At 42.2% G+C, this 109,509-nt stretch overlaps 4 protein-coding genes and 1 long non-coding RNA gene across 16 annotated transcripts; 3 read left to right on the top strand and 2 right to left on the bottom strand.

Annotated features, from left to right (window-relative positions):
* Positions 1–2,241: 2,241 nt before the first annotated feature.
* Positions 2,242–30,300, bottom strand: noc2l (NOC2-like nucleolar associated transcriptional repressor). Of its 3 annotated transcripts, none has more exons than XM_061801598.1 (18): positions 30,167–30,300; positions 29,034–29,162; positions 28,772–28,955; positions 28,462–28,690; positions 27,302–27,392; positions 27,120–27,198; positions 26,871–26,981; positions 26,607–26,720; positions 26,340–26,528; positions 25,257–25,396; positions 25,050–25,161; positions 19,850–19,963; positions 16,572–16,673; positions 14,744–14,887; positions 5,707–5,820; positions 5,414–5,549; positions 2,939–3,022; positions 2,242–2,486 (listed from the first exon to the last, which is right to left on the bottom strand). In XM_061801598.1, the coding sequence occupies exons 1-18, from the start codon at positions 30,298–30,300 to the stop codon at positions 2,353–2,355; spliced, it is 2,340 nt and encodes a 779-aa protein (XP_061657582.1). In that variant the 3' UTR covers positions 2,242–2,352. The 3 variants fall into 3 exon arrangements, with proteins under 3 accessions (XP_061657582.1, XP_061657598.1, XP_061657589.1); XM_061801614.1 differs by lacking the exon at positions 30,167–30,300 and adding an exon at positions 30,021–30,153; XM_061801605.1 differs by lacking the exon at positions 30,167–30,300 and adding an exon at positions 29,485–29,624.
* Positions 29,533–56,244, top strand: klhl17 (kelch-like family member 17). Of its 7 annotated transcripts, none has more exons than XR_009792315.1 (13): positions 29,775–29,888; positions 30,629–30,777; positions 32,124–32,388; positions 33,202–33,323; positions 33,397–33,618; positions 36,887–37,295; positions 37,402–37,546; positions 38,647–38,814; positions 38,914–39,002; positions 39,088–39,161; positions 39,254–39,435; positions 41,946–42,298; positions 55,880–56,244. XR_009792315.1 is itself a non-coding variant. In XM_061801673.1 (13 exons), exons 1-13 carry the CDS (start codon positions 29,858–29,860, stop codon positions 42,172–42,174), a joined length of 2,007 nt encoding a protein of 668 aa, XP_061657657.1. In that variant the 5' UTR covers positions 29,775–29,857; the 3' UTR covers positions 42,175–44,267. The 7 variants fall into 7 exon arrangements, 5 of the variants coding, with proteins under 5 accessions (XP_061657675.1, XP_061657657.1, XP_061657642.1 ...); XR_009792316.1 differs by lacking the exon at positions 55,880–56,244 and adding an exon at positions 44,034–44,267; XM_061801673.1 differs by lacking the exon at positions 55,880–56,244 and having other exon boundaries at positions 36,887–37,003; positions 37,082–37,295; positions 41,946–44,267.
* A 918-nt stretch (positions 56,245–57,162) lies between these two features.
* On the top strand, positions 57,163–75,531 carry plekhn1 (pleckstrin homology domain containing, family N member 1). Of its 3 annotated transcripts, none has more exons than XM_061801637.1 (16): positions 57,163–57,339; positions 59,608–59,698; positions 59,783–59,944; positions 60,868–60,948; positions 61,500–61,590; positions 63,422–63,555; positions 64,248–64,397; positions 68,292–68,372; positions 68,469–68,544; positions 68,867–69,012; positions 70,052–70,198; positions 70,860–71,084; positions 72,413–72,568; positions 73,033–73,275; positions 73,482–73,539; positions 74,860–75,531. In XM_061801637.1, the coding sequence occupies exons 1-16, from the start codon at positions 57,266–57,268 to the stop codon at positions 75,042–75,044; spliced, it is 2,100 nt and encodes a 699-aa protein (XP_061657621.1). In that variant the 5' UTR covers positions 57,163–57,265; the 3' UTR covers positions 75,045–75,531. The 3 variants fall into 3 exon arrangements, with proteins under 3 accessions (XP_061657621.1, XP_061657612.1, XP_061657631.1); XM_061801628.1 differs by having other exon boundaries at positions 73,030–73,275; XM_061801647.1 differs by lacking the exon at positions 57,163–57,339 and adding an exon at positions 59,139–59,295 and having other exon boundaries at positions 73,030–73,275.
* A 4,064-nt stretch (positions 75,532–79,595) lies between these two features.
* Positions 79,596–82,183, bottom strand: perm1 (PPARGC1 and ESRR induced regulator, muscle 1). The gene is made up of 4 exons (XM_061810887.1): positions 82,087–82,183; positions 80,381–80,854; positions 79,974–80,090; positions 79,596–79,711 (listed from the first exon to the last, which is right to left on the bottom strand). Exons 1-4 carry the CDS (start codon positions 82,181–82,183, stop codon positions 79,596–79,598), a joined length of 804 nt encoding a protein of 267 aa, XP_061666871.1.
* Positions 82,184–99,959: 17,776 nt separating this feature from the next.
* LOC133495593 (uncharacterized) lies at positions 99,960–106,090 on the top strand. 2 transcript variants are annotated; one of them, XR_009793612.1, is made up of 4 exons: positions 99,960–103,820; positions 103,917–104,048; positions 104,311–104,529; positions 105,944–106,090. It is a non-coding gene; the product is annotated as an uncharacterized LOC133495593 (long non-coding RNA). The 2 variants fall into 2 exon arrangements; XR_009793611.1 differs by lacking the exon at positions 105,944–106,090 and adding an exon at positions 105,263–105,370.
* The last annotated feature ends 3,419 nt before the right edge of the window (positions 106,091–109,509 follow it).

The raw sequence follows: 109,509 nt of genomic DNA, 5'->3' as shown, positions 1-109,509 counted from the left end.
TCACAATGGAAAATCATTTGGGTTAACATTCCCTCGTGGAGGTTTAAAAGTGGCTGCAAGTGAAGATGACCTTTTGGTGGTGTTGCTCCTTTGGTGGTATAAATGCACGTTAAACATGAACATTTGTCGTATACGTGCAGCACGAAGACAAACGTCTCTCTCCTCCCCCAACGTAGACGAGACGAGGAAAGCTGTGTGGCTAGCACGCAGCCAGGAAGGCAGGAATGACGGCGGTCCGAGCGAGAACTTGGCAGGGAAACACAGCAGGCTGTGTTGCCGCTCTACCACCTGGGCCCAGCTTCTTGGCACGGCATCAGACGCCACCCCCCCAGGCTGGCGCGCCTCTGCTGCCTCGGGCCTCCTTCGCCGCCTCCTGTCCAACCTGAACACCCCCACACCCCCTGCATGCTGGCCTGAGGGAGCGTGCACATGCAAGCGCACACAACCGCGATAGATTTGCACATTTTGGAGAGAAAAAAAAGTCAACCGGACAAACAAAGGTTAGGCCGGGGTACAAGACAGAGGTCGGCTACTCAATTCAAGCTTCTTCTCATGCAGCTTTCGAGCCAGGGGTGTCGCTTCAAAGTAGAGTCCCAACTCCCCCCCCCCTCTTCCTCCAAGCGCCACATCCAGAAAAATCCAAGGATGCATGGGTGGGAGCAGCCATTGAATGCTAAGTTCCACCGTTCTCAGTACTCATGGACCCAGGTTGTCTACTCACCCCCCATATAAATATACAAACCAACAAATAAATCAATAAGAATAGAAACTACGACTTAAGGAAGTCGGGTTTTTACGGTAGCGTATTGCTGCCGCTTCCGTAGGTTTCAGATAGTTGTGTCAAAACATTTTTCGGTCTTATCTTACAGTGTTGCAAGAAGTAGGTATACACAGACACACACACAGAGCGAGATAGAGCAAGACCAATGAAAATTTTAATTTCACCCAAAAAGTAAAATTATCTCTTCATGAATCAGGATATCAAAACCTTTTGCTCCAAGAAGGAAACAAAAAAGATTCACTGGTCAATTTGGAATGGTTTACCTTTATTAAACTTCGGGAAAAAAATCCAATCAATCAGGTAAATATATATATAGTATTATTAGGTCATAAAATAAATCCATCCATTTTCTTCAGCTTATCCTCACAAGGGTTGTGGGATTGCTGGAGCCTATCCCAGCTGTCAAGGGGCAGGAGGCGGGGTACACCCTGAACTGGTTGCCAGCCAATCGCAAGGCACACAAAGACAAACAGCTCCACTCAAAATCACACCTAGGGACAATTTAGAGTGCCCAATTAATGATAAAAGAAATCCATCCATCCATTTTCTTCACCGCTTATCCTCACAAGGGTCGCGGGGAGTGCTGTAGCCTATCCCAGCTGTCAACAGGCAAGAGGCGGGTTACACCCTGAACTGGTTGCCAGCCAATCGTAGGGCACACATAGACAAATAGCCAGACTCCAAATCAGACCTCAGGGCAATTTAGAGTGTCCAATTAATGATAAAAGAAATTGTTCTGGATTTTTTTTTTTTTTAAAGTTATCTCCTACTTGAAAAGATCCAACCCTGAACTGAAGAGCAGATAAATGGCATTTTCACCTTCAGAGCCAAAACATTCAGCAATCTATTGGAAGGTGACCAGCATCGTTTTGAGGACGATTGTTGTGATGTGTTGGCAAACTAGACCTTGAAATAGAGCAGCAAGTTTAAGAAACCACTTTGCTTTGAAAATGGAAATATCTTAATTGATTACTTTTGAAGAGAAATGCTACAATTTCATCTATAAATGGATTGTTTCCATCTTTGTGTATCCAGAAAAGCCCTAAAGTAAATAAAACCAATTTTGATTTTGGAAGTCCCCATCAACCACACGAGTGGGGAAGACCCACCCCCGTCATCCAATTTTTTCGACACCCACACTTTTCACATTGCCTAGGTCCACTTTTTCTTTTTTTCCCCTATTCATCATGAACTGGGCCAAAAGTCATTTTTAGTATGTGCCTCAGTTGAAAATTGGGCGGCAGGCCACAAATAGCCCCAGGCCGTAGTTTGTACACCTCTGGTTTAGCGTTTCAAAGTAGGTTGAAAAAAAAAAAAAAAAGTTAAGGTTACATGCCAGTGTTTAAAGCAAAGGTCTGGGTGAGGAAATCTTTCAGATCTGGAAAATCGTTTCAAAAGCTTGTTACACTACCAACGTGTTTGGAGCATATTTAAAAAAGGCAAAACTGGACACGCAAGAGGGCTCTGCAAGTTTATACTTTATAAAAAGACATCCGAAGGCGTTTGGACTGTACAGATGGAAAAGACCTTCTATTGCATGTTAAATGTTGTAACGTTTTTCCCAGCAAGACTCAGTCGTCGTCAGACAGCTCCAAGTCCTCCACCACATCCTCGTCTCCTTCGGCCAGCTCGATGAGAGCAGACGACGACAGGGGTTGAGGGGTCTTTGACGCCTTCGCGTCTCCTTTGTCCTCCTCTTCCTCATCTAGAACGCACACAAAGATTGAAAATGAAAGTGCAAAAATACCTAATACCTGGAAGGTGACTGACGGGGGGGAAAAAAAACAAAAACAAAACTTTCTACATCGCAATTGAAATGATCAACTATCCACATTCCAACAAAATGCCGAATTATTAAAACAAAAGTTTTTTTAATGTGACATTCCATGGAGGACTTGAAAAAAAAAAAGCTATAATAATGCAACAATAGGGCAAAATCATAGAAAAATAAAGCATTTAGAGTTAAAGAATATGAAATGCAGTGTAGGCATCAAGTAAAAATATTTCTCCCTGAGAAATGAGACAAAATTACAAAACAAAGTGATATTAGAATAAAGGAAAACATATTTCATAAATGAGGTCAAAATTAGTATTTTTTTCTCTTCTTTCTTACAAGACTAAGATGTGATAAAGTTGTGTTCATCGTTATACACTCACCTGAATCTCCATCGCTCATGTCAGAACCCTCTTCAAGAACTTCATCATCAGCATCATCAAGTGACCCCTGGCTGCCCTTTTTATCTAGACAAACAGGGAGAGGGGGAGGGCGAGTGAGGGGAGAGAGACACAGCGAGAAAGAGGGAGAGAGACAGTGAGAGAGAGCATTACAAGCAGATAAAAACATTTTTTCCCCTCCTCTGTTGACTTTCCCCAAGTTCACGTCGCTACACGGCTGACGTGCTTTGAGACACCTCGATGTGGGCCAACTATCAGAGGCAGCTGCAAAGAGCGCGCCGTGCCTTTCCCCCTCCTCCTGGAGACGGAACCCAAAGTCGATTACAGCCGCCGCCCGCGCCGCACAAACACCCGTGACAGTTTACTACTGGCAATTTCAGGCGTCTTGGGCTCACAGCCTAAATATAGCAAATGGAGATTGCAGGCAGGTTTCATAGGGACACTTGTGATGGAAGTTCGCTGCATGCTCGTGCGTGGAATAGCCAAAGGGACGACTGGGGTTCACATGCTTTGAAGTCGCGCGCGCGCACACACGCACAGGCAATCGCGCGCGCGCGCACACACACACACACACACACCACACACACACACACACACACACACACACAGGTGGGCGCACCTTAAATTGAGATGCATCATACATGGATAAAATTACAGTCAATTCCAACTCAATCTGACCATTAAAGGGACTTCCTCTAAGGTTGCCCCAAAATGACCTGGAGGACTTCTAAACCTCCGCCCCAACTCTATCCCACCACACACACAAACACAACATCATTAGCCGTTCCTGCATGTTCCAGGGCTGTCGCGTCAACAAAGACGCTTCTGAAAACTTGAGACTGGACAACGGGGTTTGTATTTGTGTGGCGTCATCTGTGTGTGCGTGCGAGCGCCAATGAAAGCAAGAGAGGAAGCCGCCACCTCTGGCTGTTCCAGTGGTCTGGTTTGAATTAGGAACTCCCGCAGGCAGCCGAGCCCGTACTTCCTGTCGACGGAGGTCAGTTTGTGTTTGTACTGGGCAGAGGGAAAGAGCAACCGAAAGGAGGGAAAGAGGGAGGAGGGTGGGTGGCTGCACGTGTGTTTGCGGAACTCTCCCGACAATGAAGTCCAGATGCATTAAAGGGGGAAGGGAGGGGTTGTTGGTTGTGAGGGTAGAAAAATCCCACTGCCGACTCCGTGACCTCGTAGAGAGGGCTCCCCCAGACTTTCTTGTAAATGTCCCAATGGTAAAACTGAAAAAGCTAGACATGACCAGTAGACGCCTGCTCCAAAAGGACAAGGCACAAAACAGCTAATGGGGGAAATAACACGAAAACATTTTTTGGCCACTCTTAAGTTGAGTTTTTACAGGCTGATTTACTTCAAATAACACTAAAATTAAATCAAACAAATGTAAAAATCAAATCAAATAAAAAATAGACTCTAGGACCAAAACCAGACTTGAGCTGAGATCACCTCTTGAAACTTCTTGCTTCCTGTGTATGACGTAGCAAAACACCGCCTCCCAGAGGCCAAAATGGGTAACATACAAGAGGACTTCAAAGGTTGAATAGAATCTGTTCTTGAATATTGCCTAACAAATCCATTTTCTCATTTATCACCAACAAAACATTTAATCACCATACTTTCATTTGCAAAATATTTGGAAGTGCTACTTATGATGTACACAAACATACACTTGACTAAATTACAGTTCATTGTCCCTTGTTTCTTCAATTTCTTGTTCATGTGTAATGCCAGGTGCATTGACAGTAACATTAAAACGAAAAAGAAAAATAGTGTTAAATTCAAAACACAATCCAGCATTGTCCATGGTTTTCTTGATAAAATCCAAACGCATGTCAAATAGGACAGAATTATGGAAGAATCTGCATTTGTGTCATCTTCACTTATTGAAATGAACACGAAATTGAAAAAACAAGGGTGGTCTGTTTTTTTCATGATTCAATGTTAAATAAATCTCCATTAAATACTTTACAGTAATATTTATTGTGTGGGAAGGTGGAACATGTTGGTGGAAAGGTCAAAAAGAGCCCAGTTCAAATTTCAGCTCATGACAAGTGCTCTGTGACTGACTAAATGAAAGACCCCCCGGTCCAAGAGGTCTAGTACCCTGTAAACCTCACAGATCATATATATTTTTTTAAATATTAACACTAATTGTAGGAAATGCACTGCTATAATAACGTGCAATTTTAAAATCAATCAATTTTTTTCTTCTAATTTTGTCAGTGAGAATGCATGTGGCAGCTATATGACTTACTTTGGTACAAATATAGCAAAAACAGGCCCCCCCCCCCAAAAAAAAGAAAAAAAACCCAACATCTTACAGTATAACGGATGCAATGTCAGTTTTTTTTTCCCGTGACTTTTGAGGCTTTTTTTTAAAACCCGGATTCAGCGCAGCTTCTGAACTGTCAGACTGTTTTTGCGTTTCTAAACGATCCACATCCTTACCTTTGATTTTGAGTCCGGTGTCGTCGTCATCATTGTCAGAGTCACTTTCAAACAAACCCTTAAACTCCTTCTTGTCCTCTGCTTTCTTCTCATGGATCTTCTTTCGCTTAATTTCTGGAAAGTTCAGGTCCTCCATCTTTACAAAAGAGAAAACAGTGTTGGTGGTCTTTACATTTCTGTCCTGAATAGAATGAGTGTTTCCTGCGTGATGTGATAACACTGGGCAGTGCTGTCACTCATAAAGTCAAATCCTTAATTGATGAGTGAGATGTTGTCTTTGGTTGAAGATTTACCCTTTCTTTGCCAGAAATCTCCAACTGAATCTCCTTCTCTCTCAACTTCTTCCAGTGGCTGTAGTATTTGCTAAGAGGCGGGCCCTCCTTTTCAATCGCCTTCTCCCACTCCACCTGAGGAGGATGCAGGGATTAAAAAAAAAATAATAAAAATAACGGAAGTTTACGTCAGTGTTTCTTATAAGAATAATCTACAAAGAGGATACTGGGACTTAAAGACATAGAAGAACCTCAAAGTTCAGCCACAATCAGTGCTGTGATGTTGGTCAAACTTGGAAACAAAATTTCTCATTGAAATAATTTTTATTCGGAATATTTGTTTCTGTATGTACCTGTTAAAAAGGAGAGAAATTCCCTTAATTTCAAACTCACTAGTGGTGCAAGGGATCATCTTTGATCCGTGATCCATATGGATGATTCTTCGTCGTCTGGGACACACACGGTCCGCAGAGTGGTTAGCAGTCATGGCTAGTGTACTATATAGCTTTGCACCGCTTGATGCGGGCCTGCCAAAAACAAGCTTGAGTGGCTTTCTCATGTGCAGAGCTGTGCAGCCATGACTCCCGAGCCCTTGCAAGCGATGTCTAAAGAGAAGGAAGGGTGTAGCCTGGGTGAGCCCCGTCTATGTACAACCCACGGTGCCCAGGTCTGTGTCAAAATTAAGCGTATGACCGGGAAGTATGTTTGAAGTGCCAATAATCATCCCGCAGCTAGTTCGTTAGTTCGCTGGCATCTTAATCGAAGGACGAGCAGAGTGATCCACCGTTACAATTTAGCTATGTGGGCTGGCCGTTGCTGGGTAAGCACGGTGAGGCAAACTCAGTGGTGGTGTTTCGTCCACAAACTTGTCGTGCAATAGGGAAAATCCTCTCTTTTTTTTTTTGAAAGTTTCTGAACGAATTAGTTAATGAAATGATTCATTTTTTGAGGGGTTATTTGAAAAGTAAAAATAAGAAATGTAAAATAAAATTTTACATACTACTTCATCTACAACAATTGGTATTGTCTAGTATTATTACTGCATTACTGATTTGCAATTCAATTTCATATGAAAACTTGAGTGTTTTCTTGTTTGAACTTCAGTGCAATAAATCTCATTAACCAACCCGACATTTACACATAGATTTGAGTTGTTCATTTGACATACATGCATCTTTGAGGCCGATAAGGCTTATAAGGGAGCACATCACATTCATTTATATTCATTGTACAGTGCTACCTCTACTTATAAACATCTTTAGTAACAAAAAATTCAGGTTACAAAACACCTCCTCGTGAAAACATTATCTCTCATCCCGAAGGAAAATTCAGGATACCAAATGCAAAAATAAGCTCTGCTATTTGCAGCTCCCAAATCCCGCTTGGAATTGATTACATGTTTTTACATGTAAAAAGCATTCCTATTTACAAAACATTCACATTACGAAACAAGTTCTGTAACAAATTATTGTCATAAGTAAAGGTACCACAGTATATATATTTATATAAATACTATACATAAGCAGGGAAGTGATTCACAACTGTGGGAATTTACTTTATTTTTTTTCAGTTGAGGTCAGCTGTGCCAAAAGAGAACTGCAGCGTAATGTCAGTCATTCTGAATTGAGGGCAAATAACCAATGAGCTGCGCTGCACAAGTGGGGGAGGGACTGGAGTGAACAATGTAGTGATGAAGTGAACAAGAACTGAATGTACTCTCAGCCACGTGTGATTTGTTTGTTGAACTTTGTAATTTGCCAAGGGCATACTAGTAGGTATGCAGTGAACTGTTCTGCCATGATTGATTCATGCAGACGTTAACTGTGAGCAAGTACGATGAAAGATTTGTTTGTGCAAGGAACAATATTATGTAGTGAATGTACTCATGAGTACATGAGCGTTTATCAAACGAATTCCATAACTGATACTGTAGGTCGTGGCCCGGGCTAACTACGCCCGTCCCCGGCACTGTTAATATGCAAGGCGTAGGTAGAAATTCAGATAATGTAGGTCCAAGACAAAAAAAAAGGAGGAAAGGGGCTTAGTTGGCAGAAGAAGAAGAGGCGTGCATAGACCCTACGACTGTGTGTAGGAACTTTGAATTTTGGGACTATGACAGGAAAAGCTCAGGAGTTAGTTGACATGATGATGAGGAGAAAGGTTGATGTATTGTGCATCCAACAGAGCAAGTGGAAAGGGAGTAAGGCTGGAAGCTGAGGAGCAGGGTTTGAATTATTTTATCATGAAGTAGATGGGAAGAGAAATGGAGTAGGTTCATTTTAAAGGAAGAGCTGGCTAAGAATGTCTTGGAGGTCAAAAGAGTATCAGATCGAGTGACGACGCTGAATTTTGAAATTGAGGGTATTGTGTATAAAGTGATTAGCGGCTAAGCCCCACAGGTAGGATGTGACCTCGACTTGAAAGAGAAATTCTGGAATGAACTCGACGAAGTAGTCCTGTGCAACCCAGAGAGAGTTGTGATTGGTGCAGATTTCAATGGACATGTTGGCGAAGGAAAGAGGGGTGATGAAGAAGTGATGGGTAAGTACGGCATCCAGGAAAGGAACTTTCAGGGACAGATGGTGGTGGACTTTGCAAAAACGATGGAGATGGCTGCAGTGAACACTTATTTCCAGAAGAGGGAGGAACATATACTGACCTACAAGAGCGGAGGTAGAAGCACGCAGGTGGATTATATTTTGTGCAGACAATGTAATCTTAAGGAGGTTACTGATTGTAATGTAGTGGTAGGGGAGAGTGTAGCTCGACAACATAGGATGGTAGTGTGTAGGATGACTCTGGTCGCGGGTCGTAAGATTATGAAGACAAAGGTAGAGCAGAGAATCAGGTGGTGGAAGTTGAGAAAGAAAGAATGTTGTATGGTCTTTCGGAAAGAGGTGAGACAAGCTGTAGATGGACAGGAAACGCTCCTGGAAGACTGGAATACTACTGCCAAGGTACTCTGAGAGGCAGTCACGAGAGTACTTGGGGTGCCTTCTGGTAGGAAAGGGGAGATGGAGACTTGGTGGTGGAACCCCAAAATACAGCAATTCATCCAAGGAAAGAGATTAGCGAAGAAGAAGTGGGACACTGAGAAGACTGAGGAGAGGCAAAGGGAATACATTGAGATGCGACATAGGGCAAAGGTAGAGGTGGTGAAAGCTAAACAAGAGGCGTATGACGACACGTACACAAGGTTGGATACGGAAGAAGGAGAAAAGGATCTCTCCAGGTTGGCCAGACAGAGGGATAGCGACAGGAAGGATGTGCAGCAAAAAAAGGTGATTAAGTATAGCGATGGAAATATGTTGACTGGTGCCAGTAGTGTGCTAAGTCGACTGAAATAGTATTTTGAGAAGTTGATGAATGAAGAAAATGGGAGAGAAGGTAGAGTAGAAGAGGCAAGCGTGAATGACCAGGATTTGGCAATGATTAATAAGGGGGAAGTAATAAAGACACTGAACAGAATGAAAAATGGAAAGGCAGTTGGTCCTGATGACATACCATTGGAGGTATGGAAGCAATTTGGAGAGGTGGCTGTGGAGTTTTAGTCAATAGAATACTAGCGGGAGAGAAGATGCCAGAAGAATGGAGGAAGTGTGCTAGTCCCCATTTTTTAAGAACAAAGGTGATGTTCTGAGCTGTGGAAACTTTAGAGGAATAAAGATGATGAGCCACACAATAAAGTTATTGGAAAGCGTAGTGGAGGCTCGACTCAAGACAGAAGTATCTGTGAGCAACAGTATGGTTTCATGCCTAGAAAGTACCACAGATGCACTATTTACCTTGAGGATGCAAGTGGAAACGTACAGAGAAGGTCAGAAGGAGCTACACTGTGTCTTTGTGGATCTAGAGAAAGCCTATGACAGAGTACCAAGAGAGGAACTGTGGTACTGCACGCGTGGGTCTGGTGTGGCGGGGAAATATGTTAGAATAGCACATGACATGTATGAGGGCGGCAGAACAGCGGTGAGATGTGCCGTAGGTGTGACAGAAGACTTTAAGGTGGAGGTAGGACTGCATCAGGGATCCGCGCTGAGTCCCTTCCTGTTTGTGGTAGTAATGGATAGGCTGACAGATGAGGTTAGACTAGAATCGCCTTGGACTATGATGTCCGCAGATGATATTGTGATGTGCAGAGAAAGCAGGGAGCAGGCAGAGGAACAATTAGAAAGATGGAGGCACGCACTGGAAAGGAGAGGAATGAAGATTAGCTTAAGTAAAACAGAATATGTGCGCAAGAATGTGACGGGCAGAGCAGGAGGAGTGAAGTTCCTGGGAGAAGAGATAGCAAGGGTGGACGACTTCAAATACTTGGGGTCAACAATACAGAGCAATGGAGAGTGTGGTCAGGAAGTGAAGAAACGGGTTCAAGCGGCGTGGAACAGTTGGTGGAAAGTGTCTGGTGTTCTATGCGAGAAAAGAGTCTCCGCTAGGATGAAGGGCAAAGTTTATAAAACAGTGGTGAGGCCGGACTAGACTGTGGCACTGAAGAAACAACAAGAAGCAGAACTGGAGGTAGCAGAAATGAAGATGCTGAGGTTCTTGCTTGGAGTGAACAGGTTGGATAGGATTAGAAATGAGCTCATTAGAGGGACAGCCAAAGTTGGATGTTTTGGAGAAAAGGTTAGAGAGAGCAGACTTAGATGGTTTGGACATGTTCAGAGGCGAGAGAGTGAGTATATTGGTAGAAGGGTGATGAGGATGGAGCTGCCAGGCAAAAGAGTGTGAGGAAGACCAAAGAAAATATTGATGGATGTTGTGAGGGAGGACATGAGGAAAATGGGGGTTAGAGAGGAAGATGCACGAGATGAGCTTAGATGGAAAAAGATGACACACTGTGGCGACCCTTAATGGGACAAGCCGAAAGGAAAAGAAGTACTACTCATGAGTGACTTTAACCGTTCGTCCTCACGGGGACTGTTTAGGAATAATAATGGCAAGGTGAGCAACTGGTTAGCACATCTGCCTCACACTTCTGGGGATCTGGGTTGAAATCCGACCCCGCCTATAGGAGTTTGCATGTTCTCCTCGTGCCTGTGGGAGTTTTCCGGAGGGACTCCGGTTTCCTCCCACATCCCAAAAACATGTGCAGTGGGTTGATTAAAGATGCTAAATTCCCCATAGGTGTGAATGTAATATAAGATATGAATCATAGCAGTTCTCAAGACACAAAGTGACGCTTTACACTAATCAGATGCCAGAAAGGTGGGTGATGCCAAATGGCAGTGTCTAAGATGCTGTCCACCCTGTTGAAATGTAGACAAGCAAGACTGTTCGCAGCCTGTGTGGATGTAAAAGGTACAGAGAAGAATATGCGCAGTAGCACCTATTTTCACAAGTCACCACCGAAGCTGGGTGTTCGAAAGCTTGCTGAGGGAGGGACACAAAGGTGACAACTTGGCTTCAGGTTTTTTTGCGGGGTGGAGGGGAAGGGGGGAATGTTCTTCCCTAGTTCAGAATACATAACTACACCTAGTTCTTCGGTGAATGTGTTGAGTGAATCTGAACGTCAGGCTGGAATCATGAACTGAATGGTGAAGCATTCGAACAATGATGAGGGAAAAAAAAGTGAACTGAACAATTGGGTGAATAAATCCTTTTAAGTGATTCTATTGATTCAGTATAATTTTTTCCCCATCAGCTGGTTAACTGCTAACAAATGTATTATCATATAAATAGCTACATTTTGCTATTTATGTAATACATTGGTTACCCATTCATAAACCGATTCCACTGTGCGGGTTACATTCCAGTCCAATCCCGCAATATGGTGAAATCCGTGATCTAGAAATACCCTATTTACATACACAATAGCACGTTTTGTTCGCAATTAAGAAATGCTTTTTGAAAAGTGTATAAACTTACATAAAATAATACAAATAATATCTTGAAAGAGAGCAACAGTAATTGATAATCCAAAAATATTGTACATTGTAAAAAAATGTATACTAAAAAATGGCATATAATGTGAGCACAAAAAACTTTTGTAATGATGGGGTGTTTAAGTCACTATCCATATTCCTATAATTGCATTTTAGGATGTTTTTCACTCACGGTGTGTGTATAACGGGAGAGGGTTTTAGGTCTTTTATTAAACTTTGAGTTGGTGTTTTCTTATTTAAATAGCCATATCTGACATTTTGAGGTTAGGTTGTTGAGTTTGATTTAAAGAGAAAAAGTGTTTTACATAATAAATTGTAGGAGAAAGTTCTGTTTGTTGTTTCTTTTTATTCTGATTTGAAAAATTATCAGAACCATGACTCAAATCCTTCATACAATCCGTACTGTGGGATTGTTGATCGGATGCACCCCTAACAATAACAACTATAATGTAGAAAAACAAACACCAATTTAATGTAATGTAAAATGTGAAAAAGAAAAACATACAATGTTCAATGTTAATGTTACGAAACTTTGTAACTCAACATAAAAGAAGTGTGTGTGGGAATTTTCACAAAAATGTAAAGGCCTGAGTACCCTAACAATGCAAGGGGAGGGGGGGAGGGAAGCAAAAGTAGAAAGCTATCACACCCTGCTGCAAAAAAAACAAACAAAAAAACAATTCAAAACAGAATCAATGTCCGACAATCTGTAAGATCCGACAAAAGTACTCTGAGACTACTCGAGTCGATTCTGCTAAAAAGGTGAGTGTCTTCACTTGAACTTTTGGCGGACATTTTTTGTTATTCACATACTCATCTTGTGTGAGCTCTCCTTTGACAAAAAGTGAAGCAAAAAGCCACAAAAGGAAAGAAGGTTTGGTTCTGGTTGAAGAGATCTAGTGAGGTGCAAATGCAGAATTAGTTTCAGAATTTTAAACACTAGGACTAACATTTAGGGTGTCCACAAAACGTCAACTTCTGAATTTACCCTTGTATGCAAACAAACAAAACAGACACCAGCTTTGAATCATTAATTATGTTGGCTCTCAGCCCAGGTGGGGTGACACAGCAGCAGAGGGTACATGGGGGGCAGGAGGGGGCCGTGGCCTTTTGCACAGCAGCAGCAGGGTGACATCCCCTTTCCTGTGCCTGCAGGGACATCTTCACTCCTGCTCTGTTGCCAGGAAGTAGACACCACGGTGACAAAATCCAATCAGACAGCAGCGGCGGCGCCGATACCGCTGCAGGAGCCAAACTGTCCGTTCGTTTAGCACAGTGATGCGTTTGCATATCTTTTTTGCCCGTCTCCTTATAAACACCAAGACTATTTATTTTCAGAACTACCTTGACCCGGCTGATTACTGCTGACATTCAAAAATAATGTAATGGTGGAATATGAGTTATCATAAATCTGGCACTATGCTCCCTGATTAACTAGGCTGCCATGATATATATACCATATCGTGTATTAGATATCTAAAAATAATAGTCTGATTATTCTGATATAGATGCGCCTTATAAGTTTGGTGAATGCATAAAAAGGTGCACCTCGCAGAGAACTGAGGTGAAACATCTGCACACGGAGGTCAAATTGCTAATGAGTGACTTTTTTGCTGCATGTACTGTGAGCTGTCTGCAAGCTCATAGTGACCTTTATGTCTCAACATATACAGTAAGTCCCTTGAAAACGAAATCCTATTTGGAGCAAACTGGAGACTTTCCTGACCTCACAGTGGGGAAAAGACAAGAAATCTGTCTCAATGGTCAAAGTGTTTAGAATTTGTAGTTCAACCAAACTTTTTGGGTGACAAATTTGCTCCAGTTGTAACGACAGTATTTTTGGACTTTGGACCTTCATGTGTGGCATCAGCATGTCACACTGAGTGCCTCAAGAGGCTTAATTTCAGCCAGAAGTAAAAGATAAAAGGCAACTTGTGTCTCCATGTCACAACAGTCTGATGATCCACCATATGACAGAAATTATGCTTCCGTTTAACTTTTTTTTAAGTTGGTTTCTCATTTGGTTTTTTTTCCCCACTTGAATGGACTCAGCGTTTGTGAACAAAGGACTCATTTACGATTTTCTGAAACTGATGTCAAGCACTACATTTGTGACGTTTGACGAGCTTCTTGCGCTAGCTGCCATATACTTCACTTTGTCATCAAAAGGTAAAGCGTTGTTGTCTCTGTATGTAAATTTCTCATATTACACTACATTAAAGGTTGATTTCATAAATGAAAAAAATAGATGGGTTACTCATTCGATTAGTAATGCCTGGCTACTCTTAATTAATGTTAGAATGTGACTAAATTCTTTGGCTGTATATTCAATAAAGGTTTTATGATGGCAAAGTTTTGGACTCAGAAACAAACTCCCAAAAATACTGATCTAATTTTGATATTGTGTTTGGAAAGTTGATCAAATTGTAGTCACAATAGATTCTGGTCAAACAGAGGTACCACTGCACTTTGAATGATTTTGAGCAGATAAAGCAACTAATCATTCTTGTAAAAAAAAAATTCTGTTGGTTGATATTCACCTGTGCAAATTCATATGGAGAGAGTTGTCTTAAAATTATTAGGTAGGTCCGTAGATTATTGGATTATTGGATTCCCATAAAAAAATGTTAATGTTAATGTGTGTGTGAATATCTTGAATCCTACATTTGATTTGGCTCTAAAAAAATAAATGCACGTAGCTGCTGATTCGAAAATGCACCTTTAACCAAACATAAGCAGAATGGAGTACTTACAAATGATAAATCATGATAAATGTACACAAAATTAAAACACGTAAATCGCAGACACATTTGTGGATCTGTAAAACGTGTAAGTCGCTGATATATTTGTAGATTTAAAAAAATGGGTGAATCACATGAATCAATGTGTGTAAATTGGAGATATAATTTTTGACATGAAAAACGCATGTCCAGTGCAAAAATATTTGTGAATTTTAAAAAACACATGGAAAGCGTGGGTATATTTGTGGATCCGAAAAACGGGCAAATCGGGGATATATACGTAAATAATTTTGACAATGCTCTTGCCATACATTTAACATTTTAAAAATGTCAATATTTAAAAGCTGCACTGATATAGGTTTATCAGAAAAAATAACAATGACAACACCAATAATATTAAGATATTTTTCGCTCCCTATGGTCTGCACTTACCACAGCGCTGGCATCAGCCACTCCGAAGGGTGCATTTTGTCGCCTTGCTGTGATGTGGTTGCTGTTCTCCTGCACCTTCTCAAGCAGCTGGCGCACCGCCTTGCAGTAATTGGCCACTTTGCATTCTTTCAGGAACGCTTTCAGCTGGAGATGGACGAGGGTTGAGGGAGAAAGCACTTGAACACAGTTGGTAGGGACAGTTTTAAATGAAATGTAGCTCCAGAGTACCAGCATATTTATTAGTTTACATTATTTCAAATAAAATGAATGCATCTCCTACTAATAAAAAAATAGTACAAAATTGTCAGACTATTATCACAGTGTATTCCAATGGACATCTTGGACATTTTCATATTTCCCTAATGGCCCCATCACACCATGACGTTCTGGCCAGCGTCCTATAGCGTTTGAGGAAACGTTGGTAGTCGCCCATGGTCACCGGGATAGCCCCAGAGTAGCGTTGTTTCCACGCCAGTGAACGTCAATGGTCGCTGGGAATCGGCGGAGAACGCCGGTCCGGAAAAAAAAGCTTTGAACATGCACAAAAGTTCTCACAGAGACCAGCGTTCATCAACGTTTAATTTTAAACGCTGCAGAACGTTCAAGAACATCCGTGGAACGTTTTACTAAGGTCGCCGAGCGTTGCACGCGTTTGCCTATCGTTAGTCAGTCGTAACCCTAGCTTTACTTGGTTGTTACTTAATCGTTTGTTTTGCAGTGAACGACTCACAGGCAACCTGTCAACGCCCACTGAACCCCTAACACATGCAGAGTGTAACCAAAGTGAAACAAACGTCGTTTGGTGTCCATTGAGCGTCATTCGAGCGTTTCCCGCACTTCCATGCATATGGGTATATAAACCGATGCTTGGTAAAAGCAAGGTCCATTTAATATTAAGCTATAGTAGAGAGCACCTACAATGGAAGATCCAGAAAGCAGCAGTTTGTTTTCGGAGAAAAACTCCACCAGACTATCCTCAACAGCCCGGTCCAGGATCCTCCAATCCTTTCTCTGCTTCTTTTGTCTCTTTGTCGGACCGTCCTCACTGGGGTTTGCAAGGCGTTTAGGGTCCCCAGGGGGTGTCGCATGGTGCGTGACTTCGCGGACGTGCTCTTCCTCCTGCTGTTGTTTTTCCTCCAAACACATTGCTCGTGATGAAAGAGGCTTAGCTTTCTTACTAGCAGCGCTAGTTGCTGAAGTCCGCGCCCTAACTTTTTTTCTTCTCGCCGGCACGATGCTCACTGTTCTAACTCACAACAACAGCTGAAGTAACTGTGAACTTTCCAATGTTTTAGTGCCGGTTCCACTGTAAATATTCCACGCTAGCAAAATGCTTTTCTGTTGTTATTCACCCATTGGTCACACGCTCAACACACTCGTCTTACATTGACAAATCGCTCGTTGCGCCCCAATGACGCGTTTGCACACGCTAACGGAATTTTAGGGGTATCTTATTTGGTCGCTGTTACACGCTTTTCGTGTGTTAGACACGCTTTACGTGCGTTAGACACACTTTAAGTCATGCGTTAGAGGCACGTTAATCACACGCCACATGTGTGATCCGCGTTTGAGAACGCTGAAAAATAGAACGATTGATATGTTCAGAGGACGTTGACCAGAACATCATGGTGTGACGGAGCCTAAATACATCAAAGCATAATAACATTGTCATTCCGCTAAATAGAATACAGCTGCATGTCAATAAATTAGAACGTATTCGCAAACTGGAAACTGTACGTTTACTTGAAGAGAGTGCAGCACATAAGCGGAAGACACAGCGAGACTGTAACGATGACCACAACAACAACAATTACAATACGTATGTTACCTGGAGGACAGTGGGCAGGGCGAGCTCTGGGAAGCTGATGGAGCTCGCCTGTGTGTGGAAATATTCCAGCATAAGGTCATAAAGTTGGTCGATCAAACCATCCTAAAACAAAGTTGCATGCAACATTAGACATCGCTCTCTCCTGCAAGGAAATGGTGTACAAAACAAAGAGGCAAGCAAAAGCTTGAAGCTCGCCATGTCAACCAGGAAAACTGCAAATGGAAGATAGGTTTGACATTCACACACTACACCATGTGTGCATTCAGTAGAATAAAATTTTATTGGGAAAAAATATGTATTTCAACAAAAATGGAATGTACCTTTGTAAACAGTATTGTCAGGGATTATGAGTAATCAGATATGAAAACACCAAAGGCACACACACACACACACACACCACACACACACACACAACACACACACACACACAACACACACACACACACACAGACAGAGCGAGAGAGAGAGTGAGTAAAGGTGGTGGTGAAACATTTACATTGCTCAAGTACATGTTGATGTACAAATTTAAGATTCAAATTAAATTTGCCCCATTTGTTTGCTTTTACTATTTTTCCACGTGCACATGAGGCGTGCTTCAAGCTGTCCCACATGAATGGTATCCTCCTTTTTCAGGAAAATAATTGACTGAAATCATTCTGTTTCACTTAATTTTTCACCATGACCAACTTCAAATGCTAATCCCAAATGCATCCTGCAGGAAAATATTAACTATGAGACTTTATTTTTTCATTGGGCACTTCTGAATTTGAAGTTAGTTTATTCTGTGTTGTGACATGATCCCTACCATTGCTCTGCCATTTAAGACATTTAACAATAACATTGGTAAATTAGATAATTAAAAGAATTAAATTTAATTAAAAGAAGAAGAAAAATAAAAGTGACTAAAGTATCACAATGGCAAAATACAAAAGACCAGTGCAGTAAAAAAATCTTTATCTGATGAGCAAAAATGTTGCTTGAATATTCGAGTAGCAACGGATAATGTCCTCTCCAGAAGTGGGTAGAGTAGCTAAATATTAGTCTCAATTAAGAGTACTGTTACTTGTTACATAAATTGGATTGGCGCAAACAGCGGCTAATGCTGAAGTTGAAGTCATAGTATCATGCATGATATAGTTGATAAAAAAGCTAAAATTAAAGGTCAACTGACACGTAAAATATAATTTTTAGTATGTTTTTAATAAAAAAAAAGTCAGCCGGAATGGACCCATCTGTTTTTCCCCACCACACGTCAGGATGTTGTAGTATATGGATTTTTGTATCTCCCGCCATGAAAATCCTCTCGAGGCATTTGCGTTGGAGAAGAACCAGGAAGTGAAGTTTTTTGCAGTACCGGGGTTGAGTGTTTATATTGGCTCATACCTAGTGTACCGGCAAAAATTACTTGTTTTTTTTCATCGTGTTAGCCAAAATGTCAGATCGTTGTATTGCTGGATTTTGCTTGAACACTCGGGAGAATGGATCTCCACTCTTCACACTTTTCCAAAAGACCCAGTTCGTCATGAAAAATGGATTGCACAGGTGCAAAGGATGAAAGCTTCGTGGGTTCCAAATGACATGTAGCTGTGTATAGAGCTATTAAAAAAAATAATAGTTGAGGGGAACAACGACATAATCCTTCTCTCACAACGTAACAAAAGATCTGCATCATAATAACTTAATAAAGTACGTAAGTCAGGGGTGCTAAATATGTCAATGCGTGCGGGCCAGCATTGTTCATCGCCGGCCTGCCCAGCGTGTGGTCGCCGCCACTGGGACCGGCCTTAGCCACAACACGGAGGTGGATTTCGACGGGGGGGTGGTTTGGCCACGTGCGGGAGGAGAAAGGAGCCCCCCCACCACTGGACATTGGTGTCTGGGCAACCTTGAAATAGTTACTTTGCCCGGCATGGGTCCTCCTGAGTACACTTCAGACTCTCATCCATACTGTCGGGAGTCTGCTGTTTGTTAGAAGTGATCCGCATATCATCAAAATATGGCTTGAAACGATAGGGTAATATTGCCCTGGTCCATTCACTAGATTGTGAGATATTCCCTTCTTCGAAAAGAGCTTCCGTGTCAGAAGGGGTGTCGGAAAAATCCGAAAATCTCTCTTGTTCCTCTCCCATAGGAGATGCCACTACGTGCTTTCGATGGCGAATGTGCCAGTATGACATCTGCAAATGACGTTGCAGGCAATACGGCCGCCACTGGGATGTCGAGTGAGACTTCCGCAACTTTGCGTATTAATGACACGCTCTCCGCTCATTTTTTTTCTTCTAAACATTGAAGTGAATATTATATGTAGTTTTCATCAAAATATCCATTTTAAAATGTCTATATGGCTGTCAGTTGACCTTTAAGTAGAGTGTGGCATCAAGATCATTGTATCAGAGTGCTATTACTTCTTGACAGCAGAAGCATCAGGAATTGTTTTTTCTGCTCAACTCCAGTTACTTGTCCAAAGCAGGTCCCGAGTACAGAGGCTGAACATTAGGCAACAGCATTGTCGGATTAGTCCTCCACATAGTAATATTCACAATTACTGTACATCTGTGGATGGTGGGTGTGTTTAACCCCTCCCCAAGGAATAACTCATCAGATACATAAATGGCCCATTTTGAGTTCAAAATGGTGGTTTTCACCGAAAGGCAACTGATTTGGATGTATGACACATTCAGGAAGAGATGTTAGATTATCATGAGTGCGTGTCAGGTGGGAAAAATGGCCATTACAAACTGTGCATGCAATAATCCCAGAGGGCCCTTCTTTAATCCTCTTGGCTGCGGCACTGAGCATTGTGACTTAGGGGCAGTTTTAGAGGCCTCGAAGGCAGGCTTTAGAGTTCATGCTTAATCCCCTTATGCGTGCAAACGCACACTTAGCACACAGTGTCAAGTGTGTAACGTGAAAACAACATCACAAAGCAATCATTCATCAGATCAGCTGCTCTTTCTCGGTGCAATGAAAATCAGACGGACATGTCGTAACTGTGATCATCTGTGCCTTTCAATTTACACAGTCACAATCAATTTTATACTGTACAGCACACTAGTCCTTGTGAAATGATTTGAACTTGAAATATATTCTTTAAAAAGATAGTTCAGAAAATGACAAAAAAAAATCTGATAAAATTAGAACAAAGACAGCTGGGATAGGCTCCAGCAAGCCCGGGACCCTAGTGAGGATAAGCAGTACAGAAAATGGATGGACAGATGTTCGAAAAAAAGGGTGCAAAAAAAAAAAATATTGTAAAATGTGTGTATTAGTATTGATACCTTATATGCTTTCTCCATCAGGTTTATTTTGTTCAGCTTCAGGATGACTGCAAAGTTGATTGGCTTCTTACTCATTCGTCCTGGTTTTTTGTTGAAGTCCACTTGCTGGAAGATCTGTGAAGGAAATAACGAACTGTGGGTGGCAGCTTCAAAACCATTATATAAACGAAAGCCATTGTAGGCATGTTTGGATGGTTCTTAGTGTCTACCAGTATACTGAACTCGTCAAATGATGTAATAAATTACTCCAGATAGCTGTAGGGGTAGGCAGGCATTTTTTTGGGTCAATGTTTTTGCCTGTTTATGTTTCAGATTCAAGTCAGAGTCAGATAAGAAATAAATTTGATTTTAATTATTTTTCGTGAAAGAAATCAGCGGGTACAATGGACTGTTGTATTTGTTGTTTTGGGCCTTTTGTTGCCTATGTTTAGGTGTAAAACAAAATCTTTTGTCTGAACTGCAATTGTTGTGGCCTTAGTTGTTCATAGGAGTGGGGAGAGAGGCGAGCACCTTCCATGTCATGGAGCAGTTCCCCTCGTCGTGTCATAACATGTTGGAGTGTCAGTACTAAGCAGTGTTTAAAGTGCCATTTCACTTGGTGATGCTTTTAAGTCTGAGCTTTGGAGCAACAAGGGCAAATAACTTCAGCAGCATTAGCTGAAAATGAGAGTCATATCACAGGGAGGATATGGTTGTTATGTTAAGCAAGGTTGAAGGGAAATGAACGTAACCACAAACGTGTCTTGAGAGCTGGGACAACGAGTGTAGTGAATGTAGAATGTTCACCTGTAGCAAAGCACTTCAGTTTGGGTACCTGACATGCTAACCTCTTTCACAGAAAGCGATAACATTAACATGGCAAGAAGAAGTTGAGTCTTGGGTGTTAAACTTAACACCCTGATCCTGGTATGGTGAAACTCCCTAAAAGGCAAGCGTCGTCGCGGGAGGCAAAATTGCATCGTCAAAACTAAACAGTTAGGCATGCCACAGTATTAAATGCATTGCTAAAGAACAAGTATGTCTTACAATAAATAACTGATTAGAGTTGGGTAGAAAAAAAAAAGTGTGATCCTACAAACTTTAATAGCACATAAACATGAATGGCTGTAAAATCATGGGTGAGCAATGGATACGAGAAGATTTTTATTTTGGGTGTGCGCATTTTAATCGAGAGCATATTACACAAGAATTTACAGTAGTAATATGTAAGTAAACGTGTCACTAGGATTTGAATTAAAAATGCCACTGAAAATTTTACGTTTTATTTTTGTATACAGTACATATTTTGACTACATTTCAAAATTCACATTGTTATTTCAAAGTGATCACATTTTCAATAGCTGTATTTAAGTTTAACTTAACACATTTGGCATATTTAAAAAAAAACAAAAAAAAAAAAAACAAAAAAAAAAAACCCAACCTTTCAAAATCCAAACGCAAAATTTTCATCTCCTGAGATTCAACTGGCTAAAATTCGCTGCCTGAAATTCAACGTCTAAATTCAGTGTAAAACAAGCAGGGTTACTTCAGGTCACAGACATTAGCAAAGGATGTCAGAACCCAACACCCAGCCAATGCAGTTACGCTTTCTTAGTATGTGATGTCACGTGACTAACATGTCATGTGACTATTTCAGTGTATTGGTACCACAAGTTTTAAAATACTAAATACTTGTCTTAGTGAACATTCACTTTCGACAACACCAAAAATATTCAAGTACAATTGGAAAAGATAGACTTAAGCCAACTAAGTCATAATTAAGACAATGACACTTTAATACTACAAGAACAAAGTAATAAATGTACTCGATTTAAGTTGTAAAGAACAAGAAGGAAAAAAGGTCATTTCACAACACTGGTAGGGATGTGATAATTTTCGGATGAACCTGCATTAAATTCAGGATCTTGGCCCATTACACTTTACTAAGATCATAAATTTAATTTCCTCTTGAGTTATTAAAACTAGACGGCACGATGCCAAATTGGTTAGCACATCCACCTCACAGTTCTGAGGATGGGGTTCAAATCTGTGCCCCGGGCTTCCTATGTGGAGTTTGGAGGTTTCTATGGATGCTCTGGCTTCTTCCTACATTCCAAAACATCCTTTTTCGGTTAACTGATGACTTTTAATTGTCCTTACGTGTGAGTTTATATGCTATACCAACAAGATCAGAGTTTAGTTAGTCGTTCCAAAAATGAAGAGTTTGGTTCATTGTTCAAAATTCAAAAAATTTAAATAATAAACAAAAATCAACTAGTTCAAACAATATGTTGCTGATGGCCTATACCCTTTAAAACATAGGCAATTCATTTCCCCATTGTTGCTACACACTCAGTCCACCAAAGCAACTGGCTGCAACTTCCACCCGACAAACTTGTTGCAATGGGGAACCAAAACAAACCTGTTGTCCTTAAAGTGCAACCAAAAACACGCAACACAGTACGACAGAAACGACAGTGAAAGGACATTAATAACTTTGCATTCTTCACATCTCTTGGTGACCATATTAAAACAATTCATCTACTGTTACAATACTAAACAATATAAATTCCATAATATCACAGTGTGATTGCACAGTAAATTAACTTAAGCATTCTGACACAAATCATATTTTTCCTGGTAATCCATTTCTACAATTATGTACTGCATTATAAAAGAAATATTTCAGTCCCATTTTCACAGCGTCCCTGGACGTATCTCGTGTACTCACGCAGCTGCCACGTGCTTGGATAATTTCATTCTGAAGACCCAAATAGGAAACGGCACCAGACATACATTCTATTAACACGTCGAAACACGTCCCCCTGTTGGTCAATTTTAATACTACAGTTGATTAATTTTATATTCCAGAACACCAACCTCACAGCAGACCCTGTAATGTGACGATTGCGCATGCGTACATCGCTCAAACTGAATATCGTGTACCCCTACTCATGAGGCACATTCTTAGGCTAAGAGAAAACATTCCATCCAGCAAGAATATTTCATCCACATGCTATAGCTATTTTTGCTGATGGTGCACAAGTTAAAATGTGCTGTGTATGTGTTTGAAGCTATTTTGGACACCCGCTTATCATTGTGTGGTGCCGTGCGCCTGTGTGGTCGTTAATGCGCTCAGTGTGTGCAAAGCAGAGCAACGGCGCTTTGCGCTGCTGTCTCTATAAACAGAGGATGTGGTGGCGGTCTGAAGAGGGGAAATGGGGGGGAAGTGGGACAGCACGAGCCAACAACCCTGATGCATGAATGCACACTCACATAAGCGCACACACACACACTGCTGATGCTACAGCTTCAACTTATACTCCCCTGTAGAGAGGAAAGAACACACACAGACACACCGGAGGTGGGGGGCTACTGACACTGCTGCTCTAATTAAATCAGTAGCAGTGTACCTCAGATTACCTTTAACAAGAACCAAAGTAAATGAGAACAATCAGAGGAAAAAAAAGAGTGTGTCACGGTTTTTGATGTTGGGATGGTAGAGGGGGGTAAGTTAGCCAAATGGGACATAACCTACACCTGAGTGTACTGGGAACGATGGGGTAGGGAGAAGGGCACCGACAGACAAGGATGGGTTCTGCACATTGTGTTTAGACCAGAGTGTGAACCACAACCATGACTTTTTCGCTTCTGCCAAACTACCACCACACACAAATCAAAACAACTCCTGTAGGGAAGAGGTTGACATTACTAGTAACAAAACCACACTCCTCTCACAAAATGCACACGCACAACACCTAACCCTGTGAGGAAGTCAGTTAGCGATGTACCATTTGAAATACAACAAGGCTCTCGCTCTTACAAACTAATACAACACATAAAAACTCCCTTGAGAATGGAAAATACATTTACTAACAAATGGTATACTTCCACATTAAACAGGCATCATAAGACTCCGGCACATCAATCTTACCATTGTCTCTCTTCATAATAAAGACAAATTATTAAGAAGTATGTATGTGTGTGTGTTGGGGAAAACCAGTACTGTACTCGTATATTATTGCAGACCATCCATCCATTTTCTTTGCCGCTTATCCTCACCAGGGTCCCGGTGCATGCTGGAGCCTATCCCAGCTGTCAACGGCAGGAGGCAAGGTACAGCTTGAACTGGTTGCCAGCCAATCGCAGGGCACATTGGGACAAACAGCTGCACTCACAATCACACCTATGGGCAATTTAGAGTGTCCAATTAAGGTTGCATGTTTTTGGAATGCGGGAGGAAACCGGAGTGCCCAGAGGAAACCCAGGCAGGCACGGGGAGAACATGCAAACTCCACACAGGTGGGTCCGGGATAGAACCCGGAACCTCAGAACTGTGAGGCGAACGCTTTACCACCTGATCCACCATGCTGCCTATTGCAGACCATATTTGTACAAATAGAGATGAAAGTGGACTTTCGTGAAAATTCCTGAAAATACAAATGCGAGCACTAGGGGGGGTCTGTTCCATAACCCCTGGGAATTTTTTTTAAAAAATGGATAGCTGTGGTGCATTCTGGCGATATCTGTGAACAAAATTCAGACAAAAATTGAAAGTAAAATTTCTAAGTCCTGACCAAAAAAAAAAATTGGGCAGAAGCTCCCCAAGGGCCAAGCCCAGATTTTTTTTGCCCCCCATGCCCCTATCACTGGATAGCACAAAATCACATTTGTCATTAAAATATGCCACCTTATCTCAAGACAAATGAATTAAGTGAACTATTCAGTAAAAAGACATCTAAAATTTTCCTTTTCCCTACATTATGCATATTATAGTATAGATATAGAATATACAGGAAAATATATCCTACAATTTCTATACCGTACAGCAAAACATGTTAAGTTGATCTGTAGTCATTACTATTAACATTTAGGTCTCAAACTCAAACGCATATTCGGTCAATGTTGTCAACTAATAACTGGATTAATTTTAGGCAATTTTTCTCAATTTTCCAGAGCAATTTTCATGAAAATGTAAAAATCCGGAATTCCGAGAAAATCTGGAGGACTTTCATCACTGTACAAAACATCAATATTCACCTCAACAAACAGTAGTCACCCTTTTTGTATATATTAATCTTGGAAGGTCAAAAGCATGAAATACTGGTTTTAAAATAAAGAATAAATCAGGAAGACTGGAGAAAAATAAAAAAGGGGAAATTTTGATCATGTAAACTTTTGACACGAACAATTGATGCATTACACCGACATGGAGTCTTACCTCAATGAGGAAAGGGAGAACTGGAACAAATGTATTGGTACTGCTTGATAGCAGGGTGAGGGCTCTGCAACAATGCATCCTCAGAGGATAATACCTTGCTGTCGGTACCAACCTGTTGAGGGACAGAAGATCGAGATCACTGTCGCCACCTCCTGTTGGTTAAATGTAGAGCAGCAGTCTTGGACATTACTGTGATAAAGTACTTACTTGATGGTACCAGTGATGACTTGGCACAGTGGATAGATAAGAGGGTGGAGGACATCACTGGGGTGCAGAGTGCTGAGGACACGACACCACAGGTATACACAGTGGATGTACTGCCAGTTGTACACTGATTGGTATGTTTCCTAAGAGACACACGTACAAGGACAGATTCATGGTTGCAGTTACATACACGATATGCAACATGTTCATGAGTACAAAGTGTCACAAAATGGTGTCAATGTCAATAACTGTGGTAGTCTTCATCTATGTTGGATTCAAAAATATCGATATATGTAGGTATCATAATCCCAAAACCGATTAAAAATAATGACTGTACCCAGTGTAAAAAAAATTATACTTAAAAAAGAAAAAAGGGGGCTGAGGGTAAATTAAAAAAATAAATAAATAAAACAAAGACATATTTTATTCTTTGTAGAATCAAATTATATTTTCCAGGAAGGTTGTAATATGATATTCAAGTCAAAGGTAAAAAGAAAGTCAGATTTGAACAAATGAATTCTTGAAATGAAATCTTCGAGTGGTAGGCAGAGTACACTCTGAACTGGTCGCCAGCCAATGGCAGGTCACATACAGTAAACAATCATTCGTACTCACATTCACACACAAAATTTTCAGTCGCCAATAAACCTACCATGCATGTATTTGAGATGTGCAAGGAAAACCGCATTGACCGAATAAAAACCAACAGAGGCACGAGGCCAGGTTGTGATTTGAACCCCACTCTTCAGATCTGTGAGGCACCATTTTGGCTGAATTCAAATTCAGTTCTTCAAATTCAAGCATGAACTCACGATTTTTGTTTCTTCTTTCATCATGCCTTTTCTGGAATTGACTTCATTCAGGTAAACACTTTTAGGACTGTCTAATCTAGAGTGGAAAAGATTTGTTGGATTAAAAAAACTACGCTGATGGAAAATGTTTTGATGTAGCTGATGTGACTTCAGCGTGGCGCAAAAACAAAGTAAAGGTCGCTCTTAACTCCGCACCTCGTTTATTTAGTATTACATTGCAAATACTCTTTTGCTTCTCCAGTCTACCTCCATTTGTTTATGATGTGAAACAAACCTTTTTCTTCATGGTCATAGCACTCCTGAGCTGGATGGCAAGCTGTCGGATGTAGACAAAAGCATGCTGGTAAGTGGCCTGCGTGTCTATGGCGTACATTTCTGTTAACGTGCGCTGCATGAAGTTGATCATTGGCAGCACATTGGGAGACGTGAACTTGCAGTTTCGCACATAGGCAATGTACATTTGCTGGGGAGAGACAAAGTTACGTTTACTTCTTTAAGATAATCCATGATGAAGCAATGTCTTACCTTTTATGTCACTCACCTTCAGAATTGATACAAGATAAGTTTCTTGCTTGTGTCTGCAGATGTTGTTGAGTGCCAGAAATGCAAGGACCCGACCTGTCTCCTCTCCTGTGCTCCATTGCTTCAACAATTGCTGAACAGAGCAGATGTGGTGTGGGGAATACTGAATATACGACAACAACGATTGTAATTCTTGCAATGACGGTGTTGAGGGCTTTCATTTGCTTCAAGAGATTAATTATAAAGTATCTCCATCCTACATTCATCTAGCCATCAACCTTACCTTAACCAGGTGTCTGCATTGCTTGGGAAGACAAAGAAAATAAGGTACAAGCTGGTTGGCGTGTCGCAGGACAGCGCAGATGACTGTGGCCTCTGTTAAACAGGATAACAACTGTGGATAGAGAGCATCAGCAAAATATAAACACAAAAGTGTTTTAGTAAAGTGATAAAGAAAAAAAACGTATCACAGAAGAGGCAATCAACTACTCCTCTGTAAGATGCATCACGCAAATAATGGCGTTAAGTGAACCTGAATGAAACCGCTGAGATACATCTTGATGTCTATATGAGTCTTCTGCCATTTATTACTTGTGTGTGGGAGCACTAACCTAAAAAACAACAGCAACAGAGGAAAGTCATTGACTTATTTCCATTGAGAGGGAAGTAGACAGACAGTAGTAGAATTGGGCAGATATGAGACGCCCAGCCTACCGTTTCTGGTTTCTATCTGCTTTTAAATTCAGAATCCGCTGGAAGGCGCCGTAAATGTCTTGGATGCAGAATAGGACCAAGGAATTAAAGACTGCAGAAAAGAGTGAGGGAATGTGTTGGATGTTTGTGATGTCACACTGATATAAGCAAATCAGGGCCAGTTAAAGATAACACAACGGACCCCCGCATTTTTTGCCATTCATCATTAGAAAATTCACGTTCACTGCTTTTTTTTTTGGGGGGGGGGGGGGATAGCTTAGTTTTTAAACTACATATCTAGGCAAGTCCATTTTTTTAGCATTAAAGAATTACTATGGCACCATTTGGTGAAATCATGACGTTAGTGTTAGGTTTAATTTTGTTTTTAAGTGTTTTACTATGCATTTCAGAAATATATCCTGTTCTGTTGCTGGTCCTTCAGTTTACTTATGTCAACTTTTGCCCTATAAATGACCTCGCTCACTTATTCTGCTCGCCTGTTACATGGGCCTCATCCAACAAATTATTTATCCAATCACATTCTCGCTATGCCAATGCATTTAAGATACTTTCATGGTCTTGCAGACAGTACTCATAAAACTAACTTTAAATTCACATAACACAACAGTAGAGTTGCTACATGGTAGAGTACATAGGAGTATATCATTTGAAAAAGTACAGGTGGAGGGAATACTTCACACGAGTGAATTGTAGCAAATGTGAAGTTGTATTACATGCATTGTTACAAGTCTGTTTTATAAGATCCGACTGACAGTGAGACCTGGAAGGAGTCTTGAGTGTGATTTGTGATTGGATCTGTGAGTTGGGGAATGGGGTGACTGCGAAGGAGGAAGTCCTTGCGCGTCTGTGAGATGAAGGCAAGAATGAAACACTAGTCTTTGGCGATGTTCATTTAGTTTCACAATAAAAGAGGTTACTGATCAACCACTGCTCTTTTTAGTTTTGTCATCTCAGCAGAAGCTACATTGCTACAGCTACATTAATCAGTGTTACAGTAAGGCAAATGGTGAAATTGCTGACAGCTAACAGGAAGATTTAGGCTGCTCATCAGGTAGCATAAGTGAATGCCTTTTCTGATGGGTGTTCTTCATTCATTACACTTGTATTTATTATATTATATTGGATCATTATCTATTGGCAGATGAAATGAAGTGTCCTACCTGAACTGTCATCCACCTTGTATCGGCATTCGATATCTCCTTCACCCTTAGTTGTAGCAACAGCAGCCTTGAAAGCCTGGGTGATATCTCTGATGAGACGCAGAGTAGGTTCCTTTTTTAGAGACGCTCTCCAGTCTTGGATCATTTTTTCAGTGACATTGATGGCATTGTCTTTCTTTGATTTCTTAGACCCTTTTTGAGGCTGCTCTTTCTCCTCATCGCTGGCCTCCTGCACTCAAAGAATGATTTTGTTGTAGATTTGGAATAACTCAAGTATGAATCATAAACACACACACACTTTCAGTCTCACCTCCAGCATGGATGGCAGTTTGTGGTACTTTTGCTCATCCTCATCCTCAGAGCTATCAGTGTCATCAAAATTCAAGAGTTTCTGATCGTTATCCTGCAGGAACTTGTAAAACTCTGGATCTTTATTTTTCAATCTTGACAGTTGGTCCTTGTGCTGGGATGCTTTACCCTGCTTTCTTTCAACCCTAAGTAGAGAACAAATCATTGTTTCAGTTGAAAGATTCAAATGTATAAATTTAAATCCATTAGAATTATTACATTACTTATTAAGCTGTTTTGTTTTGGCCTTTTTCTTCAGTCCATTTTGCTCGGGGTTTTCGTCTGGAATCTCATCGTCATTTGAATCCCAACCTGACTGGAGGAACTCATCTAAACTGAGGTCCTCTAGTTTCCTAGAACAAACATATATTTATAAATCAACTAGGTTGACCTAGGAAGAATAGTATCAGACACCGTTTTCAAAAAATAGCAGGGTTAGCAGATTTCATATGCATGCAGGTAACAAGTCTCTGGACTGTTGTTAGCCACCGCTAACAAGGACTTCCTCAAGCTAAAAGCACATTACCCGCTTGAACACCACCATTGGGGCTATAAGATTTCACGTCAGCTGTACAACATTGCCAAACTAAAATATTGAGGGTTAAACTGGCGAAATCATTCAAGAAAACATATTTATGGCCAACTAAAAAGAATTTGTGAAAAAATAGGACGCACCTTTTCCCAGCCATGCTGTACGACACGCGTGACGCCGACACACAATTACCCACAATACCCCGGTGCTGTTGGTTGTTTGGTTTAGTGTCAACTGGTGATGCTGGCTCAATTTTGTTTATACCTTAAAAAAATGTAATTCCCTGAAAGATATGCAGTCGCTCAAAGTCCCCAGGACAATATTTATCAGGTTTGATGTTAATGTTAATGTATTGTTCCAAAGGGGGCGAAAAAAATCGTTCGGCGAATACGATAAACTAAATATTTAGAGTTGTGTCGTGACGCTACATATGGGCTTTAAGTGGAACGAGACACGCGACAAACCTTGGAACACAGCGTTGCACAATAAATATTGGCGATAACACGAGATAGAGACATGAAAGGAACGCCCGTCAAGGCGACCACAGGTACTAGCCAACGTGGCCGTCTTGCGACCATGTTGAAAGGGTCAATGTTCCCATCAAAGCAATGCATGGGCATTGAAATTAGACGTATTTTGAACTGAATTTTACGATACCTACTTTCTTCTTAACACTCACGTAGGTTCCATCAATAGAGAACATTGAAAACGACGTTTTATCTTTGAAACGTTATTCCCATTTCCGTTGTTGTGTTTTTACACAGTTGTATGAAGCACGATGTGTCGGTTTGTTTTCTTGCGCCCTTATATACATGGCATGCTCACCTTTCCCCTACTATCTTAAGCGTAGCCGAAGGCATGAAATATAAGAGGGTGTGCCTACAAATTATATCGGCGTTGAGAAAATAGGAACTGACAAAACGATGGCCACGTGTTTTGCACAAGCGCAGTGGTATCATTCAAAATCACTTCCGGACTCAGAGTCGGACGAGCGCTCACTTAAGGTCGCCTCATTTCAAATTATATAACGAGCCTCGCTAACCGAAATTTAACCCGCACTTCGATTATTCAAAGAATATTTAGTTGGAATAAATCTTACTTGTGCAATATTTAATAATTGAGAAAAAAATAATAGCTCTCCACTTTGTACCGGCTCCTCTCTTTTAAAGGGACACTCATCGTTCCACCTTAACAATTTTAGCGTCCATACATATTTTTTTGTGCATTGACGTCAATCCTATACAAGACACAAAACAGGCTTTTTCTTTAATGTGTCCTTTGCTTCAGACGAATATGGACCCTTCAGACGAATATGGACCGATAGCCCCACCGCTGTAGCCGATTTCCGAACATTCCTGACTGCAACAGCTGCAGGCTCATCTTCCATCATTTCGGGAAAGACACGAATTGCAAATATAACCGCAACAAAGCTACCGGTAATGACCAAATATTCATTTGTTATCTCTTTTTCTACTTGTGTTTTCTATGGATAGTAAGGGTCCAGGTTTCCAGAGTGATGCATTAATTTAACTATAAACGTTGTTGCACAGTGCAGTACGTACTGGATTTACGTTGCCAACACGAGGATGGATAAAAGCTTTGAGGATGCTCCTTAAGATTAGCTGGCGAGCTCCATGGGCATTTTAAATAAGATGTCCGCAGACCCTGATCAGTATGTGCGTGTGCTGCGAGCCGATGTTGCAGACATGGACATCCTAAAGCTATGATGCCCGACACCTGCGGAGTTAAACGACGTGTGTCATACTCGAGTGAAAACACAAGAAACCAAATCTACTTTAAACAAAATATGTCGTTTGCTTTTGCTTCAACTTTCAGCCTGAGCGCTCAGCTTTTAATGGACATTGGACCATTCATTGTTTTTGTTCTTATTTCTTTTCAGAAGGTCACTGGGGGTAATCTTTTCCAGTGAGTTCTCCCCTCCGCCAGCTAAAATAATAAAGCAAACACCAACTGTACACACGAAATAATGATGAGGCTAGGGCAAGCAGAGCATTGAAAAATCGTCCAGATTTGATTGACAATACCAAAGAGTTATTAAGTTTTATAATGTGCAGAAGTGTAAAAATGCACAATAACACTGACGTGTTTTTCCAGTTTTTGTATTCTTATTAAGAGACACCAGATGTGCAAAATGATAGATAAATATGCTGATCTGTTTTACAACAACCACAGTAATAATGATAATAATACAATAATACTGTAATAATGAATGTGACAGTGTCAATCAAATGTGAGCCTTAGTCACTTTTCACAAAACCTTTTCTTCAACGAGTCCTGTGGCAGAGAATTTCGGTAGGTCTCAAATGTATCTAAAAAGTGTCAGGTGAGTTTAGGTATTACAGCTGAATTTCACAAGTTTATTTGACTTCATTGTGATTAGTTTCAGGAACTTTGAGTATTCTGTTAAAGGTCATTGTCAAGTTGCATTTTTCTCTTTCCAATTATATTTCAAGTAATTATGTACATCCTGTATGCTACATTGTAGACCTAATACTTTATTTTTTTGGGCTTTAATCAGTGTTGAGACCGAGTGCCCGGACAGCCTACAGTTTGATTTGATTTTATGGAACGTTGTTGTGCTGACAGACTTCCTGTCATAGCTGTCAGCATAAGAAATACAGCAGTAACAAAAAGAGCCGTGATTGCTTTGGACAGCTGTCTTAACACCTGCTGATGAATCAAGTGCTTTCAGGTGGAAGACAGATGTCAAAGGATGTTTTATTCTGTACCTTTTTATGATTAATGACAAGCATTCTTTCAGTTTCCCAGAGTGCGGCACAGGCACGAGCCGACGGCCGCCATAGCCGGCGCCATGATGGAAGGAGGCATGCAGCTTCTGAACCGCGACGGCCACAGCATCTCGCACAACTCCAAGCGCCACTATCACGACTCCTTCGTGTCCATGAACAGGATGCGACAGCGTGGGCTGCTGTGCGATATTGTGCTCCACGTCTCCAGCAAAGAGATCAAGGCACATAAAGTGGTGCTGGCTTCCTGCAGCCCTTACTTCCACGCCATGTTTACCAGTAAGTTCAGTGCAGTCCACATTACCCCCCGAAACTACCCTGTGCCCCATTTTTCTTTGTGTTTTCAATTCTTTTTGAAGTTTAATGTCAAAGATGACAGGAGTGGAGTAAGCATTACCTTCTGGTTGTCAGCATTATTGTTTTCCAGCCTCCTTTTCTTGTCTGGGGCACAGGTGGTCTGTGGCATTATGTGTCTCACGTTTCTTCTCCCTGCTAGAAAAATGGCCTCCAGTCTTTCAGACACCAAGCTTCATGTGGTCTAACTTTGTCACTAATGAGCTCATTTTCAGTCTGTTTAACTATTCGCTTAATTAAAGCCAGTGCAGCTGTTTTTTTGAAAACTAGTGATGGGCCTTCAGTGACCTGACAGGTTTCTGCAAAAATGACATCACTGTTTTGTGCTGCACTGCTGTTCTGATATTACTCCTCTCTCTGCGGTGTCATGAATGTACAACAAAGTTATACAGCATTGATAATTATATTTTTCCATTGCGTTACAACTCCTATAATTAATATTCTAAAGACAGCAAGAATTGGGCTTGAGAACATAAACCTATGCCAGAATGAAGGATGTATCACCTTAGTTGAGTCAACTAATCAGTATAGCGCAGTAACTGTGTTGGCTCACCGGAAAAAAAAATGGTTCTGGGTGGGAATGTCAGCTTGAAGTGGCTTCCTCCAAGTTGATGTTGATTACCCTCGACCTCTTGCCATCTCGAGTCAGCTGGCTCCATCGTTGCTTTGACCTGCATAGAAAAAGTGGTACTGTAGACAGATGAATGGTAACTCCTCTCATTGTGTGCTCTCACGTAGATGAGATGTCAGAGAGTCGGCAGACCCATGTGACACTGCATGATATCGACCCCCAGGCGTTGGAACAGCTCATTCAGTTCGCCTACACAGCGGAGATTGTGGTTGGGGAGGGTAATGTTCAGGTAAACTACAGATTCAATTCTTCCCTATGCATTGAACAGACTCGGGATGATTCCGCCTACCATTCCTTCTTAGACGTTGCTTCCGGCTGCGAGCCTGCTGCAACTCAACGGGGTGCGAGACGCCTGCTGCAAGTTCCTCCTCAGCCAGCTGGACCCCTCTAACTGTCTGGGCATCCGAGGCTTCGCCGACACGCACTCCTGCAGCGATCTTCTCAAGTCGGCGCACAAGTATGTCCTGCAGCACTTTGTTGAGGTGTCCAAGACAGAGGAGTTCATGCTGCTTCCACTAAAACAGGTGAGTGTAGGTGCAGTAATGCATCCAAAGGTGCATTCTAACCTCTGTGTTTGTGGCTGCACTCTGTCAAAACTCTTGAAGGGGACAGAGAGTGTGATCATGAGCGTGACACAGTAATGTGATACTTAAGTCTTTTTTTTTTTTTTAGCAGACCTGTGCTCTTCCTCAGCTGAGTTCATGAATCGCAGTTACAATAATTTTATTCTCCCACCGAGCTGCCATTGACTTATTTCATCTCCCGCATCAAGTCAGCCAAGGCAACGCCTATTCAGCAACTGTTCACTGCAGCAAGGTTTTCATCTCTAAAAGTTCTCTTTTCCATCCAGCACTCTCTGTTTAGCCAACAGAATTTTTTATTCTCTGAGCCATCAAGAGTATTAATTTTTCACTGTGGGTGCTTTTGTGTCATCCTAATGAATTAATGTAATTTGCAATTCTATAATGCTACGTCTAAACCGACCATCGGTTATATTAACTTCAACTTACTATAAGTCAGTAGAACAATGTGTTTTCTCCCAGCCAGGAAACAAATAAAGCTATAATGCTAACAATGAAGTAAATTAGACACAAATATAACAGAAAAGCAGTATTTTATATTGGCATATAAATGGCCTGTAATGGGTTAAAGGTATTAGCATAACGGGGCATATCTCAAGTTTAAAGGGAGGTCCCACTACTAATAAAAAAAAGGGAAAAGCTGTTGTTGTGATAGTGTAGAGTGCCAAAGGATGTGTGATTTAGCATTTTATTCGACCTTCTTTCTGTGCCTTCTCTTGCATTTTATTGAAAGAGTTGACAAACAGCTTGTCTAAAGTCCACCCCCAGTGCCATTAAAAGAGATTATTGAGTGCGTAGTGAGTGCGCCACTAAAGTTAATGAAAACAATGGAGGTTATGTTGCATAACGGCAGAATAAAATTAGATATTAGTTGGTTAGTTTTTTTTAACTAGCCCATTTTGTGAGCCCGTCACAAGAGGCAACAAATGTGGATAGATATAATGTTCTCCAGTTGTCATGTTTTTATGATGAGTGGTCTAGTATAATAATTTGCCCTTTTCTTTAAAAAATAACAAATGTTGAATATTTCCTTTTTTTAATATTCAATGACATTTTTATATCACCGAAGAACAATGGAAACAATATTACCTGTCCTATAATACACGTCAGTAGCTGCCATTCATTTGAAATAGATTTAACATATTGTAGCTCTACACATGGCTAGGTTGTGTGTGCTGTGCATGTTTACAGTTTTTTTTTTCTTAAGGGTCTGTTCTGGGAGAGTGCCAGAGCCAACCCGGTCGGGATATTGAAGAGGGTGCATAGCTTTAAAAATGGGTTAGGTTGGTCTTTTTGCAGGTTGAAAAAAGCAACGTCCAAACCTGGCTAATCTAGTGGATGAGTGTATACTTGAGGGTGCTAACTGCTGCCCTCATCTAACCAGGCAGCAGCTGTCTGCTCTGGCCCAATAAACCCACCCAGCCTTGTCTTAATCTGAGAACAGTGCCAGCCGAGCACTCAAACTGCAGCAGTCTGTGTACCACGGAGACACATTATGTGTCTTTCATATAATTTAGCAAGGTTTACCAAGCCTTCAATTTACATGTCAATGATTATGTGTGAATACTCCGTATTACCTTCCAGGTGGCAGAAATGATTTTGTGGCTTTCGTGCATGCTGAGTGGTGAAAGGCATAAAATAATACAAATACTGTAAAGGAATACATATACAAAAGCTTGTGTAAGGGAAGAAAGGAAGGAAATAGTCAACAGTGAGTCATATACAGGAATACCCCTTAGAGAACGAGAGCTAAAGCCTTCACTCCTGCCAGTTGATTCCATTGCATGTAGTTGATTTGATGTATTTTTTACCCTAAATAGTTTTTAGCAGGCCATGCTTTACATTGAAGAACATAAGTATTTGAACACCCTGCTATATTGCAAGTTCTCCCACTTAGAAATCATGGAGGAGTCTGAAATTTTCATCGTAGGTGCATGTCCACTGTGAGAGAAATAATCTAAAAAGAAAAATCCAGAAATCACAATGCATGATTTTTTTCAAACGATTTGTCTGATACAGCTGCAAATAAGTATTTGAACACCTGTCTATCAGCTATAATTCTTACCCTCAAAAACCTGTTAGTCCTCCTTTAAAAGTCCACCTCCACTCCATGTATTATCCTGAATCAGATGCACCCGTGCAAGGAAAACCAAGGAGTGGCTTTGTAAGAGGCATATCAAGGTTCTGCCGTGGCCTAGTCTCCAGACCTAAACCCAATAGAAAATCTTTGGAGGGAGCTGAAACTCTTTGTTTCTTAGCGACAGCCCAGAAACCTGTGTGATCGAGACAAGATCTTCGTGGACGAGTAGCCAAAATCCCTCCTGCAGTGTGTGGAAACCTAGTGAACAACTGCAGGAAATTTTTGACCTCTGGAATTGTAAACAAATGCTGCTGTACCAATTATTAACATTGGTTTTCTCAGGTGTTCAAATACTTATTTGCAGCTGTATCACACAAATAAATTGGAAAAAATATACATTGTGATTTCAGGATTTTTCTTTTTAGATTATCCCTCTCACAGTGGAGATGCACCTACGATGAACATTTCAGACCCCTCCATGATTTCTAAGTGGTAGAACTTGCAATATAGCAGGGCGTTCAAATACTTATTTTCTTCAGTGTATATTGCCTACTTAGAAATGAGGCTTTTGATTTCTTCAGTGATCATTCATCAGCTGCAATACACAAAAAAAGTTCACACACTCATTTATTTAACATAAACCCAACTAGAACCAATTTGTAATATGGATTACAGAAACAAAAAATAACTTGGCGGAACAGTGGCGCAGCTGGAAAGCGTTGGCCTCACAGTTTGGAGGACCCGGGTTCAATCCCAGCCCTCCCTGTGTGGAGTTTGCATGTTCTCCCCGTGCCTACGTGGGTTTTCCTCCCACATCCCAAAAAACATGCAACATTGACTGCAGACTCTAAAGTGCCCCTCAGTGTGATTGTGAGTGCGACTGTTTGTTTGTTTCGATGTCCCCTGCGAGTGACTGACAACCTGTTCAGGGTCTACCCTGTCTCCTGCCCATTGACAGCTGGGATAGGCTCCAGCACTCCCGTAACCCTTATGAGGATAAGCGGCTAACAAAATGGATGGAAAACACAACTCACGATTGTTTTACTTGCGTTGGCTGAGGTGCGTTGTTAAGCTTTGTTCTTCCCATGTTTCTTTAATCATCATGTTTGTTACTTAATCCTCTCCTTGCAGGTCCTGGATCTGATTTCCAGTGACAATGTGAATGTACCATCTGAAGAGGAAGTCTACCGGGCTGTGCTGAGCTGGGTGAAACATGACATAGATGGCCGCCGGCCACATGTTCCATGGGTAGGACTCATTTCACCCGATATGGTTTCTGACTGTAATCTTACAAATCAACCTATCAAAATTCTGCGGTCCTGTCAGTTGATGAAGTGCGTGCGGCTCCCACTGCTGAGGCGAGACTTCCTGATGAGCAACGTGGACACGGAGCTGCTAGTGCGTCATCACTCCGAGTGCAAGGATCTTCTAATCGAAGCTCTCAAGTATCATCTGATGCCTGAGCAGAGAGGCGTGCTCAACAACAGCAGGACACGACCTCGCCGCTGTGAGGGCGCCAGTCCTGTGCTCTTTGCTGTTGGTCAGTGACAAAAGCTCAAGATGATCAAATCAATTTAAAATGACCCAAATAGTGTTGCTTGATCGTTGTGTGTATGTGTGGTGGGTACTTTTTTTTTTTCCTCTAGGTGGGGGAAGTCTGTTCGCCATTCACGGAGACTGCGAGGCATACGATACCAGGACAGACCGCTGGCACATGGTGGCGTCAATGTCCACTCGGCGGGCCCGGGTGGGTGTGGCAGCCATTGGAAACAGACTGTATGCTGTTGGCGGGTGTGTTCACCTTTGCTGCTCCTCCCATCTTGTCACTTTAAGGGTCTCTAATGCTGGGAACAATGCCACTTATTTAATTGTTCTGGATTTAAAAACAATGTCTGCCGAGAAAAAATATTCCCTCTAAACTATTCTCAGTAACAATTTTTTAGGCTTGTATTTTGATTGCACATTTGATTTTCAGACAGATTGATTGCATCACTCACCATAGAAAAAGAATTTCAGTAGATGACTTAACACGTGTGTTTTGTTTTTTGGGGTTTTGGGGATTTTTGGAAAGTGATCATGAAATGGTCACAATCTTTATGTAAATGATAACATTAATACAAGTCATGCACACCGTTGCTTTCTCTTTGTGTTGCATTTTGGTCATTCATGTAGCATTGTCACTCTGTAGCACAGGCAGTCTGGGCCACAGGCCATTTGGGGACAGCTGTCAATATTTTAGCAGCCCATGACATAAAATACAAACAACATTTGGAGCTGCCCACAACACTTTAACTAACTAACTAACTAACTAACTAACTAACTAACTAACTAACTAACTAACTAACTAACTAACTAACTAACTAACTAACTAACTAACTAACTAACGAAGGGGGCAGAATGGTAGTGTGAAAAATGTTGGGGTTTACAACATGCACATTCAAAACTCCTACAGTACTACTACCACTCAGAAATTGCCTTTATAGGGAAAAATGGTTTGCTACACTATATTCTCTGTGTCAATGTCGGATTTGTGAACTTATCATATTATTGATCCCCAGGTAGACAGGTTTTTGACTGGCAGTCTACTACAGATTACTTGTTTTGATTCAGTGTGTGGATCTGTGCTGGTGCTCAATTCAGGAGCAGATCTATTCTAATACTGGGAGGAACCCTATCCCAAAATTCAGGAAAATCCTTGCTAGTTTTCCTCATCACCTTTAACAGTAAGCTGTGCCATAGGAGTTTTTCAAAAAGACTAACTACAATATATTTAAAACAGTATATACTAGCTTGATGGCCCGTGCAACGTGTGTCCTTTGATTATAAAAGTTTGGTCTCCTGCTCTACAGTATAAAAAGGTACTTTCTATTCATTTGTGCACTGTGATTCAGGTATGATGGGACCTCTGACCTGGCAACGGTGGAGTCATATGACCCCATCACTAACTCCTGGCAGCCTGAAGTTTCCATGGGAACGCGACGGAGCTGTTTGGGTGTGGCTGTCCTGCATGGATTGTTGTATGCGGCTGGGGGTTACGATGGAGCTTCATGTCTTAATAGGTGACCACAAACACACACACACACTAGTATGGTTCGGTTACATTTGTTTTTAGTCGTCTTTTGTAGACGTATTAAAAAATGTCCTCCCTCTTTCTACAGTGCAGAGCGTTTTGATCCTCTGACCAGCACGTGGACTTCGATCGCTGCCATGAGCACGCGCAGGCGATACGTTCGAGTCGCAACTCTAGGTAGTTGCTTCATTGCGTAACATCAAGACGGACGGATGCTCAACTGCTTAGGTTTGAGTGTTTCTGCTGACTTTCCCCCTTCCAGATGGCATCTTGTACGCAGTTGGTGGTTATGACAGCTCCTCACATCTTGCAACAGTGGAGAAGTACGATCCGCAGGTATTTTTTGCTCCAACATGGTAAAAGCGGATGAATTTGCGGGATGAATATGAATTAATGAGCATTTCTAAACTGTTGGATCGGATGACCAGAGCAACACGTGGACACCCATTGCCAACATGCTGAGTCGACGCAGCAGTGCCGGTGTGGCGGTCCTGGACGGCATGCTGTATGTGGCAGGCGGTAATGATGGCACCAGCTGCCTCAACTCTGTGGAAAGGTTCAACTCCAAGACCAACACCTGGGAGAGCGTGTCTGCCATGAACATCCGCAGGTTAGTCTGCAATCGCAAATTAAGGTAGAACAATGTTAACGTGGCAAGGGGCATCTTGGATGAAAAGCAAACTTTACAACAAAGGACTATTGTGGCCACTATAAAAAAAAAAAACATCTTTAAAATGATGAGGTGAAAAACGTTCAATTGAGAAGAATTTGAGTGAATGTCAAAATCTTTCAAACAAATGTAAATGTAATATACCATTATTCATTGGGTACTATCATTAAATATTTGTTATAAACATTTCTGCTGGATGAGTTCACAATTCCAACAAAGGTGATTTCATTGCATGTGCGCAATCACAAACCGTTTATACTGATGCTGGTCCTGTGCAGTTGTCTGATGATAAACTACTTTGCTCTTGCAGTATGAATTCATTTTATTTTTTTCCGACTTTATTTTTGTAATATTACTACTTTAAATCATACTATGACTTTAAACCTTTAAAAATAAAAATAAAATCTTTCTCCTTAAGTTAATTAAGACTGTTCCCATGAAATTCGATAAATTCTAGAATTTGTATACAATATGGCCTTATTCTGGTAAAATTACTTTTTTGACACAAAATTATATGTTCATGTCCTATTTTATTGGTCATGAGATTACCAGTTTAGAGTTTATGAAGTATTACAAAATCACATCACATTTCCTCACAAATTAGTCGCTCAGTAGTTCAATCAAACAACTATCAAAATTAACTACAGAGTTGAAAGAGAGGATTAAATGTATAGCATGGCTGCTGAGACATAATTTATGCACATAATTGACCGAATTTACAACTTTGTTGTATTTTACCACAATAATGACAACATTTTTGCAATATTTATGTGACACAATACTATCTGTCCATCCGTCTGTCCGTTTTCTTAGCCTCCTATCCTCACAAGGGTCACGGGAGTGCTGGATCCCATACTAGCTGTCACCGGGCGAAAGGCGGGGTACACCGTGAATTGGTGGCCAGCCAAACGCTGGACACATGGAGACAGACAACAGTCGCACTCACAATCACACCGAGGGGCAATTTAGAGTGTCCAATCAATGCTGCATGTTTTTGGGATGTGGGAGAAAACCGAAGTGCCTTGAGAAAACCCACGCAGGCATGGGGAGAACATGCGAACTCCACACAGGCGGGTCTGGGTTTGAACCCAGGTCCTCAGAACTGTGAGGCCAACGTTTTCCAGCTGCTCCACCGACCCGGCACATTACTAATGAATTAAATATAGAATATGACTGCTGTACTGACTTGACATTATTGGGACATTTCATTTAGGGATGTTCTCTTAAATCCTTAAACGGGCTTATCCCTCACTTGTTTTTGTGTACGATGATTCATGCAGTTGCATGCACACATACTCGGACAAATATAGATGCAGCAGATCAGCTCGGAGCAGTGGCTTTCTGAGGTGCAGCCATCTTGGATTAGTGGATGTGTCAGCTAATTCGCTCGATCCGCTCCAAACACACTTACACACACACACACACACACACACACACACGCTCAGAGACCCGCTTGCCTTTGTGTTAGTCAGAATGTAGTAGGAGCAAGTGCAGCCCCATGAATAAACCATGGTGCGAAGCGCTTTTATTATCCAGTTGCTGGGAGGCTCAATTTACAGTTCAAGACATGTCACCCTGTGCTGATATCTAATCTGTCTCTTGACCCGAATATGTGCCAGTGTGGATTAAAAAAAAAATCAGTTTTAAAAAAATCTCGTTTTATAATTACTTATTTTTTGTGATGATTTCAGCATATTTCGATACATATTTCTAGTCATCACCAGTGAACTGGCATGTTGTTACAGTCAGGCCTTGTTGACATAAATTTGTATTTTGACATCCATTAATTTTCTTAGCTGCTTATCCTCACAAGGGTTGCAGGAGTTCTGGAGCCTATCCCAGCTGTCAACAGGTAGGAAGCAGGGTACATCCTCAACAGGTTGCCAGCCAATGGCAGGGCACATGGAGACAGGCTCCAGCACTCTCCACGACCCTTGTGAGGGTAAGCCACTAAGCAAATGGATGGATGGATGGATATTACTAATACTAATACTGATTGGACCAACAGGATGTGAGTGAGTGTCCTACCATGGCACAAGGCAGAAAAATAGTTGGTGCGCTAGTCAAGAGTTTAATGACTTAATTGCCAGAGCGGAACAAGCTTTCCCATTGGAAGGAACTGGAAGGGCTGGTGGCCAGGATGCGGATCCTGCCTGTTCTGGTCCTCGCGTGGTGGCGACAATCCGTTCAGTGGTTTTGATTGTCCGTTGCAGTCTTGAGTTTGCCTCAAACCAGACTGTGATGGAGGTACACAGTACTGATTGGATAACTGCTGGGTAGACCTATCTCACCAGCTCTTGTGACAGGCCGGACACCCTGTAGTTGACATTAAATTGGGCTCATCACGCGTATTCATGTTTCTGGGGATTATAGTTTGTGTGTTTGTATGTTAACTTTCAGCTATTATTATAGGCCGCTACTATTCGGTTGATTTTGTTTGTCCCTCGAAGGAGCACTCACGATTTGGTGGCCATGGATGGCTGGCTGTATGCTGTGGGAGGTAATGACGGCAGCTCCAGTCTCAACTCCATCGAGAAGTACAACCCGCGCAGCAACAAGTGGGTGGCGGCCTCCTGCATGTTCACGCGCCGCAGCAGCGTGGGCGTGGCTGTGCTGGAGCTGCTCAACTTCCCGCCGCCGTCCTCGCCAACTCTCTCGGTGTCCTCCACTAGCCTTTGACACGGGGTCATCGCTTGGTCGACCTCAGCCTCCAATGCTGCACCCCAGACCGGTTCTGGGAAGAGACGTAACTCCTCGGTTTGAGGAGGAGTAGGAGGAGGAAGAACACGAGGAGAGGGGACGGGTATGACTGCGGCTCTTGGCCGTTTTTATTAGCACTTTGGTACAGATTGGTTGCAAAAATATAATCAAAATATGAATTACGACAGATTTACACTGAATTCGACTGAGCTACTGCCGCCCCAAAGGTCTATTTTGTTCAATGAAATTGAACAGTTTGCCTTAGTGTCCAACTTGCCCAATTCACAACCAAGCTCCCTCCCTTCCAGAGTATAAACATATTCCAAATGAAGATTGACCAGCCTTTGATTAAATCGCACCTTATTTGCCAACACCTTAAAATGTAGCGTTTGCAGTAGCACGTTGGTTGCTTGTAACAAACTGTGCATGTTTAACGACGGCTGGCAGTGACTCCCGAAGTGGGAGGCTAAAATGAGTTAGTGCTGTTAATATCACGCTAGGGGGCACTAACATGCAATGTTAGCCCCCACCCCAATGCCCCACACTCTAAACGCACACTGTGAGACAGCATGAACAACACAACGCAGGACCAGCCGAGCCCTGGTGCCTAAATGAATTAAAAAGTTTTATGTCACAAAAAGAAACCCCCCCCCAAAAAATCTGAGGACTTTTAAAGTATTCATAAAGATGTGAAAATATTAATGTTTAACTTTAAAGATGTCCAGAGAAGAAACGAGATGAGATACTTATTTAAGAGTGCTTCATTCTATTTATGGTATATGTGATGTGGACATCATCTATGGAAATAATCAAGCATGAAAGCTTGTGTTGAGAGTGTATCCTAGATTAGTTTGGTAGAATTTCATTTCATTCCCACGAGGGATGGACATTCTGATGACTTTAATGGATGATGGGTAAAATTGGCAATAATAATGTTGTTTTATGGATATCAATGGAAAGTACGAACCTCAGTTCCAATGCAATCGGGATGAATACAATAATTTGCAAACCATTTTCAACCTTAATGCAGTTGAACACACAACTAAGACAATGCATTTGGTCAAGAAATATCTTTGTTGTGGTTAAGTTAGTTATGGTTAAAAAAAGGGTTTGCAAATCATGGTATTGTTTTCTTTATCTTTTAAACTACTTCCCAACTTAATTGGAATTGGGGTTTGCAGAATTTCCATTTTGACGCCCGTGTCATTATGAGCAGAAAAACGATGCTCGGAGGACTTGTCATTGTTCGGCTGTAGCTCAATTTGCCGTCGTTGAAGTCAAAATGTATTGAGTGCTAACTGCTTTAAAGCATGCTCAACAGTGCCTATGCTGGTTGCAGCAGAGTGGTGCACTCATGTTGGCCTCATTTGCTTCAAGAAACAATTGATACAAAATCAGTTCTACACAAGCGACAATAAACTGATATAGCTATTTTTCCACCTTTTTCCGTTTTACACTGCCACATGTATGATAATGATGTGACTTAAATACCACAAGGGCACATGGAGAACTTTGTCATAAAATGAAATGATAGCAGCATGCAAAGATGGATTGCAGGACTAAAGTTGAATGCAGCTGAGATGTATGATGATCATTCTGCCCCCCACATATTTTCTGTCTTGTATTTGACACTCTCTAGATAGAACCAATCCGACTCCTATTAATTACTGCTACAAAGTATGGATGTATATTATAACCTTAACATTTCTTTTGTGGATGTACTTTTTAATTGCCAGTATTGAACGTGCATCATCTAGATGGAACTTACGTAAATTATCAGGAGACTTTGCCCTTTGTTTGTTATGTTGAAGAACTTCTTTTTCTACCTCATTTTTCAGTTGTTGTCAGAGTGTATCCACTCAAATCAACCTGCACACGTCTAATGGAACTGCTACGGTGGGCTAAATCCCACATACGGCATGCAGATCCAAATGTAAATAGGAAGACGGTACAGTGAATCTATGTTGTTCAATGTGAATGTGATTGTAACTTTTTTTTATTTTATTTGTGCTTTGCTTGTATGTGGTGAATGTTTATTTATTTTAACTTTATTCAATTTTGCACTATTGTAAATGGAGCAATAAAAAAGTGAAATAAAGATGTTCCAAAAGTGACACAAGGTGAAGACAAGATCTAATTCCTTAAATCAGCAGATTGTAGCCACACACTTTCAAATATTGCATCTTAATGTGAAAACCACGACCTTATGTTGCTATGCTCACTTAATACAACATTACATGGTCTCCTTTTACTGTCAGCTATGCAGACAGCTGAGCACTCTCATTTGACCCTTACTAAAACCTCACTTGCCTTGCACACGTTTTTATTTAAATCAAAACAGACGTAAACAAAAATACAGGCAACCTGTCGCAACACTTTCATAATAGAATCATATCTAATGGAAGAGCTATATCTAAAATTCTATCCATCTATCTAGATATCTGTTTTATCTGTCTGTCTGTCCCATCTAATCTAATCTAATTGTACTTTATATGCAGAAAATGTGCCAACAGTTGCTCCATGACTGCAATGCTGCCAGTGTGTTTAGATTTCAAATAGTTGCTTCAAGAAAATAGATACAGAATGTTTTATGAGCCTGCAGACAAGTGGCAAACTGCAGTCTATATTTTTTTAATAATACATTTTTTAATACACGTGCGCTCATATTTGTTTGCACATATATGAATTTTAAAAGAGGTTTCCAGCCTCACAATTATTGGAAGACAAAAATGTAAATTGAAAGCTAAATTTGTTTCATCTTTTGAAATAATGCATTTAGAAATGCATGACTTTGTATAAGACCATTGCTAAAAACATTTTATTGCAGAACTATTTGGCATAAAAGCATTTATAGTCTCATATTAATTTTCATAAATATATATGTGTGTGTGTGTGTGTGTGTGTGTGTGTGTGTGTGTGTGTGTGTGTGTGACGGCTTTGTGGAGCAGCTGGAAAGTGTTGTGTGGGTTTGCATGTTCTCCCCGTGCCTGTGTGGGTTTTCTCCGGGCACTCCGGTTTCCTCCCATATCCCAAAAACATGCAACATTAATTGGACACTCTAAATTGCTCTTAGGTGTGATTGTGAGATCAACTGTTGTCTGTCTCTATGTGGCCTGCGATTGGCTGGCAACCAGTTCAGGTTGTACCCAGCCTCCTGCCCGTTGACAGCTGGGATAGGCTCTAGCACCCCCCGCGACCGTGAGGATAAGTGGCTAAGAAAATGGATGGATGGATATGTGTGTGTGTATTTCCCAAGGTTTTGTGTGTGGCAGGGGGTAATGAGGCCACCCTTTTGGAGTACATTCTTAGAGTAGACTGCCGTTTGTCATACAGCGTGCAGATTGGTGAGGAATATTTTGGGGGAAAAATGAGTAAACAGTTTTTCATGTGGCTGGTTCTTGGCTACCCCCCTAATACCTCACTCCCATAAATACTTCAAAATTCAAAAGTTCAACATGCTTATTGGACTTTTACCCCCAAATTTTTCTCGATTGCGAGAAATTATAATAAACACAATTTGAGGAATGCTTAAACTGACAGCGATTGATCTCGCCTTCAAAGTGAGGCCAGGGTCCAATTAAGATTCCTTTATGTTGGTCCCGTGTGAGAACTTTGGCACGTCGGACCCTCCGCTGGACACCTGATGTTTGGGCTCCCATACCGAGACCCCGTTTTAGTGGGCCGAGGTGCGACTTTAGCACCGTTGCTTACATCCGCTGAGTCTGGATCAGCAGCAGGGATCGACTCCTCATTTGAAGCTGCCACACATGGAGGGAGTGAGATCGGGATTTTATTGATTCAATCGGAAAATCTGAATAAAGAAAGGGGTTTGACACATAATGAAACAAACACATGCAATGTATTACTAAAGCAACTTGTTCATGTTGGGTAATATGACATAAGCATGTTCAATCTTGCCTGGTTTCGTCAATGCTCAATCCCACGGTTGGCGCAGATCCTCAGTGAAGCTTTAATAACATTAAGTTTGACTAAGAAGTTCAGCACTTTTATATTTAATATACATATATGTATCCGCATAATCACCATGAGTTTATTGAATATTAGTAATTCTGTGGTGGCACGGTGGCTCAGCTGGTAAAGCAGTGGCCTCACAGTTCTGAGTTCCCGGATTCAATCCCAGACCCGCCTGTGTGGAGTTTGCATGTTCTGTCTGTGCCTCCCTGGGTTTCCTCCCACATCCCAAAAACACAGAACATTAATTGGACACTCTAAATTGCCCCTAGGTGTGATTGTGCGTGCCGCTGGTTGTCTATGTGGCCTGCGATTGGCTGGCAACCAGTTCAGGGTGTACCCCGCCTACTGCCCATTGACAGCTGGGATAGGCTTCCGCACACCCCGTGACCCTTCTGATGATAAGCGGCAAAGAAGATGGATGGATGGATGGATTGATAGTAATTCTGTCAGTATAATATAATCAATGTCTTTTCATTAGTTCTTGATAGCAAAAATTTTTCCAGAACACCACTACCGGGACTCAGAATTCTATCATTGTTTCTATGCACTGTTATTGATTTAAAATTTTTTATTATTAAATAACTACTTCTTTCATCATTCCAACCATTACATTATGTGTAATTACACATTCTAAATCGTTCCGTTGGTGATATCCTATGGAGCCATTTGATGATTGTTATTCATTTAGACATTTGAGTGAGGTAATTGAATAGGGATAAGATCATATTATTATTACAAGGGAAGAAAAAAAAATATTTTAAAAAGACCTCATCCGCTAAAAGCATTAAGATGCTGAAAGAGCAGGTACCATTCATACACATCAAAGAGTCATTGCAAAAAAAAAAAAACCTCAAAGATTCTGGAATTAGATTATTTGGACAGATGAAAGCAAGGTCAACCTGTCAGGATGATGGGAAGAGAAATGGATGAAAGGAACAGCTTGTTATCCAAAGCATTCTACACCAAACAAGGTCGAGGTTGTCGTATGTTGTGGGCATGTACTGTAGAATGTAGCTGGGAATGACTGTTGATTTATTAGAAAATAAAATGTACTTAACAGATACTACGTTCATTATGTGGCATGGATATGACTTAGTTTTGCTGTCTTTTCCAACCCTTACTGAGTCGATGTACATATTTCACTTGAGAAAAATCTCATGGCACACAAAAATGCTAGAAAACATATATAGACTGAAATAATGACTCTCTTTCCTGAATTTATTCACAAATGTAAATTATGTGCTCTCTGTAATCTAGTGAAAGAAAGAGCCTTCATTTGTCTGTCTGTCACTGTATGTCACTGGCACAGATAGATGGCCAAAGATACATTATTTACAGTATCTGTCCATTTTTGGAGGGTGGGGTGGGCATCCAGTCCCTCTAAAATAGTGTTAAATCGCCCAAAAGTACCGTAATTTGCCATCTATAATGGGCGCCCTCAAAATTGACCTCCTAATCCTGGAAAACCCTTCAACCTATGCAGTATAAAAGTCATTTATACAATGCATAATTTTGCTTGGCGGCACGGTAGTTCGGGTGGAAAGCGTTGGCCTCACAATTCTGAGGACCCGGGTTCAATCACAGCCCTCCCTGTGTGTAGTTTGCATGTTTGCTCCGAGCGCTCTGGTTTCCTCCCACATCCCAAAAACATGCAACATCAATTGGACACTCTAAATTGACCCTCAGTGTGATTCAGAGTGCAGCTGTTTCTCTCTGTGCCCTGTGATAGGCTGGCAACCATTTCAGGGTGTACTCCGCCCCTTGCCCGTTGACAGCTGGGATAGGCTCCAGCACTCCCCGCGACCCATGTGAGGATAAGCGCCTAAGAAAACGGATTGATAATTTTGCTTCTATTCATATGATCAAAACATGAAATATCGTGTTTTTTAAAAAATAATTATTCTGAAGCTAAACTCTGGATTTAAACATGTAATACTTTTTCTTAATTTTCTTGCTCTTATTTTGAAATTCGCTGCCCTACTTTTTTTTGACAAAATGAGGAAATACACAGTTCTGCTCATCTATTTGATTGCCCAGGCATAATTCGTAAGATGGGTCCAATTCTTTAAAGAAAATATGAAGGTACAGGGAATGGAAGTCTACATCTTTTACATAACCTTTAGGTGGTGGTAGCATTTTGGAATGAAAGTACAGTTTTTTTATAACCGCTAAATGGCAGCATAATCCATTTGGCCCAATGTGTCATGCTCCTGGATTCCAGCCAGGGCTGGGCGTGGCCAGCTAATCTGAAGGTGCACACCTGCGCCTCATGACCACGGATTAGACCCAGTACATATAGGACCCGGGGGACGACAGATACTCCGCTAGATCGTTGCTCTTCATGCCTCGTTCCCGCACTCCTGCTTTCCCGACTTCTGATCTCCGTGCACCGACCCACGCCTGTCCACTGACCACCCTTGTAAACCCATTCGTACTGGTACTACGGATTGTTTGGACTGTCTACCTGATCTCAGACCTCGGACCGAATAAAGGTTTCCTCTGTACTGTCTGCTGTCTCTGGAGTCGTGCATTTGGGTCCACCCTTGAGCCCCGCATCGTGACAGAACGATTTAGCCAGAACATGGACCCAGCCGACTCTGAAGCCATTCGCCGCGCGCTGCAAGTGCAGGGCAAACGCCTGGGTGAGCAAGAAGCTGCTCTCCAGGGTATGACTCACCAGATCCAGGAGCTCTGCGCCCAGCTGGAACCGTGGCTAGCCTCCCAAGCTAGCGCGGCCGCTCCTGTGCCTCCCCGTGCCGCCATCACTCCGCTCTCTCGACCAGAGCGGTTCTCAGGCGACTCCGGTAACGTCAAGCCCTTCCTGGCGCAGTGCGATCTCCACTTTGAGCTGCAAGCGTCCGCTTTTCCCACGGACCGCTCCCGGATCGCCTTCGTCATTTCCCACATGACAGGGAGGGCGGAGGCATGGGCCACCGCCGAGTGGAGCCGTAACTCGGAGACCTGCCGCTCATGGGCGAGCTTCGTCTGCGCGCTCACCCAGGTGTTCCAGTACGCGGCTCCGGAACGCCAGGCGGCGTCCTCGCTCATGACAATTCGCCAGGGACGTCGCCGCGTGTCCGACTACGCCATTGAGTTCCGGATTCGGGCTGCCGAGAGCCGTTGGAATGAGGAAGCCCTCCATGACGCGTTTTACGAGGGACTGTCCCCACAGATCCGTGGCCACCTCGTGGCCATGGATCTTCCGCCTTCGCTTAACTCCCTCATCGCATTGGCCCTCAAGGTGGACCAGCGCCTCACCGTGCAGAGACAGATGGAGGGCCTGAGGGAGGAGGAGAGGGAGAGTCGCAGTCCGGTTGCTTCCGCTTCCCGGCCACCCGTGTTGTCGGCTTCATCGGAATCCATGCAAGTGGAGGGGCTTGGCGGCTCAGCAGAGGAGCGCTTACGTCGGCGACGAGAGGGACGCTGTTTTTACTGCGGGCGTTTGGGACACTTGATCGCTCGCTGCCCGACTCGACCAGGGCACTCTGACATCAGGATCTCTACTCCGGTGAGTGTGCGGTACACCGCGGCGGGGTCAGGGAGGTCCCTTCTTCACCTCACCTTGGGAACGGACTCCCGTTCATGCACTGTGACGGCTTTCATTGATTCTGGGTCGGTGGCAAACCTGATAAATCCCCGCGTGGTCGAAGAGCTGGGGGGAGCAACCTTCCCCACGCAACGTCTTCGTCACGCCTATGCCGCCAACGGCAAGTTCCTCTGTCGGGTTACACATCTCACTCAGACGCTACGTATGAGCTTCCCGGACGCTCACTCGGAGCGTATTAGCTTCCATGTCCTCAACGCACGTAGTAGCGACATCATCTTGGGCAGCCCGTGGCTCAAAGAACATAATCCGCACATAGATTGGACCACGGGTCAGATCAAGAATTGGGGAGAGGACTGTCTCAGTCGCTGTTTCGCTGTCCGGAAAGACAGGGGTATTCAAGTCGCGCCGGTTCAGCTAACAGAACCTAGTACCGTCCCGGACCTGACCGCGGTGCCCTCCTGCTACCATGACCTACGGGAGGTCTTCTCTGAATCTAAGGCAAAGTCTCTGCCGCCACATCGGTCATACGACTGCGCGATTGAACTCCTGCCAGGCACCTCTCCTCCCAGAGGGAAACTGTTCTCGTTAACAGGACCAGAGCATCAAGCCATGAGGGACTACATCGAGGACTCGCTGGCAGCCGGACTCATTCGCCCCTCATCCTCACCAGCCGGTGCGGGGTTTTTTTTTTGTCAAGAAGAAGGACTCCACGCTGCGACCCTGCGTCGACTACCGAGGACTGAACGACATCACAGTCAAGAACAGGTACCCTTTGCCGCTTATCTCTACAGCATTCGAACTCCTCCAGGGAGCCCGGATCTTCACCAAGCTCGACTTGCGCAGCGCTTACCATCTGGTGCGGATTCGGGAAGGGGATGAGTGGAAGACGGCGTTCAACACCCCCACAGGGCACTATGAGTATCTTGTGATGCCTTTTGGACTGACAAACGCCCCGGCCGTCTTCCAAAACTTCATTAACGACGTGCTTCGGGAGTTTCTGAATAGATCTGTCTTTGTATACCTGGATGACATTCTCATCTTTTCAGCAGACCTAACCTCTCACATTCAACAAGTCAGAGAGGTGCTCCGGCGTCTGCAGCAGCACCAATTATACGTGAATATGGATAAGTGTGAGTTCCATCGGGCATCGGTGTCCTTCCTGGGCTTTGTCCTGGCTGAGGGAGAGGTACGGATGGACCCCGGGAAGGTCGACGCGGTGCTGCGGTGGCCTACCCGCACCAACAGGAGGGACGTGCAGAGGTTTTTGGGATTTGCCAATTTCTATAGGAGATTCATAAGGAACTTCAGTTCCGTGGCCGCTCCTCTGCATTCGCTCACCTCGCCACATACCACCTTCGACTGGTCCGGGACCTGCCAGGAGGCCTTCAGCAGGCTCAAGGCAAGTTTCACTACTGCGCCCGTTCTCATTGTTCCGGACCCAGATAACCAGTTTGTGGTGGAGGTGGATGCATCGAATTCAGGAATCGGAGCAGTCTTGTCGCAGAGGAGTCCCAGGGATGGAAGGATCCACCCATGCGCGTTCCTGTCTAGGAAGTTGACCCCGGCAGAGAGGAACTACGACGTGGGAGATAGGGAACTGCTGGCGGTCAAGAGCGCGTTGGAGGAGTGGCGGCACTGGCTGGAGGGCTCGCAAGTACCGTTCGTTGTCTTCACGGACCATAAGAACCTTGAATACCTGAAGTCTGCGAAGAGGTTGAACGCCCGTCAGGCCAGGTGGGCCCTATTTTTCACCCGCTTCCACTTTAAGGTGTCTTTCCCCCCACGCTCCAAAAACGGCAAGCCGGATGCACTCTCGCGGATACACGAGGGAGCGCGCACGGATTCGGACGCCGCTACTATCCTGCCAGCGGGGTGCTTCGTGTCCGGTTTCACCTGGGCGATCGAATCGCGGGTGAAGGAGGCCCTGGGAGAGACACCGCCACCCGCGGATTGTCCGTCGGGCCGCCTTTTCGTCATCCCATCTCTGCGGGGAGACGTCATCAACTGGGCCCATACCAACAAGACGGTCTGCCACCCGCATATGGCGAAGACGCGTTCAGTGGTCGAACAAAGGTTCTGGTGGCCTAATCTCAGCAAGGACGTAAGGGAGTTCGTCAACGCCTGCCCGGTGTGTGCTGCCAATAAGACTTCCCGCCTACGGCCTGTTGGGGAGTTGCAACCCCTGTCCATCCCCTTTCGTCCGTGGTCACACATCACGCTGGACTTCGTCACCGGCCTGCCGCCTTCACAAGGGAACACAGTGGTGCTGTCCGTAGTGGACCGTTTCTCCAAGATGGTCTACTTCGTGCCGCTTCCGAAGATCCCGTCGGCCAGACAGCCCAGTTGGTATTAGACGAGGTAGTCCGTTACCACGGCCTACCTCAGGACATCGTTTCGGACAGGGGTCCGCAATTCAGCGCCCGTTTCTGGAAGGAGTTCTGCAACCTCATCGGCGCTTCAGCGAGTCGGACATCGGGTCATCACCCAGAGTCTAAAGGCCAGACTGAGAGGATTAACCAGGAATTAGAGACCGGTCTTCGATGTCTGGCATCCAGGGACCAGAGCACGTGGAGCCAGCACATCAAGTGGGTGGAGTATGCCCACAATTCTCTACCCTCCGCTTCAACAGGTATGGCTCCACTCCATGTCGTGCATGGCTACCCTCCGTCCCTGTTTCCTCCACTGGTCACAGACTCGCCAGTTCCGTCAGCCCTGGCCGTGGTGCGACGCTGCAAACGGACCTGGGAAGCAGCTCGGAGGACACTGCTGCGCATGAGCAGCGCCTACAAGGCCGCAGCAGACCGCAAGAGAAGGGCCGCACCAGAGCTCAGAGTGGGACAGCGAGTGTGGCTCTCCACCAAAGATCTCCCGCTGCGGACGGAATCCCGCAAACTTGCTCCCAGGTTCGTTGGCCCGTTCCCGGTTTCCAAGGTTATTAACCCGGTCGCCGTCTCGCTGAAACTGCCCAGGTCGATGAGGGTGCACCCTACGTTCCACGTCAGCAGACTTCGCCCGAATCGCACGTCGTCGCTGGCTCCTCCGCTCAAATCCCCCCCGCATGGTCGACGGTGGGTTGGTGTATACTGTGCGCCGGTTGCTGTCTTCCCGCCGCAGAGGAAGGGGGGTCCAGTACCTGGTGGACTGGGAGGGATATGGCCCGGAGGAGCGCTCTTGGATCCCCTCCCGCTTCGTCGTGGACCGCTCCCTCATCAGGGACTTTCACGCGGCTCACCCTAATGCTCCTGAGCCGGCCGTTGAGGGGTGGGGGGTACTGTCATGCTCCTGGATTCCAGCCAGGGCTGGGCGTGGCCAGCTAATCTGAAGGTGCACACCTGCGCCTCATGACCACGGATTAGACCCAGTACATATAGGACCCGGGGGACGACAGATACTCCGCTAGATCGTTGCTCTTCATGCCTCGTTCCCGCACTCCTGCTTTCCCGACTTCTGATCTCCGTGCACCGACCCACGCCTGTCCACTGACCACCCTTGTAAGCCCATTCGTACTGGTACTACGGATTGTTTGGACTGTCTACCTGATCTCAGACCTCGGACCGAATAAAGGTTTCCTCTGTACTGTCTGCTGTCTCTGGAGTCGTGCATTTGGGTCCACCCTTGAGCCCCGCATCGTGACACAATGCTTACATACCATACATTTCATTGACTTTTGATAATTTAAAGTGTAGAAAAAACACATTAAATCTACACAAGAAATTACAGTATGTGTTTATGGGGAGGATTAAATACCGTACTGGTGGTCCACTTTTTTTTTTCTTCCATTGGGTGGTGCAAAACCCCAATCCATAAAACCGAGTGATGCCCCTGTATTCATCCATCCATTTTCGGAACTGGTTATCCTCATGAGTCACAGAGCAAAAGGTGGGCTACACCCTGGACTGGTTGGCAATCAATGTGCAGGAAACTGGAGTGCCCAGAGGAAACCATGCTAGAATGGGGAGAAATCATGAAAGTCGTAGCCTGGGATCAAACCCACGATGACAGAGATAAATGATTTAACCTGTTGATCCCCATGCCACCTTTATATTTAGCAAGTAACATTTTTTTCAGACCAATTGAGCAAAATTTCACAATTTCTTGAAAAATATATTTGTGAAGACAAAGTGGGTGCATTGGACTTACAAATCAAATTGGACAGTAATATGTTCCAAGCATTTCACGGAGGACTGCCTTGAAAATCTGGTACAGCTTTCACTTGGCTTTGGTAGCAAATAAGTATGTATATGTTCAATTGTTGACAAGTATTTACCTATTTTTAAATTTAAGTAAAATTCTGATGCAGATATACTGTATATGTCAGCTAATATCTATATCCATGTGATCTTTAGGAGGTGATGACATTTGGACACTGTATAAAGTTATTGTACTGTTGATGCTGAGGTCTTCCTGAAATTCTACTACGGCAGTGTGTGCTCTCAAGTGTTAAGTGCATTATTTAAAATAGGGGCTAAATCTTTAAACGCAGAACAATACCGAGGGTTTAAATTTTTGTTTTATGCTTACTCAGTCCCTAGTACAACAACAACAACAACAAACGACTCACTGTTGTGTGCAAGCAGCATCAGACATTTAAACGTGTTTCAATTTGATTATTTCGTCAACAAGGTGTAGGTAGATTTCTTGAGGCACCTACCAGTCTGTGTTATGGCTGCAAAGTTCCACATCAAATTCGTTAGCACTCGCAGAATCTCGTCCTTGTGATGCATTCAATGCTCAGACCGTCACACCGGTTCGAACATATATGGTTGAATTACACCCGCATGGGATGTTTTTCGAACATGGGAAGAATAAGAAAATTCCTCCTCTTCAGTTCCTATCTCTTCCACAGAGCATTCTGTAGATTATTGGTTGTTTGTCACTATGCCGAGTTGAGGCATACACCTCTCCTAGGCGTTATGGGTTGGGCCCCTTATCTATGTTTTAGTTATATACCTGCGGCAGTCTATGTCTAACCGCTCACTCTGGAGTTCAATAAACACTCATTGCTTCGGAAACCTGTGTGATCTCTTATGCACGCACAAGAAGCCAGTAGCATTTACATATTCCATAAAAACGTCTTCATCACTGCAGTCTATCTTCTCTAGATCCCACTCGCGTGTATGATTGCCTATGTAGGAAGCCATTGTTTACTTGGGTTGCCTTGGTGTGACGTCACACGGAAGCAGCTTCAACAGAGCCTCGGTTTGAAACGGACAAGGGAGGATTTCAGATTACAAAGAAAATGTGCACTCTGGCGTTAATTTATTTCATTTCTGTTGTGTTGAGAATTTTTAAAATATTTTAAAAGAAATTTTAGGTACATTTTCATGATAGAAAAATAAAATACATTTTCTCTGGATTAGTACAATATGTGCAGATGGCTTAGTAAAAGTCTCCTTCATTGTTGCCTCTTTTTTTCCCCTGGAAGATGAAGCATACTTCAAACTTTGAATACATAACTGAGTTGACCTAATCTAGGAAACCCCTGGAATATTTTATGGAATGCTCGTGAAGTTGTGAGGAATAGTGCTGTAGATGTTTGAGTCACCGTGACGGCTGCATGTCTTACCAGGCCCACTGTCATCATTTTCCATGATGGGCCACATATTATGATGACATCTCAACACACTATCTATCTATCTATCTATCTATCTATCTATCTATCTATCTATCTATCTATCTATCTATCTATCTATCTATCTATCTATCTATCTATCTATCTATCTATCTATCTATCTATCTATCTATCTATCTATCTATCTATCTATCTATCTATCTATCTGGGGTTTCAACTGTTTTTGTTGCAATTCATGCATAATTCTGACACATAATATTTATTTTCACTGAATTCTGATGAACATTCATGAGGAAAAACAACCAAAATATAAAACATGGCCATTATTTTAAAGGCATTCTTGCATTTTTCTGGTGCTCATCTAAGTTGGTACATTGTTCATACAACTTATTTTTTTTTAATATTTCATCAAACGCACTGACATCATGCATACCAAAGCCTGTGTGCTAAACATAATGTTGAAAGATTTCCAGGTTCATTTTAATCTTATCTCACAGTTAGCCTGATGTCATATGTCATATTAGCACACAAGCAGCTGAATCAGTCGGCTCCACTGCTGATTAAATCTAATTTATTTGACCTCGTCACAGGTTGCAGAGACGAATACAGAAGATCCGGAGAACAATAAAGCTGGAGACTGCGAAATTGACTGTTGGTGCCTCAGGAGCATCCGTTTTACAACCAGTCCAACTTGTTAGCCGGCAACAAGCTGCATGTGTTTGATTTTACGACTAAAATGGCCGCAAACACCGACAAAGAAGAACATAAAAACACATAAAGAAAGCACACCTGTCCGACAACTGATAAGACATACAGTACTGATACCATTTCATCAACTCCTTCTTTGGAATGGAAAATGTATTCTTAGAGTTGTGGGTTGGAAACTCGATGTAATTTATAGCTTTATTGTGAATTTTAATTCGGAAAATTAAATGGAAGGCAACTCTTAATCTCTCCATATTAAAATGATCTCTTTCATTGTCGCTCTGTCATCATTCAGATTCTGGCCAACTGAGTTTTAAGGTTTGAAACCAGTTCATCTAATCACTATGTACTTCTACTTAGAATGAATCATTTTAGACGTAACTAGCTGTGGATGTTGTGAAATTCAACTAAAAGACTCCAAATGTACCAGTAAGCCTTAAGTGTTCCACTTCAGTAGGGAACAAACTCCTTATATGCAAACTAGTCTACTCTATGCAAGGCCCTCTTCCGTGATATGGAAATGAAAACCTTAAATACACAACAATCCTGTTTAACGATCCTCGCCTCGCATCGCACGCTGACAGACGTCTGACTGCCTCGAGGCTAGAGCACAATAGGATGCCAAATTCCCTGTTTAATAAAAAACAAGACAAAAACTGTTCGTTTCTGCAATTCATATTATGAAGTGGAATTGTGTCACAACAGAAAACACAATTTTACAAAATGACAATATTTAGTGTTCAAGGATCTGGCCCAAGAATAGCTTTCTTATAGTGGCAGGCTATATTCATGCTTGCGCATGCTCATGGATCGCCACTCCCATTTTCCCTCTATGATTGACACTTATCATGTTAGCGATGACCACTGTTTTTTTTGATGCTTTGTATTGTTTGTTTTTTTTCCTTTCCATTGGTGACCCACGATGAGCTCCATTTGGCCCTTGGAAGGTGTGAAATGGCACACTTGTCCCCCTCTCCACCACCCATGACTTGCCTTTGTATGTGCCAGGATTGATTTAACAGACGGAGGCAAGCCACAGAAGGTGTGAGCCCATCTGATTATTCACACACACATGCACACACAGTGTCAATGACACAGCCCCAAACCGCACCCCCTTTATGCAAACACGCTCACTATACAACCCTCAGCCTTCATGCCTCTCCCTCAGTCTCACTCAGTCTGCCTCACCGGACTACTTTCATCCACCAAAGAGTTGTTTTTTGATTTTTTTTGTGACTGAGGCCACAGTCACACAAACGTAGACTGTCATCATGGGGAGCGGCATTTCATGTGTGCCCCAGCACAACTTCACTTTCTCCAGCAAAAGCTTCATTCGCAGAAACAGGTACCAACTGTTGTACTGTATTATCATCCAGGTATTCCATGCTCTTCTCCATAACGTGTGTCCGCGCGACACATTCTCTTGGTTTAGTTTTAGTTTTGTTTTGTTGTTATTGTTGCCCCTGTGCTTTGATGGAAAGAATTCTTGTCATTTGTCAGGCTTTGAGAAGTAGTAGTGGGTGTTCATTTTCAGGATCACATAGTAAAATGGAATATAGTGCCAAGAGTTGTGCCTGGCTTCTACCATCCGCTTACCATTTGCTTTCTCCTCACTTCTCTGTGAACATGATCTGCCAGCTGTCAATAATTCGGATGACCCGACAACAAAATAAGGCCTTGACTGCCTTATGGTTTTGTTGACGTGCAACCAAATATACTTAAGTGAAAAAAATTTAATCCTTGTGTAGCAGAAACAGTTTGTCATGACGTCAATCCCGTAATCAATGGTCTATCTATCTGCTTGTGTTGAATCTCAATAGATTATGTCTGGACATGCTCCTAGTCATAGTGTTGGATTGTTACATCTGACTCCCATTAACACTCATTCTTCTAGCTACTGTGTGATGATTCAGGTTCTGGTTTTGACAAAACTTGCCTCGAAGCATTTAATGTGGTTCTTATTTACAATCTGACAAACGCACACACACACCCCCCCCCCCCACACACACACACGCATAGAACAGCTACACACCTTCTAAGTTAGCTCAATGGCTCAAGTATGCACACTAAATTCAGTCTTCCTGTTCGTTCGTGGTTAAATGCCAGAGCAGTGACTCGAGGATGTTACCTGTGGAAATGAACCACCTGCTCAGCATACTATCCACATTCTTCTTTTTATGGTGTGCCCACAAAGTGCAGCGGGGAGGCATGATTGTCATACTTTTCTCTTTGTTATAACACACCAAAGTGGAGCAGAAAAGCATCAGTGGTCTTAAATGATCAACGCTGGTCATGAACTTCCTGATTAGACAAAACTCCTTTCCCACCATGCGTACAAAGGCCCACTTTGTTTCTCACGCACACACAAATACGTGCAGATAAGCAGATCAATTCCAAAGTGAGACTGTAGCAGCCGTGCTCCAAGGCTTTATCAGGGGGGCGAGGAGGCTTCCTCATGAAGATGTGACACTAATAGTAACAGACGAGGGTCAACCAAAACAAAGAGGATCTTTGAATGCGGATTTTCCTGTGCATATCAGCAGGACAGGAGTCAATTGTTGTAATTAGTCAAATTTCTGGCATTGATGTAATGAAGAAAAAAGGAGGAGGTTAATTAGAGTGTATTGTCTGCAGAGGTGGCTAGAATAGCAAAAAAATGTGCTAAATTAAAAGTGTTATTACGTGTGAAAAATATGACCCAAAGTAAAAAGTAGTCCATCAAAAAATGACTTAATATTCAGTAAAAATCCCGGAGTAAATGACGATTAACCTCTGATTGACTTTAGTATATCTATTTACTTTTTTTTTTTAAATCATGGCATGAAGGTCAAACAGGAATATGTATATTCAGACATTGCTCAACATCACTTCATCTTAGATAACAATTAATTTATTAATCTTTACAAAGTAATATAAAGTAGGGAAATTCAGCTACCACAAATGGATTTTATTGTGAAGACAGAAAAACAAAAACAAGGCAGCTCAGCGAATCAAATTTCTCACAGTCTGTAGAAAAAACAATAGATTGAATGTGAGGCCAGTGATGTTCAACCTCTTCTGACTGCTAGTCGCATGCCGCTCGCTGTTGGGGCCAAACTTCAGTTTCAGTCACTTTGGAATTTTTGCCCATTTGTGTGGTCACGTGACTGCCTGGCTTTGCGTGATTGGTGAAACAGAGTCATGTGATAGGGACGGAGGTGAAGTGTCTGAGAAATCAAAACAAATCTCGTAGGAGCCATAGTAGATACAAATGAAAGTAGTGAGTGGAATGTAAAAGCCGTCTTTCTATAAATACAAACAGGTATGTTGCCTTAAAATTAGATTGACGAGTTCAAATTCATGCAAGGATTTACAAAAGTAAATGTATAATGGATTAAACTACGACGCACCTCTGATTGGCCATATGCGATTTTGAATATGAAACAATAAATAACTGCACGAATTTGATCACTATTGGTTAGAATCTCAACAGTTTCTTCTGGGGATGGAAGTTGATGATAAGGAACGCCTATAAACAGGGAATGTCCCTTGAAAGTGCACTTGGGAGGCAGATGATAAACACTGCAAAAAAAAAAAAGTGCTGACAAGTTTTGTTTTTCTCCCTTTTGAGTAGCAGTCGTCTGTTTCGCAAGAAAAACCCCCAAGAGGGCCAGGAGAAGTCCAACAGCATCATTAACATCCTCTGCACTGTCACCCCGAGGAAGGTAAAAGCTATCGTCCACGGAACAAAACAAGTGCCCCACTGGGCGTGCATGCAAAACCAGTATTCATGAAGCCTTTGGTTGCAGGAAATGTCCCCTAAGGACCTGCAGACCATCGAGAACATCAAATGGGACCCTCCATTCCCGTATGACCCAGCCAGCGGTTGGAAGAAGAGCAGCATCAATGTGAAGAATTACGGGCGGCTGATTCACAGCTCCAAAGTTCGTTTCCGCTTCCTGCACTGCCAGGTGAGCAGAATTGATTATCTCTTTTTTTTCTTTTTTTTCAAATGTTAGGAAATCATTATGGTAATAAATTAATGTTTTTAATTATGTGCGTCATCAAGAGAACGTTAATATGGCTTGCGCTCGCATGACACATCCATAACAAACCAGAAAATGTCAAAACCAACAAAAGGTGCTGGGCGGACATCAAACAAACTAAAAAAAAAAAGAAACCTGGTGATGAAACTGACATTGTGGTTAGCTGTGAATAATCTAATCACTTCTCCATCCTGTGTTTGGACATGTTATGCCGAATTGTAATTGTGAGCAAAAATCTGAGGGTAGAGAGAGCCAACAGACAACACACAAGTTGTAAAAAAGTCAAATTTGTCAGTGCTGTAACACAACAACTCTGTCCAGTGAGCATGAAAAAAACAACAACATTGGACAATGGAAAGAACATTAACTATTAAAAAAACTGCTGAGGAATGAAAACATGTTTCCCAAGTGTTGGGCAATAAGTGAAGTATTGAAAGAAAAGAGGGAAATGTCCAAGAATTTTGCTGTCATCAGATGTTGTGGAACTCAAATAATTCCCTCTTTTTCTCAGAAAGCCAAAACCTACACAAGCCGATTTTCTTGAAGCCATAAATTATTCCGCTGGCGAGGGATTTCGAAAGCAGTTGGGTTACAGTAATTTAGTACGTGACATTGGTAGATGATTCTTCAGGGAAAAACCAAAATGTCGCAAGCAAAAAGGTTTAAAGAGATTTAACACGAGTTGTATGAAAAACGATGCCTTCGCACGGATCACAATCCATCATTTTAACTGACACTTTTGAGAGAGTCATTAATTTAACAATGTATGGCATCTGTAATGGAATCAAAATCTCAGCTAGAGCAGAAAGTCCAAATTGACTGTAAGGCTTCTCTTGTCATCGCTGCAGGATATACACGACTGTTACCTGGATCTCTTCCAGACTCACCTTCACTTTGTGTCCAATAACACCCCTGGACTGACATACCAGGTGAGATTTTTTTCCCCGAAACTTCCACCTCAGGAACTCAGGTCTTTCTTCCTCCAAATCTATGCTTAAATGACTACGTCAGCATTTTTTACGAGGTTTCGTGTTCGCTGGGATCAGAGATCGGAGTGATGCCGTCATAGCTTTTGACATACGTATCCTGTCAACCGGCAGTGTGTTGGTAAACAGAGAGTGTGATTATGTTTCTTCACCTGTCTACTGGAGCATGAGCAGTCATTAATCATCAAAGCAAATCGTTTGATGAAGGCAAATACACGACAGCGTTTACAAGGCAAACTTAGGGAATCTTGATTCGGTTTGAAAAAAAAAAACAACATTTTCGTTGGAACATGGTAAAACAAAACTGCATGATCTGAGTTTAAACACCACACAAGGCAAGGTTAGCAGACTACTGTACTGTAGTATTAAATGAAGTTGTGCATCAAAGTTACTGTAGTGGTTCAAATACCTGACACAATACACTCTCCATAATCAATCTACAACAAGGCAGAAAATTGATAGAGGGATGATTTTTTTGCTTTTTTTGTATGCAGGGAACGCTCCCACTCAAAGAACTTACTATCTGCAACCTCCAACAGAACAGCAACTACACCCAACCGATGGAATATGCCTTTCAAGTTAACGGTGAGCATTGTTATTGTACTTTGTTATGTCATTGTTACAGCGCTGTTGTCGCGACGTAAGAATAGTGTTGCGATTAGGTGATGAGCAGCGCTATAGCTCATATCCAAGATTTGCTCTGGTTTCGGCTCATTCACGCTGGAATCAACTCATCAGTCAGGAACTTACTGAGTTAGATGTTGGGCTGAAAGTATTTTTAAAAAGAAGAAGAGTGGATGCAAACAAAAAAAGGCATCTGATGACAATTTAAGCAATACACTAAGCTCTGTTTTCCTGGAGGTTTAAGCTGCAGCATTTCCAATGTTTTCACATTCCAGTGATTCAAAAGCGCCGCGACCTTCATCACCTCCACCCAACCCCAAGACTAACGAGAGGTGTATCCCCTTTAACCTCAGTCGGGGGGCCAAAGCTGCCTCGGAGCCCTTTTTCCTTGTTCACCAACAGGTGCAGTTCGCAGAGGCCAGTTGTGACCCAGAAAAGCCCAGCGAACACTCTTAGGCTTAGCACTGCTGCAAAACTCGTACATATTCTGCAAACTAATGCCACCTCACTCATCCGATCCAAGGGAAAATGTTGTTTTGTTGGCAGCTGGGAAACAGCATAAAACTATTTAGTATGTAGGAGAAATTATGTATTAATTAACACCACATATACGATACAGCCTCCAGAATGTGCCACCTCACATGTTACTCAATCAATGCGTGTTTTCTCATTTCTCTATTACACAGCACATATAATGTCCAACATAAAACAATTGAATTCCAAAATGGCTGAATTAGGCAACTGTTAATCACTTGGTTCCCCTTGGATGCATTGTCTACCAATCAATAATGAACTCGCAGAAAAAAGGTCTACAACAATAACACTAATTGATTGGAAGAACAGTAATGTCAGAAAACAATGGGATTTACAACATTATGGGTATTTCGTTTGGTCATTGAAGTGAAAAACCACTATCACAATATTGACACCTTTTCATCCAAATTCACGATATACTGTATATGTATTTCCCGCTGCTTTCCGGAACAAGCTTGTTATTCTGCAGTTTAATATTTCAGTCTGTGTTCTCCCTCGCCCGGAAACTTTATTTACTTTATGTGAGGCATATCCTCCGACAAAGGCACACATGTGGAGGAAGTGTGACGAAAGTCTTGCTCAAGTGAGAGATCTGATGTAGCGATGACTGTGTGACATTTCCTTTGCCTGTGCTGGAAACACAAAACAGTATTAGCTGAAGCGTGTTAAGCGCATGACGCACCAAACAGCGCACGAGAGAAAACTTACAGGAAATGGTAAGAGTTGCCTGAAAGTTACATTACGTAATAAAAGTTCATTACCTTTAATGGGAAGAAAGAACCCCATAAAGTATTCAGATTGTTTCAAAGCCAGACCTTTCACTTTTTTGACTGAATCATGCGTCACATAATGAGCTCAAAACAAGAGCTAAATGAAGAACTGTGCTTTGACAAAGATAATCAAGCTCAGTTTTGAGATATGTATTTATTTGCAATGGCTTGCAACTCTTGGACTGGATCGCTTTCTAATGTCAGAGCACCATTCATTAAATAAAAGATCTTTGCTGTTTATCTCTGGTATGTGCGCATCGGAAAGCAGGAAAATATTTTTCATTCCTTCAGAGTTTTCGGTGAGTGGGAGGACGAGATCACTAGGATTTGAAATTCGTGTGGGGATCTTCAGGAAAACTCTGTGACGTGGTTTCCCACATATGTTAGCAGTTATTGCATTCGAGACACAACAAGGGGAGCTGAGTGAGAACTCCTTGAGCGATTGTGCAAATATTTCCGAGAAACGAACCCCCTTTTGCTCCCCGCAGGTGTCAGCCTGAACCCCATCATCGTCTATTGTGCCAACCAAGAAGAAATGGACCGATGGTTTGGACTTCTTAAAGAAAACATCGAAGCCAACGGCGGCTCCCCGATTGCACTGGAAAACTACACCAGAGTCAAAGTATGTTCTCACAAATGGCCGATCACATTTGTAGTGCGACACCGCAATAAACACTCAGTGTGCGCGAGATGGGAAGTCTATAATAATTACACATTCTGCAGGTTTTCGTGTCTAATCATGACGGTCATGACTTTTTAGAGGTGTCTGTGATGTAAGAGCCTGCAAAAATTCCACTTGGATGTTAAAAGGTGCTTAAAATGTTCCACAGAGGCTACTCTATTGTATGTTATCCCAAACCACAATTTTGGATTCTGCGATGGTGGGAAAAAGCAAAACTATCTTGTTGGAATAGTTAACCATTTGCATCGTTTAGTAACCGAACTCCAAAAAGCTTTAAAATCATCATCATCATCATCATTTAAAATCACTCAATTTTTGTGCTTGGAAGTTTTTTTTTTTTTTTTTTTAATTTGTCAGGTGGGGGAAAAAAAAATTATTCTCCATGCGTTGCAGAAACAGGATGTGTGTGAGTGTTTAGTGAGTCAAGTAGGTCACTCCTGGCGCTCCCCAGGAGTTGGATAATAGGGAGCGGCCTTGACTGCATCACAACCGTTAAACACTCACAAGTACGTCACACTTTCAGGTTCACGACTGGCTGATGAAAAACAACCACACTTTGTTTGGTGGTCGGTCGTTAGGTCCTGTTTACTCTTCTGTGTTCATGTATCCGATGCGCCGCGTGTGTTGTGTAGGTGAACCAGGAGAAGACTCCTGCAGGAAGAGAGGAGCTACGGAACTCCATCAACAAAGAGCCCATCTACGAGTGGGAGGGCTCGCAGCGGGACAGCCTGGGCCCCATCGCCTACGTCACCAAAGTGCGACTGCAGCACCTGCCCTGTCAGGTACGACCAAACCACACCGTAAATTTTTTCTACCATCTTCTGGGGACACACAAATGAGCCACAAATGCTCATGGAATTTTTGACAGGACTTGAAGAAAGTGCTAAATGAGTCACAGAGTGTTCAAATTATCTTCTTCTTCTTCTTCTTTTCCTTTCGGCTTGTCCCGTTAGGGGTCGCCACAGCGTGTCATCTTTTGCCATCTTAGCCTATCTCCTGCATCTTCCTCTCTAACCCCAACTGCCCTCATGTCTTCCCTCACCACATCCATAAACCTTCTCTTTGGTCTTCCTCTCGCTAGAGTGTTCAAATTATGGAACATATGTATTACTTCCACCGCACAATTTAAGGGGTGAGCCCAAAGAGTGGAAGTGTTATGACCTCTCCCCTACATATGTTTCTTCATTTATTCTCAACAAGTGGTCAGCAAAGTCAAATCTGGCACACGAGTGAACTACAGCATATGGTGGTGATGTAGTATTTTGCATGAGGGGAAAGTTCAGAAGAGCACCAACTGATACAGTAGAGAGAACTATGACAATAAAAAGCTCATCACTGTTTTTATTTTATAAGACTTTTATGCAGATTAGTGATTCATTTGAGACCAAATGTGCATCGTTAAGTCCATTCAAAATCATTTATAAGCACAATTAAAAAGAACACATTAAGACAAGTGCTGTGCAGACTAAATTGGCAACATGAAATATGCCAACGACTTACTGTAACTCCTGGAAGAGATTTTTTGAGATTGAAATTTTCCATTCCTGAAAAGGGGCATTTTAAACATCTGAAACGAGCCACATCACACGTATAGGGCCACATAGGGTGTAAAGCGGACCCAGTGCCCGCAGGTTCCACCGCCTCGGGCCGCTGGGAAAAAGTCTTTGACACAAAGTTTTGAGTCTGGGGACCCCTTACATGGGAGAAAATCTTGTCAGGAATCCATCAAAAACACCAAACAATCCAACATAACTACCATGTGCAATTGCTGTGTGAATTTATTTTTTGTCACTTTTCAATCAAAAATATTCATGACCGGTGTAATAGAAAGGATCATAACAAAATTCAATTAATTAAATAAAATGTTATATTTACCCAACCTCACAAGCTGATATACAGTTCTTCCGCTAACAGCTGCAAAGAGAGATGTAGTCTATAAAAACAGTCAATATTGCTCACGTATCCCGATAGAAACTATTTTTTTAAAGCATTTAGCAAGTTAAATTCCCACTGAGTGACAGACAAAAGTCATATTTCATATTCATATTTCATTTTAGCCCTGCGATTGTCTGGCAGCCAGTTCAGGGTTTACCCTGCCTCCTGCCCATTGACAGCTGGGATAGACTCCAGCACTCCCGCGATCCTTGTGAGGAAAAGCGGCTAAGAAAATGGATGGATGGATATTTCATTTTATGGTTATAGGCAGTCACAGTCAATTGCACGAATCATTACCAAAGATATGGTCCCGTGTATTGTATATTTTGCAAATTGCATTTTTGATTATGATAAATATATTGGAAATTTTGGACCTGAGTTCTGTACTTCCTCGCCCCAAACATTTTGCCAAAGTCACCTCACCTCACCTCTGCAACTCAATATTGGAAAAGAATGTGAGGCAGTTAAAAATGCTGTGTGTGCATGCAGGACAAGTGAACTTCATCAGCACGTTTAATTGGCACAAAGCTACAATGTGCTAGGGAGGAGTAACTGGTTTTGCATGTTTGTCTTATTAGCACACTGGTCTCCATTTGTAGGTATACACTTGAAAGAAGAAACAAAATGATATCCCATAAATTACTTTGCTGAAAGTCAAATTACAACTCACACGTAAATTGTAGTTTTCTTGGTGGGGCGCATAGCCACGTTTTACAGTATCAAGTAGAGGCGGAAAAAAAAGAAACGCGATCATGACACAACTTGCTGGGATCTTTGTGCTTTATTCACTGGGTGGGTGAGCGTTTGCCCCCTGAAGCGCGTGAGATATAGGCTTTGGGAAACGACTCTACTGGCATCACAGCTGGAATGCCAGCTGTCTCTGCAGAGACACCCTACCTGAAAATCAGGAAATATCAGCTAAGCTCTCCAAACCTTTAAATGACCAAAGTTTATGGCTCTGTCACACCATGACGTTCTGGTCAACGTCCTCTGAACATTTCAATCGTTCTATTTTTCAGCGTTCTCAAACGGAGATGACACATCTGGCGTGTGATTAACGTGTGTCTAACGCATGACTTAACGTGTGTCTAACGCACGAAAAGCATGTAACAGCGACCAAATAAGATACCCCTAAAAACCATTAGCGTGTGCAAACGCGTCATTGGGGTGTGACGAGCGATTTGTCAACGTAAGACGAGCGTGTTGAGCGTGTGACCAATTGGTGAATAACGACAGAAAAGCGTTTTGCTAGCGTGTAATTTTTACAGTGGAACCGGCACTAAAACGTTGGAAAGTCCATAGTAACTTCAGCTGTTGTCGTGAGTTAGAACAGTGAGCATCATGCCGCCGAGAAGAAAAAAAGTTAGGGCGCGGACTTCAGCAACTAGCGCTGCTAGTAAGAAAGCTGAGCCTCTTTCATAACGAGCAATGCGTTTGGAGGAAAAACAACAGCAGGAGAAAAAGCACGTCCGCGAAGTCACACACCATGTGACACCCCCTGGGGACCCTAAACACCCTAAACCCCAGTGAGGACGGTCCAACAAAGAGACAAAAGAAGCAGAGAAGGATTGCCGGATCCTGGACCGGGCTGTTGAGGACAGTCTGGTGGAGTTTTTCCGCAAAAACGGAACTACTCCTTTCTGGATCTTTCATAGTAGGTGCTCTCTACTGTAGTTTAATATTAAATGGACCTTGCTTACAAAGCATCGGTTTATATACCCATATGCATGGAAGTTCGGGAAACGCTTGAATGACGCTCAATGGACGCCAAACGACGTTTGTTTCACTTTAGTTACACGCTGTGTGCGCTAGGGGATTGTTCAGTGGGCGTTGACAGGTTGCCAGTGAGTCGTTCACTGCAAAGCAAACGATTAAGTAACAACCAAGCAAAGCTATAGTTACGACTGACTAACGATAGGCAAATGCGTGCAACGCTCGGCAAACCTTAGTAGAACGTTCCACGAACGTTTTGAACGTTCTGCAGCGTTTAAAATTAAACGATGAATGCTGGTCTCGGTGAGAACTTTTGTGCATGTTCAAAACTTTTTTTCCGGACCGGCGTTCTCCGCCGATTCCCAGCGATCATTGACGTTTACTAGCGTTCAAACAACGCTCTTCTGGAGCTATCCCGGCGACTATGGGTGACTACCAACGTTTCCTCAAACGCGATAGAACGCTGACCAGAACGTCATGGTGTGATGGGGCATTACCAGGAAAGCCATCGGCCCTCAGTGTCAGAGTGTTAAAGGATCCAACAGGTGTTTTTTTTTCTTAAAAGGCTTGAATCAAGTATCAAGGTGACTTTTCGTCAGTCGGTCTTATCTGTCCGCAAAATGTTATCAGGTTTTATTAGCTTTAGAGCGAAGTATTTGATGCCGTTATGCCTTCTGCAACTTCAAAGCTGCAGAAAAATAGAGCGTTGTTTACAAAGGTCAAGAACGTTCAGTCCATGGAACACGTTGACTCCGTTGCATTAAAATATTTAGTCTGGTGTGAAAAAAAAAAGAGATAAAGCGATGAGGCAAGCACAAAGCAAATTCTGCAATTGGGTAGCGTGAATGGAAATATCTGCTCACCTCAAAACTAAAAAAAAAAAAAAAAGAATAAATAACTAGCAAAAATGTGTATAATGTTTTAATTGTCTCTAATGAGGAAGGATAATAAAATAAGGAAAAATTGACCTAAATGTAAAAATTAGAGTGCACACGTCAAGTTGACAATTGCTGCTTTTGTGTTGACAGCAACAAAACGACAGACTACTGGTGATGTACACGTCAACATTGATCATCTTATCGGAAGAGGAGAACGGGCTCTTCTACAAGGTACTACTTAGATTTATATCCTGGCCAAGGACAGCGTTTCAATTCTTCATGCGTGTCTTGCTGAACAAAGTGTGCGATGGTTATGACTTTTGTCAGGGAAAGCTTCCGCTCAACATGATCACAGTGACCACACCCTGCCAAGATGTCAAGCCCAACACTTTTCTGATTGAAGGTAGATACATGCAGTTGGTATGATATAATTTTGTGTGCCATGTTGATAGTCCATGGATGAGGTCATTGGTTGCGTAACTGCACATACATAAAGGCTGTACTGCTACAATATGTTGTAATATTGATATTTTCTCCCAGCCTAGTACACAGCGTTGTGCATATTTTATACTAAGTGTACTTTACCAAGAATGCGTCAACGTCAGAAAGTGCAGCGCTGCATGAATGAATTGGTTTTATCCCCCACTGAATGGCAATCCGAGCGTGGCGCATTCCACTGAGCGACTGGAGCGAATGACGCGCTTTGTACCCCCCTCTGTTGCTAGGGAAGCTCATCAACCCCATAGTGGTGTCTTGTGTGGATAGGAGCGAGTTCTGCGACTGGATCCAGAATTTCAAAGCTGCTGACGTGCCAGTTCTCAGCCCTCCGCCCCCTGTCTATGACATCATCTACACGCCGACTCAGAGAGAGGTAAGACCTGCCCTACTTTTTTTTTTTCAACAGACTTCAAATACTCACGTTGTTCACAGCTGTTTGTAAGTGAAGTAGACTATGTTTGTTGGTATCGTTGAACTTCCTCTTTTGTGACTCCAGGTTGAGTCAATTAAAGATAGTAATTACCTGATTTGAGGATGTAAATCTTCTGTTTCACATTCTATAATTGTGTCTTCAGTGTTGATAATATAATAATCCTATTTAGGTAGGTTTGTGGGTCAAATCACACATTTTTATGGTCACTTGTTAGTCGGGAGAGATCCTACGGCTCAATTTGTAACCTTCATATTGGCAAATTTAAAAACAAACCAAGCTGATCCATCATAAGAAAAGTTAACATTTATACTGCTCTGGATCAAATAAGAAATCTATCATGGAAAGTAACAATAGACAGCTTGTTGTTCTTGTGGTTAGCACATCTGTCTCATTCTTCTGGGGTTTGGGTTTGAGTCGTAGTTCGGCCTTCCTGTGTGGACTTTGCATGTTTTCCCCATGGTTAATATGAAAATACAGATTTTTTTTTTCAATGTCAACTATCCCAATTTTCACTATTTTTGGTCTGGCTCATTCTTGTCTCCCACAAAAAGCGAGCGACGGTCCACTGTCGTTTTTTGTCTAAATGTGTCCATAGTCAGCTGGGATAGGCTCCAGCTCACCTAAGAGCCGAATGAGGACAACCATTCTAGGATGGTTGGTGATGGTTGCCATGGATAGAGGGAAATACCTGCAAGTAGCTTGTTCCTTCATCTCGTCTTGAAGAAACCGAGGCAAAGTTGAGTGCACTACTTAGCTGCAACCAGCAGAGGCGCTGTTGATGTTTTTTTTTCTTTTTAATGTTCTACTCTTCACAATATCAATATTAACCTTTAAAAATAATCATGCAAGGTTTAAATATACAGTGAAAGTTACCTGAAGGATACATTTGCAAATGAATGACATCCATGACTACAATGTCAGCAGTGCATTTATTTGCTACGCGATGACAATAATGTCTGGAATCTCGTCTGCCACGTAGGCGCCACAGTTTGACAGGTGGAGTGGAAGCGGTCAAGGCCACACCGAGCCCCTCAACTTCAGTCAGAGTGGACGCGGATCACACAGCCGTCATTTCCCCACTCACGAAGGCAACCCGCTCTCACCAGGATACTCAGAACCTCTCTGTGTAAGTTCCCATCAATATATGTGAGAACATACATTCTTAGCGATAAGGTAAATTCTTGTGTTTTAGTGGTGCACAACAGCTAACCCCCCCCCCCGCCCCACCCCCCGCAATTAAAAAGTTAATGATTCACCAAGGTCAAGAGTCATGTATCTGCCACAAAAGGCTCAGGTGATATAACTCAAGGCTGTCAAGAAAAAAACTCAACACAATTTAATTGGAATTTGTCCCTAAACAAGATCCCATTAATGCAGGAACTGATTATTCAGCAGAAGCTGAACCTTTCCTTGGCAACCTCGCACACACACACACACATACACACACACACACACACACACACACACACACACACACACACACACACACACACTCACATGCACACACGCACGCACACATGCATACTACAGAAATAAATAAGCATATCAGAACATTTAATGACACTCCTGTAAGAGAAAGGCAATGCAGGGCAAATTTCCAATTACCTTTAGTTGGAGAGGGCTCAGTGCACGCAAGACTCGATGTTTCTCAGCCTCTGACCCGCACCCATCTCATTAAAATAATGGTGATGTCTTTGCCCCCACCGGTGTCATAATGGTTGGAAATTAGGCCAGCATGATAGGGGAATGTTTACGCCGCTGACCGTTCTGCTGCCCAATGTCTACAGTACAGCCGACCCTCCTCGACCGAGACCACGTGCCAAGGAAGCAGGACCAGCAGCTTCTCTTCCCACAGCAAGGCCGAGCGTGAGCCACGACCTTTGCCGCTGCGCTACTCGTCCCCCCAGCGGAGCTCCTACCTCCAGGTCGGAGACAGCTCTGCGGGCATGCTGCAGCTGTACAGCACACCGTACTCTGGCCCGCATCGCCTCGAGAAAGGCCTGCTTGTCAAGGTAAAATGCCTGCATAAGCTGGATAAGTGCGTAAGGTATTCCCGTTGTGGCTGTCGACTTATCTTACATGTCGCTATAAATACACAGTGAGCAGGGAGAACAGCACGGTCATAATTTGTCGTCTTTGCCCTAGCAGTGACAAAGCTTAGACATGACAACAGATGAATGAGTTGAAAACATTCCATTGTGGGCAATGGGGTTAAGAACGTTAACCTGATTTTTTTTCTTTTTTTTTTTTAATCAATGAGAGAGAACTTTCTTTCCAAACTTCATTTTGTATTTAATATATAGCAAAATTCAATGTATAAACAAAGTAGTCTCGTAGATTTTACAAAGCTGTTTTTGGAGTGTGAAGTGTCTGTGTGGCTTCTTGTTCCTGGGCTTTATTGGAAAGTAAAATATTCATTGGCACACTCTATGAACTTTGTCTAGCAACAAGCGGCCATGCAAACGATCATGTTGCTCCAGATGCTGCATTGTTAATCTGTTGTAGCTGCTGTTCATTTGGATACCACAAAGTAAGCAAGAGCACTGCAGCAGTTTCAGAATTAGTTGGGGGATGTTAAATTCCCCATAACAAATAAATGGATGATAAAAACAGTTGACTGCTGAAGTACCTGATCTGTTCTACTACCCACACTCCTCCTCATGAATAATCTTCAATTTGCATGATGTAAATTGAGTTTTTAGGGTGAATGAGGATGTTTGAAATGTCAGATTAATTTTGACACATCAATTTGCAGAATTTGAATTTGCGGAATTTTGGCCCATACGATCTTATTGGTGGAAATTCGTAACTGAAACTTGTCAGCCATTCAGAGATGAAGTTCGACCAGTAGCAAGCGAAATGATATAGGTTGAAATGATATGGTGAGAAAAGTGAAATGATAGGTTTTCTATAATATATAATATTAATATAATATAAAGTATAATATATATATATAACCCTATAGTTTTACTATAATTTGATTAATTTTTAGACCAGATCCTCAAATATCGCATTAAAACATTCCCCCAACGCCCATTATTTTCCGACAAAAAAAACAAGTTTCTCCAGAACCCATCATCTGATTTTTTTTTTTATTATTATTATTTTTGGTGCATTGTACTAAGGATGAAGTGGCCATTTTTGCAACAACAGGTTATTTATGAGATAATAGACTTGTGGAAACACCAGCACTGCAGAGCATTACACGAATAGTCAAACTTGATAATTAAAGCCCAAACTCTAAAACTCAGTGAGTGTGAGTCCCAGAATACATGATAGAAAAAATAAAGCACCACAATTCCTGCGTTAAACCATCCGTGTTGTGGTCTGTTGTGATCAGTCAAACAGCTGGAACACTTCTCAGACGTCCCTCGGCTACTCCCTGAGCGCCCTGCAAGGACACTCTGACATGTGCGCTCCCCGCCAGCCCCTGTCCCCCCTCTATGATGAGCCCTGCAGCCCCGAAATCTTCACCTTGGATGAAGGCAGGCCTGTGGTAAGTGGCTCAGTGATCCTGGATACAGTGAGTTCCATATACAGCAACACAGACCAACGAACAGTCGGATTAATTATTTGTGACTAATACTTGCATTTTTTTGACAAAGTTAATTGCTGATCAGATTATAACAAACATGAGTTTGAGTTTTTCATATTAATGGACTCTACTCTTCCAGTAAACTATTAATGATAGATTATTTTTCAGTCATCCTCCTGCGAATAGTTGAAATCGGTGCAACCAGTAGTGTAAGTAAAGCTGCCCAAAAAAATCGTAATTGCCTGTAGCCTGTAGGGGCCACAAGATGATGACAAAACATCTAGACAAAGCTGCACTATGGTCAGACTAAATGAAGCTCCTCCACTCACTTTCTGTACTGTATGTCACAAGGCACCAAAGGAACATTTCTGTACTCAATTATAGAAGCATCTCAATCTCCAAACGGTCTCCCTCTCCTTCAGCAGGACAGCTGGCAGGAGCCCACTAATCTGCACCACCATGAGCAAAGCTCTCGGGTGGCATCCTCTTCCTTCAAGCTCTGCACGCCCCCAATGGGCAGACACAGCCGCAGAAGCCAGGTCCTGAACCACTCGCAGGGACACGCTCTGGATCTGGAGTTGGAGAGCCCTCAGGGTCAAGTGGAGCGGAGAGCTGAGGCCGTGTCGAGGCTCAAACTCCTGACTGCCCCCTCCAAAGGACAAGAGCAGGTGAGAAAGACAGAGCCGCTCATCTCCCAGGGCACTCTGGTTTCTGGAATGCTGTGTTACGGCATGCATGCGTGGCTTCATGTATGATAGGTGCGTGTATGGCATTTCTTCTGCAGGTGTTATATTATCAATTACTGCAGCTGAAATAGAATATTTGCTGCTGTGGACAATAGGCAATGATATGTGTTTTCACATTTTTTTGACAGACACACCTCCGGTCCAGCTATAGGATCAACTCTTCTCAGATGTTTAGTTACTCACCAGGTAAGAACTGATGGATTGCTACAATAAGCATGACGGAAATCTCTCCAAATACACCATGGACAAAAGTAATGAAATATAAATCCTATCAAGACGTGAGGATTTTTTTCTGTGCTTGTAACTTTTTGGGAACCGTTTGGCAAATTCCCTTATCTTATGGCCCCGTCACACCATCACGTTCTGGTCAGCGTTCGAGGAAACGTTGGTAGTCGCCCATGGTTGCCGGGATAGCTCCAGAAGGGTGTTGTTTGAACGCAAGTGAACATCAATGATCGCCAGGAATCGGCGGAGAATGCCGGTCCGGAAAAAAAGTTTTGAACATGCACAAAAGTTCTCACTGAGACCAGTGTTCATCAACGTTTAATTTTAAACGCTGCAGAACGTTCAAAACGTTTGTGGAACGTTCTACTAAGGTTTGCCAAGCGTTGCACGCGTTTGGCTATCGTTAGTCAGTCGTAACTATAGCTTTACTTGGTTGTTACTTAATCGTTTGCTTTGCAGTGAATGACTCAATCGAGCGTTTCCCGAACTTCCATGCATATGGGTATATACACCGATGCTTTGTAAGCAAGGTCCATTTAATATTAAGCTACAGTAGAGAGCACCTACTATGGAAGATCCAGAAAGCAGCAGTTCGTTTTCGCGGAAAAACTCCACCAGACTATCCTCAACAGCCCAGTCCAGGATCCTGCAATCCTTTCTCTGGTTCTTTTGTCTCGTTGTCGGACCGTCCTCACTGGGGTTTGCAAGGTGTTTAGGGTTTAGAATGAGTTTTGCACTGAAGAACATACAGTAAGAGCCTTGGACTTTAACCCAGTGGCATGATTTGGGCTACACAGCACTACGGGCGAACCAAAATACATTTTGTGAATCCATGAACTGCATTTTTATGTTTTTCTTCACAAAGTAGTCACTAGTGACACTAAAATGATCTAACAAGTGTAATAACCATAAATGGGAGACTGTTCCAAAAGAAAGCAAGTTCGAAATGCACTATTTATTCATGGTTTGGCTAATTACGTAATTAATGAATTTACACTGGGATTAAACAGTAGGCAGAATGCTCTTTCATATGTAATCAGACGAGAGAGGAAATTCAGTTTTATTGCTTATGTTTGGATGACATGTTGCGATGAACACATACTTCAAGCAAGTGCCTGCATGTCTCGATGACGCGGTATCTATGGGAAAAAGAAAAGAATGACGTGTAAAGTATGAAAACACTTGCCAATCACACTGCAATATAAGTGTGACTTTTGTCTCACAGGCTAATGTTTGATTTTTTTTTTTTTAAATCCCATCTAATCTCTCTCTCAATGACAGATCTTCATTCATACCTCAAACCCACAGAACCGGATGACCAGGAAATAGACTATGACAACATTTGGGATCACGATCGCCATACTGGAATGATTCAGCTAACGTCTGGAATTCCGACACACCGGACAGGATTAAACAGCGGGGCCAGAGGCCTTGGTGCCATGGCGACCGAGCAGAGATGGTCATAAAACAAAACAATTGGCCGACACTCGTCTGGGCATGTGCAAACAACGGAACTTGAGCAGAGGGATCGTAAAAGCGCAAGGTTGTGTTGTCCATTGAGCATACAGTAGAGTAAGAAGCATTAAGATCTAATGGTGGTGGGGGTCTGAAAAAAAAAAAAAGGGCAGTCTTAAAAAAGGTACGAAAGTAAAAAATAGATTTCACCTGTTTGAGAGGAATGTAGCATGATTTGACTACAGAGATGTTAATTATTTGTTTCTTTTATTGCTTGAGTGAAAAAAAAAAAACATTCCACTGGGGCTTCTTAATTAACCAACTGGATACATTTTGTATAAAGCGCATGATTTACTATGTAAATAGAAACTTCATTTAATTGTAAGAGGGTAATATCTTACTGTGTCATTCAAGTGTGGCATCTTTATTCGTATTGTATTTCTTTGATGGGCTTATTTATATTTGTGAAAAAATAAACTGGAAAAGTGAAGCAAAACATTTGCAGTATGTCTGTTATGTCTTTTAATTCCTTTATTAAACCGGCATGGACATTTGGCCTTTGAACAGTGGTGTGCAAAAGCGTCCGCTGTGCTGATGCCCCTCGAAAAACAACCGATCGAACTTTATTTACCCTAAAACCGATTGTAGACGGCTGCGGGTAGGGTTTGAATCTTATGGATGCCCACCTGAACCGACTTGGGTTAGTTAGCTCAAACCCTAAATTAACAAAGACCACTACCTTCATTCAGCTCTGCATCTACCTACCTAAACCTAATATTTACTTGGCTCATTCCTACTAATATTGCAATATTGAGAAGTCACTTATAATTAAGCATACACTCAAAATCATCCAACTGCTACCCGCAATTGTTTTTCTGCTTGTTTCGTGATCTTATGCTGCCCTCTCGTGCTTATATAGTGTATACGACTTTTTGCTGGATTTGAACAAAGGCATTTTTAGCAGGTATGTTCCCAAAAGTACTTGATTGTGGTAAATTTTGTTTGAAAATAAACAATTTATGTTAGTGAAGGACATTTTACATGTACAACCGGTGCACATGCTCGAATGAAGTAAATTGAAATTGATTATTTTCCAAGTGTATATTTCATGGTCATAAAAGATATTTCCACTCATTTGATTAGCTTCTGAATCCAGGTGCAATAAATATCATATACTTTAATACTTAAGGATAACAAACGAGAATTTTCAAAATGTATGTTCCTTAGTACTGACAAGATCCGCTCCACTCACCTCATGCTATTTGCTCAATGTACAAAATCTCTGAAAAATGTTCCAGTTAAACAAACAAAAACTTTCCCCTAAGACATAAAACAACATGAATTTAATCTTCTTTGTTCATTCTTTATTAAATCTTTGGTACATCAGTCAACAAATTAGTTATCATTTATAACTGTACAAAGTGGCATCTATTCTTCATATTATTTGACCTTTCGCTATGCCACAACCAAAATGCAGGGAGGTCAATCAAAGCACAGAACAGAATTCATCCGATGCTTTTCTGGCTTCCAGTATTTGAATTCAGTGGATCTTCAAGCAAAATGTTTCACTTTCATCTATTTATTTATTTTTTTGCATATGAATTCCCTTGAGCCAGTTTGAAAATGAGTTTGATACACACCTCTGTCTTTACCTTCTCCTTGCTTTCCCCCAAATCAGATATTTCTGCTTGGTATGTAGCTTGTGATTGAAGGTTGTGCCGTGGCAACAGCGCCTCATAAAATATTAACAAATGAAGGTGGGTCTTAATGAAACTTCAGTAGGGAAGAAAGAATTACTAGGAGTAGGCGGTGACTTATTCAGAGACATGTGGGACAGCAAGCATCGGTGGGAGGGGGCAAATGCTGGCATATTCAGATTTTTGTGCAAGTTTGCCCATTTTAGCAGACTGGTCTGTGCCAAAATGGATGTTCTAGTGTAGCAAAGGGAGTGTCCTTGGGTTTGTGCATGGAAGTCCCAATTTGGTGGCAGAAAGTTGATCCTAACTCATACCTGTCCAGCCCACATCCAAGTCCTGGTGCAAGGTAGACCACAACTGTAATTGCAATTTAAAGTGGGACTGACATCCCTATAAATATTCTAAAGTAGATATTGTAATAAAAATCAGTATTCACTTCAATGTCTATACGGAAAAAAAAGTGAGCGGAGAGCGCGTCATCCATGCACAAAGTTGCGCAATTGAGTGCCCCTCGACATCCAAGTGGTCGCCATATTAGCCATCCTCTGTCCTTGACGTCATCGTCACTTCCGCCGTTGAAAATGCGCAGTGCCTGCTACTATGAAAGCCGAACGACAGAGATATTCGCATTTTTCCGACGCCCCTTCTGACACCGAAGGTCTTTTCGAAAAGGACAACACCACACAACCGAGTGAAGTTGCCGGGGCAAGATTACACTATTGTTTGGAGCCCTCAGGGCAATATTACACTGTTGTTTCAAGCCATATTCAGATGATATCTGATCATGGCCAAAACGCATCCCGTCCAATCCACTCCCGCGGCGGAGATGAGCCATCGTGGCTCATCGCAGCCGGCCGGTGTGGCTTAAGACAGAGCCGCGCGGTGCTGCTTTAGGGGGGTGCTCGCAGTCGAGCTGGGGGGCTTTATCCGTGCGCGACTGAGTAACACATTCTCGGCTGGGTTCTTCAGAGCCGCCCCCGTTGCAAAGCCCGACGCGCAGCCTTCGCAGAAACTGTGACCACCGAACGCGGTGCCTCTGCCAGTGTGGCTGAGTTAGAAGGAGCTGGAGCGAGCTATGTTGCTTTTAGGGGTAGTCGCCGCAGTACGCGATGAACACTATCGAGACATTGTTGGCTGGGCGACGTGGACATCGACACATTTCATGCGTGGATCTTTTGCTACGTTATGAGAGAGACCTATTACGTGGTCTGCCCCAAGCTATTGTTTTTTTTTTTGAGCTGTATTCACACCTACCTGTTATTGGGAACCCACGAAGCTCTCGTCCTCTGCACTCGTGCAATCCATTTTTCACAACGAACAGGTTCTCTTTCAAACTTATGAAGGGTAATTCCATTCTCCCGAGTGTTCAAGCAATGTCCATCAATGCAATGAGCCGGCATTTTGGCTTACACGAAGGAACAACAAGCTACCTTCCCGGAGGTAAAACTAATGGAAACAAACACGTCTACGTGGGGGTGCCGCTGTCCTTTTCATCTCTTCCTGCTTCTTCTCGAAAATAAATCCCTGACAGGATTTTCATGGCGGGAGTTACAAAAAGCTGTATACGTCAAAATCATGTTTTGTGGTGAAAAAACACATGGGACCATATTTTCTGTGGATTTTTCATTAATAATATACCAAAAATCATCCGTTTGACGACACTTGACCTTTAAGTGAATCTGACTGGGCGGGACAGTGTTGGCCTCAAAGTTCTGAGGCCCATGGCCTGTGTGGAGTTTACATGTTCTCCCTGTGCCTGCGTGGGTTTTCTCTGGGCATTCCGGTTTCCTCCCACATCCCAAAAACATGCAACATTAATTGGACACTCTAGTGCAACTGTTGTCTGTCTCCATGTGCGCTGCGATTGGCTGGCATCCAGTTCAGGGTGTACCCTGCCTTGTGCCCGTTGACAGCTGGGATAGGCTCCAGCCCTTCAGCGACCCTCGTGAGGATAACCGGCTAAGAAAATTTATGTATGTATGGATCTGTGTGGGGTAAAGACACACATATATACCAAACTTGGATTTAAAAGTGCCATATTTTTGCCATTTCTACCCCCATTATGTGACTTTGTAACATGGACTTAGTATAAAAATCTTGGATTTGATTAAAAAAAAACCACCTTTGTTTTGTCATAAGAGTGTCCAGAAAAGGCCCCTGTGACAGCTGTTTCATTGTCCAGTTTTGGATCCGCTTGATCTGTACTTGGCTAAGATGGTTGTTTCCATTGTTGAACACCCATTTGTGAGAACAAGCCATTTTGTTAAGTTGACACTGCTGGCTCAGGATCAGGGAGGTAAGCGGAGATCTTCGCTAGGTTAGCTCGAGAAATTTTGAACGACCGATTTCAGGCCTCTCGGCAGAAAAACGTCTGAAAGTCAAGACTATGATTTTAATTCAAATTTAACATATGCACCATAGAGACAATACTACAAACTACACCCCAAACATTAGATTACGTTGGTCTGGTAAAATATTGGAAATTCAAGTCTCCAGCAATTATTACCAGCTCATTAATTATTAAATAGGAACACACTCACAAGACTGTTACCACATAATGGCCAGAGCATTGCCAAATGCTCCATGCACGCACATATCCTTGCAATTACGCATCGTCCTCTAACGCATAAAGAATTCTGCCATCTCTCCTTGCAAGACTATGAGTGCACCACATTTAAAGGGAATGAGAGGGGCTGCTTTGATTGGCAGTAACTGAAGTTAGTTATAAACACTCCCACAGACTGACAAGAATATCAGAATGTCAGAATACTCCACAAAATTACCAATATAGGTCTCACTGACCCCTGGCCCAGAGCCGCGCCACCCGCCGCACAGGATTTACTCTGTTCCCAAAAATAGAGCCCATCAAGTACCACTAAGATTGGTCAGATGCTCTTTCTTCTGACCATCGGGCACCTCCACCTTGACATCTTTCCGCAGGTATCGAATGGCTGACAGAGCACTTACATTGGCCAGCAGAACTGTGTGAAAGACAAACGACAAGCATGTCAGCACATAACTACAATGATCCTACCTGCACTTCAATAATAACCGAGCATGCTTTTATGAAGTAGAAATGTTTAATAAAAATGTACAGGTAATCAGGTAGTTTCTTAAAAAACGACAAGTGCTTAACTATAAACTAAATGGGCAAATCCAAACTCAGGTGGGAATTTTAAAAAAAAAAATTTTTTTAAACCGGTTGTTATGTTTGACAGTGATCACATGTGCTAAGATACATACTAGCCTTCCACATGTCTCCAACTTGGGGGTTTGCTGTCTTCAGCACCCAAGAAGCGAATGCAATACAGACCAGGCACATATCTGATTGTCTGAGAGGCAGCAGGGAAATATCTGTCCCTGTAAACAAAGTGACAACGTTTTCCACAGTGGAGGAGATGGACGGCATCATTGGCATTCGTACAGCAACAATTGAGCATAAGAGCCCGTTTATATGTTGGAAGAAAAAAGTGCGAGAATGTGCACTTCAAGACGAGTAGTTACTTTGTATTGGAAAAGAGGAAAGATCAACTCATACTGAGTTGACCAGGAACACTCACTTAAACTACCAAATAAGGTGAATGGCAAAGGGCTCATTAAAATAAAATTCCTGCTGTTATCACTAAATGCAAAGAAACGTATGAGCTTACTTGGATTTCGAACAGCTACTTGCATATCTTTATATCTTAGTTGTTCGGCCAATATCCGTCTGGCAATCCTGTTTTCCCTTTGTTCAACGAGCAGATCAGGATCAGGAGGGCCCATGTGTCCTAAGGCAGGAAAAGGACGTGCGTTTTTCACATTTTGAAACCTTGAGCTCTTGTTCCGAACTGCCCCTCTATGGAGACGAACATTCCTGAAGGAGAATGTCGCTGTCCAAAAGAAATTCTCTCGCAAGCTGCTATCACAAAAGAAATGATCATAATTGTCTCCAAAAGGTTTGGTGGCATCTGATTTTTGCTTGAGCCTGCTGACCACCCTCTTTCTACCACAACTTTCCTCCTCCCCCTCCTCCTCCTCTGCAGACTCATCAGAAGAAGAGGATGCAAAGAAGTAGTCGTAGGCTTCTGGGATGTGCAGATTTGTCTGTCCAGAATTCACTGGAAGCGACTTTGTTTGCTTCACTTTTGTGACAAAAGGGGAGAAGAAATTTTTAATGTCAAACTCTGCAAAGAAATGATCATAAGTTTCTGGGACTGAATTGCCATCTGCTTTGAAGTTGCTAATGTCATCTGTTGCTGATTGGGTTTGTTTTCCACCCAAAACATAATGAAACATATCAGAGAGAGAGAAACTGAAGCCGTATTTTGAAGCTAAACTCTGTGGGTGGCTGTCTATTTTTTTCAGTTGGAATTTCTCCAAAGTTTGTAACATTTGACCTTTCATTGCTTCACTGTTGGGTTCCAGAGAATCCAGAGCTTGCAAATTGTGCACGCTAACGTTTTTCAATATCTTTCGCAGCCTGTCTGGTGAGTTTCCATGTCTCAGAGAACTACTGAAAGATGTCACCATCTCTTCCTCAGGATACGCATCGAAAGGTCCACTCTTCCACAATGGTATTTTGAATTTTGAAGAAGTGGAATCAGGATCTGAGTGAACGTCTTCAGTTTTCAGTGGCTTGGACTCAACAGGCTGAGAGGAAAAACTGTAATGATTGTCATTATTTGTCCTCCTTAAGCCTATAATGTCATTTATTGTCAGCTTCTCCATTTCACTCCAGAAAGAGGACATAACAAATACTGGATGTGTTGAATCTGCCACCTTGTCAGGCTCACAGGATTTTGTGAGAACACCTTCATCGTCAGTCTTTAAATTGCTTCTCAATTGTCGTTTGTTATGATCTCCTTCCTCATATGTGGCCATGGTTGAACAATGTCTATTAACTGGATCTTGAGGACTGGGAGATGAACATGAACCAGTCATATTTTCCTTAGAAGGTGAAAGGACTGACCTTGTGTCTTCAAACATGGCCAACACTGGATTTGTTTCTCTCTGGTTGTTATTGGAAAAAGGACCTCCGAAACAGCTTCTCTTCTTGTCTTCATCATTCAACTTATTACGTTCCACATGATGTTCTGTTTCCTTAAGGGCTAAACTGCAAAGTCTTTCTGATAGGTGACTTTTATGAGCTGCTGAATTTATGAAATTCGAGGTTGATTGTTCACAGGTCACTTTACTTACAATTTCATCAATTGGCGAGACAGTGGTTTCACGCTTCTGGACTACAGTGTTGGGAAAGGTCGACTTCTGCGCAAGCGGTATGAGTTCATTCAATTCATAGCTATATTGGTCCAGATTGTGAGCCTGCATTGCCAGTTGTTGCTGGGACTCAGCTGATCTTTGACACGCTGTGTACTTGCCTCGGCCAGAATGTAAAGTCTGTGCAGCCAGGACGGACTTAGCAGCAGATTGAGTGTCACGTTGGCCGCCATCCACATCATCATCATCGTCATCGTCATCGTCATCATCGTCATCGTCATCATCATCATCATCATCATCATCATCATCATCATCATCATCATCATCATCATTCCAATGTGGTCTCTCAGAAGCAGCGTGGACTTCTGCTCTACTGTTTTCGATACTGAATTGGTCTTCACAACTTGGAGGATTAAAGCACTGGAGACACATTAAATCGTCATTATGTTGACTATCTTTGCTGCTGTTGTACCTGCTTTCATATGGACATGGACCTCCACCCGGGAGCAACTTAATATCATGGTAAAGTGGAGTTAGACTCTCCTCCTCATCAGGCCTTCTGTCATGTCCACTCTGGGTTGACACCATAGCGAGCCACCTCTTCTTTCTTCTCTTCCTTTTCATGGCGGTCAGTAATGAAGATGGTAGGCTTGCTGTGGCCCCATGTGACTTATAAAAGTTGAGTGAGTCATCAGGTTTATGAAGAGTTCTCTCATTTGTTCTGGTCTCAGTGCAGACTCTAATAAATGATTCACCATGCGCTGACCTGCCAGTATTGGTCTGTGAGCTGCAGTCTGACACGTCTAGAACAGCATTAGAAAAAGGCTGGGCTTGGCCTTTGGTGTTCATTTCGTCAAGGTTGTTCTCCATGGTAACTCTTGTCTCATCTCTGGCGGGTGACTTGTACCTAGCTTCAATCCCATTTCTGTACAGCCCATCCTCTTGCTTTGACTCTTTGCATTTTCCAACATTTGGCCGGTTCACCATCCCTTTAAAGAACGTGTTGACCGATTGCAGGTGACCATCTTCCTCGCTGCCTGACAAAATGCTCTCCATTCCAGCGGTGACTTGTTTGCCGAGCTGGGTCTCCACCTCCAAGGCCTTGCGGTCGGGCGTGTTGTCCAGGAAGAAGTCGGCCTCAGGGTAGCGTCCAGTTCGATGGAGATTTTCTGCAAGCATGGTGTTTGTATGATCACCATCACTCAGCCCGGAGTCATCTGCTGTGGCAAGCGACGGAGGACGTAGATCACACTCTTCACATACTTCTAAAAAGTCTTGCCAATTGCGGTTGCAGATCTCCACACTGAACTCTGAGTCTTCCATTTAAACTTAAGAGACTCGATGAGACCTGAAAAGAGACTAAAGGTGATACAAGTTAAAACCTCTATAACTAGAAATATTAATGCACACATCCGTCCATCATCCATCCATCTTCTGAGGCACTTATCCCTACGAGGGTTGTGCTGGAGCCTATCACAGGTGTCAACTGGCAGAAGGCGGGGTACACCCTGAACTGGTTGCCGGCCAATCCCACGGCACATGGAGACAGACAACAGTCGCACTCACAATCACACCTACGGGCAATTTAGGGTCTCCAATTAGTGCATGTTTTTGGGATGTGGGAGGAAACCGGAGTGCCTGGAGAAAACCCACACAGGCACAGGGAGAACATGCAGACTCCACACAGGTGGGGCTGGGATTTGAACCCCAGCCCTCAGAAATGTGCGGCCAACGCTTTATAGGTGTGCCACTGTGCTGCCTAACCAGAAACACTTAAATACATTAAATAAAATTGAATGACAGTCAGTAAAGTTGCATTTCTGCATGATTTTTAAAATTAGGCTCTTTACAGCATTTTTTAAATACAGCATCAGGTCATGTATCTTAAAGCAGAGAAAACACAACGTAGAAAGAACATCTACAGTATATTGCAATTGTAATCATGCAACAACAAGTAGATCCCATATCTTAAAGTATTGTGTCATAGCAAGCATTGCATACATGAAAATAAAGAAAACCAAGAAACTAAGTTTAAATTGTGTTGCGTTTTTACACTTCCTACCTGCACTGCTAGGATCCTCACGAGGTTCTGAAGGTCCAAAAAGGTCTGCAGTGTGGACGGCACCATGTTGCACTTCTTGAGCTGTGTTACTTTTTGCACGCGTCACAACCAGCCTCATGATTTGATAAATATAGAGCAATGCTTGTGATCACGTAATGCACGTCACGCCTGCATCTCCAACAGAGGCGTCTAAGATTTCACAACTTGAAATAGATCCCAAACTGGGGAAGCTGCTTAACTTGTTGTGCAGGATTTGTGCTATGCTGTTTGCGATGATCTCACAATCTTTATCGACTGATTATTGCACACCTCACAGGAACATTACTATCGGGCATTATGTCAAGTCAAGTCGCTCATCAGTTGAGAGCTGCGTTTCAGTCATCTGACATCTCACGGGTGTGATGTCATGCTGCGACACTGGATCATAATTCACTCGCGTGGAGTGTGTGGAGGAGGGGGAGTGGGGAAGATCAGGAGGTTGGTTTGAGCCGTGAATACCAAGGCAAAGACAAATTAAAATGTTTAGCTTAGAAATGCTACTACTATTCACACTTACTGTTTCAAGTACTATGACTTTTATGGCCAACCTCTGTATGATAAAACTAATTAGAAGACATGATTTTTCACTTTTTCTGGATTTAAATCACTTTGGTTTTTTTCTTTGATCAAATACAGAAAGGCACATTGTGTATTTTCATTTTCGTGTTTTGCGAGTGACTTCCCGTATTTCATTAAATTCAAGTAGTCTCCACGAGGGTCCACCATTTGAGTCACACTTTTGACAAAAAGAAAATGGTGACTACAGGTAATGTTTGTCTGCTTCATGACTACTTTTGAGGAGCCCTTGAGCAAGGCAAAAACCTCCACAACAGCTGAAGCGCTGAAGCTCTGTTTAGCCGGCCCTTTGCTGTGAAAAAGAAAAGAAAATAAAATCTGGGTGGTATAAATAAACGGGGCTGTCAGTTAAAATTCCAGCTATCAAACTAAAGGCAAGATTTGAGCCTTTGCTGACAGCTATCAGTGAAGACAATGTGATTGTGGGGGCCCATCGCTGCTGTCATAATGTAACTGCCACGAAAAGATACGGCGCTAACTTATCCTGCACTGATCTCATTATTAGCTGGTAAAGTTTACTTAGTTACACCTAATGGGCCTTAATTGCACCAGGATGTATTGATTCATCATAGCCAGTTCCCTTGGGTTATCCGCAATGAATCCTTTTAATTATCCACATTGGATTTGGTGAACAATTTGCAATTTTTACAATTCTATCCCAAGCATTGTCTTTAATTGTGCTTATTGGTTTTATTCAATCATGACTGGACGTAAGTTATCAAGAAAAAAGTTTAATTCATGAATAAATTCATTAATTAAGGACTCCATAACCCCACAATTGCTGTAGAAAATTCTTTTGCTCCTTTTTATGACATATATATATTTTTATTTCCATGATTCAACATCATCGTAATGATATATTTAATAAAAACTATACATCACGCATCTTGTCTGCGACTGGCCGGTGATGAGTCCAGACACCAGGGAGCCAGCTCCGGCGCACCCGTGACCTTAAGGCGGCTACGTGGGACATAAAATTGATGGCATGCACTCTTTTCATGATTATGACGCAGTTTCAACCCCCCCAACCCTCTCCCCCCACTGATCTGTTGGGAGAAATCACATGGTTCACCGACCTCATGGTAGTCCGTTCTGATCATAAATAGTTCTTTGTTCAGTAAAGACTAAAATGCAAATGATTTGCTATGTTCTTTGTGTATTTTGCATCACACTAATACTTCACACTTGTACTTGTACACACTGCAACATTTATTTGCCCAACTGTCATCATTACAGGTATTTAGGAGAAACCCGAGCTTCTCATTGGAACAATCCCCATTGGACTGTGTGCGCAAGAGAGAACGCCCGATTCACCGGTTGCTTTAAAGGGAGACAAGCAAAGGCTTGTGGGGCCGAAGCACCTGGGGCGGTTTTGACACCGGTGGGCTTCTGTTTCAATCAACAGGATTCGGCTCTTACTAGTCAGTTCTTGGATTTTGGATTGCATTCAGCTCACGCTACAGTGCCCCTAATTGAAATTTGGAGGAAATAAAACAGCACCCAGTAAAGATGTACACTCGGAACCAGTAAGCAGTGACATAGATGATGTTTGGACCACATCGTCATGCAAGCGTCCTTGCTTGGTTGCATACTGTACTTTGCTTCATTGTAGCCATCAATGGATTAACAAATGCACGCATGCTGTAATGTAATGCACAAATAGCACAACTTGATTTAGATCTTTGTGGGTGAACTTGCTGTATTCGACCATGTACTGCATACTCCCGTTTAATGTGTTTTGGTACACATATTTAAAGAAATGAATGTACAGTAAAATTACATTACCTAGTTTTGATTGACAGTGTCAGAAAAGGAAATTTTGTGCTTGCTTGTTTGTTTATTTTAAACAGAGGTGTAGCACATCGCTCCATACTGAGACGTGTTTGCAATATTTTGGTTACATTATTTACTGTAGTCGGCACGGTGCCGCAACACGTTAGCGTGTCTTTCTCAGATTTCTGAGGACCAGGGTTCAATCTCCCCCCCCCCCCCCACCCCTCCGATGTACATTTCTCATTCACTTCAATTAGTTCTTGCTCAAGGTCTAATGATAAACTGGTAAGTAAAAAATATTGGGTGCTGCAGGTGGTAGATTGCAGCATTTATTTAACGTTCATGAGAAACTAAACAATTTGTAGTAACACCTGTATCTTGATGGCGCTGTTTGGGTCATTACACTTGATAATTGGTTCCTGTTTTAACAGGCCTGCCACCAAGTGTGCCTCCAGCCCTCTCAACAATGGTGAGAGTGCATCAGGTGCACGGTAACATATGTGTGTTTGTCTACAGTTTAACAGACACTGACTACACAACCGTTGCACATTTTCGAGTTCAACTCCTCGAACAATCGCTGGGTTGCACGTGATGTCACGTTTGTCCATACGGGTACTTGACCACCATTTTTTCTGACAAGCAGTCAGCTGTCCATTTTCATCATGTCAGATTTTTGTTGTTGTGGAAATCGCGGAAACAGAGACATTGGGAATCAATTTTTGCGTGTTCCAATTATTAGATTGCATGAAGGAAGAAGATAGAATGGAGTTATTAAAAAAAATGGCAACAAAAGTGGCTTGTAAATATACGACGTGCAGATCTGAACGAAGCTCGAGTACACAAGGCAAATGGTTATTTGAAAGTCTGTTCTGATCATTTTGTGAACGGTAAGCAGTTGCATTTCTCGCGTCCGGATATTCTACTTCAGGGAAGTCTTTCAGATCCTTTGAAAGTACGTCGTTTTGGAGAGTATACGGGTAGCTATCTTCACAGAGTTTGAGCTAATGTACATATCTAGCTTTGGCGAAATCATCGAGTGAATGAAAGTAGGCAGAAAACATCCGCCACTCGCCGTTTACATATGGGTCTGTAGACGTTGCCATGGTGGTGTCGCCTGCAACGCCTGGCTTGTCTGTAGAAATGTCGGCGATTCGATTGAGGGCGCATTTTTATCACGTGATTGCAACCCAAGAATTGAGCTGCACTGCCAGACAAGGTGCAATTTTATGAACACTCCAAATACTTCGCACCAAGCGCATTGCTCACAATACTCCACTTGATGGCGCCTAACAACCTTTATTTTTCAGTGGGCCTGATGCCAAACACAAGTAGTTAGACCATCAGCCTCGCAGTCCTGCGGTTTGGGGTTTGAATCTTTGGCTTCATCCTTCTTGTGTAGAGTTTGCATTTTCTCCCCGGTTACTTTGGCTTCTTTCCACATTCTCCAAACCTGCATTTTATTGTTCCTTGAAGACTTTCAATCGTCCATAGGTGAGTGAGCATGCTTTTATTCTTCCAATATGCCTTGTGATTGGGTATGATTGGAGCCCGCTGTCAGTTGCAATAAGATATACTTCACCTATCCAAACACATTGAAAAGCGCTCCAGAAGAATTCACTCTTCACAATAGGACTATTTGGTCCAGCCTGAATCTTAGTCCTTTATTTTTCCAACACCTTTTGGACTATTCTACGCTTGTCTGTTTTAACAGTTCAAACGAGTGCAACCTCTGACTGCGCATCTTCCAATGGCCACTGTGTTTTATTCCATTCTCTAACTGGTTGAGGGATCACTCAGCCAAACCGTTTTGTCAAGCTCAAGTTTACCAAATTCAGATTTAATTGTATTCAGAAGAGGACCAGGAACTCTAAATTGTCAACAGGTACGAATGATTGTTATCAATGCGTCCCCTGTGATTGACTGCTTCAGGAAGTACCTCAATTTTTTTCCCAATGCCACTGGCATAGCTGATACCACACAGTGTGGCACCCAAAGTGAGGTTTTATATATGGATACTGGATTGTTCCCAGCGACACGGTGGTGCAGCTGTAGAGTGTTGGTCTCACAGTTCTGTTCAGTTTTCAAAAATGGAAAAAATCTGGTAGTCGTCACTGCGTGCGTTTCGGACTCTGATGATGAATTTTTAAGTTCACATATATGTGATATTTTGTTCATGTTGTGTCAAATGCCCATCCATCCACTATAGACGTATCCCAGCTGATGAATGGCCACAGGTGGTCACCAGCCAATCACAGGGCACCATTCACACTCACAACCAAGGAAAAATTTGAGCTCCCAGATAAGCAAAGAAGTATGTTTTTGGAATTTGGAATGAAGCCGGAGTACCCTGAGCAAACCTAAGCAAGTGTGGGAGAACACACAGAAATTCTATTCAATAGGGTTCATTGATTAATTCAGTCCACGCACTAAAAAAGATTTAAATTTAACCAGATACATATGACATCGACAAGTCAGTATTGCTGATTATTTTTGTTTTTAATGGAATATTAGTGTGATTCGGAACAGATTGCTTCATTGTGTAGAAGCTCGCGCAGCACGTGCTGAGGCCAGTCTTCCCGCCTCCGCTGCTTCCTTCCACGTCATCATCAGGGACACAACCGCATCGTTTCACATTAGATGCATAGTGGCAGAGTATTATTAGCCCGGCGGAGGGGGGCTTCAGATTCCTTCCGCCATCTATGGCCTTGAGGCAGCCTGACTGCTGACACGGGCAAAACAATTCAGCCCATTTTCCCCACTTCCTCCCTTGAAGTAGAACATTGGTAGCGATTGTAAGGCAGTCCAAGCGCGACTCGAAGATGTGTGACATGGTGTCACGCCTGGGCCCGAGGTGCATGTTGACCCGTGACGCGCGGCCTCTCCGTCGCAGCAGACCTAGTACCCTCAACATCTGAAACGAGAAGCTAAAACTTTTTAACGGCTAGGCTACATTAAATCATCAGTAACTGCTGGAGTGTGACAAGCACTCACTTAATTGTGATTTAAAGCCAGCCTGAGGCTTTCCACATTTAAATCGCTCAAGCCCCCAAAAGGCAGGACACTGTGCCATCTATCCATGTTCTCATTGTGGTTCCAGCTGACTTTGGGCAAGAAGGGAGGTATGCCTTGCACTGGTCGCCCGGGCAATTGCAGGAAGTAGAGGGACAAAGTACCAGTCGTGCCTAAACCTCTGGACAATTAAATGCCTTTAATTAACCTCACTTGCATGTTTGTGAATAAGCACCCAACAAAAACCCTGGAAGACCGTGGAAACTCCACACAGGAAGGCCACAACGGTGAGTCATGTAGGCTACCTTAGGTGCTTTTTGATGGGACATTGCAAAATGTAAACGCAAACAACACTCATACAGTTGTTTGCAAATATGCATATGACTCCCTTAAAGATTTTGTTATGATTTGGTTAAATTTTCTTTAGGTTTGCTGTTTCTTCCTTTAGAATGCGCACCCATTCCTCTGTGCCGACGTACTCCTGTTGACTTTGGGTTAAACATCCAGCGAGCAGTGAGACCCGTCATTCTTCTCTTAATGAACTTGACAGGTTAATAAGTTATTGCAAAACAAAGGCGCGACGATCCCTCTGCTGCAAACCCAACGACGGCTTCCTTCCTTGAGTCCGGGTCAAACAAGTTATCGAGTACATGGCGATCAGTAGGAAGTGCAATGACCAATCATGGTGTGGTGATGTCACTCATCTTTTAAATAGCAACGCACACAAACACTCTTGGACAAACAGTGCAAGGAGACTGTAATGGACAAAAAAGAAGAAAAGAATCCGCAAAGTTATTCTTATTTATAACACATTTTACGGCTCCCATTATCCCACATGGGCAAACTAACTCACCTTAACCTATTAAAAAGTAGTCGGGTTCATTTGAAGACACTTCTGGAGCAGTATCAACAATGTTTAAAAATGTACAGTTGCACTAGATAGAAGTACAGAATATCCCACGCCTGGTTGGGGTCCAGCTGAGACTAAAATAATACATGGAGAAAATATGACATCTCTTATCAGGCAAACTTTCATATTGTCAAGGATTTGTTTGGCTGTAATGGGACCAATATGGAAATGAGCCCGTATTTCATGCCGTAACTTTGCAACTTTGTCATCAATTGCCTGTAAAGGCAGATACTTCAGTGCTTGTACAATGGATACCTTTCTGTGAAGTGCCGTGGTTGGCCTCTTGATGTGACTCAGCTGTCGGGTGTCGTCTGCATCGCAGCCGGGAAGAATGACTGTTCGAGGGCAAAGGCATTCTCTCTCAAGTCAAGAAACAAACACTGTTTCACCTGTTTGTGGTTCAACGGCCTTCAATTACATCCAGCATGCTGCTTCTTTTTGGTGCGGATTAGCCACTGTCTCTCCAATAACACTTTGTGCACTGGTTCATCCAGAACAGACAATTGGGCCTCAATGGTGAGGTAAACTGCAGATTAGTTGATTGTGGCGCCAGCTTTGTTAATGAAATGCCGCTTCCGACACGAATGGCACTTCCTTTTGCTGACACAGGTGGTATTAGCTTCTTTTCCGTGGCGCTCCAGAAGCGCTGAAAGGCAACTCAATTAACACGACCACTCAGTCACTGTTGGCTTCTGCTCGCAAAGAGTGAGGAAGAATTTGCATGGAGGCAAAAGCATTTGTACAACAATACAGTCCCTCACTGATGAGTGCTCGTCGAGCTCTTGGGGGGAGTCCAGCACTCCAAGGAAAGAGACTCTTCACTTGTGTGATGCTGGAGGCCAAATGGAGAACGAAAGAAAAGAGCCAAGGAGCTTATTTACTTGTTGGTTGCCAGAACAGAGAGGTGATTAAGTAGCATTGGTTGATGTGTTCGCTTGTGTTTAATGGGGCGCAAAAAAAAAGCCAACGGTCAGAGGTCGTCCTTATCAATGTCGTCAGTGGCCAAAATCTCCGTCCAACCTATTCACTCTGTACAATAATCAGGCAGTGCATGCCGGTGTTGTACTTTGCATTTCTCAACACATTTCCTAATTGTATACTTAGGGAACCAAAAGAAAGCAATATTTTGAAAATGTTACTTTTCAAGCCGCTTGGGGCGAGCTAAAAAAGACACACTGATTCATTAACTATTGTCTATATTGAACCTCAAGACACACCTGTTCCGGACTCCCTACTCACTGTATCATTTCCCATCTCAGTCGTCATTCATTTATGTTTTAGCTTCTGTTATTTTTACTGTATTGCTGGAATTCTGTGACCGGAAAGGCGCCCTTTAAATAAAATGAATTATTAAAATTGATGAGGTGACCCTGTTGGATCATAACTTCTTTTGCAGATGTTTGGTACATTTTGGTGCAATTTTGAGCAATGATAATGTAAGATAAGTGCATCACATGCATTATTTCCAGTATAGATTGGAATCTTTTGATATGATGTAAAATAGCCCTTAGAATGTACTCCCAAGACAGTGAAAAGTGCAAGTGATTATGCTGTTAGAAATTTTTGAAAAGTGTGATAGTTCCAGTGATGTCTGGTGTGCTTTTTATGCTGCCAAACATTTTTTATCATTATTATTATTATATATATATTTTTTTACTGAAGAGCTGAAAACCATCCCCTTTGCAGAGCAGGGTAGGCAGAGCTCTTGCATATCGCAACTGAAAATTTGTGCAAGTGAAAAAACAAGAAAGTACAGACCCAGTATTGGTGACACGGATACTTTTTAATAATGGCAGTCACTGCACTATCGAATAAAGTCTCAATTCCTTATCAGGGTCTTTCAATGTTTTTCAGAGATTTTCTCATTTTTTTAAAATTATTAAGACGTTGAAACCCAGGGCATAATTAACACAACGATTCATGGTAAAGGCACAGTGAAGAAAATAAATATTTGAACACCCTGCTATATTGCAAGTTCTCCCACTTAGAAATCATGGTGGGATCTGAAATTTTCATCGTAGGTGCATGTCCACTGTGAGAGAGATAATCTAAAAAGAAAAATCCAGAAATCACAATGTATGATTTTTTCAACAATCAATTTGTGTGATGCAACTGCAAATATGTATTTTAACACCTGAGAAAACCAATGTTTATATTTGGTACAGTAGCCTTTGTTTGTAATTACAGAGGTCAAATGTTTCCTGTAGTTGTCCACCAGGTTTGCACATACTGCAGGAGGGATTTTGGCCCACTCCTTCACACAGAACTTCTCTAGATCAGACAGGTTTCTGGGCTGTAGCTGAGAAACACGGAGTTTCAGCTCCTTCCAAAGATTTTCTATTGGGTTTAGGTCTGGAGACTGGCTAGGCCACGCTAGAACCTTGATATGATTCTTACGGAGCCATTCCTTGGCTTTCCTGGCTGTGTGCTTCGGGTCGTTGTCATGTTGAAAGACCCAGTCACGACCCATCTTCAATGCTATGACTGAGGGAAAGAGGTTGTTCCTCAAAATCTCGCAATACATGGCCGCGTTCATCCTCTCCTTAATACACTGTAGTCGTCCTGTCCCATGTGCAGAAAAACATCCCCAAAGCATGATGCTTCCACACCCGTGCTTCACAGTAGGGATGGTGCTCTTGGGATGGAACTCATCATTCATCTTCCTCCAAACACGGTTACTGGAATTATGACCAAAAAGTTTCATTTTTGTCTCATCTGACCACAAAACCCATGACTCCTCTGTATCATCCAAATGGCCATTGGCAAATTTAAGACGGGCCTTGACATGTGCTGGTTTAACCTGGGGAACCTTCCGCGTCATGCATGATTTCAAACCATGACGTCTTAGTGTATTACCAAGAGTCACCTTGGAAACGGTGGTCCCAGCTCTTTTCAGGTCATTAACCAAGTCCTGTCATAGGAGGCCCCGTAGCTCAGTGGTTAGAGCGCTGGTTTGGTAAACCAAGGGTGGTGGGTTCATATCCCACTGGGGCCTCCACTCCCTGAGAAGGGAATTGTGCCACACATATATGTGTGTTCATCTGAGATGACACGCTGTGGCAACCCCGAAAGCGACAAGCTGAAAGAAACAGTAAACCAAGTCCTGTCATGTAGTCCTGGGCTGATTCCTCACCTTTCTAAGGATCATTGAGACCCCACGAGGTGGTATCTTGCATGGGGCTCCACTCTAATTGAGATAAACTGTCATGTTTAGCTTCTTCCATTTTGTAATGATTGCTCTAACGGTGGACCTTTTTTCACCAAGCTTCCTGGCAATTTCTCAGTAGCCCTTTCCAGCAGTGTGGACTTGTTCAATTTTGTCTCTGGGGTCTTTGGACAGCTTTTTGGCCATGTTACAAGTTTGAGTCTTACTGATTGTATGTGGTGGACAGGTCTAGTTATGAAGCTAACGACCTCACACAGGTGCATCTCATTCAGGATAATACATGGAGTGGAGGTGAACTTTTAAAGGTGGAGTAACAGGTCTTTGACGGTCAGAATTCTAGCTGATAGACAGGTGTTCAAATAGTTATTTGCAGCTGTATCACACAAATAAATCGTTAAAAAAATCATGCATTGTAATTTCTGGATTTTTCTTTTTAGATTATCTCTCTCACAGTGGACATGCACTTGTGATGAAAATTTCACACCCCTCTATGATTTCTAAGTGGGAGAACTTGCAATACAGCAGGGTGTTCAAATACTTATTTTCTTAACTGTAAAATACTTACACTAATTATACGTATATATATATATTTTTTCCAGATACTATTGAATAGAAACAAAACAAAATTTCCCTGGATTTTCTTCCTTTAATAAACAACGCCAGTAAATGTATTCATTTAGATAACATTCCAACGGGGTTAATTACATCAAGGTGTTAACATAATTTATACCTTTGAGTTGGTTAAAAGAGCAAACGGACAGTATTAATTTTAAGGTGAATCGCCGGTGGGCTCGTAGACCTGAGCCGAATCAGAATTAGAATCGGATTTAATGGCCAAGCACTTATTTCCTTCAGTGAAGCAATGGCACAACATCAAAATATAAGACGGGGAGGGAGAGCAAATTCTGCCTTTTGCCTTTTGAGACAGAAACACCGAGTCTGGCGTCGGCTGTTTGACGAAACCCAAGCAGTGCATACAAGAGCAAAACTAAAACAATGTATTGATATTTTCACGCTTTTATCGATCTGATACTAAGTATGACTTGGTGTCGATATAATCAATACTTGAATCAATCTGCCAACCACTACTGCTCAAAAAAAAAAAGAAAAATTCTTATGAAACACTGCTGATTCACGTGCATTCAGTGAGCGCCAAGCTTTGATCAAGTATGGCTAAATGCATTTTTCAATCTTTAACCCTGCAAAAGAAAGCTGTTTTGTATGACTTTACTGTATTTGAAAAAAATTGTGACACGTTTTTGTTCTTATATGAGATGAACTCAATCAGGTAAGTATCCACTGAAGGCTGAGCTGCCAAATGAATCATAACAAATCATATACTGTACTGGTCCGCTGTTTCTTGTAGATGCAGATGGGTATTTAAAGATTCCCACCACCACCACTTATCCTCACCAGGGTTTTGAGAGGGCTGCAGCCTATCCCAGCTGACTCTGGGCAAGGGGTGTGGTACACCTTGAACCAGTTGCCAGTCAATCGCAGGGCACATAGAAAAAAACAACCATTCACGTTTACAGACACACCTATGAGCAATTTAGTCTTCACTTAACCTATGTTATGACATTGGGATGAGGGTGTCAACCAGGACCATATATACTTGAATAATAATTTCAATGAAGGGGCATGGAGCATGGAATGCATGGAAATTTTACCCCCACAGAAAGCATGAGAAAATGTCAGATTATATCAAGAACCTCCATCCTCCATCCTTCTCCACAAACTTTCCTGCTGTGGTGTATTATAATTTGAGAAAAGGGCACAGAGGCCAACGTTGTCAGTGGGTACATTATAGTAGGAGCTGTCACCTAGCTGTGCAATATTACTAAATACTAGCTACCACTTTGGCGTTGCTCAGGAGAAATGCTTGCTCTTGGTAGGTGGGGAGTCGGGATTTCACAGTGACCTCTGGCTGATTAAAAGGGTTCCCGCACAGTGGAGGGTGGTCGTGCCCAACAGCTTTCATAACAGCAACATATATTACAACAATCAGCTGGGGCTGAAGCATGTTCCCACAACTATCACAAAATGAGGCGGTGAGCATGTGGCGAGAGAGATTTACAGACTGGCTGTGGTGTTAATATTATCACTCCCTGAAAGGGAGGCTCTCACAATGACTGGCCACAAATGAAGTGAGATCAAACCTAAAACCATATCAATTATTTGACTTTATTTGAAACTATTTTTTGTATCGCATCTTTTTTAAAGGGTCAGTATGCTGTAGCTGGTCAGTGTGTGCACTTTAACGTCACACAAATAAATCTCTGGAGGACTGTATGGATAATGTGGAAGGAACACCACATTATTTTGCACATTATTAATTATTATAAAATAGACGTATTTTTAAGAATATCTGTAAGGTTCACAAAACTAACTCTCTATTAGTAAGATATTGCGAAGCATAGAGGAGGCATCCTAAACAGATGCCTGAACCACCTCCTCTGCATAAACTGTGTAAATTTCCTCAAGTCCCTGTACTATTTGCACAATGGTCACTGCATCAGACTATTGTTCTGTCAGTCATTTTAAAGTGGTCTAAATTGCGAGAGGATTTGCACACCTGTCAAAAACAAAAATCAATATTACCACATTATTGGTAACCTTTTATTGATCAGTGACTGTGATTTTTATGTTTGTACATCTCAAAAGTATTCTTGGTCAATTGACTGTTGTCATACTAGAGCAGCTCCTACCAACATGAACAAATTCCTTGTGTTTTTTACATACTTGACGAATAAAGATGATTCTGATTTGTGAAATGAGCAGCTGAAGTGTAAAGCAAATTAAAGCAAAGCAAATTATATAGCCCATTTCATACACAAGGTAGCTCAATGTGCTTTATGTGATTAAAAGCAGTGGAATATAAAAAAAGAAAACATTTAAAATAGGGGGAAAAAACTAAAAAATAAAGCTAAAATCCCAACAAAAAGTACACATTAAAAATGAAATTTGTAATTTGAAAGACTTACCTAAAAATTACAAAGTAGCACAACATCGCCAAAAATATGCAACATTAATTGGATCCTCTAAAGAGCCCCTAGGTGTGATTGTGAGTGCGGCTGTTTGTCTCAATGTGCTCTGCGATTGGCTGGCAACCAGTTCAGGGTGTACCCCGCCTCCTCCCCGTTGTCAGCTGGGATAGGCTCCAGCACTCCTCATGAAGCTTCTGAAGATAAGTGGCTAAGAAAATGGATGGGATGGATGGATTCATCGGGCTCAATTAAAACCGACAAATGGCTTTTTGAATTCAGTTAAATGGAGACACGAAAAGCTTTATAGGATTTAAGCATTTTGAAATGAAGTCACAACTCCATATTAATTAGAAAATACATATGAGAAAGAAGATGGGGGGGGCTCCATCTGGTATGAACTACACCACCCTTTAATCCAGTATCCCATTTACAAGCTTTCGGTCAACAAACTCGCTTGCTGTAATCCATATTAACATCAATAACTCTCCAGAAATAGAGGAAATTTGTATGAAATATGTTGTTCTGTTGCTGTCAGCAGCCGAGGTGTGACAGTCGACTGTGGCAAGGCGTCAGGCGCAAGACTCAGACGCTTCCCGCTGTTTCCCGCTTCAGTGGTGAGCTATTTCAGAGGTTATTGACGTGTGTGCTGACTGCGAGCATTGAAAACAACTACCCTGCTGCAACAGGTTACAAGTCCAACTTCTCACTCATTAAGCTCTAACTGATTGTAATCCGGCCTTTGAGAAGTGGTGGCCCGCTATGGGGTTGTTCTGGACATGTGAGTGCCCCCACTGTCTCTTGTGCTTGTCCACCTCACTCAGCAGCAGGGTCGCGAGTACACACACAATTGGCCCTCTCAGATGTAATCATTAAAGCGGGCGGGAAAGCATGGGCTCTTTTATGCCTCAAGCTTCTGTGGACCAGCTTGAAACCAGGCACAGTGGTCACATTGGCTATCCGGTGGGAGAGCCCCATCCTGGGCTGGCTATTGTTGGCCTCACCCTTCAACTGGCGGCCTGTGGTTCTGGTTGCACCAGCTTGATTTGTATGCCATGGTCTTGCACTAAAGCCGACCAGGCAGGGGTACTGAGTCAATATTGGTTTTGAGTGCTTGAGGAAAATGTCAAAATGTTAAATTCTATTGATGTCCTCCCACCGGTATTTGTTTCTGTGGCAAAGGGGATACAAAGCCTAGTGGGCCATTAGTGTAAACAGGGCTTTGTCTTGGGACTCAGTTTCCAGCAGGAGCCTTGTAAAGCAAAAAAAAAAAAAAAAAAAAACGCAGACAAAAGGTCTAATCTGATTTCGGAATGGCCAAGTTGTGGAGCTAAAGCCAAATGCTTAAGGAACAGCACTGCAGATAAACACAAAAACTTGCATATGCATATTGCATATCACCATGTCTGTCTTTTTGTCTTTTTTTCAACCAGTTACCACTTGGCCCATTTGCTGAGTTAACCCTTGCCAGTGTTATTCAATAGATGTCAATGATCTTTCCCATTATGTTAGATTAAACATTGTGGTATATATAAATGGATAAAACTAAATGGAAAAATTTGTTGTGATTTGCGGATATCAAGGTTGAACCTTTTAGCCATAAACAGATTTGTTCTATATACTAAAAACCTGACGTTTGAACAGGGATGCGTAGACATTGAGCAATGTCGTATTTTGTCCATAACATAGAGAACCATTTGAATGCGAGAGGATGATCTTTTGTTCATAAAAGTTGCCTGACTCCTGAACAATTTTTCCACATGCAATTCACCCACTTCTGAAGTGATTGCTACAGCCCTGTAAAAGATGACGTTTACAATTGCAAATGAATCACTGCTGTCTGTCTTGTGCTAATGGGAGAGAAAGAGAAGTTGTTTTACAGAGGTAGATTCCTCTTTGTCCTGTCTTTTAGCTTTACGTAAATATCTTTTTAAATAGCCTCAACTAACACAAAGCCATAAACGCAGTTGTTATTTTTTACACCCTCAGTCCTCAATGTTTGCCCCTCCTGTCGTTCCTGCTTTTTTTGTCCCCTTTTCCCCTCCAAAACTTTATTAGGTGGCAGACTATTGTGATGTCACAACAAGTCACTTCCTTCATGGAAATGGTGAGGAAAAGGCACACAAAGGGATGTAATGCTTTAAGTGAAAATCATTTCATAAAAGTAGAACTTGACAAAGAATTAAAATTACTGTACTCGGTAGTGTCTCTTGATAATGTAAATCTAAAACCACAAAAGACTATTATGACCCGGTATGTTATGTTGTATCACATGAATTACTTAGCACGCAAGAGCACCAACACAAAGAAAGCATTAGTGGCACATTGTTTCAAGATGATGCACATCTTTTATTGGTGAGTCTGATAAGTTCTTGCTCATGGCAATGTGATTTGTAACCAGCGATGATATGCCTCGACTGATATGGACCCTTTAGTTAGCCAATGAAAACAAAGGTTAATGGAAGACTTTGTCAAAAGTAATCGGAATCGGGGTGGCATGGAGGCTCAGCTGGAAAAGCATTTGCCTCACAGTTCTGAGGACCTGGGTTCGATCCCGGCCCCGCCTGTGTGGAGTTTGCATATTCTCCCCTTGCCTGTGTGGGTTTTCTCCGGGCGCTCCGGTTTCCTTCCACATCCCAAAAACATGCAACATTAATTGGACACTCTATATTGCCCGTAGGTGTGATTGTGATTGTTTGTGTCGATGTGCCCTGCTATTGGCTGGCAACTAGCTCAGGGTGTACTCTGCCCCCTGCCCGTTGACAGCTGGGATAGGCTCCAGCACTCCCCGCGACCCTCACGAGGATAAGTGGCAAAGAAAATGGATGGATGGATGGATGGATGGATGGATGGATGGATAGAATAGGAATGGGAGCACACATTAAAAGTTAGTAGATGAGGGTTCATTGTTTCTTTTAATGCCAGAGTTATCCAAAGATTTCACCAAGAAACATCTCTAAATTGGAAAAATATTATCAAAATTCCTCTCTTCCGCAGACATTCCAATGAGCTCGGTTGGAAAACTGACAGCCAATCAACGTTTGCAATGCCTACAGTGCCTCCTGTTACGACTCCCCATTGCTCGTGGATACGTTTCACCGAAGTGAGAATGTCCACTATCTGGCATTTTGTGGTTGATTTTTGTGAAAAATAATTACAAACAAACAAAACAAAAATAGCACAATGTACAATGTTCAAGCCTGTGCGTTTGAGTCATAATACACACAGGCGGAACTTGACGTGTTGGAGGGGGGGGGTGGTGCCGCAGACGAACAATACTCCCATTATATAGACCGCGTAGATTTGTTTGATGCTTTTCTGAGGAGTTGGTTTAGATGTAGAGAATATACAGCAGGGGTGGCCAGACTTTTTAACCCCATGAGCAACTTTTCAAGCAGCCAGCCTCTTGCGATTGATGGGGGTGGGTGTGGGGTGGGGGGCTGCCGTAAATACGAGGCCAGCTTGTTAGAACGTGGCTTTCGCAATCAATGCATTGAGCACCTCTGCTATACAGTGAATATCCCATCTTGTGTGGTGAATAGCATTCAAAAAACGTTCCCTGGAGAAGATGGTGTTTACGAAGAATATCACGAAGCCATATGTTGCGCGCTCGGTGCAGGTGGGCGTGTGTGTTGATGTGTGGGTGAGACTGGGAAGTGTTGTGTGCTAAGAACCAATAAGTGAGTGTAACATTGAGTCGATGCTCTGTGCTATCACTAATCCCACAATTGAGCAAACAAAACAAAAATAACAATGTACAATGTTCAAGCCTATGTGTTTGAGCCAAAATACACACAGGCAGAACTTGACATGTTGGAGAGGGGGTGTGACACTGATGGAGGAGCACAACAATCACATAACATGGACCTTGGAGATGTTCCAGACATGCTCGTTTTGAAAGACTGGTGTTCATGTTCTCTTTGTGACCTAATGCCAACTGCGGCAGAATGCCAGTGTTTTTGTGAGTTTGAAAAGGTTGAACAAAAAATGGAGGGTATCGGAATGAACTTGGATCACGAGCAACATGTCTGCATAACATAGATACTAGATACGAGATATTTAATACTAGATAATAGATATGAAGTTCTTTATTTGGACGAAGATGTGTTACATATCAATTTGCTTATGATCCATGACAGTTTGATGAAAGGACCACATGTACATCCAGTGGAAAATCGGTGAGTACACATGCTTAACGGTCTTGAAATGCCATTTGAATGCTACGTGAGAAATATGAATGCTATACTATGTCCGAAGTTTATGAAAAATGCGAGTTTATTTTCCGACTACGGCGTACGACTATCTAAAGGTTTATTTATCTGGAATATAAAATGCAAAAAAAAAAATTAAAAAAAAATTGGGACTTCCCTAAAGTGATTACATGTATATATCCATTCATCCATTTTCTTTGCCGCTCCATTTTCCGCTTAGCTGCATGAGGGTCACGGGATTGCTGGAGCCTATCCCTGTTGTCAAACAGCAGGAGGCAGATTACACACACGCAGGCACGGGGAGTACATGCAAACTCCACACAGGTCCAGGATTGAACCCGGGTCCTCATAACTCTGAGGCCAACGCTTTACAGCTGCACCACCATGTCGCATCATGAAGTATATTGTTGCTTGTACAGTACCGGCATGAGAGGCTATAGTTAAGGGGCTATTGCTAAGGGGTAAATAACCATTAATGGTTAGATGCATGCAAATTTCCCCAGCTGATGAACTAGCCTCAACTGTGACAGCCACAGCTTTATCCTGTCAGGTGAACCCACTGGAGGTTAAAGAAGGACAAATTTGGGTGCGTTTTCACAGTTTTGTTGTAGTTTGGTGCACAACACGTCAGCATCTTGGCCTAGCTTGAACGAATGGTCTGTCAGGAGCAGGTTCAAGGATGTTTCTTCCGGGTCTGGCTGTGAAAGCTAGGACATATCCAGATTTTGCTTGGATTTAAAAAATGTTCTTTATTATCAATTGTTTTAAATTAATGTCCAAAATATATGTAATAATATTACTTTACATTGGAGGGTTTATTGTACATGTGAATTTTGGGGAGAGTCTTCCTTTAAGATTCAATCAAGACTATTTTAAGGCAATCTTTATAGTAGTAATAAAATACATTGCCATTTCTGCTGCTGGGGTACTGGTACTTTCAGCCGATAAGACTAAATTTAGAGGAGCTTGAGGACCCATAAAGGTATACAAAGACCTGGAAACGACATGGTGGTGGAGTAAAAGCAAAGTTCATGAAGTCAACCGAGTCACAAATTTAGAAGCTCCAGCTGACGCAAAAATAAGTCTTCTGTCATCATGTGAATGTCTACGCAAGCTAGAGAAACATCACTGATGTAAAAAGGGATGCACAAAAACGCATTTGCGCAGCCTCCAAACATGTCATTCACCGCTGCAGTACACCAACAGTCAACTGACAATTCCCAAAGCCTTAGTGGTAGCGTCAACTTTGCATCAACATATTTGCTCTTTGACAATTGCTGACTGTTGTGAGACGGTAAGCAAACAACTCATTCTGCCGACTGTAAGGGAAAGAACAAAAGCAGGGGAAAATCGCATTAAAACGCAGTGTGACACTTGTAAGCATCAGAAACAAACCACGTTTATCTGCAGACCTACTGCTGCCAGGGATACAAAAGCCTGGTGTGAGGAAGTTGCAAAAATAGTTTGAACATGAAGATCAGTAGTTGCTTCAGGGAAGTACTTGCTAGTGAAAGACCTTTCTTACTGACCAGAATAACTGTGTGTCCAAACGATGCTCTTTGGGGCTTAACTTCCTGGGCTTCCCCTGTCACTGGACACATCCATAGGCAACCACCAAGCAGAATGAAGTTGTGACCAAAAGTCAATATTGTGGAGATTTTGACAACACTTGACACCTCACTGTCAATGATCTCGCAGAGTGAACATCCTCCTTACTGAACTTGAATTGACACTGCGTGTCTAACTATGAGTGTTATGGATTATTCCTTGAGTTTTAAAGTGACCCGTATCCACTAACATTGTGAATGAAAGAAGAAATATTACTTACATACAGTTGCCTATGGACCACAATTTGTCTTCTCGTTTTAAATGGAGGAAAACTTTACTTTACACCACTGGCCTCCATTGGCTATCATTTTCTCTATTTCTAGGTTAATGTACTGGTAACGTTCTATATTTATGCTATATCTCGGTGTCAATGATTTTGCTCTATAGTTTTGAGTGTTGCTTTGTACGTATGTATGTGTGTGTATATAGTAGATCCTTAACCAACACATTAAGATCACTTTTGAGAAAAGACATCTCAGAATTGTATTCACATTTAGAAGAAGTCTGATTCCTGTTGGAAAATATACGATTCTGTACAGTTCTTGTTTGTCTTCACGCTGTCCTGACCCAGATCCAAACTGGTACATCTGGGGAAATCCAGTCTCAAGACAAACTACATTGGAATGTGGTTCAGATAAAAATGTGATCTTTGTTCTTTCTTCACACAAATCAGATGGTAGACAATGCGTCCAGTGTATCACTCAGGTTTCCCCAGCGTAATAGAATTATACAGTACATTTACCATGATTATTTATTTGGATGTAAATTAAGGTCTCGGCTCCCACAGATTTAGGTAATTTATATTCATTATGCAAAAAATAGCATAGCTTACTCACAAACTAATTTCCCAAAAGAAGATTGATCATAAGTTCTTCAATGCAATGTTCATCATTAGCCAACAAAATCCCATTACCAGAGCAAACCTGTATCTAGGGCATAACCTGCTTGTTGAGGAAACAACAACCATTATCCTTTGGAGTTTTGGTTTATGGACATCATGAAGCTGTCAACAAAGAGGCATCCTGGCAGATGATAGCATACAAACCCAATTCCAATGAAGTTGACACATTGTGTTAAACAAAGAATTAAACCAAATGACACAGTGATTTGCAAATCATGTTCAACATATTTAATTTAAAACACTACAAAGGTAAGTTATTTAATACAATGTAATTCAAACTGATAAACTTTACTGTCCATCATCTATCCATCTTCTACCGCTTTTGCAGGTCGGGTCAGGGGGCAGTAGCTTTAGCAGGGATGCCCAGACTTTCATTTCCCCTGCCACTTCATCCAGCTCTGCTGGGGGGATCCTGAGGCGTTCCTAGGCCAGCCAAGAGATGTAGCATGTCCTGGGTTGTGCCCACTACATGTCACCAGGGAGGTGTCCGGGAGGCATCCAAATCAGATGGGGGCATCAACCTCAACTGGCGCCTCTCAATGCGGAGGAGCAGGAGCTTGACAAATTACATGCATTGACTTCTCCATATTCTCTGAATTCTTTGATGATTTTGTGGACCATAGATGATGAAATTCTTTAATTATCAGCAATTGTACGTTGATGAACATTATCCTGTATCTGTTCAACTATTTTCTCATGCAGTTGATCAAAAAGAGATTAACCTTGCTCCATCTTTGCTTTGCTCCAGGAGGATAAGCAGCTCAGAAAATGGATAGATGGATGGTTACGACTGAGCAATTTAGGGAAGCGCCTGTTCTACTCAATCATGGCACCCATCTATTCCCAATTAGCCTGTTCACCTCTGGAATGTTCCAAACAGGTGTTCTGTGAGCATTCCTCAGTTTTTTTGTTTTTTTTTTGCCAAATGTCCCATCTTTTTTGGAATATGTTGCAGCAATAAAATTCCAAGTTAATGATTATTTGCTAAAAACAATTCAAAAAAATATCAGTTTGAACATTAAATATGTTGTCTTTGTAGTGTATTGAATTAACTACAAGTTGAATATGATTTGCAAATGATTGTATTCTGTTTTTATTTGTTTAACACAATATCCCAACTTCAGTGGAATTGTTTTTTGTAGGAACAAGCGTGAGGGGCACATAGTGTTACATGAAGTCCATCCATCCATCCATGTATTATCCAAGTCGCTTATCCTCACAAGGGTCACGGGAGAGCTGGAGCCTAACCCAGCCAGCTTCGGGCAGAAGACGGACTACACCCCAAAGTGGTCAGTCACAGGGCAGATATCGACACCATCCCTGAGCGGGAATCAATCCCATGCTGCCCGCACCAAAGTCAGGTGTGTGTACCACTACACCATCAGTGACTCATATATGTAGTCCAATGTCAACCATTAAGTTAGTTTCATTGGGCAGTCAAGCCGGTGTGGAGTTCAGAAAGGGCTGCAATTTCTAGATGAGGGAATGATCTTCCACACTCAGGTCTCTAGAAAACAGCCAATGTAACTTTGTAATTTGATAGTCGGTAAACTACTCCACATCACTGTATGAAACAAAAGAAACTCGCTGAAGAGTGTAACACAATAATATGACCATATTGCGGAATTTTATGTGAACGTCTGTGGAAGGGATGTCTCCATTCAGCTAACAGCTAATCAACCAAGGCATCAATAAGATACGACTGTTGCACGAATGATGCATATTATGCTTAATCATCTGATGCAGGTTTGTTTCCAGACATAGTGCTCAATTACCGGCGTGCCACCACAAATGGATTACAGACCTTTAAGTTGTTATTTAGGAAAACAAAGTGTTTTTGTTTATTTTGTTGCACTCATCCACTATCCCTGGTTAGTCACGAGCCAGCTCAAAAATTAATACAACTTGTGTAGAAACCATGACATGTGTGTGACTGTGCTACCCACATCCAGTTTGTCAAAGCAAACAATGATCAATTCAATCATTTAAGACAAAATTTATTGTTTTTCTTGACAAAATCCCATAGGAAGGCATTTTGGCAGTTTAAGAAGTATTTGAGCAGTATCTAATCCATCCACCGTTATTCTGGGTCAGATGGTGTTGGCAGTAGCTCCAGCAGGGATGCCCAGACTTCCCTATCCCCAGCCACTTCCTCCAGAACTTCTTGAATTTGACCAGCTGCCATCTTGACTGTTAAAGTAAAACGCACACCAATATGTTCAAAACTGCATTGTGAAAAGTTGTTGAACTGTGAATTCAACTGTCTTGAGCCATTATTGAAATGTGGATACAGTATATGTTGTGTATGGGCTCACATGTACATGTTGAGGTCATGCCCCCACCCACACCCCTTCAAAAAAAACAAAACAAAAAAAACCCACTTATTTTTACACTTCAAAATGCTCCAAAGGTGTTTTTTTAATCTGTATTTTCCAAAAATGGAAAAAAATGGAAATGGAGACCCAACATGAAAAATATCTCACAGTCCTTATTTTCACACATAATGAAGAGTGTTAGCCACTAATCCACTGCCACAGGTGCACAAATACCCGTGTAAGCAGTGTTAATACTGATAAAAACTCCTGGGAGAAGAAAAAAAGCAACCGGAAAAAATTGCCACACTCATCTGTTTTGTTTCTTTCTTGTTTTCCTTTTTACTTTTTTTTTTCATCCTGCCAATGTGTAAAGTGGCGAGCCAGTCATGAATGACACGGGCATGTGTGTGATTGTGTAACTTCACTTGGTGGTAAGACTTTTTGTTTCGCCCTCGTTCAGAGAACGGCTGGTGCGGTGCGGCGAGCCCCTCCCTGAGCCAACGTGGCTTCCCAGGTAGGACAGAGAAGACATGGGAGGAGAATTCTCTCCTAGGCGTTCTCACCGCCTTTGATTGGTGGAACGTTGCATCACGCCTGAAACACGACTCTGCTGCAGCGATCCAGGCAGGTCCACAAGGCCGCTGGTCCGTGGGTTCTTGTCTATGTGCTCGGACTCGAGGACAAACACATTAAAACTAAATAAAAGATATTCAACCTTATTAAGTATTCTTCAGTTAGAGGTAGGCGATTATGGAGTAAAATAGTCATCACAATTATTTTGACCAATATAGACATAAGATTATTTACTGATTTCAAAATGTAGTGTTTAGTTTACTCCCAAAACGCAAGTTTAAATATAACTTAAAAGAACAAACAAAAACAAAAACTAGAAACAACTAAAAGAATCACACAATTAAACTATAGCAATAAAAATAACATCCACGCCTTGGCCTCTTAAAGGCAGTGTGGTACATGCATGGTGATATTATATTAAAGTTAAAGAGTGGAAGAAGAAAGTGGCACATTTTATTCAAATAACTTGTCTTTCAAAGATTGAGATGAATATATGCCCATGCGTATTGCTATATTGTCCTTTTGTGAATATTTGTTATTTGAAGGTTTGGTAAATCCCTCCCATGAAGTCTAATGCTAATTTTTCTAGCCAGTCAATAGAGTTCGTGCACGTGACGTCACCATTTTCACTGCGCCATATTGCCGGTCAAACAGAGCTGCTCCACATAGTGGGAGACATTGAACCGGAGGAGAATATTTACAATACCCAGGACCCGTTGTGCTGCTGGTTGTCACAACAGATGAGACAGATATTCAAAGAGATCATTCTATGGAACACCAGCTGAAACGACCAGAAAATATCGATGGATTTCGCCAATTAAACATGATGGATGGTGCCCAAAATACACACACGCCTGTGTAGCGATCGCTTCTTTTCAGGTAGGAATTATTCTTCTCAATCTCAAATTACCAAGAAGTATTTATAATGCCAAGTTGACTCATTTGAGAACAATGCATATTAAAAAAAAACTGTCTATCACAGAGTTTTACGGAGGTTAAGTGTGGCTGCAATCGCTTCCGTGTGCGTTCCATGGAGACGACTCTGTCCTCTTTTTATTTTCAATCATAGTTAATGAATGCGAGTTTGTGTAAAACCAGGGGTCATTTATTTAAATATTGGTATTTGTATTGAATGTGAGCTGAAAAGATCGATGGATTCCGGCAAAGGTTAACATGTGGCCGAACGCTTCCGTGTTCCCAAGCCGTCAAAAAAGTCACTATGTGGGATTTATTGCTGATGAGAACAGATCCAGGAACGAAGTATTTGTATGCGCCCAGACTTTTATATGGTTTCAAACTTTTCTGTGTAAATCTCAATGACTTACCCACCAGATACATATGTATATCCAGTTGTCCAAGATAAGCAGAAGCGGTTAACAGTCCACTTTCTTATTGCCGAAAACATCGACTCCAACATTAAATATGGGTCACCTATGCAGAGTTTATCGAATTTTTCCACATACCTTCATTTATTTTCACCTTCTAAATGTCTAACGATATCAGACAAGACTCTGGGCCTGGTGCTATAAGACATATTTTCGTGTCCTCTCCAACCGACTTAGTATTGAACTAGACCGGGGCAATATGGCAAGGTAAACAAATGTCTCGTGATTTTATGTCGTAGGTCCACGAGCTCTATAGGATTTACCATTGAGTGTTAGCATTTAGCTGGTCATATTTCTAAAACAGACTCAGTGGGAACAATCAGTATTACAACGGCAAAACGTGGTATTTTATTTTATTACAGTGACATTACACTGTCCAGTTTTTAGGAATGATCTTGTCTCTTTCTGTAGACTGCTCGCTTAAAAATCTGAGAAATGTTGAAAAAATGAAAGGCAAAACAGCGAGGTAACGTTGTATATGCAAATGAGTTACTGACTCAAAAAATTTCGCACATAGCTTCACTGTACCACTCACATTTTTTTAAGAATAGTTTTGGGCTACTGCTCTTGCATGTAAAGATCACAGTCAACACAGTAATACAACTGACCGCTCGCAATCATACATATTTTTTTAAATTTCAGTGGCAGTTACTGCCACTCATCAACTGCCTATGCTTCACACGAAGAGGACGCATGTTATCCCAATGAATAAACCAATCAATCTCATCCCACCATCGATCTTATAAATCTGCAGTACAGTCATCATCTGGAATCTGACATTTTTTTTGCATCCTTGCTTTCCCTTCAAGCCCCCATTCAAGTCTTGCTAACTTTGAGACTTTAGTTTGAGTAAACAACACAACAAACAGCAGTTTCGAGATCTCGTTCAAATCCTTCAAATAGTGGCGCAGTCACAATTAACACCAGATGAACTCAAATATGTGAATACAAAACTTTTTTTTTAGCCTTCAGAAATTTGTGGGGTCAATTTTAGGTGGGCGGTTCAAGAAGTCAGCCACGCATTATCTCTCTCTTTATCCCTGAATGGAGACTGCGTTAGACCAAGATATGCGTGAACTTGTGCACCTGCACACATTGCAAACTCTTGGACTACTTCCCAAAGTGACTCTTATCACGAGACATCACGTCAACACAGCAGCTCAAAAGCTGACTTCCTGTTACTGGTCTACAGTCACATCAGTCATATGATAAGCTAATTTTTAACTGAATGCCATTAACCCTTTTTATTCAATTTTAGTGCCGCCATCTTACATCCCCACACAGTTCGAATTATTAAACACAACACATTCAATTGTTAAACAGCTGGCTTATAATTATATAAGTGAGATTTTGCAGATCTCTGTTGCGACAGTATTACTGTAGTCATTGTTGTGGCGTCGTCACTCTGCGTTATATGCACAACTGGTGTCAATCAGTATTACTGATGTATTACAGCACGAATGGACACTTCAGGACTCTGCACCGTTTGCGAAATTGTTACTAAGTCAGAATTATTGTACTATTGCAATTCTAATTCCTTGAATCATTCACCATTATCAAGATTACAATGTACTGGTACTCTTACGTAGCTCAATGACTTTTTGTACTGACACCGATACAAATATTTAACATGTTACAGCACTAGCAGGTGTTTTTTTTCATGTGAAACCAATTGTTTCCTTGGCAGTATGTTTTGGCTCATTATCCTGCTGGAATGTCCAACCTCGTTTAATTTTCACCATCCTCGTAGATGGCAGCAGATTTTTGTCCAGAATGTCTCTGTAGATTTGCCCTTTCATTCTTCCATCACAATAGCATAGTTTACCAGTACCATTTTCTGGAAAGCAGCACCACATGATGATGTTCCCACCTCCAAACGTTACTGAAGGTGTGTTAGGGAGATGTACAGTGTCATTTCACCTCCAAACTTGACATGCATTATGGCATCCAAAGAGTTCAATTTTGCTCTCATCCGACCAGATTACATCACCCCAGTATTTAACTGGCTGTCCAAATCTTGTTCAACAAACTAAACTGTCTTTTATATGCTTTTTTTCCAGCAATGGGG

This window comes from Syngnathoides biaculeatus, chromosome 2 (genome assembly GCF_019802595.1).
Source record: "Syngnathoides biaculeatus isolate LvHL_M chromosome 2, ASM1980259v1, whole genome shotgun sequence".
NCBI classification, from domain to species: Eukaryota; Metazoa; Chordata; class Actinopteri; order Syngnathiformes; family Syngnathidae; genus Syngnathoides; species Syngnathoides biaculeatus.
Note: the sequence above shows the minus strand (reverse complement) of the source record. Positions and strands in the feature narration are given on the sequence as shown.

Bases quoted from the DNA above. Each gene is read 5' to 3' on its own strand.
- klhl17 (XM_061801658.1), top strand. From the start codon at position 29,858: ATGAAAGGAACGCCCGTCAAGGCGACCACAG. The intron at 32,389-33,201 runs GTAAGTTCAGTG...GCTCTCACGTAG, and splicing joins CTTCCACGCCATGTTTACCA to ATGAGATGTCAGAGAGTCGG. The intron at 37,547-38,646 runs GTGTGTTCACCT...ACTGTGATTCAG, and splicing joins AGACTGTATGCTGTTGGCGG to GTATGATGGGACCTCTGACC.
- noc2l (XM_061801598.1), bottom strand. From the start codon at position 30,300: ATGATACCACTGCGCTTGTGCAAAACACGTGGCCATCGTTTTGTCAGT. The intron at 5,550-5,706 runs GTAAATCTTCAA...TCTTTTGTAAAG, and splicing joins AGATTTCTGGCAAAGAAAGG to ATGGAGGACCTGAACTTTCC. The intron at 3,023-5,413 runs GTAAGGATGTGG...CTGTTTGTCTAG, and splicing joins CACCGGACTCAAAATCAAAG to ATAAAAAGGGCAGCCAGGGG.
- plekhn1 (XM_061801628.1), top strand. From the start codon at position 57,266: ATGGGGAGCGGCATTTCATGTGTGCCCCAGCACAACTTCACTTTCTCC. The intron at 57,340-59,607 runs GTACCAACTGTT...CCTTTTGAGTAG, and splicing joins AGCTTCATTCGCAGAAACAG to CAGTCGTCTGTTTCGCAAGA. The intron at 68,545-68,866 runs GTAGATACATGC...CTCTGTTGCTAG, and splicing joins CAACACTTTTCTGATTGAAG to GGAAGCTCATCAACCCCATA.
- perm1 (XM_061810887.1), bottom strand. From the start codon at position 82,183: ATGACGATGATGATGATGTGGATGGCGGCCAACGTGACACTCAATCTG. The intron at 80,855-82,086 runs GTACACAGCGTG...TTGTCACAAAAG, and splicing joins TTACATTCTGGCCGAGGCAA to TGAAGCAAACAAAGTCGCTT. The intron at 79,712-79,973 runs GTATGTATCTTA...TCTTTCACACAG, and splicing joins TGGAGACATGTGGAAGGCTA to TTCTGCTGGCCAATGTAAGT.